General features: G+C 34.7%; 2 protein-coding genes across 3 annotated transcripts; both read left to right on the top strand.

Moving 5' to 3' along the window:
- The first annotated feature begins 3,886 nt into the window (after positions 1-3,886).
- On the top strand, positions 3,887-118,099 carry LOC138335132 (uncharacterized). Of its 2 annotated transcripts, none has more exons than XM_069284071.1 (84): positions 3,887-4,534; positions 22,581-22,692; positions 24,869-24,978; positions 25,517-25,943; positions 26,337-26,561; positions 27,103-27,528; positions 28,217-29,149; positions 31,099-31,365; positions 32,408-32,799; positions 33,219-33,392; positions 34,037-34,210; positions 34,973-35,090; positions 35,448-35,693; positions 37,275-37,559; positions 37,851-38,236; positions 38,837-38,986; positions 40,611-40,631; positions 41,342-41,911; positions 42,168-42,273; positions 42,726-42,971; positions 43,564-43,824; positions 44,560-44,766; positions 45,165-46,252; positions 48,728-48,819; positions 49,549-49,705; positions 50,071-50,158; positions 51,065-51,283; positions 51,712-52,017; positions 52,465-52,683; positions 53,367-53,734; positions 54,460-54,560; positions 55,079-55,280; positions 56,271-56,620; positions 57,672-57,888; positions 58,222-58,330; positions 58,861-59,088; positions 60,278-60,547; positions 62,621-62,836; positions 65,001-65,374; positions 65,749-66,042; positions 67,588-67,708; positions 68,674-68,940; positions 69,907-70,194; positions 72,017-72,268; positions 73,161-74,047; positions 74,376-74,458; positions 75,301-75,442; positions 76,707-76,794; positions 77,310-77,531; positions 78,625-78,873; positions 79,396-79,551; positions 79,772-80,001; positions 80,709-80,999; positions 82,611-82,737; positions 84,688-84,933; positions 85,543-85,749; positions 87,167-87,534; positions 88,559-88,708; positions 89,893-90,366; positions 91,211-91,580; positions 92,601-92,879; positions 94,277-94,516; positions 95,323-96,014; positions 97,748-97,830; positions 98,346-98,490; positions 99,120-99,219; positions 99,525-99,740; positions 100,185-100,323; positions 101,038-101,198; positions 101,580-101,808; positions 101,987-102,066; positions 102,791-102,854; positions 105,869-106,063; positions 106,494-106,593; positions 107,270-107,417; positions 107,800-107,969; positions 110,152-110,289; positions 111,762-111,901; positions 112,353-112,530; positions 112,927-113,117; positions 114,180-114,413; positions 115,008-115,122; positions 115,528-115,741; positions 116,167-118,099. In XM_069284071.1, the coding sequence occupies exons 1-84, from the start codon at positions 4,342-4,344 to the stop codon at positions 116,393-116,395; spliced, it is 20,625 nt and encodes a 6,874-aa protein (XP_069140172.1). In that variant the 5' UTR covers positions 3,887-4,341; the 3' UTR covers positions 116,396-118,099. The 2 variants fall into 2 exon arrangements, with proteins under 2 accessions (XP_069140172.1, XP_069140171.1); XM_069284070.1 differs by having other exon boundaries at positions 3,888-4,534; positions 91,208-91,580.
- A 1,793-nt stretch (positions 118,100-119,892) lies between these two features.
- Positions 119,893-138,911, top strand: LOC138335135 (uncharacterized). Its single transcript, XM_069284072.1, has 12 exons — positions 119,893-120,142; positions 121,136-121,362; positions 121,980-122,080; positions 129,755-129,877; positions 130,401-130,469; positions 130,978-131,044; positions 131,344-131,613; positions 132,073-132,170; positions 132,733-132,861; positions 134,142-134,216; positions 137,395-137,545; positions 137,924-138,911. The coding sequence occupies exons 2-12, from the start codon at positions 121,171-121,173 to the stop codon at positions 138,230-138,232; spliced, it is 1,584 nt and encodes a 527-aa protein (XP_069140173.1). The 5' UTR covers positions 119,893-120,142; positions 121,136-121,170; the 3' UTR covers positions 138,233-138,911.
- Positions 138,912-144,179: the final 5,268 nt, after the last annotated feature.

Raw genomic sequence — 144,179 nt, forward strand, 5'->3', positions numbered from 1 at the left:
TTAGATTTTCTCTGTTATAATGCTCCCTTTTCAAATTATTTCCAATCACGATTTCAGGTGACATAAACCTATGTACATTTTTAAATCCTCAACTGGTCTTTAAGCAATTTCATATTAATTTATGAATATCAATTACCCTGGTTTTTATTTTGATTCTAACTCAAGATATAGGACATTATAGTTATTTATCATGTTCAAGTGTCACTTTGTAAAGAATATCCCCGCTAAAAAATACTCCTAAACATAAAAACCGGTTTTAAATAGTCATCGGTCAAGATTGCAATCAGTCTATTTATTTAAACAGTTCCCCGCATACTTCACTGACATAAAAACGATAACTTCAAGGTCTATGAAGGGCGTCGTTTAGCGTATCAGTACTACTTATGTTAAACTTGCCTATCCGCTCTGACATCAGATTATTCAATTTTATCAACGTCTTTTCAGGAGAACTTTACATTTTGTAAATGATCCTGTTGATCAGAGACCTCGTTTTACCTGTTCAGTCCTCGGCACAAGGACTGGAGTATTAACTCACGACATATTTTATTTTCTAATTCTAAAACCTAATTTAAAGTAACATGACATTATCATCTCAGTTTGTGTCCTCCCAAAGCGACATCATAACGCCTTTGCCAAAACTTGCAATAGTACCATGCTATATGAATAACATAAAGAGAACAATCAATAAAATAATTTTACATAGACCACAGTGTTAAAGTTTGTGTAAGTTCTATAATGTATTATTAAAAGAAAGGAATATTAGTTAGCGATTGTGTTATATATTTAAAGTTCTCATATAGCACTAGACAGAAAAACGTTTGGGTCCTTCAGCTCAAACTCCAACCAGGGTAGCCATGTTGAAATCAGGCGCATTTCGGACTGAAAAATCCTAGAATTCTAATGTTTTTACCTATCCATTATCAAAATTGACATTTTGAACCTAAATCTCAATTTGAATTTCCAAACTCATATCATAGTTATCTAAGAATAATTACCTGCCAGAAAACATTTTTACTTTTGAAAGTGATAATTAGCCAGCCAATCAGCGGCCGGGTTAAAATTCTATCCTGGTCTCAATCTTGTAGGCACAGGGACCATTTCGAACGTCTTTTTCATTTATTTGGTTGTTCCCTAATTAAAATGTCACATACCACTGGTTCGAAAAGCAACTATTTAATAGAAAAATGGTGAGTATGAATATAATGAGCGGAGAGCATTTTTTCACGTATTCTGATACGGAATAAACGAAGACGTAAAGACTGCTCAAAGATATGTTAGAGTTTCCATTTCTTTAAAGGCCCACTACCTTTCTGAAACGACTTTTTAATTTTAAAAATTGGAATTAAAAAAAAAAATTAAATCTGAAAAAAACAATTAGAATAAATAAAACGTAAATTTTTCATAACGCAGGTCGTCTTTTGTTTCCCACCGTCGTCCTAAATGTACCGCGCGGTGGTTGACTATCACTGCGCCATACGAAATGAATCGCGACAGTTATCATATATTACGCAAGAAATCTTACACAAGTTTGCTGTTGTTACCTCATATTAGGCCACCAATATGTATTTTCTTATGTTAATAATCATTTTAAGATACCTTTAAAATTTACTCCTGAAAGGTAACGGACCTTTAAGAATTCTTTCTTGTCCGTGTGTTTGAAAAATGTTCGCGGTAATCAATTTTCCCGTTGAAAACTGTGTTGCATAAGTTGGTTTAAAGTTGTATAGTGTACAACTTTCGCTCTTTTTGTCAGAGTGAAAACTGTTTAAGTGTTATACAAAATTTTCGCCATCTGTTTGAGTTTTAAACTTTCTGATTTTACCGCTTTTTAAAAAGTTGCAGCGCTGGAAGTATTTTTAATTATAAATGTCAAAAATCTTTTTAACGCGTACACGTGAAAAATAGGCTCAAAAGATGCTGAATCATTTCGAACTCTTCCTATCGTCGCGACAATCTCAAAGTAATACGAGAGTTGTGAAACCAAGAGAAAATGTGAACAATATGAGTGAAGCTGAATGTCTGCTAGGAACAAACGAAACCCAAAACGCTCTACCAGGTATAGGTATTTCAACCTATAGCTAGGCCAGTCACCGTCATACGGTGACACCACACGTTTGTACAAATACAGTCGGGACTACATTTACGATTGTCCTTTACTCTCCATTTTTTCTTGAATACTTTAAAAACTAGCCTTCAATAATTCTTGCTAGCTAGGCCATCAACGGTATAAGAGAAGTAACATCCGAGACCAACTGTGACAGTCCTGCACTGAATGATCTGATAGCAGTTGAGGATACACTTGTATATTCCGAAGAATAGTCATATCCAGAATTGTGGATTTACTACCCAAGAATAGGAATGCCAATAGGGAACAAACATGTTAGCATACCCAACTGTCTTTTTTCTCTCCATCCCTCTCTCTTTAATAATAAAACAATAATGATATTATCATTTTATATATAAAGTTATCATGCAACTCAGTATGTCTGTATTTACCCTCACTTAAATATAATAATTATGTTAAGATGTATGTATTCAATGTATAGTAAATCTGAATGGGAAGGGCGTTTATGAGTTAGATATAACGTGAATAACCCCTTTGTTATTCATGGCTAACGTTTACAAACGCTTAATGACAATTTTACGAAAAAATGCTTGTAATATTATTTCTTTCCAAAATTCTCCAGCATGTTTCCATTTTTCACTTTAATTGAGCTTGATTTTTGTCTCTCGGCGCTACATTTTCCGTTTGAAATTTACATATAAGTAATAAAGAACTGAACTGAACTGAACATATAATTATACAAATCCTTTTACCTTCGATGTGCAACCTTCTGCGTTTACTATTACATTATTCAAATCTTTACCTATTACATGTATTGACGCATATTACTCATTCTTGCAAACATCCTGTTTCTCTAGGTAATAAAAGGTAAACTTTTTACTGAAACTCGTCATTACGCAATTGCATTATATAGTTGTAACATTTAACTCACGTAGTCTCCTTTTCGCACTGGAGTTATGACCGGTTTTATATCCAAATCACATCTTATTCAGTGGTTTAGAATTGAAAAGTTTAATTAGTTTCAATAATATCAAAGTTTATCTCACTTGATTCCGATGTTTCCTAGTAACATCAGAACATTTTGAATACATAAAAGTTTTGAATACTGTAAACAAACTAATTTTCATGTACATTACATTTCGCTGATTAATTAATCCAAACAAGTAAAACAGAAGTTTTAAATGAAAATCATCGCGAAATTAAGTCGCTGCGAAAACTGTAAGTTACCACAAAAAAGTTGGTTAATAGCAGACATTTTATTTATTTCCTTTCAAATTATTTATATATATATATTTGTATCTTTTCTTCTTTTCTGACCCTCAAACATCACTCACGATATCAAAATTGTAATAAGTCAACGACCAAGGTATTCAGCATTGCTAACTCAATTCTATTTTCTTTACAATATTGTGTTGATGACTGTTGGAGAGTTTGATAGTCGACACATTTATTGGATATTTGGATTACGGTTTTGGTCGTATCATTATTTCGAACATTTAAGCATTAACGATTACAGCTTTTAAAAATATATGTCTAACGTACCCCGCTTTGTATCGATACCTGCAATGAAAGTGGATATACCAAGCGCTCTGAGATCAATAGCTACGTCTAAAAACCTACTCTCAATTTGGTAGCACGACCTAGGACGACATCTTCATTTTATCAAATGATTTGCAATCTAATCGGTCAATAAAAGTTGTATACAGGTCTTAAAATCACGATTTTCTGTGTTACGGCATGTGTTAACTTGCTGAGCAGCCAAGCATGACAGTTGACGAGGGAGGGGAAAATCAGAGCCATAATAATTATGTCAATTTCCCTGGTGTGTGGGTGAAAAGGTCTATTCGCGATTCCCATACTCGATACACACACATACATCAGATTGACATAGCGCTTGTATGTTGACTTACGATTGTCATTCAAATCCCTGCTTTTTATTTTCAATACAAACGCATTAGCCAATGTCTGGATGTAAATGTGTGTTTGTAGACAACCAGCCATAAAGCGGGTGGGTACATATAGGAAGGAGAGTACCAAGCTTACTGCATACCGGTGTAGCGGTAGCATAAACAGAGCAGTGCTAGTGACCGAGCACCATTCGTACCGGGGACCGGTATCAGTGCAAACTAAAGCACATTGAGTGGTGGAATACCGTAACAACGTACGGTGTTAGGGCTTTATCTGATACTATATTGGTAGTGGAATTAACGATTTGTGCATGGTACACTTGATATAACCAGTTGGGAGAACTTCCCAATATTTCGTAAAATATCATCATGAATTCCAAGGAATTTTGTGTCCTTTTGATATCCATTTGTGTGTGGACAAAGGCATCAGCAGGTACCACTACAGCTGACCCGCCTGTATCTATACCCAGTGTGGTCAATGGTACCACGGACACTAATATTACTTCCGGTACCACAACGGTAACTGTCGTTACTGGATCGCCTAGCCAAAGTGGAGAAACTTGTAAGTATCAAAACATACTTCTCATTTGTGCAGGAACTGGAAATAATACCTGAGCATAAAACTCAAAATCTATTTTTCAGTTACTTTTTGTTTTGTCTACTTGTGAATCGAGTTAGGTCGCCTGTATTACACCATTGCAGCTAGCGCTTTTGATGTTACTGAAGAGTTCATAAAAAATCTATGATACAATAGGCAGTGTATTACTAATCAATGTATACTTTTAACGGTCATAACATGAAGAGTAACATATTTTGTCTCTTTTTTGCATAATTCCATTTATCGCATAAATGGCCCGTCCAGCCATATCATACGGGCATGTCATGAATATCGTAAGACACATGTATAATAACACTATTATGACGTCACTTGTAGTTTTGACGTCATCATATATATAAATATGACGTCGCATACTTGTTTCAGTAGACGGAAACGTCACGTCCGAATCGGATTTCAACTGTTTTATATAGAGACAATATTTAAAGTTTTGCTTATTTTTCTATTAATAACAGTTATGTGATAAATGAAATCTTACACTTGTGATTATGTGATATGAAATTGATCAAACTCGTTAAACGGCTCATATTATATATATGACGTCGCATGAGGGTCTCAGTAAACGCCACATCCGAGCCTAATTTCTACTGTTTTATATAGAGACGAAATTTAATGTAGATATGTTATAAAAAGTATCTTAAATTTATGTTCATTTCATATGAGATTTTATGAAACTCGTCTCTAAGATTTAATTTTTGCGAGCCTTGAAACGAACACTCATGTAAGATCCTATATAAAGAACATTACAAGAAAATAAATAAAAACAAAATAACCAGTAATTTAATGGCATTGCAATACACGTATTGTTCATAGCTACAATAAAACCTGCATTAGTAGTCTGATTTATTAAAGTCTGAAGAGGCGGCTTATCCTTCTCTTTGTACGGATAACACTGATATAATCCCAAATAGTAATTATCTAGTCTGAAGGTAATACAATAGAAAACGCCTGGCTATATTGTTTTTTTGTGCTTTCCATTCATGGAATTAAATATTGGGATAGATTTATAACAGCACAATATATGTATGCAATAACCACATTGAAATATATCTTAGACTATATAGATTCTAGTTATGATTATTCCATAAACCATTCACTATCGTCTTTATTATTAATTTTCTAGGTATGTGAAATTCATAATATGATTAGATGTATTCTTAGTATGAACGTGATAGATTCCGATTGGAGTAATCAAATGTTTCATAGGCTTTGGTTCTAAGAATATTTGAATTGATAATCGATAAAATAAAAAATTACGTAAGTATGATGGCCTTTGCAATGACTACCAAATATCTTGTAGACATTATCCTTATTCCATCTGTCGAAATTTTATTTAATTTTCCGCACACATATGCTCTAAACCAATTTTGATGATCTATATTCGATTAGACGACATTAATGGACATTTATTAATTAGAATAGTATTTTCTATAATCAAGATGTATCAGTCACGAAGTATAATAACGTCATGCTCGGTTTTTTTTAGAAATGCAAACTTAGTTAATATCATAATGTTACTATTACCTTTTTGTACCAAATATAACGATATTGAATGATATCCTTTTGAAAGACAAACTATTTAGAAATGGACACGGTCATGTCTTCTCTTATAACATAAAGAATATGAGCACGCAGACTTTTCAAAACAAACTCGTTCAATTTCAATAGGTCTTCAGCTTACAACCCATATGTGACTGATAGGTATAGGAGTCTTCTATCTGAACTGAAATCTTATAGCATACCTATAATTACACTGTAGGTAATGTACTTACGATCATTACCTTACAGTAGAATATAACGTTATAAAGAAATCATTTTACATGGTCTTTAAAACACAAAAGTTCATATCACCATAATGGTATTCATAAAAGGGTGTCGTTGTATTTCATTTTTCGCCGGCGGTCACTTTCTTTATGGCTGTTTTTGTTGACATGAAAGATTGTCATTTACAGAAATCTAATTTGCATAGGAAAACCATTGTGATCTGACGTGATGTTTATTTTGACGACACTGTTAGCTAGTTTTAGCCGGACTAACATTTCAAATCATGGCTTGGGTAGGTTTTGCATTGTGGAACAGTAGGTCGCCGTCTCCAGGTACCATAAATCAGCATTTGAGTGGGCTATCAGATGGTAGGTGTGTTCTGACAACTCCAGTTACACAATAGAGCCACTCTCGTTAGAAATTCGAATTCACTTCACATTTTTATATACTCATCTTCCAGGAACCATACAGAATTTCACCAAAGTGGGTGTTTTAACTGATATATGTTACGCTTTCCAAGGACAACTAAGTCACGAGTAACAGATGTACGACTGGTTTGTCCACTGTCAGTAAAATGTGTGCTGTTAAGTGTCTCTGATTGAATGCTTCAGTGAGATAGTGCTTGAAAAAGGACAAACATTGCACTATTGCAAAGAGGCACAAGATGAACATACTGCAGTCTCCCAAAATACGTTCGCACTACGCAACCCACCGCATACACGGGAGGTCATCCGTAAATCAAACAACCAACCCAGTATTCAACCAATCCTGTATGGGTCGCCTTATTCTTCTCCATTTTTTTTTTTTTTTTTTTTTTTTTTTACAATGCCAGAATGATAATTCCAATAATTCTGTTCTTTTGCTTTGTTTTTAGTTGGCAAATATTAACTGTCATGGTCAGTTTAGAACATATCAGGATCTGATGGTTGAGGATTTATTCAATATCATAATTTTCTTCAAATCTTTCCAATGCTTTCCAATATTTTCAAATCATTTTCTTTACGTATCATGACTTTATATATGAAAATTTTTACAAGCTAAACGGTGCTTTTACATACAATGCGCTTAATGAAATAAATCACACATAATTGATTATGTTTTTCGATAACGTTTAGGGGTATTGTTTTGCTATCGTAAGCTGTTTTGCCACTTATTGGACAAGTTATGATAAAATGGTTAGCCTTCTTCAAAGTTGGCGATACAAATAACAAATGTAACTTGTTATTTCAATTCAAGTTTGGTTTTGCTTCAATGTTTGTCAAGTGTTGATAATGGGCAAAAGAAATATAAACTTATCATGGAGATCCAAGAAATTAATAATTATTTCACTATTTGGTATTGACTGATACTCGATCATTCCATCTTACATTTCTGTAAAACTGGCGTCTTCGTTTGTAACGTTACATCTGATTGGCTGATACCACGGCGTAGTTATATTTTAAAGAAATTATTCCCCAAGAAAATAATAATTAAACAAAATTATAAGGATTAGCTTACCCGTTTTATTCTGATATTCGTCTTATATTTCCTTAACATATTTAAGTCCTTCACTGATTAATATGATAGTGTCCTCATTCCCCTTTTAATCATCGAATACAATACTTCAAAGACATCACAGGTGTGAAACATGTAAGGTAAACAACACTCATGGATATCTTTATCACATAACTGGTTAAAGATTGCTTGAATAGTGGTTAAAGGTAGCTGTTCTGGTTAGAGACGAATCGAGGAAATGAGAACTCGTAGGTGCACATATACTTTACATGTACTTATCGAGCCCGTGTCCTACTATGAGACTACATAGGATGTCTACATTTGTTTTCGCAGTGCTGTCATAACTGTCTGACCTTGAGCTGTCTGTCTTTGACAAAGGTAAGGGATCGTTCCCAAGATTGTTTTGATCCTTGTTGTTTCGTCTAGTTCCTCGACTTGCACGTATCAGAAAAGACACCCTCTCATTTGCTTGTTTTTTAAGGGTGTCATCTGCATCATATGTGTTTGTTTTATAAAAATATAACTATTGTTTTGTTTTCTTTCTATAGCAGACAAGGTATTCTAAAATTCACAATAAAACCGAAGTATTATTTCTAGTATTGCATTCATGTGCAATGAAGCGAATCGTTCCATTGATAAAATCCCTTTCATCGCTAGGCGTTTTCGTTTTAACCTTGTCGTGAACTTTCAATACATCAATTAAACTATTAGTATAGCAATTGTCATTATGGGTTTTGCTTGTAAATAGTATCCTATCAAGACCACGTTAAGGGGGATCTATTTAAAACATGCATTTCAACATAATTGTTATCTTTGAAACTTTTTGTATTTAATGCTGTCAATTCAAGATTAAGTGCAAGACCAGCACTACAATTAATGAATGCTACCACGTACATCGTTTTTGTATTTGCTTTGTAAACCAAAATCCCCCGAACACTTTATTTTCAATTAACTGTGATGAAAGACCTTGTGTTCGCTTAAAAACATTATGTCTTTAACGTAGTGCTATTGTAAATGGCAATTTTATTTTTCCATTCACTATACATGTCTATCATATTTTCCCACATTCGGTTGTAGCGATTTGACAATTCATAGATAACATTTATCACAGAAGGACTAATAGGGTGTCTACAAATGTTTTCTGGCAATTGGATAATAAAGATATTCATTTCTGAATATGAACTAAAACGTAGGTTCTAAAAAAGTCGAAGCTTAAATATATCAAACCAACATACTAATGAATTAGTAATAATGGGAAGTTAGCAATTCAAAAAATAAACGATGCCAACTTTTAACCAATGACATTGTTTTGTTTTCTTAAAGTTATAAGAAGAGAGGTAGGTATCGAGTGAAAGTTGGTTTTATTGGTTTAATGTCCTATTAACAGGCATGGTCATTTATGGTCTGGGTCCAGTTTCATAAACATTCTTTAATTTTAAGGAATTCCTTAGTTTAAATTTCCCTATAGAAAAGCATTACTTAAGTTAATGCTTTCCTATGAAGAATTTAAGTTAAGGTATTCCTCAATTTAAGGAATGTTTGTGAAGTAGGGCCCTGCCATGTTTGTTGGTAAAGGAAAGCCGGAGTACCCGGAGAAAAGCCACTGACCAGCTACCAAAACCTGGTAACTGTCTCTCATGGGACAAAAAATGGCCAAGAGGTGGAGGGTTTATGTGGTAATATGTCGGAAAGTTTTCTTTTCAAAACTGATTTTATTCAACAAATCATATACGTGCGTCTGGAAATCTTAACCACTCGGCTCCTAGATGCAAACTATCCCAAAGGACACTACGACAAAGACTCATGAAACGTATTCAGTGTTTAAAAGTCCATTTGTCAAGATCATGTTTCCCAAATAGTTCACCGTCATCGCCTTTTCAAAATGTCCCATAGCTGTGCCATCAGCGTGACACCTGTACATAATCTGCAGCATCATAGCATCCACATGAACATTCAAATTTTCAAATATTGTCATGAAAACTCTTCAAAATGAAAGAACATATTAAAAGGTTTTAAAATTTACCGAAATTATCCAATATGTACAAAAATGGAGAGTGTCCAAGTTGACTTGTAAAAAATAATTATCTTTTTAAAAATTACGTAGGTTTCTTGTCATTGAAAGAATAATAACTCTACATTTCTATCATTTTTTTCTCCATACCAGGGCTTAAATTGTCCATAAACAACCCTAGCTCATGAAGGACATTCATTCGCCAGACATAAACTACCTGTCTATTGTCACCTTGTTACCTGCACTATCAGTACAGTATGGTATTTTCTTATGATAACTAACCACATATAACTAGACATAATGACGTCCCTCTCTGTAACTGGACACCTTATTCCCTCCTTGAATTCAGTAGGTTCTTTCATCACCTGTACACCGACTGTGACTTGACACCACCGAGCACACCTATATTCAATTAGTTGCTTGCTTCCATATTGACCTTTTCTTTTTATAAGCAAATTCGTGAGAAAAACGAGAAGGACGCAATAGCATAGTCATAGTGAAAGATATGTTTTTGTTGTGCTCTACAATGTATACTTTAGCTGGTGCGTTCCATTCAAAATATTTTAACTGCATAATGTATTCGTGTATATTACTAATTATATTAATATTTCAGTTATTATTGAAATATTAATACACAAAATCAGTTTGTTCTATACCATGAATTCGTTATATTTCACGTTGGGTGTGTCTTCGTGGTTTTCGTGTTCAAACCGTTTAAAGGGACATAATTAGGTTATAGGTACGTTAATTAAAAGATAAAAGCAAACATATTTAAATAAAAAATAATTAAAAAGCAAAAACAAAACATAATCATCTTTTTTGACAACAATAGAAACCAGACGTGTTATTATTGTTGCTTTATCCAAGGCCATACATAATAGTTACAACATGCTAACATATAAACACTGTGTATACGTCTTCCCACCAATTTCAATCTCAACGAAATTGTTAAAGTTTGTCTCCCACGTAAATTGACCACAACGAACATTTTTACGACATGATTTCACAGTATTCAATCCTTTTTGTCATGAAACAGACCGATGTTTTGTTCGGTCGTATTATGTGATTCGGTGAGTTTCGACGTTCCATGTTTTCTGATTATCATTATATCTAAATCTTTTTTTGACTTCAATGTAAATAAGTGTCTTTTGAAAATTGTCTGAGTATAGTGACATATTTGTGTTTTTTATTTAATTGTACACAAAGCGTTTAGAAATGGAAAAAAATCCCTGTTATTGGGTGGGAAGAATTAAGATGTCTTGATGTTGTATATAGAAGTTTTTATCAACCTTTTTATAACCAATATATGGATAAGCTTATCTAAGAAAGTAACAAAGACAATTATGTCCAAAAAAATATGTCCTTAAATATGGCATTAAACATATACAATTACAACTGTACCTAAGACTGTCGTTTTTCCTGGACAAAGTCAACATGAACACATAAAAATTGATACGACATGAAAGACATCAAACTAACCATTTAGCTACACTGTAACAGCTTCTACGTGAAGGAATGCTGTTATTTATATACAGTATCTGATTGGCTAATCATTCATAACAAATCTCAAGTTTTAATATTTTCAGAATTAAATAATAAATAGCGTGTATACTTTGTGTTGCATTCAAATCAGTTTGTCATAAATCATAAGTTGTTGACATGATTTCCACATGCATCATGTTGCTTATTCAGCTGTTTCAAATTATGCATAAATGTGCTGATAAATTTACAAATAATTGAGGCGTGATGACATTAAACTTGAAACCTTACGGACACACAATGAGATGGATAGGAGAGTGGGCGAACCATTTAATGACTGTTTTCTTATAAGTGATATATTAACAGTGACACCATTTTGTGAACAAAAAGATGAAATTTGAACAAGGACGAAAATACAAACTCTGAAAAGAAGATGAATTAGTAGCATGATGATGCGTTATAGTCTCAAAATGAAAAATATTTACACATGATATGAACGATTAATCTACACAAAGTAAAGCCATTAGGCAACGGCAAGTGATACTTATATTACAATTAATAATCTAAACATAACTGCTCCGCTCAAATACCTCAGAGAACCCGCCAGATATGGGATTATTTAACAGGAAATGTGATGGGCAAATATGAGAAAAAAATACAACGATACAACAATAGAATTCTTTCAAAAGAAAAATCTTATTGGGATAAGATAATTAATTGAAACATAATTGAAATACAAAGTAGTAAATGCTGATACGGAACAAAGCCGAAGCTCTATTGAAAATTTATATTTGGACGAAGATGCATGAAACATCAAACGATTAGAACGAGGTACTCTGGAACAGTAGCCATCCTCTAGGTTTATCGACAACAACCACTCAACAAGTTAAGATCAAACTAAGGTCAGAGAACTATGATAATACGAATGTACCAATGTGGTATTTCTAAAGTTTAAATAAATCCTGTCCTAGCGAATATACTTGTAAAATTACCGCCTTCTTAAGGATGTACCCCTCTGGGAAGTCAAAATATTGGATTTTATGGGGATTTTGCCGTTTTGACCATATACACAAGAGATTAAAGCCATAATTTCCTAACGGGGTATTTGATATGTATGGATGTTTGTAGAATTTGCTTCCCAATGGTCGTCTTTAAAAATATGACAGTTTTGATTAATAAGACTCATATTTTTTCTCAGAATAACAACATATGCTACCCCTACCCCTTAATTTTGATCTACAAAATGCACAATTTTCAGCCAATTTTGCCAAATTTAACCCTTTATAGAAAAAGTTCTTGTATTAAACTTTTGTTAGTATTTTGTATATTAATAGGGAAAGGGTTGTTCTTTCTAAATCAGTCAGAAAATTGGGGTCCGTGTGCTTACTTTTTGTCCGATTTGAATATTTGTTATTTTTCAATATTTTAAAGTAAAAAATTAAAAAAGTGCTCAAATAACCATTATGGGGAAAAAAGAAAGTGACAAAAGTGTATCATTGATTCATTTCACACATTAATGCTCAATATTTTAATTAATACTAACCTTGTTAAGATTTACAGCAAAAAAATAGCTCGATACAGCAAAAAATACTGGCGCAGTGATGATTTAAGTAAAAACAATTTCAGTAAAAATTGGTAAAACTGTGGCTCTAATCAAAGCGAAAAAAGACACAATTTCGAAATTACCGCCAAATAAGTCATTTCTTAAAATCCCCGTATAAAAAACATACTAAAAATAGAAATGTAATTTTTGACAAAATTTGCAACTGTCAACTTGCTACAGATATTGATAAATTGTATTTGAAAATCGCATAACTTCTTTGATCTTTGTCGAAACGAGACTTCAACGGGACTGAAACCACAGAAGAATACATCCTTAATAAGAGGGGGTTTTAAATGGCCAATTTTAACACATTATGACATATGAAGAGGAAAGCCAATTATTTTTGTTCATTTGGATGGTCTTTATTGACAGGTTTTATCATTATCATTGTCTTTTAAAATGAATAGTCGGGCAAAGAAAACCAGTCTAAATGCGTTCATTGGCCTTCCAAAAGTTCTCACATATTAATACGACGGTCAAGTTCTGCTTAGTTTCCCAGTTCTGACCATTAAAGTAAAGAAAAGTTGAAAGCGTTGAAAGCGAGGCTGCGTGGAATGTAACCACGGACACAGTGAGCCGGGAGGACGTTTTAGAATTAGCATACTTTAAATTAATTTCTTCGTACGCAGACAGATTTTGACGAGAGATTTTATTTTTCCATTTCATAAGAAATTATACTGGATACATTCACACCATTTTTACCGACTTTAGCCATCCTTGCCCGACTGTTCACTTTAAACGTGTTATTAGTCTATTACCAACAATATTTAACTAAGATGGATAGACACATAGATAATCTTTAATCCCCGCCATATTCGTGGAATGACTTTTGATAATATGTATCAACAGTGATGGGATACAAAAAAGGCACCGATGATGGGAATATGATGTATACCTTGTATATGGACATTCTGTTACCATGATATGATACAATGGACCAGAATCCTTCCATACAAATATGCAACATACCGATATTTCACGTACATGAATCAATCGTTCAACTCATGTTATCACAGGAAGACTTTATGCAAGAGTTTTATGAACTGTTTCTTGTATAGAGTTGACCTATGGTAATATGTCTAAGATTTGTTAAGTTTGTGTTTTAGACATTCTTCATCAATATTGATCGAAGTTTATTGTACCTTCAAACCTGACCGCGATATTAGGTGTTTCCCTATTCTTCCTTGCTTACCTAAATTAATTGAGTAAATGTCAATATTGGCATATATATGGCCAGTAAACTAAATACATGAGCAAACTTTAAAGAATGGCGTATATTCAAGGACAGTGAAGTGTGTGTAAACCTATTGTTCGCCGAGTTATATTAATATTTGCCATGAGGTGGTTAAACGAATAAGCTTACAGAGAAAATTGATTTAATGCGGTCAGAAGTTCAAATTGTAACCCAGATTATCAGAAAACAGTAGATTTTTTTTTAAAGTGTTGAATATGAAAATGTTTGGACTCTGATACGAAATTACCGTAGCCCTATAGTAGTCACTGTGTGTGTATGTCTGTCTGTCCGTGTACGATATGTTTTCAGACATTTCCTCAAAAACAGACATACGGATTCGAAAGTGCATATGATAATACCTATTGGCATGTAAATGTGCTGTAAGGTTTAGAAGTCCAAAATTGACATACGATTTTAAAGGGGTTGTTCAGAGCAATTAATATCAAGAAAATGGTTTTAAGGGGTTTTTTCATGAATTCACCGCTGCATTAGCTAACTTCAATGAGGAGAACGGCATTTTTTCTGATGTATGTCACTTACTTGGTTTGTGATAAACCACATGTCTTGTTATGTCTGTTGATACACTTTGCCACATTGTATTCATTCGAATTGTCTTCTTCAATAGTTTCTCTTAAGATATGAAAATGTGTCAATAATTAGCCTGTCATCCTTATAACATGATGATAAGAGGCGACTAAATTTAGGATTATCTTTTCTCGCTATGATCAGAAACATATAGGATTGGATGTCAAATCATTAAGACCGTCATGACACTTCAATGTGGCTTAGGGAAGGTAACCAAACGAGAATTATTTATTTATCTATATATCTGTTTATTTCTTTGTTTATCAGTAATGGCGGGAGGAGATGCGTTTTTCATCGTGACATATTTGTTTTCAACATGTGACGATCAGCTTTATGTTAGCTATTAGAATTTTTGCCATGACAATTCCGCCTGTGCTAACAGCGTTAGTGTCAATATGATATAACATTATAATGGTGCTATTCACTTTTACTTTCATTAAATACGACATGCACTGCCTATTATGTAGATACATTTAAACGTGTTTACATAGAGTGAATAGAAATATCTTCATCTCATTTTGTTGCTACCTTGATATAATCTAGATTTCCTAGTGAGTGTCGCCGATTACTCAGCATTCACTTCCTTTCATGAATAATAGAAGAAAGAAAGAAAGAAAGAAAGAAAGAAAGAAAGAAAGAAAGAAAGAAAGAAAGAAAGAAAGAAAGAAAGAAAGAAAGAAAGAAAGAAAGAAAGAAAGAAAGAAAGAAAGAAAGAGAAAGAAAGAAAGAAAGAAAGAAAGAAAGAAACAAACAAACAAATGCCTGAATTGGTCTAGTTTCATGTCATTTCTTTACTACGTCAGAAATATTGGAAACACATGTATCTTTTTAGTGTTAAATAAATTGAGGTACATACAAACAATAGAAAAAAGAAAGAAAGAAACAAACAAACACAAAAAAAACTTTAAAAAATCCTTTCTAAACATTTAATTCTTATTAGAGATATTTAGAGTGATTATCTATCCATCCGCAGAATACATTAGAAATCTAAATAAATTTGTAAATGTAAATATTCATTCACTTAAAATTGATTTCACTTCAGAAAAAAATGCATAATATCAGATTGGATATGTCATTCAATTGTCCTGTGTATTTAAGTAAATGCCTTATATGTATTTAAAACTACGAAAATCTCGGATATGAAAATAAAACATTAACAGATAATGGTGTTATCCGAGACTTAGATAGTAATTGATTGCAATTACACCTACTTTTTGAAAAGGCTTATTGAAGTTTCAAAAGAACAAAAAGCCAACGAGGATCCGGATCGGCGTTCGTTATAATACGCATAGATTCAGGATGTGTGAAAGGACACGTAGAAAAAGTTGTACTTGTGAGCTATATCAATATTTGGTAACTGGGTGGGTTATCGTCGATTCTTAATCCTCTTAACTGAGAAGTAAATATGCATTTCCTTTACAATTAATGTTCTTTCAATTCTCAGCGAATTCGAATATTGCATTTTATAGGTTTTGTTAATCTGAACAAAACGAAGTAGAACTGGTTTATAATACATAACCGTCATTGGCGTGGAGAAGGGTCTCGTCTTTGTATATGACCCTGATAAATAGCGTCTGATGTAGAGTGCGCCATAAACTGAATGAATGTCCCATCAATTACTGTATAGTTTGATAATACTTGTGCTGGATTCAATCTCACATAATTCAATAGATTGTTGATGAATATGCGTTCCTCGAATTTATAAGCCCCATGATCATTAAACCGTCTTAGACTTAGGTTTTTTGCTTGGGCAATCAAATATGTCGTAACTTTTTGTAAAGCCATTTGTGATTGGCCAAGTCTAAACTTTGATTAAGACAGTTTTATATTTAAGATTAAAACATAGTTGTGATACTGTAGATGTGTGTAAAATGGTGTAAAAGGAGGACAAGCCCCGGGTTAAAACCTAGTTGTTATGTCATCCATTGTTTTTTCTGTACTCTAACTACCAGATAAGGGGACCATTACCTGAAACTGTCCGTTTACTATGTTATATGTTACACTTGAAACATAGTTGTGATGTCATCTATTGTTGTTTATGTGCTTTAACTCCCGGATTATCGGACCATTATCTGTAACTGTCCTATATGTTACCATTTAATGTCTTATATGTGCCTATAATATAAGACAGTCACTTTTAAGACAGTAAAAGGTAACTTATGGGAGAGTTACACAATACGGATGAGTATATGCATATATGTCTCCGGGCATAATCCCATAATTATGTTAACACACAACACACAACCTGCCAGTTTATTCCATATTTTTTTAATCCAAATTACGAAAAAAATTCAACACAATGAATATGAAGAGAATTTAACCCTCTATTGATGCAGAATCAAACACGTCCACTGAATTTCTGTATATATCCCAGATAGAGTTTTTCCTCCTTATTATGAATTCACCATTTAACACTTATCTACAGGATTAACTCCGATTTCCGCTTTCTGAAAACCTTGTTGTTTTTGTACACCACTCTTGATTTTAAATTTCCAAATCATCTACACTGTAGTTTTACACTTATTTTGATATTGTTTCAACAATACAGTTTATTTAAGAATTTCACCTAAATCCCATTGGCTTGTTGATTGAAATTGCACACGGTACAAATAAATCTCCAAGATTGCCCCTAGAGAGGTCGAAATTTTAAATCCTCTTAATTCAATGTAACTGTTCTGGGGGCACCAACTGTTTTGAAGTAGTCTGAAAATCACTGTCATATGCCATCATTTTAGCAAGACGCTTTCAAACAAACACTCCTAAATTGCAAGTCTAGTTTCATATGTCATTTCTTTACCACATCAGACATTGGAAATAAATGTCCTTGTAGTAATAAAAGTCACAAAGTCACCTTAGTATTTCGCTTAAATTAAGAAAGTAATATCCCTCCATCACTGTCGGTGGACATGGTGAAAGTGAATTTACAGTTATTTGTCCAACCCAAAAGCATGCTTCATGCATTCCGTTCATGAACGCTATTCATCACTTATAACACAGGCAAAGGTAATTCTATGTTGCCATTGTCTATACTGGATTTGTCATGGTTGAATGCACATTGGAAGAGTTACCTGACCTCATAGACAAAGGGAAAAAACTGTCTTATATTAGAAATAAAAGTGTACTTTATTAACACAAAGACTTGCTATGGTTTAAGTTAGAGATAAGCCTCAAACTGTACAATATGTTGGAGAGTGAACAGATCTCGGCGCTGACGGGCCTCGATACAGTTCTCTCTCCAACATATTGTGCAGTTTGAGGCTTATCTCCATAACTTAAAAGATAGTAAATGGTAACTTATATAGGAGAGTTACATAATACGGGTGAGTAGATCTCCATACTTAATCCCACAGGTATGTTAATTCACAACACCCAACCGGGTATATTCCGTTATGTTTTATTCCAAAACACGAAAAAGAGAATTTAATCCTCTATTGACGCAGACTTAAAAACATAAACGGAATTTCTGTATGTATCCCAGGGTTTTCTCTCCTTTTTATGAATTCGCCATTTAACAGTATTAAGTCCAAGTTTTGCTTTCTGAATATTACCTGTTTTTGTACACCACAGTTAGAGACAAGCCTCACACTGTACAATACAATATGTACGTGGGAGAAAGAACAAATCTCGTTCATCACGGACCTCGATTTAGTTCTCTCTCCAGCATATTGTACAATTTGAGGCTTATCTCCATACCTCATCCAGACACAAAAGCGCGAACATGTATCATTAAAAATATTGATACCCGGATAGATATGTTTGTAGTGTGGCATGCTTGCGAAGCAGCTAAGCTATTATATGAGTTTGGAGATGGACTTTTATGTAATTTATCACTGTTAATAATCCTTCATAAATGCATCCTGTTTATGTACCAGACACTTGTTGTTCATATCATCATCTCATTACTTTCTCAGTTGTTAAGATAAAACTTTTGACTGGAGTTAATTCAAGCGTGAAATCGTATTTATTTTAATTTGTTAACATATATTCGTGATATTATCGTACATTTTTAGTTATAAAAGATTTGCGTAGGAATTGGTATACATGTTTCGTGACTTTCGGTTTCTTTTTAATCTGATAATTTAAGTACCACATTTATACGAACAGTTAAATAGATATATAAATCTGGTAATTGAAATACATCTAAACCACAACTTTAATGGTACAATTATGGTTATTTTGAATAAAAAGCTATCATCATAACTTTTATCGGAAAAAAAGTCGATATTTAGTTGAATGAATCAATACTTGATCAAATGATACCTGCATGATGCTTACATGAACGCTATACCCTTGTCCTTACTAAGCGAATAGAATGATGCCAGCATTAACGCTATACCCTTGCTTGTCATATCAAATAACAACTACGTGAACGCCATTTGTTCTTACTAAGCAAATGAAATAATGCTTGCATTAAACGCTATGTCGTTAAATGATGTCATCGTTAACACTATGCCATTGCACAAAAAATCAAATGATGCCATCCTAAACGCTTTGCCATTGCTAAACAAACCAAACAATCTGATTAAACCCTTGTTTGTGAAATCAAAAAATGACTGCATGAACGTCATTTGTCCTTGTTAAATAAACCAAATGATGCCTGCATGAACGCTTTGTCATTGCTTAACTGCAAACGAAGCCAGCATGTACACTATGTCCATTTTAAACAAATGATATCCACGATGTTATTGCAAACGCTATATCTTTGTTAAATTGTTAAACAAATCGAATATTTTTTGACAATTCTAATGATGCCAGCATGAACACTTAAGCTTGCCTAAAAAGTCATTCTGGTCTATCTAGTTGATTTCCTTCATTTTCACCCCGTCAGTACTGACAGAAGGGAAGTAAAATTGATAAATCAATGCAAACATAAATGATGTTACCATGAACACAATAATGTCAGCGCATGGTTACAAATGACAGGGAACGCGATATGATATTGCTAGTCTGCAATTGAAGTCTGTATCTATGAACGACATGTCATCACAGGGCGGTATATATTAGGGCTTCTAGGATATATACAGTATAACAACACTAAGTTGTTCCAAGTCTAAGTAGCTATTGATGTGGCTTTTTGAAGAATTTATATAAGCTACCATAAGGTCTCAACACACAGTAAAACTACACCTCCATAATACATTTAGTATGTGTGGACAAATTATATTGGAATTCATTTATTTGAACAGGTGTATGGTCATACAATCTAGCGTTTTAGAATGACACTTTACATTTTATATTGGCGATTTGGCGTTTTGAAGAACCTATGAGAGTTATTACAAAGTCTGGAAGGTTTTGTAATAGATAATACGCTGGGTGTTATACGCAAGTAATGTGAAGACAATGTGGGTGTTCTCGTCTGCTCGACACCGCCCTTATGATTACGTCACTCATAGAAATATATCGTCATTAACAAATGATTATACCTGGTGTTATAAGAAAATCTTTTGAAGCTCCTTCAGTGATCTGAAAGTTAAGTAGGATGCGGTCAGTCATGTAGGTGATATCACACAGATTTACATATATATTTGTGGGGAATGTTCGTCATTAACAAGGATAGGGTTTTTTCTATCGCTGTATACATCGCCACTGTTTACGATATTTATTAAGTCATGCGCCACGAGACAAAATTTAACGCGTAGGTATATATTAGCCTTTCGATGTCAACCAAAAGCACACATTACGTGTGGGCGACATCGTACGTCTAATAATACGCTTCAGAGATTTCCAACAACAATTTTTTTTTTCAAATTATAATTCTGACCCAGTTGGTGGACTGGTCCCTATGCATACTGATGTGTCAAAATACCTTTTATCAACCCTTTGTACCTAAACTTTCAAATGAATTCCATATGGCTAATATATGTACATAATTTCAATCATCAATACAGTTAGAGTACTTAGTCATCTGTAACAACCTCCGGGAACAATTAGGTATCAACTTAGAATAAAAAATAAACAAATCACGCTGAGAACTATATCATCAATACACTTTCTTGCAATCCTAACTCTGTTGTATCTATTAACTCTCTATATGATAATCACCCATTTTTAATGCTCTCAATACACAAGTTTTTGTTGGGTGGTTACGTCTTTAACCTATTTACAAAACACACACGTGTCAAATAGGGATTATTCAAAACTCCGCTATAGACAACTTAGCAAATCTGAACGGGTGAACGCCGGGATGGTTTGAAGCGTGCCTAATGTTAATATGTGAAAACAAACCACTGTGCATCGTCGGTACTCCAGGGCCGTTTTCGTTTATTCGGAACAACCGGTTCGACCGTTGATTAAAGTCATTATTTCAAGTATAAATCCTGACGGACCTGCAGTTTTTGATACAGGCCTGTGGGGGCTTTGCCAAAGCTCGTCTGTCTTTAATTAATAACTGCTAGGTCCAATCAGTCAAACCGTATAATCGAAAACGGCCCAGGTTTTTCGATCACTTTCGATCTCCACACTGGCCCCTTGACTATCTCATGGTAAAAATGGAGGCTATAGAAAAGAACATGTAATTTAACCTTTTGATGTACATTATGTACATCAAAAGAGCCGTATAACGGTATACTGTGGTTAACTGTGTGGCTTTTAAGCTGGACGTCGCTCTCTCTGTAGTCTTTAACGGAAATTTTTGCAGGCCTGTGATTGTTATTTTCCTCTGAGCTGCCTTCACTTTTACTATGAAATAGTCCGGGGTGTAGAGATCATAAGTGACCGGAACCTCTGGAGTACCGAGGATGACGAATATATGTAACAAAAATAAAACTTTAATAAAACGCCCTCTCTCTTTTTTATTATTTATTTTTTATTATAAATATTATTTATGATGTTGATGCAAGTTATGATCTACATGTATATATATACATGTCGATCTCAATAAAACAAGCATTTAAAGTCTTTACGCTTCCGTATTTTATTGATTTTTTTTTCACACTTTGTTTTGACATATTAACAAACTACAATGATATTAATTATCGTAATCAGCAGCTATAGGTTCATGAAGGAACATAACTATGTTTTAGTACTTTTCACAAGGGACATAATTCATGTCTGGAGTAGTATGGTTTCATAAAGGGACATAACTACATATACTTTGTCCTTTGTTGAGTGTTTTTCACAGCTATAGGGCTGCTGATAGGCTTTGTTTAGTGCTTTGATCATTGTATCACTGCTTCAGCTTCACCATATTTCAAACAGAAATGAAGAAATGATGATTGAAATGTTTGTGTTCAGAATGGACATGTAAAGGCCTTTGAACGTTTGGTCATGAAGCACTGCTTGGCTGTATTTTATTTCTATAATATATAATTAAAACTTAACTTTATGCTTCATGTTCTTCATTGGTATGAATGACGTCCACGTAATCAGCAGCTATAGGTTCACGCTGTCTTATACATGTATATATATATATCTATCGAGCGTGGCAATTGACATCCTCAATACAATGTATGTGACCCCCGAATTCTGCTATAAAAACTAATTATAACGGATCTGTGGGTGACAACAGATGAGACAATAGCTTTAATTAAATTTTGTATGGCTTTGAAGTTAAGCGTCGCTATGTTTTAATCTTCAAAGGAAGTCTCTGTAGGCATGTAAGTGATTGGTCGGTTTTTTTCTTTCCTTTGATACAGAAAAAATATAATGTCTTAAAAATTTAGTCGTCGCTTTTACAGGGGGGTGGAGAGAGTAGGGCAGCAAAATTAATTCTTTATGTCCTACCAGTGGTGGACATTGTCCTTTGAGTATTGAATACGTTTTAGTTATACTCGTCTGTTGTACAGTTGTCGTGAAAGAAACCTTTTCATATTTTATGTTACAGCGGCTGAGTATGAATGTGACAAAGATGAAGTTCGGGACTGTTTCATGAAATATGCCGAGTATGCCACTATCGCAGTCAGCTTGAATGGAAAACATCGCGCCCACATCTGCCGGTAAATTAAGTTATTTTCAGCAAATCATTTTCAATACAGTACATTACATTATAATATAATAATTTACTGATAATTTATATATATGCAACATTCTACCCATATGATTTGTAATGAATTTGTATAACTGAGTCTGGTACATATAGAGGACTTACTCACACAAGCCATGATCCAGAAATACTTATCTTATCTTATCTTATTATATACGAACCATATATGTTATGAAAATATATAGGCAAAGCGCTGCTGTATACGTATGGTTATGTGCAGTTGGATATAAAATTATTTCCCCCAAATAAATCACTACAGGCAAGGATAAATTCTTTACTACAAGATATGCTAATTAATTATAACACAGCTTGTTATACTGTACAGTACAAAATGGTAGGCTACTGAAAAATTATTGAAATTTACGCTACTGATGTACAGTACAATAGACAAAACTAAAACAATTTATCATGTAAAATGCATGCTTGCTTAATTTTCAGCACGCTAATTAGGCCTAACATTAAAATTAAATCTTCGTGGGAAAGATTCGCAGTCATGAGCGATAACTCTGACTGGAAGTTTTTTTAGACTGGTTCCCTTCCCTTAGTTCTCTACTCTCCGCCAGGCTGCGCTCCGCTCACTAATGAAGCTGATCACGCAAGGGGGTACTGAGGCGGGAACCAGTCTAGAAGTTTTTTTGTGTGTTTTATCTCCCTTGTAGGAACTCTTTATTCAGGAAGGTAGAGTCACAAGATCAACTTTCACTGCACATAAAACTCAAGAATATTTTACAAAATGAGACTGAAAGGTAGAGACAAAATGCTAAAAATTCTTCGACATAGCACAGAACTTAAAAACCTTTCTATTTTTTGGGCAGCTTTTAACTCTAACTTTTGGGTTCCACCGATCGAGGCCATTGGAATTGAACTTCTGTTAAAGTTAATTAGGCCTAGCTGCACGCCAGTAACTTTTACTTTGTAACGCTCTTTTTGTGTTTTCCAAATTTTTTAGACAACATGCGTTTTTTATTTCTAAAATAATAGTAAATCTTATAGTGAGGAAATTTCTTACGAGCAATTTTAGGATTTTTTTAACCGTGTGAAAAGAAAATACCAATTTAATATGCATAACTGCATTTCACGGAAATTTTTAATCACAAATTTATTTTCAACACATTTTCTCTACTGTATAGAAACAAGTTAATTCATACAGATGTACATGTATTAATTATAGTTATATAATATGACTGAAGGCAAGGCCTTAAAGGGCGCAGCCAGATGTTTTAATATGAACTATGCATGGCATAAGAAGAGCGAAGCTCTACTTAATTAATTTATTTTCTATTTCATGTAGAAGACATAATTTAGAAATAAAAGGACACACTTTAAACTATAGAAGTATATGATGTAATAATTGTCTAGCATTAACTCAAACAAATGAACTCAAAGATTCAGATTTCTCTGTGTCCATTCAAGGCCTGGAGTGCCGCAATGCGAATCCTATCATTTTGCGCCATTTGTTGACGTTATGTGACGTCATGATTCCGTGTGCTCATCTTCGCCTTGGTGGATATTTGACTGCATTCTATAGTTTTTAATTTTCAAAGTGTTATTATTATTATTTAAAAAATAATAAAACATGTTTAATTACTCCAGTTATGCATTTGCATTAGTTAAATATATATTTACTGGGGAGAGCAGTACCGGAGCAACGCACAACTTCCCCATATGTATGAAAAAATGGCGGCCGCAAACTGAAGCTGTCGGTGTGTAGGATTGAATTTTGAAAATTGTGTTTTTTCCTATATTTTCGTGTATGTGTTACCTTAGAAGTGCTTTGCACTTCGTGCCTTTTGGGCACGAAGGGCTGCACCCTTATTATTATATATAAGGGCATGCAGAAACATACATATACTGGTACTGTAAACATGATTATATTAACACAATCAAGTTTTAGCACAAGTGCGAAATAAAAATGGTTTACAATTTATCAGCCGAAAAGAGCTAAAATACCCATATATAATTATATGGACATGCACTGATGATTGCTTCTGGTTCATTGAACAGAAACTTGTTTAGAAAGTTTTATATTTAAATGTAAAATTTTATACTGATTGTAATATGGTGAAAGAATCTAATTTGAAATGACAGAATAATTAATGAAATGTTTTTATTGCCCATTCATTTTGCAGGATGGATGCTGAGGGTCGTGAGTGTGAAGAGAAAACCAGGAGGTGTTCAGAATATCTGTGGTCTTACCTCAGTATTTTCCGGTCCCTGTTGCACCACGTGTGTGGTGAAGGTACATGTATATGAATATAAACATCAATCTTATCTAGAAATATTTCTTATCAGCAGCCAGCTGGAATGTTATAACTTTCATGAATAAATTTAAGATCTATAGAAATTGTTAAAAGTACTCAGTGATGATTGCATACACATGAATGTTAAAGTTCAAGCAGATAACAACAAAAGCTTCAAGCCAGAAAGGCAACCAGTCCTTCCGCGCAGAAATTATGCAATATAAACATGTAAAAATACAACATAACATATGTAATCCACATCATTAATGTAATTAAATTGACTTTGTATTTAATTATTATTTTATATATACACATGTAAATGAGACCACAACTGTACTGGCATTATTTAAAACAATTTTAGATTCAGTGTTTATGTTTACATTTGTAGCTTAATTAATACAGCTCTTTTTACACTATAATTGCTCTTTGATCTAAAGTGGATATTTATCAAACACAAAACATGTCACAGGCACTTTATTGAGACTAATTTAAGAACAGAGTGCTGAAATATTTTTGTTTTCATATTTCGATCTATAGATCAAGGAAGTTTTGGCAGTGATGAAGTTCTAAGTAGTACAGAAGACTCCAGCTATGATATCAGTGACATTGATTGGAAGAAGAAAAGTGAAAGTAGATCACATGAGAGTGGAAGCCGAGCCCGAAGTGAAAGCCATGATCATGACCTAAGTGGGGACCAAAGTGGAAGCTATGACCGCAGTGAGTACCAAAGTGGAAGCTATGACAGAAGCGGAAGCCAAAGTGGCAGCAAAAGTGGCAGCCAAAGTACCAGTGGTAGTCAAAGTGAAAGCAGAGAAGAAAGTGGATCAAGTGGGAAGGGCAGCACATCCTATGAAAAAGATGACGAGGAAAACTGCTCCCCTACATGTGACTTACAAGCATCAGCAGTATGCTTCCTTCAGTTTATGGATGTGTTATCTGATATGTCCATCACAGGAATCTGTAGGTATGAAAACTGACTCTAGGTTTGTACTGGCTTTTCTATAAATGGTGTTCCTCGAGATAAAATAGAGTCCCCAAATGAAATTGAAATTGTCCTTTTGAGTTTTTATGCTTATGAATGATATTGGCGCTAGGGGAGGACATAAACGCAAACCCTGAAATTATAATCTAGGATGTAAAAAATGTCCTTGTAAAAGTTACCATTCTATTGAGGATCAATCTCCGTTTTTGGGGGGAACTACCTTTTTTCAAAATATGGGTAAAAGTTAAGTGACATCTAGGGAAAATTAAGTTTGCTGTAGTATGTTAGTGCTATTGGAGTCATGTTATCCATTCAAACTATGTGATCTTTGCTGTCGTTGATTAATTCTACGTCTTCCGCTTTGTTCCTGTGTAGGCAGTCACTATGGTCAGCCAAATGTATGACTTCAGCTGTGGTAGGGTGCTCAGCAGTCCAAAAGCATGCCATTATGATCTTAGTCAATAAGATGATGTTGACCCATCAGGACTTCTGTGGCTCTGGATCATGTGAGTTGGAGAAAGCAATGCCTTGTCTTGAAGAGGCTGGAACAACTATACATGTCCTGTTGAATCAGTTGACACTAGCACCACTGCTTTGTGGGTAAGAACATTAACACTTTAAGATTTATAGAATCTTACATGGGTCTGTCAAGTGGACCTTCACACAAGTGAAAGAATTTGGCTGGTCAACGTGAGCCTTGTTTTATTTCTGAACAAGGGACATCACTTTTCTTAATATAGTTGATCCAGATGTGGAAGAAATAATGTGTTTAAAATGTTAATTAGCACTTACAGTAAAAAACATGTTGTGGTTGTATGCTTGGCACTGTTTGAGACATTAAATGCTAGTTGTGAAAGACACAAACTACTGCATATATTAATATATATATTAATTTATGAAACTGCCGTGGTATTGACTAGCAGTAAGACTGCTGTATGTCATTAATAATCATGGATGAAAAATTAAATTATATTCATGCTAATATATTATTAGCATTTGAAAATAGATAAATGTATTTAGGTTATAGATATATGATTACTATATATACCATAATCAAAACTCATTGTTAACATTAAAGTTCAATTGAGTTATTTTTGTGTATTGATAAAAAAAAAATATGTGTTTAATTTTATCAATGCAGAAAATTACAGGGATCACTAGCCTGTGTTTACAATCACACATTCAATTGTGAGATGAGTGACTTCTCTTCAATGGAAAGAGACAGCATGGAGCAAGATGAAAACACTGGAAAGGGAGACAACTCTTCTGTGACAGAAAATCCCACTTCTGCTGAAAACACAACCATGCCAGGGAGTCCAATGGGAGATAATACTACTATTTCAAAGGGAAATAACTCAATGGAAGATGATGATAAGTCCGATGAAAATACTGGTAATGGGATTGAGTCATTAATGTTTCATCTTCATATTCTAAGTTTGACTGCTCATGGCATTTGCAAGGAACTGATGATTTCGGAGAATATAATGAAGGGGGCGTGGTTAGGAGGTGACCTGGCATACAGTATCCTGCTTGGTTTACCATACACCAGGCCTAAGGATATTTGTGGGTAGGTGTACTTATTAAGGTTATCTACTCAACTACAAACAAACAATATATGTGTTTATTTGATTAAGTATAAGCATGTCACAACATTAAGCTATATTAATTAGATTATATATAGGATCTTACATGAGTGTTCATTTCATATGAGATTTCATGAAACATCTCTAAGAAGTTTTCATTTTTACAAGCCGAATAGGCAAGCATAAATTAAAACTTTTTTTAAAATCACTCTAGGTCATATTACACTAGTGACATATACAAAAATATTACATGGGCAAAATCACTGGACATCAGATGGATTATGTGATAAAATATAAATAGTTAATGGGCCTCTTCGAAAATTAAGCTTGATACATGTGAAATAGGCAGGTGATCATTATGCACAATTTCATCATCAAGCAGAAAGTGCACAGGAATGTTAAAATCAGTTGTTAATGTAGACATACAGTTATATATACAGACGGTCATAAGGTTTTTTGTATATAGTACTGTTTATTTAAGTAAATGTACATTTCTTGGCTTTTGATTTAGCATTACTCATGGAGATTTTAAAAATGGGTTAAATTTTTAGTTTTTGCCAAGGTTTCTGTAATAAATAGTACTTTTGTTCAGAATCATGTTCCTCTGTTGGCAGTGTTATCCTTATTAGAACAATAACTTAATTTGAGTATTATGATTTTGTTGCTTTAAAGTCAAGTTTCAATGGACAAGGAATCCCCTGTAATTATGACTGGAGGAAATTTCGAAAAATGTAGGAGAAGAATGGGATTGTTTGATCATATGTCATCAGGAAGTTCTTCAGGTTACGGAAGTGGTGAAAGTGGCCATGGCTCTGGAAGTATGGAAAAAGGTTCAGCATCTGGAAGTAAGGAAAGTGGTTCAGCTTCTGGAAGTAAAGAAAGCGGTTCAGCATCTGGAAGTAAAGAAAGCGGTTCAGCATCTGGAAGTAAAGAAAGTGGTTCAGCATCTGGAAGTAAAGAAAGTGGTTCAGCATCTGGAAGTAAAGAAAGTGGTTCAGCATCTGGAAGTAAAGAGAGTGGTTCAGCATCTGGAAGTAAAGAAAGTGGTTCAGCATCTGGAAGTAAAGAAAGTGGTTCAGCATCTGGAAGTAAAGAAAGTGGTTCAGCATCTGGAAGTAAAGAAAGTGGTTCAGCTTCTGGAAGTAAAGAAAGTGGTTCAGCATCTGGAAGTAAAGAAAGTGGTTCAGCTTCTGGAAGTAAGGAAAGTGGAAATAATCAAAGTAAAGGAAGCAAAGATAGTTGGCCAGAGAGTGAAGAAGACTACAGGGAAAATTACAGATTTAGAGAGAGCTATTTCAATGATGTTTCAGAGGAATTTCTCTGGGGTCTGTACATGGACCACAAGGGATCCCAGCAGATGTTTCATCACATTGTCAGTGACACATGTATAAAATCCAGGGAACAGGAGGACGACGACTGTCAGACTGGTTTAGCTGAGGTTACAGAGGCTGTAAATCCTACCACCACTACTTCGGCACCAGCTAGTGCACTCTGTGAGTTTGAGGATGGAATGACATGCATCCAAGATTCTAATGTTCATGAGATGGCACTGCAAGTCTTCTTATCCAGTGGGAAATATAAAGAAGCCATTCAAGAAATGTGTTTGTGAGTAAACAACTTTGATATGATTATGTAATAAGTAAAAATTTCAGGCAACTATTAATTCAGAAATTTAAATATTAAGAAAACAATATTGAAACAAATGGTGTAATTATGCTTAGAATTTGAGTATTTATAGCTCCCATAACAAAGTTAAGGGGGGGGGAACATTTTGGAATCAGGTTGTCTGTCTGTCTGTCTGTCTGTAGACACAACTTTGTCCGGCAAACTCTTCCTAAACTATGTGACTGATTTTGATCGAATTGGGTACACAGAACCCATAGATAAAGAGAGGTTGAGTAAACTATATATAGAATATAGGGTTCTGCAATGTCCCCTACAAAATGAGTTATTATTTAAGGATTAAAGTCTCTTTCTGGTTGTTCTATCGAAGGATAAAGTTGAGTAGGGTATCGATATTTGGAATGGACCGCGAAGCGGTCCATGAAACAAATATCGATACCCTACTCAACTTTATCCTTCGATAGAACCACCAGAAAGAGACTTTAATCCTTATATTTACAGTCTTACCTATTATTTTCATAGCTCAAAATGTACCCTTAATAGTGTTTCTGGCATTTATATGACTAAAATTGAATTATATCGTTTGGTTCCGACAGGCATTTGGAACAGCCACTCGAAGTGGCGGAAATTCCCGCCAATTTATCAATGAACATACAAATAAAATGAGTTCCGTCTGATGAAGCATATATCTGGGGTTTTCCCGGTATGAAACTATAAATCGTTCTATTTATCTGTTGTTAAAAACACCATGGTGCAAAGCACTTAGGTTTAATCTTTTACTTCGTATGATTACACACGCTTACACAATTCATAACGTGGCAGGATATTTAACGTAGTTGTGACGCGGCGTCCGATTCAAACCGCCTGTGTCAAGGAGGTGTGACAAACAGAGAGTTTCTTCAATTTTGTGATCACTTGAGTTCTACTTAATCAGTTCACGTTTAAAATTACTTGAATACACGAGTGTTTACATAGTTCCATGTCATTATTTCCGGAACTTGGAGATTTTCAAATGTATCGGACGTCGTTTCGAGGAACATGTACAAACACAGGTAGGCCAACTAAGTACTGTACTGTAAACGTTTACCGCTCTCAAAATTTTAGCTTATATTTATATTGTTGTTTCAAACACTTCAATAAATATTAGAGATATCTATTACAAGTATTGTAAAGCTACAATTGTAGGATTCCGTTTCATTGATATTTCGAAACACCCAAACGTACATTGTGTATGTAAGGCCTACTGTACTCTCGCCGATTCACAGTAGATTACGACAGGACTTGTCTGTCCCCCGAGGTGAACAAAAATGCATATTGTCGTGCTAGGTCGTTTTGGTTAAACTTATGCAACTCAAAGACTGATGTTGTCCTGACATATCTTCTCCATTTGCGTACAACCAAAGATGTTAAATGTTGTAGCGAACAACACAGACTCACCGACACACAATATGTAAACATTGCGACGTCATTGGAATGTGCAAAACTGTGCATTGTACAACATTGTTTATTTATCATACGCACGGAAGCATTGCTCAAAGAGGTACGGTAGTAACATAAACAATGTAGCTTTTCTACATTTTGTATTTACACACGTACATGTATATATGTGTTCAAACCTACTTGATACATGTACATGTACATGTTCATCGAACGTACAGTCTGTACGTTCGGTACTGAAAACACCAAAAGTTTCTGATTTGGACCATCATAAATTCATCCGCGCGGCTCCAAATTGCGCGTGATATACTCAATTTATCGAGAAATAAAGTTGAGTAGCCTTTGGTTGAAATCAATGGGGTTTATACTATCAATTCACCACTGACTGTAAATATATATATATAATTACCAAAGTGCAGTGAGTGGTATTAATTACTCGTCCAATCTGAGGACTGTTTTAGTTTTGAAATGTGTTAATGTTTTGTTTTGGACAGAGAGGTTGGTAGAACGCTGACCTGTGCCTACGACAACATTGTTGGCTGTAGTGATTATCAGAAGAATCTGGTAAAGAATGCTATTCACAAGCTGATGTACATCGTAGGAAACCAGTGCCATGATCAGCTGCCCTCCACAACAGCACCCTCTCCACCCACCAGAGCCCCGCCCACTACCTCCCAAAAATGTCCAGAGATAAAGCCAAAGTGTAGGGTTGGAGATATTGAGGAAGAATGTTTTTCTTCAGAAATGTCTCCTACCTGTGAGTAAGTATCCATTGATAATCTTGCTGAGCATGGGAAATAATTTGAATGGCTGTTTAGAAATGCGAAGTTAGAGAAACATTGGTGTTGTTATTGGCAAATTTGCATGTCAGTAATCTACTATAAGATGGCAGAGGTATGAAGTGGCTCATTCAAAGGGAGTTCCTCATAGCCAAAGTAGGAGACTAGGTGGACAAGGTGTTACCGGTACATGAATTATATTTCTTTCACCTCGGACAGGGAAATCTCACACAATACCGGTGCTAGATTTTTCTATCTTGTCCGATCTGTCTGGTACCTTTACGCAATATTTGGCGGAATTTTACGCCATTCATCTAACAGTCCACGCATTTGACATCATACGTCGAATCAGTGACGTCACACGTGTCAGATAATCAATATTATTAGAAATATGTGCACTTAGTCATTTACCATGAATTTTTTGACTGTTGTTTTAAATTATGAAAACAGCATATACCAATTGATCATCGTTTTCATATAACCAATCTATATTTTTACGCGGAATGACTGAAATCGAAGCACAAAACCAGGAGGTCCAAGACAGGATAATTTTACACTCTGAATGCATATATAGATGGGTTTGTTATATCTTAGAGGCACATGAAAAAAATCTATTACCTTTAAGTGATCGAGATCGGGTTATTCCAGTCCCTGGCAAAGATTTTGTAACGTACCAACCTCGGCTAACGCCTCGGTTGGGATTAAGTTACAAAATCTTAGCCCTCGACTGAGATAACCCTATCTCGATCACTAACAGGTAACAGTTAAATCAAGTGTTGCTTTCAGCAAGTAAATCAGATGTATACTTTCTTGACGTCTGTCTTAGTCAGATATTGAAAAGGAAAATACTAATCTAAAAAAAGAAAACATGACCCAGCAATGGATAGTTGTTGTAGAATTGACACACTCAGCCTATGCTACCCATACAACTTTTTTAATTCAAAGCTCTTTTACACATGACTTGTGTGAATATGTCACAGCCTTTTTTCTTAATACTGAGATTTAAAGTATTGTTTTATTTCAGTTCCGTTAATTCAACAATGCACTGTGTTGGTGATTTGATAAGACCTTGTCATCAGATGCAGACAGCAGTGGCTATGTTTATGTTAGATAACATAAAAAGAGAACTTCCTACAGATTGTCCAGGGAAAGATCTAGAATCCTTCTTCGATCTTCCGAATGAAGACTCCACTAGACTTTCAAAATGCTCGCTTCAGACAGCTTCAGAATTTCGTCTGGCCATTGATGGAGTTGATGAGCCCACTCAGAGGCTGTGTATGGCTTTTTGGAGTTTTTCTAAATGTAAGGAAGATTTGCATCTACCTTCTGCGTCTAGATATTTACTTTCTCGATCTGAAGCACTCTTCAACGACTTCTTTGCAGAACATTGTATGACTATGGATTATGACACTAAAGGTAAAGTTTACTGAAATATTCACAGGCTTTGAACATATGTTCACATTTTAGTGATTACGCTAGTAATTAAGCAGGTTATTACTTAATAAATTATCGTTTCATTAATTGCGCACATTTTAAAACCTCAGCTTAAATAATATGGTAATCAAATTTTCTGCATGTTGTCAAAAAAGCACTTTTTTCATGTGCACTGACTATTTTCATGGATGTTCATGAATGTGAGCAATTCTTATTGAAAATCAATTTTGCCTAAAAAATTATTTAATTGACCCCCAACTACTTTACACATTATTCAAGTGCATAAACTTTTAAGTTTTAATACATATGCATGTATGTGTACCTAGGTTAATTCAATGTGTTACCATCAAGAAGGTTATGAATTAAGTATCCTAACTCTAATTTCCTTGTGTTTTTGTCAGATTCAGATGTTTGTGAGCAGCCTATGGATAAGGGACCATGCGAAGCTCTTATGCCTAGGTATTTCTACAACTCCGCATCCAAAGTGTGTGAACCATTTTCATATGGAGGTTGTGAAGGAAATGATAATAACTTTGAAAGTGCCCCTGCTTGCATGGAGATGTGTGCAGGGCCAGGTGAGAATTTCATTGATCTTAAGAAAATTAATCAAGTTTCTTTTCAAACAAATAACCAAAGACTTTAGACACAGACTTGTTTTATAACAAGTCTTTTCCATGATTAGAGAATATTTAAGTTCCTTTGCCACACCCCAATTGGTAGACTTAGAATAATGGTGTTCTATGAGGCCACGGTGGCATTTGTCCTGCCAAACTGGAGCTGCAGTCTCGTGTGGCCAAGTGATTAAAATGTCCAGACATCTTACCACAAGCCCTCCATTCAGGTCTGCGAGCTCGAATCTATGTAAGGAAGTTGCCAGGAACTGAGTGCTAGCTGGTCAGTGGTTTCTTCTGCGGTACTCTGTCTTTTCATCTCCTTAAATGTATGACCCTGGCTGTTAATAGGATGCTAAACAAATCAAACCTATGTTTTTACAATGATCAACTGTTTATTTTCATTGATGTGATAAATTCTTTTTGAAAAGCAATTTTGCGTTTAAAATTGTGAAATTTCAGGAATCTCTTTATTCCATTGATGCCTACTACTTTACACAGCATTCAAAGAGCATAAACTTTTAAAACATAGAGTAGGTTAACTTAAGGTGTTACCATCAAGATCGTTAGGGTGTATCCTACTGTAATTTCCTTGTGTTTTTTGACAGATTCATATGTTTGTGATCAGCCTATGGATATTGGACCATGCAAAGCTCTTGTGCCTAGGTTTTTCTACAATTCCACCTCAAAAATGTGTGAACCATTTTCATATGGTGGATGTGAAGGAAATGATAATAATTTTGAAAGTACCTCTGCTTGCATGGAGATGTGTGCAAGGCCAGGTGAGAATTGAGTGATCTTTAGAAAGTCAATCACGCTCCTTATCAAATAAATGACCTTCTGGCACCTACTTGCTTACAGCGTTAATACTTATCATGGTTTGAGGAAATTAAGTTGTATTAGCACCCAGCAAATTGTAGACTTATAAATTATTTCATGTTTTATGGGGCCGTGGTGTCATGTCCTGCCAAATTGGAGCCATAGTCCTGTGTGTCCAAGTGGTTAAAATATCCAGACATTTTACCATAACCCCTACATTCAGGGTTAGGAGTTTCAATCCCATGTAAGGGAGTTGTCAGGGTACTGACCACTGGTCAGTGGTTTTTCTGCGGTACTCTGTCTTTCCATCACTATTTAAATATGGCACATCTTTGAATGACCCTGACTGTTAATAGGATGCTAATTATTAACTAATCAAACCAGACTCATGATTTTACAAATAATTATTAAACTTTTTATTAAATTTTTAAGTATAAAATCAGACCTAATGTGATTTGATGTTAAGGTTTAACATGAATATGCTATGAGTCAGCTTCATATATAGTCTTCAAAGATTTGTTTTAATCAAGATATACAAATCCTATTATCCTAGGCTAGCAAGGCTTAACTGATATTGAATTATTTTCATACTTGTTCGTACATGTATATGTTCAGTTACAGCATTTCTTAAGTTTGATTCACAAATTGTTATCAGAAATTGTGTCTGAAAAAAAATCCTAACTTTCATATATATGTGTAATTATACAATTTGTCTGATTTTTCAGACACAGTAACAGAGGAACAATGTGACAGTTCTAAGGCATCAGTTTGTCTTTCCACAAATTTTCTCAAGCTCTTCACCAAGTCGTTCATGCCATTCTCTCATCAGTCAAGTGTTTGCAGGTAAATAATATCAAACTCCAAAATGTGAAAGATCAGAAAAAGTAGGTATTAATTAAGATACCATATTTAATCTAATAAGCACACCCAGGATGCTTAAAAATTGAAACAAATAGAACTAAATTTAGATAATTTTTTTAGCCTTTTAAAAAATTGTTACACAGAGTAAGACATAAATCAATTTGCAAATTTAGAGAAATCAATAAGTAAACTTACATTTTTCAGTCTGCATTCTGTGCTAATACTTGGCTATACATTTTGTAACAACTTTGAGGTAATTTTTTTTTAATAATTAATTAGTTAATTTTGGGAAAATTAATTTTAGAACATGAAAATATTTTTTTATATTTTTCCTTGCAGTAATTATGATGAGGTTCGTGAGTGTGTTAAAGACTCGATGATGACCTGCTCCTCCTCTGTTCAGTCCCGTCATGCTAATGCTCTAGAGTTATACCATTCAGTGTACCAGCTGGCTTGTCCTTTAATTCGACCTGAGATTCCGGACATGCACAGTTGTCTCCCCTATATAGCGGAAGCTAGTCTGCAGTTCTTTAGTGTTATGTCACTTGCAAATACTGGGATCCACAACATTGATGAAACCTGCAGGTAAGGTCATTAACAGATATACAGAAACCTTAAAGATGCTACATTGCTGACAAATGGTATTTTTTCTTTATCAAAAACAGGAACAGATGAATCAGTACTTTTCTGAAGTTTCAAAAGTTCCTTACTTTACAACAATACCATCATTGAAAAATTTGACCTTACTTGAAGATGAAAATATTGAAAATAATTAATTGCATCCTGAAAAAAGTCCATGTCACTATTCCCTCTATGTAATGAAGTACTGATTGCACATCTACCAAAAGCAAAACCAATTATTTTATATTGTCTTTTTGTGTTAATTAGACATACATTTACATGAGTAAGCACCAATTATTGGTCAAATGATGACTGTCGTCTAAGTTCTGTTGGCAATGGAGCATCTTTAAGGAATCCTTTGATCTGCTTGCTGTATAATTAATTTGTTTGCAAATATTCAGGTTTTTAGGTCATCTGACCAAAGGTCAGGATGACCTATTGTCATTGTGTTTTGTCCGTCGTCATGCGCCGTCCGCCGTCTGCTGTCCACCGTCCACCGTCCGCTGTGCGTCGTGCGTAAAACTATTTATACGAAAGCCTACTCCTCCTAAACCCTTGAGTGAATTACATCCATATTTGGTATGAAACATCCTTGGTCCAACCCCTAGGGGCATAGGGGCAGAGGGGCGGGGCCCCAAAAGGGCAAATTTTCTTAATTTTAGCTTTAAAATCCTACTTCTCCTTCATCCTTGAATAGATAACATCTATATTTGGTGTGAAACATCATTGGGGAAGGACAATCATATTTTATATAAATGAGTCTGGTCAGACCTCTAGGGGCTTGGGGGGTGGGGTCCCAAAAGGGCAAATTTTTTTAATTTTAGCTTTAAAATCCTACTCCTCCTTCATCCTTTGATGGATTTCATCCATATTTGGTGTGAAACATCATTGGGGATGGACAATCATATTTTGTATAAATGAGCCTGGTCCAACGCCTTGGGATTGAGGGATTGAGGACAATAATATTTTAGCTGGCCCACTTCCTGTTTTCAGGTTTTGGTCTCCGATCTCAATCAAAATTGGTCTATAGGGGTTTTAATTGATGCCGAACAACATGCAAACATTTTCGTAAAGATTTTGGTATTCCAAGATGGCCGCTGGCCCACTTCCTGTTTTCAGGTTTCAGTCTCCGATCTCAGTGAAAATTGATCTATAGGGGTTTTAATTGATTCAGAAGGGGGAACTTTAGGTGAGGACAATCATATTTTATAAAGGACCAAGCTAAGACCCATTGGGATAGTACGGCGGAGGTCCAAAATGGGAGCTTTGCTGAAATTTGGCTTTAAAATCTGACTCCTTATATTAATCCTTGAATGGGTTACAACCATATATGGATGAAGGGCTACCAAGTTTGTTCAACAAATGACATTTACCTATTTCAGAAACTTACATATTCAACTAAGGAGTTCTTTGTATTGTTTATATTAATCGTTAACCACTACTTTTACTGTGACTTTGTTGTTTTGTGCCATGAGTCAGATGACCATTAAGGCCCATGGGCCTCTTGTTTTATTAATTGTTTTCTTTTTTTATTTTTTGTTTTAGAGAATTAAGTTACACCCTGTCTGTAGTGCACGCTGCTACTTTAAACTGCTCCGATGATCAGGTCGCAGACATTTCTAATTCGCTGGATGCTCTGAGGTCTTTTATCGGAAACAAATGTCCAGCAATCACAAGGATCCTCCATTGTAACAGCAACTCCTCCTATTTGGTGGACGATCCGAAAACAGGGGAGGTAAACCAGTCATGCTCTACGCTTCCATCTATATGTGACGCCAATGGCTGGATGAGATGTCTCCCAAGTACGGTGAATGAGACCACCATTTGTGGGTAAGTTGACTTGTTAATGGCGTGCCCTATAGTTGTCACAAAGAAGTCAAGACGAGTGGTTCTTCTTAGAAACAATTTTAGTTCAATATTAAGGTTATACTTAGGGAACCCAAATGTAAATTTCTGATGTTAGCTTAGCATCATATGTTGTAAAACATTGTTAAATTTATGGAATGGGGGCATTTATACAACTTTAATTCCTTCTTCAGAAAATGGGATGGGCGCTTATACGGGTAGGGGCATTAATTACGGCAAGAAGGGTATTATTGCAATATTAATTTATCATTTCAGAACAAATGCTATGTCTTCCTGTATGACAAGTTACATCAGTGGATGCCAAGACTCGGATGTCTCTGACTTGTATGAAAACTTCACTGCCTACATAACTCAAGTATTTCAATCAAACACTGTCGCACCCTGTGACATAGCCATCAGCTGGCCTGCCCCTTACGACCAGGAGATGGGGGCTGGGAACTGTACAGGACAGTTCATTGCTGGTCTGGAGGAACAGTTCTTGTTTTCGCCCAACCCTGACCAAACCGTTCTTTGCTCCATGTTTTCTGAGTTAATGGAGTGTATCGATGGTGTGTCTTCTTCTCTACCTGTTATCTCACAGCGCCTGGTGCAGACCCTTGGCAGCAAAATGGTGGCACAGCTAACGGAACTGTGTCAAGGTGGTGAGTTAGCTCACAGTGAATTATTTATCCAGTGACCTCATGATTACACAGTGGCTTATAATGTTTAATGGGGAAAAGGGGAAAAAAGGGAAACCACTTTCTATTTCAGCTTCTCTACCCTCTGTCTCTATTATTGCAGCATATATCTATATTATTTAATAATGCCCTTCACCATGCTTAAATCAAATAGTCATGACAAGTTTTTTATTTTTTCCTTTTACAGTAATATGGTAATTCCATGAATTTATAGCTAGGAATAAATACAATTACTTTTACAATTACAGTAATTAAAATATAACTCTCGTTTCAGTGTGGCTGAACAAATTTCCAAAATCATTTAAGACAAATTCATGAAGGAATTAATTCAAAATAATTTTTCTCAAAATTTCATTATACCAGGTATGAAGCAAAACCTTTAGGGTTAATTATATTGTCAAAGTCACCATAGAAATTATAAAATTCAGTGCTTTAAGCATATCTCAAAAACTCTCAAATTTTCCACCTGCATTATATTTGTTATCTGCTATTAATCAGCAAAATATGTTTATGAGAATTAATTTGTTACAATTTTTTACTTTTGATAAACTCTGTCCATTACAGCTGCAGAAAGTCCCTGTGAGGTGGGAGATCCCCTGAAGGATGATAGTGGTGAAGAATATTTTTGTGGTCGAGGCTCTTCTGGTTTCTGTCCGTCAGATTCTCGCTGTGTAATTTCACCAACAGACACCTTCGCTGTTTGTTGTGCTAAAGGTGAGCTCAGTAAACTTTTGATAATTCTGTAAGGAATAAACCATAGTCAGAATAACCATCTGTGGGAGAGCACTATACTAATTTAAAGACCCACTGCCTCTCCGAAACAGTTTTCAATTATTTGAAATAGAAATTGATAATTTTGGAGAGTAGCAAATGTTATTAATGCTACACTCACAATCATCTTTTGCACAGTTTAATTAAAATGAATTAAATGTTAATTTTCTTCTACTGTCGTTCTAATTACCGTGTGAATAGTTGATTATCACTGCGCCAGACAGCAAAACAGCGATATGAATCTTCACTGTTAACACACAGGGGGCCAACTCAATGAAAATGGATGTTGTCATACATTTTTTTTTGTATTTGGAGGATGGACTGATGAGTATATATGACAGTCATGTGATTTTTTTCAAAAAATACGAGATTTGAAAAATTATTTAAAAATCGGGATATTTAGGCCTACTATAAAACAGAGAAAGGGACGACAGTCACCATATTGGATTTTTTACCCCCACCTCGATTAAAGTTAATTTTTTCACAATAGTATACCTTTTTTCCTAGAGTCATAATCACGCATCAGTCCTCCGATAATCCATAATCACACACAAACCATGCAAAAGCATATAAACGATGTCTATATAGTCAAACGCAATATTTTAATCCAAAATTACCGGCGCTTTCTGACTTGTGACATCGAAAGCAACGTCCTAGTGAAGAGCGATTAGAGTGACTTCCCCTGCAGTGTAATTCAATCGGTTTAATCAGAGATATTCCGATACGTTTGTTTTCGCGGAAAATTTGAATATTAAAACGTATCGGAATACCTCTGACTAAACCCATTGAATTACACTGCAGGGGAAGACACTCTAATCGCTTTTCACTAGGACGTTGCTTTCGATGTCACAAGTCAGAAAGCGCCGGTAGTTTTGGATTAAAATATTGCGTTTGACTATATAGACATCGTTTATATGCTTTTGCATGGTTTGTGTGTGATTATGGATTATCGGAGGACTGATGCGTGATTATGACTCTAGGAAAAAAGGTATACTATTGTGAAAAAATTAACTTTAATCGAGGTGGGGGTAAAAAATCCAATATGGCGACTGTCGTCCCTTTCTCTGTTTTATAGTAAATATCCCGATTTTTTAATAATTTTTCAAATCTCGTATTTTTTGAAAAAAATCACATGACTGTCATATATACTCATCAGTCCATCCTCCAAATACAAAAAAAAATGTATGACAACATCCATTTTCATTGAGTTGGCCCCCTGTGTGTTAACATAGATTACAGCTGGAATCATGAATTTGTTTGGTGTTGTAACCTCATTTTAGGCCATCGATATACATTTTCCAATGTAATTATTGTGTTTAAGAAACTTAGATTTTTTCTTTTCGGAAAGGTAGTGGACCTTTAAAAGATATTTTGAAGGCGTCTTAACTTGGAATTTTTTCTTTAAACTCTCTACAAAGATAAAGTTTTCTGAGAAATTTTGATGTCCTCGCAAACACAAAAAGTAAATAAACAAAGATAATTAGTTCTATCAATTAATATCATTTGTTGGAAAAGAATCAAATATATGTTTAGAGAATTTAAATTGATGTTTTTTTGTCATTTTCAGTGAAAAACTCAACGGAAAAAGGTGAGAAAAAGCAAATTATTTGATGGACAAAGTTTAATCCTTTCTATTAAGTGTATTAAAAAAACAAGTAGTGCAAAACTTTGGATGTATATTATAAATCTTATTTAATTATAATTAGCTTTCTTCATGTGTACTCTATGAAAGTCTTTTATGGTCTATGGTGTAGTTAGTAGGAGATGGAAATTATGGGTTCTGACTATCTGATATCATACCTCCTTCCAACAAAGTTAAGTGGAATCGGCTTGTCTGTCTGTCTGTCTGTCTGTCTGTCTGTCTGTCTGTCTGTCTGTCTGTCTGTCTGTCTGTCTGTCTGTCTGTCTGTCTGTCTGTCTGTCTGTCTGTCTGTCTGTCTGTCTGTCTGTCTGTCTGTCTGTCTGTCTGTCTGTCTGTCTGTCCGTCCGTCCGTCCGTCCGTCCGTCCGTCCGTCCGTCCGTCCGTCCGTCCGTCCGTCCGTCTGTCTGTCTGTCTACACAACTTTGTCTGGCTAACTCCTCCTAAACTACCTGACAGATTTTGATAAAATTTGGTACACAGAACCCTGACATAAAGGGGAGTTGAGTAAACTATATAGGGATCTGCAATGTCCTCTATTAATGGACTTATTACTAAATAATATTTGTCGTCCACTCTGGCGACAGTTCTAGTTGTTATCAAGAGTTTATGTTACTGTTGTTAGTTAAGGACTTCATGATTTTCTGTGTTATTTTTAGACTGCGGTTCAGCTCCAGCTGATCTGGTTTTCCTGGTGGATGAGTCCAGCAGTATAGGGGCCTCCAACTTCCAGGTACAAAAAGACTTTGTTAAAAGCCTTATCAACAACCCCGTCATAGCTGACAACATTGAAACAGGCCTGATGCAAGTAGCTCTGGTAACGTTCTCCAGAGATCCAATCAAACGATTTGGACTGAACACATACACCACTGCACAAGATATGTTTGATAACATCGACAGCATTCCATACAATCAAAGAGGAACAGAGATTGAAAAAGGTTTGAAGTTTGTTCGCCAAAACACTCTTACAGAAGCAGAAGGAGCTCGTGCTGAAGCACCTAAGATAGTCATTCTGTTGACTGATGGCTCCTCTAGTGACAATTCAGAAAATGAAGCAAATCTTCTCCGTGATATGGACGTCACTCTACTGGTTATAGGTATAGGAAATGTTGATATGGTTCAACTAAAAGCTATTGCCGGCGATGACAAGTTCCTGTTCACAGTCGATGATTTCTCCGAACTCAGTGGTATTGCTGAACAGTTTGTTGCATCCATTCCATGTCCTGAGGGTAAGTAAATCATCTTTCACTGATCATTTTATCAAATAAACTGAAGAAAGAAACACAAAATCACAGCGTGTGGAACTTCTCCTGAACTAAACCTGTTGTACAGCTCAATCATATTCAAAATATAACTATAACACTTAAGATTTACTCTGTTTTTCAAAATTTATGAAATACCTCTGAACTTCAGCATCTAGTTAATTCATTCTAAAGTCAACCTTGAGACTTCCAAAGTAATGTTACTGACTGATTTTTGTTTCAGAACCACTGACTTGCCATCTAACTGAGGCAGTACAATGCTACCAGAACCAGGCTAGGTCCCTTCTGACTGGCCTTCTGCCTATTGCAGCGAGAGGCTCTGTCTGCAGGTAAAAAAATATATATATAATGGTTGTAATAACCTTATAGGCCTTCTGAATAGTTGACCAATGAACATTAAAGTCATTTCAGGAGGTCATTTTAGGAGGACAATAATGTTATCAAGTATGTGTTAGATTGTGATTGTTTACAGCAAAAAATAAGCGTGTAATAAATTGGAATTATCATTTTGAAATTATGATGATTTTATATTGCACAACCTACCAGGTAATGTTATTTCCAGTACAGTTATCAATTAAAATTTTAGCGAATTAATATTGAAATATAACATATATTTGGAAGATAAGGAGTTAATGATGTTGAAACATTTGATGAATATGACAATCATGCATAGCTAGTGTAGATTCATGCAATTATCAGTATGCAAAAGCTCGACAGTTTATTCCAACATTTAGGTACTTTTCTATAATAATAAGTATGAAAAATGAATTCTTTTGAACAGTGTTACTGAAGTGTACTCGGACTGTGTCACAAATATGACCGTAACATGTTCCTCTGAGAAGCAACAGAAGTTTGTACAGCTATCCCAGTGGACGAAGCAGCTGGTCAGGTCCCAGGGTATTTGTCAGTCGCCGGAGGACTACACTCCAAAGTACTGCCATCCAGAGGAAGCTGCACCATGTCTCGCTGCCATGTCTAGAACGATTGCTCGCTACCAACATACACCAGTGCGCTCAGCCATCTGCTCGTGAGTACACATTGATGTTTTCAGTAGATGTAAAGGTTGAAAGCTAGATGTCTATTGTTCATTATTTTGTCTTTAATTTCCTCTTTTCAATACCTATGATTACCAGATTCAGGATATTTGGACGGTGGGTTTCCAGTTCACTGCCTCAAATATCAAACCATCTGGTTTATACTTTTAAGGTCCAAGGGATTTCTTTACACCTTTTTTTCGATTTTTTTTTCTTAACAAATAATCATGAAGAATATTATCTATATTAAAGAGTACTGCATGAATCATTCAACTTTTATCCTTACAGATATATTGTTTCTCTGTACTTCACGTCTAAGTAACAGGGAATTTCGGTTAGATCATTCACCTCTAACTTCAAGATGGACTAGTCTGGTCTGTGATTTACAGGAGACCAAATGTGTCTTCAGGGGCGAATGATTTACTATTATCTGGTGATGAACAAATAAAATATTTACAAGCACCAAGAACAAATAAAATATTTACAAGCACCAATATTCACTTCAGATCATTATATTTGTTCTGTGTAACTGTCATATTGTAAGCGAAATGCTCAAAGCTAATTTATTTGTACCATATTTTACAGGCAAATCCAGACAACAGAGACGTGTGTTTTAAAGAGTATACAGGACTGTGACGAGAATAGGCGCCGCAGTGTATTACAGGCATATTGGGATATGACCATACTAGCACATTTAGCCTGTGTGGCCCCTCAAGTCCCCAAACCAATGCCACCAGTCTGTGGAGAGGAAGGAAACATGTGTAATGACATTGGGGCACTCAACTGCCTGGTGACTGCGCACACTAAACTTGTAGCCTCCGGGGAAAACAGAGAAAGTGTCTGCAAGTAAGGTCACATGAATAGGTCACATGTAAGGTCACATATTATAAAGTCTCATGTATTATATATTATAGGTCACATGATAACGTTACGTGATAGGTCACATGACTAAGTCACAAGTAAGGTAACATGATTAAGTCACATGTAAGGTAACTTGATTAAGTCACATGTAAGGTCACATGATTAAGTCACATGTAAGGTCACATATTAAAAAGTCTCATGTATTATATATTATAGGTCACATGATAACGTTACGTGATAGGTCACATGACTAAGTCACAAGTAAGGTAACATGATTAAGTCACATGTAAGGTAACTTGATTAAGTCACATGTAAGGTCACATGATTAAGTCACATGTAAGGTCTCATGATTAAGTCACATGTAAGGTAACATGATTAAGTCACATGTAAGGTCTCATGATTAAGTCACATGCAAGGTCACATGATTAAGTCTCATGTAAGGTCTCATGATTAAGTCACAAGTAAGGTAACAGTATTAAGTCACATGTAAGGTCACATGATTAAGTCACATATAAGGTCTCATGATTAATTCACAAGAAAGGTGATTATGTTTTCAAATTCTTAATGGGATATTAAATACTACAGTTTAAAAGTGATCAGAGCCAATTATTCAACAAGCTATGAATTAATTTTTATTTCAAAATAAAAATAAAAAGTATTATCATCAGAACAGTTAAACAAAAAGCATCAGACCACCAAACTTTGGATTGGTAATTTCAGTGCTGTTGTTGCTGCCAAATATTGCGTGAAGCGCCAGATTGCAGGATGTGATGTAAGCGAAAAATCAATCATCCATGGCATGTATGAGAAGCTTACAGGTCGTATGGGTAATATGTGTCCAGAGATCTACTGTGAACGATGTGGAGCTCTTCAGTGCATCGAAGATTTAAGTAATATGCTTAAAGCTGGAGAGAAGGATATGTGCAAGTAAGTATAATTGATATTCAAACAGCATAGACAGAGACATCTAAAAATTTTTACTTTACTTTTTACTCTTTTAATTGGTAAGAATCTTACAGTCAATGCCTTAGTTAATAATATTAAGTCCTAATGCACGATACTAATTATAGTTAATTGCACAACCCATTAAAAAAATTTAGCTGTGATTTGAGTGGTCATTGACAAAAATGAAAGTATTTAAATCTTCAGTATTGAAATAAAACAAACGATAGGGAAATGTGAAATTGCGACATATTTCATTTTCCTGTCTTGAAAATATTAATGATGGGTTAATTATATGTGACCATTTGATATACTTATTTGAAATAATGGATATGCTGTTACAAAAATGATTGATAGAAGTAAGGCATATTACCATTTTGCAGCATGATTGAAAGAACAAAGAAATGTGTAGAGGAGAAAGCCAGACATTGTTCAGATGAAGATCAGAAGAAAATCTATGTCAAGCTTGATTATGTTGTGACGATGACAGCCTCCCACTGTGATAGGATAGCTATGCACTGTATCACAGCATTCAACTCTGTCTCCGTGGAAATCCTCAAACACAACAAGCCTGACCAATCAATGGAGAGCAGCGGTAGTGGTAGCCAATCAAACAGTAACTCAGGTGGCAGCAAGTCAAAAGGGAGCTCTGAAAGTGGAAGCCAAACACAAAGCTCTAGGAAGAAAAGAAGTACAGAAACATCTGGATCAAAATCTACAAAATCTGGCTCTGGCTCTGGTGGCAAGTCAGGTGAAGAATCAGGTAGTAAGTCTGCTGAGGGATCTTCAAGTCATCAGGGGTCAACTGAAGAGGAGGAGGAGATTATTTGTGAAGATCAACTTGACAGTGATTACAAGATGGATATCGACTGGCCTGTAGATATTGACAGGTGTTACATAGAAGACTATGGGTCAGAAGAAAGTGGCAGCAACTCCAAACAAAGCGGAAGCAAATCTGAAGTAATTTGTGGAGAATTATCAACCAGTGGATCAGGAAGCAAAGAGTCTAAAAGTGGAAGTGGTCAGTCAACAGCTAGTGGATCAGGAAGCAAAGAGTCTCAAAGTGGAAGTGGTCAGTCAAAAGCAAGTGGATCTGGAAGTCAAGAGTCTCAAAGTGGAAGTGGTCAGTCAACAGCAAGTGGATCAGGAAGTAAAGAGTCTCAAAGTGGAAGTCACCAGTCAACAGCAAGTGGATCAGGAAGTCAAGAGTCTCAAAGTGGAAGTCACCAGTCAACAGCAAGTGGATCAGGAAGCCAAGAGTCTCAAAGTGAAAGTGCAGGATCCTCTGAGACTTCAGCAGGAAGCGGAGAAGCGAAGACTTGCATGAATCGGCTAGCTTGGATGTGTAGAAAAGCCCGTTTGAGTTGGAACTGTGTCCAGGAGGCCATGTTGATGCTGCCAGAGGACAGACAACAGGTGATGCAACAGGCTTTGACTGGAGTGTGGACGTCTGTCCAGTACAGATGTGCAGGTAAGATATATAAGACTGTAGACACATTTAGAATTTTTCAATTTAAGACTAGATCACTCCATTATGAAATTACAGATTTGGGTGAATGAGTTAAACTTATAATTGATTAATGAGGTCAAATCTAAACAAAATGTAGAAAAAATCTATTTAGATACATGTATATATTTTCATGAACAATTTTATTGTGATATAGACTAGATATTTCACTCACAGTTTCATTGTTTGAATGTATTGTAAATGTCAAGTTTTGTTTGTTGTTTCCAGACATTAAGGCAAGATAAATTAAGTGAATTTGAAAATTTATTCGTTTATACATTTTCACTCATAACAATTTTTAGCTCACCTGGCCCGAAGGGCCAGTGAGCTTATGTCATGGTGCGCCGTCCAATGTCCGTCCGTCCGTCAACATTTCCTTTAAAACGCTCCTAGTCATAGAGTTCTGCATGGATTCTAACCAAATTTGGCCAGAAACATCCTTGGGGAAAGGGGAACAGAGTTTGTATAAATTTTGGCTCTGACCCCCAAGGGGCAGGAGGGACGGGGCCACATAGGGGAAATAGAGGTAAATCCTTTAAATCGCTACTTGTCATAGAGTTCTGCATGGATTCTAACCAAAATTTGGCCAGAAACATCCTTGGGGAAAGGGGAACAGAGTTTGTATAAATTTTGGCTCTGACCCCCAAGGGGCAGGAGGGACGGGGCCACATAGGGGAAATAGTGGTAAATACTTTAAATCGCTACTTGTCATAGAGTTCTGCATGGATTCTAATCAAATTTGGCCAGAAACATCCTTGGGGACAGGGGAACAGACTTTGTATAAATTTTGGCTCTGACCCTCCGTGGGCAGGAGAGGCGGGGCCCAATAGGGGAAATAAAGGTAAATTCTTTAAATCGCTACTCGTGCTAGAGTTCTGCATGGATTGTAACCAAATTTGGTCAAAAACATCCTTGGGGTAAGGTGAACAGAACTTGTATAAATTTTGGCTCTGACATCCCGGGGGCAGAAGGGGCAGGGTCCAATTGAGGAAATAGAGGTAATTCTATAAATCGCTACTTGTCCTAGAGTTTTGCATGGATTGTAACCAAAGGAGCAGGTATTTGGCCTTAATTTTTCAGACCGAAAAATATTAACTCTGATCCGCATCAATTTCACATCATTAAATACTCTCATACTTGCCATTCATCAAAACATAACTTTTTATAACCATGTACACGATGTACTCCACCTATGACGTCATCAAATTGATGATTTTCCTCTTCTCGCAAAATTTTACTAAAAATTCATCATCTTTAGGTTAGAAAAGGCTTGAAATGGATTTGGCCGCCACCTTGGAGCAACTTTACATTTTGCATGGATTTGCGTAAATACATGATACACAACGTGTGAAAATCTCTTTCTGCTCCACGAAGGCGGCCACATTCATTTTTAGAGAAAACCACTCAAAAAGTATGATTTTTCAATGATTTTTGTGAAAAATGACAGGAAACTGCATTTTGATTACGTCATAGTGAACATATTTGGCACATGCGGGATATTTTTGGGATGTAATGTGTTAGCAAATGTATTCAACTGTTATATGGCAAAATATGTTGTTCTTTACTGGAGAATTAATTTTGCGGCCATATTCGAGTCTTAACGTACCTTCTCTAAATTGGCCACAAACATCCTTTGGAGAAGGGGAACAGAACTTGTATAAATTTTGCCTCTGACTCACTGGGGGCAGGAGGGGCGGGGCCCTATAGGGGAATTAAAGGTAAATATTAAAATTCCTTCAGAAAAGAAACGATGAACCTGTATTCAGAACATTACTTGGCATTACAAACCAGGTGAGCGATACAGGCCCTCTAGGCCTCTTGTTTGAAATTATAAGTATTTATCAATAGTTAAAATTCAAATGTAAAAATTGGCCCTTTTTAGGCCTCATTTATACGCATTTGCGCAAAAAAATCACAATTAATGTATTTGTAAGAGTGGAAACAACATTGAGGTCATTGATAGTCATATAAACTTACATATTAAAGATAAAAAATTTTGTTGTTTGTAATATTTCAGTCAATTATCAAGCTTTGAAAATAAATCAAAATATGTGTGTAAAATTGTATTTTGAGAAAAACACACGGTAAAGTAGGGTTATTGAGAGTACAATATTTCCAAAACCGCTCGGTCAAATTTCAAAGAAAAACCTTAATAAACAGTTTATCAACCAATCTTTCATTGAGCAAATATTAAAGAAAATGAAATGAGGGGAAATTTTTAGGCCTATAAATATATCGAACCACTTTAATTGAAACCTTTTTGTGGCAACTTATTTTCCCGATTTCTTATTGCCAAGAAATACCTAAAAAATAATAAGGTCTACAGTAATTGGAATATCTCTATATGTTTGATGTAATCAGAAACCTGCCGGAAAACTGCCGAAAAAAGTTACAAAACAGCTAAATTTTTATTTTTTATTTTTTATTTTTTTGTGACAGCTTCTAAGTTACAGTGTTTTAGCTGCAAAAAGGAAGATTCTAATGAAGCCTGCAATGCCCGAGCTGTACAAACATGCAGTGCTAATCAACAGGTACGAATCTGTGATCAGAATGGGTATATACTCACAGAAAATATAAGACCACTTTAAATGTCTGTCCCTAGGTGGTCTCATAATGGAGGGACTTCTGTTATCATATTGTATTGCCTTTTTAGAGGTTTAAACATTTCATTCTAAAATTTCACCTAATATATCCAGTATACATGTGTATTGTATCAGGTGATGTTTTTTTCCAATGTTATATGAGTAAGACTAAGTATATACCTTGACATTTGTGATATGCCTCGGTAGTTATGTTAATATAAGTACTAAATTTTGAAATTATTTAAAAAGGTATCTTAAATTTGTAGTCATTTCATATTGAGATCTTATGACAAAAATGCCACTCTGAAAGTTAAAAGAATCTTTTTTTTTTACAAGGTATACAGAAAATAATAACTTTCAAGATTACTTACTTAAAACTTTGCATGAAAAAAATCCTTTATATATTAATTATTTGTTTATGATAGTGATGGTTCAAACAATATTTTGTACTTTATATCTGATTTTTTTATATTCAGGCCTGTGAAATATTTCATTTGTTATTTGTAAATGATATAATTTATAGTGATGGTTCAAACAAGATTTTGTATTTTAAATCTAATGTTTTGATATTCAGGCCTATGAAATATTTCAAATGTTATTTGTTTATGATGTAATTTATGGTGATGGTTCAAACATGATTTTGTACTTTATATCTGGTGTACATGTGTTGATATTCAGGCCTGTGAAACTGTAGTGGACTTTGGAGCTAAGGTTGTTACCAAGGGATGTGTGAACCCGAACTCGTGTAAGACTCAGTGTACTGGGAACGGAAAGAAGTGTTCCTACTGTTGTCGTGACAACCTGTGTAATCAGCCATGGGATAACGTCATCACTGGTATGTTTACATTGAGGTCTTGGTAAAGACAATCAGAAAGAAATCTGATAATTAGTATTTGTTCGCTTTATATTTTGTCAATTTTTTCTATGTTTTTAAAAGTATTAATCAATTTTTTCTATGTTTAAAAAAGTATTAATAGATAACTAAACAAGTAAACAAATAAACAAATAACAAGGCTTATTGTCTGACAAACTTTGATGCACAAGATAGGTGACAGCATATCTTAACTCATATTTCACCCCTAAAATTTCATAATGGACTTGTCTGGTCTTTGATTTAGAAGAGTCTAAATTTGTCTTTAGGGGTGAATGAGTTAATGTCTTATTTCCATACATTATTTCAAGTTTTTAAATTCCTAACAGAATCTCGGACCTGTGTTGGTTTATCAGCGGTGTCTTGTGCATTCTCCTTGGTGAAATCTGTGGCACATATGAAAGAATTGTCTTGCAGGTAATCAGACTAGTATATTAACTTTTTTATTTAGAATAAATAATATGTTAATGATAATTATATTTTGATTGTCTTTTTCATGCATTTCTATTTTTTTCTGACAGCTGTGGTACATTTTGTATTTGGTTGAAAATATACAACATAGTTCTAGTAATTTTGTAACTTAGATTATTAATTAACCTCAATATTAAGTAACGTGACACTACCCAAATTGGAACACTTTTTGAAAATACTTGTGAAAAATTTCTAACGTGTGCATGGACCCAGATTTTTCTCTTAACTTTCCACAAATAGATGCCTTCAGTTTTAATTTGAAGATCTGTTTACTTATCAGCAATGTATATATTGTGAAAGAGAGAGCTTGAAGCATGCCTGGTTTAGCCCTGTGTTTCAGCAGGTTCGAGTACCCAAAATGGAACACCCCCTATATATAGTTTGATTAAAAAATGTATAGATACATTGTATCATAAAAAATGTTTGAATTCATTTTAGGAAAGTTCAAACATTTTTTAGTTTATTTAAGTCACATATTTGTCAAATATATTCCATTGGGTATTTGTTTTTCTTTTTTCAAAATATATGATGTTTTTAGGGTTGTCACACGACTTCGTTTCCTGGATTTTTTCACAATTTCATTATTTTCGTTTTTAAATACAGGTAATAAGCGACTGGAGAAAAAAATGGCATCTAATAATTGTCACAGTTACTATTCCGAACCTTAATGTTTGTTCAGGACAGTAATTGATAGTTTTGATTGTAAATGGAAAATTCTGTATCACATATTTCAAAAGCGTTCCAATTTGGGTAGCGTCACGTTAATTCTTTTGCTTTAGAAAATATTTTCACTATGTTTATGCCAGTGTATCCACTCCATTATTGTTTTTTTTTCTACTTTCTTTTTGTCAGTGAGGTTGAGGCTAGTATGCAGTGTATGAAGAGGGACACAAAGAGTTGTATTTCAAGTCAGTATCTGTCCATCAGGGAGCATGTTACCCAACTTGAGTCAAGCACCCTGCTGACAAAATGTCGCCTCCGTCAGCTACACTGTCACTGTGGGCTGTGTGGTGGTATGGCCCTTGGCATTACAATACAGAACTATTTCCGTACAGATGAAACTATCTGTCGGTAAGATATCTCAAGTTCTCTAGATATAACCATGTATCTATAGCTGTATCACATGAAACTTTCATTAGCTGAGCATTCTGTAGTGACCCCTGAAATTTCATAATGGTTTCGTCTAGTGTTTGATTTAGAAGAGTCTTGATGTGTCATCAGGGGTGAAAAGTTGATTTTGTAAAAATCCTCATTGCCTTTGAATTCATAATTATTCTGGAACAGCAGACAAAAATAATGAGGAAAGTTTGAATATTTGATCCCTTGTTCAATGTTCCCTTGGCTATCCACAAATATTTCTGCCTTACAAAATGAATAAAAAGTGTCAAAACACAAGATAGGTTATTCACGAACATTTTATGATCGCTATGCAGTATATTTTGGAGATTTATTATCTATAAGTATTGAAATCTTCGATTTATTATTTTTTTTCTGTACAGACACTTGCAGGACACAATACATGGCTCTTCCTTGGCTACTGTGGAACAGATTTGTTCTCCAACAGATTTCCAGGCCTCTTTCCAATCCCTTAGACTTGCCTGGTCTGTCATCGGAGACACATGTAAAATGGTACCCAGAATTCCTGATTCAGCACCTAGTTCAGGGGAGATAACACCTAATAATACAAGTCAAGAATCAGGGGAGACAATCTGTGATATGGAAGCTGCTATAGAGTGTATCGACAGTGATATGGCAAGACAAGAGGTTCTCAGGGCAATGATGTATGGATTTGATCATATTTGCAGGTAACTTTGTTTTAACTACAAGAGCTCCATACCATTTTAATAGTTTGATAACATACAAATTTGCCAAAGTCAGATTAACTTGTTTTGATATTTATTGAATTGATCACCATTAGTTTATACAAAGTAATCTAGGTTTTTTTTCAGAATGTTAATATAGTGTCATTTACTAATAGTTTCATGACACTTTTTAAAGTTTCATTATCTCAAAAAACTTGCATACCAAAAGTGTGGTCTTTTGTAACCTTCATCCTAGAAAGTAGCATATTATTAATTTATTACCCGGAGAAATACTGATTTTGTCATAACTTCAAAAATAAAAAATAAAATTTAAAAAAATTGTGAAACAGACTTAAAAAAATTCTTTTGAAACTTGGTGAATATGTACCCAGTTAGATTAAATCCAGAAATAAATGTGAAGTGTAAACCTGGCTAATGGTTTAATTACAGTGCCGGGGACCTGATGATGCAGTGTGTTGAGAACCATGTAAAGGGCTGTTCTGGGGACATATACACCAAAGTATGGGAACGTGTCATGTATGAAACTGCCTGGGTCAGAGGTCACTGTGAGCGTATCGCCACGAATACCAATGACATGTGTGATATTGAAACAGCAATGCAGTGTGTAACAAATTTAGGAAGCATTTCTTCAGTTGCCATGATGTGCCAGTAAGTATTGAAATTTATTTAATGATTACTCTTACTATGATAATTAGTATCCATGGTAATTCCAAAAATCAGAAAGCACAATTAGTATGGTTCTTTTTAACTTCAAATTGTTTAATATCATAGAAACCAAATGGGTCAAGTGCCTACAGACTGTAATTGCAACTGTATGCTAATTAATACAATCATTGCATGTGTAAAATTTGACATTCTTTCCTTGCCTAATATGTGACCACATTTCCATCTGAAGATGTATGCCCTATATTGATAGGCACCATTCTGTCATTTATTATATAAAATTTCCCATTTATTGTAGAACTATAAATATTTCTATTAAAAGTTTCTGGGTTCTACAAAATAAAATCCACAGAACTTAAATGTTATTGGAATAACTTTACAAAGAGCAACCAAGAAAATTTCTACCTGTGAAATGCTTGGAGTATACAGTCACCGCCTAACAGCCCACACTTTTGATTTCCTTCCTTGTGTTTTATTTGCTTTTAGGCAAACACTATGTTCATTGTCTTATAGAAGACATTTTTTTCCCTTAATGACAATTCTATAATACAAATATTGTCTTTTCTATTTCCCAAGTCTAAAAGAAATGCTTTTTATAATCATTTTAAGGTTTTTGTCAAACTTTTGAGAATAAAATCATTGCACAATGCATTTTTCAAATCTTATAGAAACAAAAACTTAACAATGGAATGTGTTAGCAAAAACACTGCTTCCTGCTTGTCAATACAAAAAGCTCCAATTGACTTTCTGATGGGAGAGCTGAAGTTTGCCATGGAGGATATGTGTAACACAGATATGGAGGATGACAGCTTTGGAGACATTTACCATGATCTTGCCGAATGTGTCGTTGGATTTGGACACAGGATTGATCACTCAATGAAAGTCATTGGTTCCAATGCTACTAACATGGTCTGTGAAGCTGTAAGCCAACTTCAGAGTTGTCTGTACAATGAAAAGTTACCTCCCCTGGCTAAACTTTACACCCAGTCTATGGCAAAAATGACGACATCATTCACGAAGCATGTTTGTTCCACAGGTTTGTTTTAGACAGTATACATTATAATTGGTTAACATTCATAATAATTCATAATATAAATAGAGGAACTTACAATCGTGACTATATGATATGAAATTTATCACAAGTTCAATAATTTGATATGCCACAAACCTCTTGGCAAGTGACATATATCTAGATTATTTTACTAGTTTGATAAATTTTATATCACATAGTCACGAGCGTAAGATTCTATTTATCACATAACTTTTGATATTTAGGAACATAAGTGAAACTTTAGATTTTGATTGTATATAAAACAGTAGAAATCCGGATTGGATGTGATGCTTCCGTCTACTGAGACAAATCATGAGACGTCATATATAAAATATGACATCAAAACTACCTGTGACATCATAATAGTGTTATTACACAAGTGTCATTATAACGATATTTATGACATGGCCATATGACATGGCTCGACGGGCCAGTTATGTGATAAACAAATTTTCCTCTACAAATTTCACTATCAAATTAAGTTATCCAAATTTGTATTTCTATGAATTAATATATCTTATTTGACTCTGTCACTTTTGCCAATTTCACTATCAATTTAAGTTATTTTAGTTCAACTTTTTAATCCACGAATTTTTCTCTTCACGAACTTGTTTTGAAACTTTTAACATTTTCATTAACATTGATATGCTGTTTACCAATTAAAGAAAATACCTTCCTTGGTTGGATACAGGTAGAATTTTTTGTTACAGATGATTTGGAGAGGCCTTTGTATTGTCACGTTTGTGATAAACAGGAAGGTACTGACTGTCAATCTAGCACCCGACTAGCCATCTGTGATCCTATTACTGAGGTGTGTTCTATGAAGATGTTCATATCTCATTATTGCAGAATTTTGTTCCAAATTAGAATTGAAAATTGCAAGTTGTGAGCGATTATATCCAAACAACATTTGATGATGTTGCAATTTCATTCTTTATTTACTGTAAAATGAGGTCATAAAGATTCCATGTCTATAACTAAAGTAGATTTCTCGATAAAAATGGCACAGAAAATATTTAGGATAATCTATATAGGATACAAAAATAGTTCTTATTTTAATTAGTACATAAAAAAATTGAATTGTTACCATTGAATGCAAAAGGATTTCAGGAAATATGTAATATTCCTAATAATATAATACATGTATGGCAATTATGGCAATGGACTGTACGTACATGTATAACACATTCATGGTTATATCGAGGTAGTACTATTCACTCTATTAAAGTTTCTCTAAGGTAATTGGGATATTTATATATGCTAGCTCATAACAAAGTATTTATGCTATATTCAGAGATTTGTTATAAACATGTTGTACTGTATGAACAGAGATGTGGTTCGATGTCACGGACATTAGAGGATGGCTCCGTGGTGTACAGTAAAGGATGTGTGCCTAAAGACAAGTGTGACCTAGTCTGTCCATCACCCACCAACTGTTCATACTGCTGTCAGACCGATTTCTGCAATGCTGGACACGTCCCTGATGTTACTATAACCACGAAACCACCAATGGTTGTGACAGAGGAAGCAGGTAGGTATTCAGTTGGACACATCCATGGTGTTACTGTGACAACATAACCACCAATGGTTGTGAAGGAGGAAGCAGGTAGTTATTCAGTTGGACAAGTCCATGGTGTTACTGTGACAACAAAACCACTAATGGTTGTGACGGAGGAAGCAGGTAAGTATTCAGCTTGACACGTCCATGGTGTGACTGTGACCATTAAACCGCCAATGATTGTGATGGAGGAAGCAGGTAGGTATTCAGTTAGACACATCCCTGATGTTATTGTGACAACAAAACCACCAATGGTTGTGACGGAGGAAGGAGGTAAGTATTCAGCTGGACACGTCCATGGTGTTACTGTGACCATTAAACCGCTAATTATTGTGATGGAGGAAGCAGGTAGGTATTCAGCTGGACACGTCCATGGTGTTACTGTGACCATTAAACCGTCAATGGTTGTGATGGAGGAAGCAGGTAGGTATTCAGTTAGACACGTCCCTGATGTTACTGTGACAACAAAACTACCAATGATTGTGACAGAGGAAGCAGGTAGGTATTCAGCTGGATACGTCCATGGTGTTACTGTGACCATTAAACCGTCAATGTTTGTGACGGAGGAAGCAGGTAAGTATTCAGTTAGACACGTCCCTGATGTTACTGTGACAACAAAACCACTAATGGTTGTGACGGAGGAAGCAGGTAGGTATTTAGCTTGACACGTCCATGGTGTTACTGTAACCCTGCATTATACTGTCACCATTATATAAAAATTACTGATGAAAAAAATTCAATGAAATAAAATAAATGTAGCAAATGTCTTTTATTTAGAATTTCATATTTCCATTTAACGTATTGAAGTATCAAATTAAAAGCATACAATATGGTGTGTGACAGAATTCCTTTTTTCATTCAAAAAAGTTTTTTTTTTATTCAAAATTAACAATTAATTTGTAGATGAAAAGTTAATTTTTAGCAATTTTTAGACCCTGAGCCTTGTTATTAATTTTGTTTCAGCATGTGGTTACAGTGTGGCTGACATTGTTATATTATTAGACGAGTCCAGTAGTATTGGCCAAACTAACTTTGTAACCATGTCTCAGTTTGTCAATAACATCATCACCCAACTCAACATTGGGGAGGAATCCATACACCTTGGTCTGGCTACATTCTCTGGTCAGGGCTATTTCGGCTTTTCTCTGGACACGTATTATGAACAGAAAGGAATGACAGACTTTGTCACACAGCTAGCTGGCCAGTACGGTACTAAATCGGGTACCAATGTAGCTAGTGGGCTACAGCTTGTGCAGTCTCAACTATTTAGTGGAAATGCTAATCGGCCAGATATTCCTGACGTTCTTGTCGTGGTAAGTAATAATAGCAAAGCTGTTATTGGGTCAAATTATATGTTTTTTTTGTGGGTAAATTTCTCAGGGGGTGTTTTTACTATATTCATGGTTTCCCTGAAACCTGTGAATTAAAAACACCGCGGTGTCATGCATAAAAAGTACCCCCCTACCAAAAGGAATCTGGATACTTTTTTCCTGCATAAAAATTACCCCCCTCTTGCATAAAAAGTACCCCCTATTAAAAATGTTCATATTCAATATATTTTGTCTAAAAATGGTTGAATTTAGTTAGAGCAGAACTGAGGGTTGCAGTTATCAGTGTCTGTGACCAAAACAGAGAAATCCCCACCCACAGGGCATTTTTGTGTGTGTCTATTTCAACAAGTTTGGATTAGAGAAAATCATTTGACACATACCACTGGTCATTAGATCACATAATATATCACTGTCCTACCCAAGATGCAGGGGGGAGGGGGGTTGCTTTTTTTCTGCATAAAAAGTACTCCGGGCCAAAATTTTCAATCTTCAAGCAAATTGGTCTGAAATTTATGCAGAATAAAAACTATCCGGATACTATTTATGCAGGAGGTACATTTTATGCATGACACCGGCAACATGTTTTTAATTTCACTACTGTTTTGCAAAAGTGCTAATATTTCACATAGAGGAATCGGTGCATGGCAAAAATAAAATACTGTGAGGAATTGGTGCATGGCAAAATAAAATACTGTGAACATGTTCTGTTGATGAAACATCGAACTATGCACACCGCGAATTTAAAACAATGTAATATAATATAGCCTTTTAGGCAATTAATCAGAAATTTTTGTACTTGGTAAAGAAGTAGGCTGACAAGCCAAAAAAAATTTCCTGAACTACTGAAACGAGAGATAGTGCTGATATTCCTATATGCACAAATTAAAGACACATTTGAAAGTCTTTAATTTATTTCTCACAATTAAAGCAATGTCATGCTTCAATGACCATTTCTGTGCAGATCAAAGCAAACCTGTGTTCTGTAAAAATTCAAATTATTAGTAATCTAGCTTTGAATGTTTTTGTTTTTCAGATAACAGATGGAGCATTTGAATCTGGTTATGAGAGTGCAGTTACGGCCATACAACAAACTAATATCAGTGTACTGGTCGTAGGTATAGGAAATAATGTCGTACAGTCACAGCTTTTAGACGTCGCTTCCGCCTCCAAATATGTCTTCACTGTGGATAATTTTGATGTCCTTGATGCCATTGTTGGAGACTTCGTACAAACAATTCCTTGTCCTCCTGGTATGTTGTTATTTATTCTGTTGAAATTATACATTTATTCAACATTGGTAGATTGTATTCTTTGATAGAAAAATATCCTATCAGATAAGCCTAACAGATTAAAGGTAACATAGAAAAAAAAATAAAAATTTCCTAAATGTTAAATTATCTAATAATTCAAAATTATTAACTCATTCCTGGAAATCCATAATGAATTGTACCAGGCTTTGAATGGGAAGAGTTTACATGTGTCTGCAGGGGTGATTGTATGAGTTATATGTGCTATTAATTTGTCTCCAGGGTTCATTGCATTTTTGAGAATATTTCACTGCAAAGTTTCATTCTTTCTTAAAGAGCCCCCAAGTTGTATGCTACATGAAGCAGCGAGCTGTATGAGTGGTCCACTTGTTCGGGTTTTGGTCACACCTTTCACACCCTTGCTGTACCGACATTCTTTGTGCAGGTAATAGGCTCAAATTCAAATTTAAAGCTTTTGAACAGGTATTTAAAGAATTATTTAAAAAGTAACTGTTTTAAAGTTTTGTTTTACTCAATCAAAAAACCTTTCACTGGCAAAAACTAAAATTAAACTTACCTTGACTTTCCAAAATGTGTTCTAAAGACACAATCAATTAAATTTGTACTTTTTCTACCTTTAAGCATTTTGATGTCCAAATTCAATGGCCAAAAATAATAATAGTAACCTTATATTACTAGTTCCAGTTTGATTATTGAGTTAAGTGATTTTGGCCCTTTTTTGTTTTTGCTTTTTATGGAGTAATTTGATCTTGTCGGTATAGGTATCAATTGTGCTTTAATTTTTTTTAGTGAAAATTAAGTTATTTGTTCTGGGAAATGTGATGCAATTATGCTCACAAAGACACGATATTAAAGTCGATACCTGCATGCAAGGGCAGATAACTCTGTAACATACAAATGCTGAATAGGCCTTTTGTGGTCTTTTCTGACCTTTCATTCTACTTGATTGGCCAGTGAACTGGACATGGTCGAAGAATGCCTATCCACCTCTCTCGTAAACTGTCCTTCCTCTAACACCAACACCATGTACAAGATGGCTGCCTGGATGAAGGTCACTTCAAATCCTATGTGCCTGGATTGGACACCACCACCCATTGTTTGTAATGATACAAGTGTAGAAATGTGTCTCCGACCAGTTATAGAAAAGTTGCCATACAAACTGAATCCTACAGGTATCTGTCCGTAAGTACGCTAATATATTTTATTTGGTCTAGATGTTTTGTACTGTAAAAAGATTTTCTTTGAAAAAGAAATGGAACCTGAAAGTGTACCTACACAATTATACTGTAACCGAGTTTCTTTTGCAGTTGTTCAATTTTGCCATTTTCATTTCTTAACAATTAAGTTCTGGAATATCAAAATTCGCGGATTGAAAAAATTGGATCAAAATTTCTAACAATATAAATATGAGGTAGATGCATGGTGATTTGCAGAAATAAACTTGGATCGTGAAATTCGTGAAAGTAAATCACCTTGGGATCATGCTGAGGTGACCCGAACAGGGAACTTTTAGATCTTAATTGTATTAAAGCATATCATACGAAAATGTCTATTCGCTACACTGAAAACACGGCAGCAGCCTACAGTAACAGGCTTTGACATAAACAAACAACAGGTGAAAACAAATGTATTTACTTGTTTGACGGTTCGTTCAAATCCCCCTCTCGTGGTCCTTATGTCTTTTTTTTCTGCGTTAATAGTTATCCGGGTCAGGTTGACTGCCATTTTGCCACTATCTTGAAAGTTATGTAAAGCCTTATCTCATTGGTCGGTTGGTTTTAGCTTAGCCAATGAGATTCGTCAATTTTTCAAGTTTCGAGGCTGTTTGTGAAAAAAGTAGACAAGTTCAGTTAGGATTTCTTGTTATCATCGTGAAGTGTAACATCTTAACTTTCAATTAAGACCAAAGCCGTTGAAATATCTGATCTGGATATTTTTTTACAACACTTTGAACGAAATTACCCAATTTTGCGTCACGGAGGAGTTCCTTACCTTTCTCTATATATTAGTCTATAGTGGGTCTTTGACTTATCAGCGTGCTAAATACCTATGCTGTAACCGAGTTTCTTTTGCAGTTGTTCAATTTTGCCATTTTCATTTCTTAACAATTAAGTTCTGGAATATCAAAATTCGCGGATTGAAAAAATTGGATCAAAATTTCTAACAATATAAATATGAGGTAGATGCATGGTGATTTGCGGAAATAAACTTGAAATTCGTGAAAGTAAATCACCTTGGGATCATGCTGAGGTGACCCGAACAGGGAACTTTTAGATCTTAATTGTATTAAAGCATATCATAGAGCATTGTGGTCTCCACAAGTCTTATTTTAATTAGATTGAGAATTACAAGTTCTTCAACAATATTTCAGAGCACTGGATGCAACTTTGAAATGCCTCATGGCGATCATGGATGGAAACTGCTCTCGGGACAACATTTTGGCTGTTAGTCAGAGCCTTCATATTGTCAGGGGCATTGTGGGAGATTCCTGTCCCGCTCTAAGTGAGGACTTATGTGCTTTAGCCAATCCCGACACCCTCAGACAAGACTGTGACGCCACCGAAGTGACTACATGTGTGGAGAGTTTCAAAAACTTTGTAGATGGTTACAGCTTCTTCAACACTGAAGAAGAAGCATGCAAGTAAGGCCATGTTTTTGTTGTAATTTTTTATTAGCCCACCATCATCAGATGGTGGGCTATTCAAATCGCCTTTCGTCCGTGGTCCGTCGTCCGTCCGTCCGTCCTTCCGTCCGTCCGTCCTTCCGTCCGTCCGTCCGTCCGTTAACAATTCTTGTTACCGCTATTTCTCAGAAAGTACTAAAGGGATCTTTTTCAAATTTCATATATAGGTTCCCCTATGGCCCTAGTTGTGCATATTGCATTTTGGGACCGATCGTGTCAACAAGATGGCCGACAGGCGGCCATCTTGGATTTTGATAGTTAAAGTTTGTTACCGCTATTTCTCAGAAAGTACAGAAGGGATCTTTCTCAAATTTCATATGTAGGTTCCCCTAGGACCCTAGTTGTGCATATTGCATTTTGGGACCGATCGGCGAACAAGATGGCCGACAGGCGGCCATCTTGGATTTTGATAGTTAAAGTTTGTTACCGCTATTTCTCAGAAAGTACTAAAGGGATCTTTCTCACATTTCATATGCAGGTTCCCCTAGGGCCCTAGTTGTGCATATTGCATTTTGGGACCGATCGGTCAACAAGATGGCGGACACGTGGCCATCTTGGATTTTGATAATTAAAGTTTGTTACCGCTATTTCTCAGAAAGTACTGAAGGGATCTTTCTCAAATTTCATATGTAGGTTCCCCTAGGGCCCTAGTTGTGCATATTGCATTTTGGGACTGATCGGTCAACAAGATGGCTGCCAGGCGACCATCTTGGATTTTGATAGTTAAAGTTTGTTACTGCTATTTCTCAGAAAGTACTAAAGGGATCTATCTCAAATGTCATATATAGGTTCCCCTAGGGCCCTAGTTGTGCATATTGCATTTTGGGACCGATCGGTGAACAAGATGGCTGCCAGGCGGCCATCTTGTATTTTGATAGTTAAAGTTTGTTACCGCAATTTCTGAGAAAGTACAAAAGGGATCTTTCTCAAATTTCACATTTAGGTTCCCCTAGGGACCTAGTTGTGCATATTGTGTTTTGATACTGATTTGTCAACAAGACAGACGGCCATCTTGGATTTTGGTAGTGGAAGTTTGTTACCACTATTTCTCAGAAATTATTGAAGAGATCTCAAGCAAATTCCATACATAGGTTCCCCTAGGGCCCTAGTTATGCATATTGCGTTTTGGGACCAATCAGTCAACAAGATGGCCGTCTGGCAGCCATCTTGGATTTTGATAGTTAAAGTTTGTTATTGCTATTTCTAAAAAAGGTACTGAAAGGATGTCTCTCAAATTTTATATGTAGGTTCCCTTAGGGCCTTAGTTGTGCATATTGCATTTTGTTACTGATAGGTCAACAAGATGGCTGCACGGCCGCCATCTTGGATTTCATTGTTGAAGTTTGTTACCACTATTTCTTAGAAAGTACTGCAGCGATCTGTCTCAAATTTTATGTGTAGTCGTGTTTGAAAAAGTTTGAAAAGCAGGGAAAAGATCCCTCTTTCCATTGTCAGACATAGATCAGTGCAAGTAAGGCCATGTTTTTGTTGTAATTTTTTATTATATAATTAAAACTAATTTGTATAATATTAGAAGAAAAGTAACTGCTTCTCATAGATTTTTAAGTGTATTCAGATATCGCATTTTACATATGATTAAAAAGGTAAGCATGATGAGTTTCTGTTTTATGTCTGCTTGTTGGCCGTATGGACTTAATGCAAAAGAATAATACAGGTTTTAACATCAGATGGTCATAATTACCATTGCTGTTGAAATTCTTTTGTATTTCTTTTATATAACTAAAACATAAACCTGAGGTGTTTCAAATATTTTATTTAATCATGATTTAGTGGAACTTACAATGCATGTGCCAAAAACGCTAAAAATAATTAAGATTACTGCTGAAGTATCTATATTTTCTTACAGTAATAACTATAGGTATCATAATTGTTCCATTCCACTCTTAAAATTATATGGTTTAATTATCTTGCCCACAAGGAGTCTATTTAGCTGAAATCCGGTTTTTTTCTTCAATATTTTACACTTCATTAAGATATTTTAAGTTTATGATTTTACTTTTTAACCCACAGAGAGTATAACCTTGTCCAGGAATGTTTAGAAGACCACAGCGCCCATTGTGACCCCAGTGTAAGACAGACAGCTGAAGCACAGGTCGTCACAAGTTTTGCCACGTTAAATATACAATGTACCCGAGCCCCAAGAGTCTGCCCTCTACCTGGACAATGCTCTATTACAACGGCATTTGAAGATGGGGTCAAAGAATTGAGGGAGACGCCAACTTGTGCGTAAGTATATTGAATATATTAAACAATTGAATTCAGACATGCTTTTTGAAGTTCTTCCATCTGTATACTGGATGATCTTCCGTCTATATACTGGAAGCTCTTCCGTCTATATACTGCAAGCTCTTCTGTCTATTTACTGGATGATCTTCCGTCTATATACTGGAAGCTCTTCTGTCTATATACTGGATGATCTTCCGTCTATATACTGGAAGCTCTTCTGTCTATATACTGGAAGTTCTTCCGTCTATATACTGGAAGCTCTTCTGTCTATATACTGGAAGCTCTTCTGTCTATATACTGGAAGCTCTTCTGTCTATATACTGGATGATCTTCCGTCTATATACTGGATGATCTTCCGTCTATATACTGGAAGCTCTTCTGTCTATATACTGGAAGCTCTTCTGTCTATATACTGGATGATCTTCCGTCTATATACTGGATGATCTTCTGTCTATATACTGGAAGCTCTTCCGTCTATATACTGGAAGCTCTTCCGTCTATATACTGGAAGCTCTTCTGTCTATATACTGGAAGTTCTTCTGTCTATATACTGGAAGCTCTTCCATCTATATACTGGATGATCTTCCGTCTATATACTGGAAGCTCTTCCGTCTATATACTGGATGATCTTCCGTCTATATACTGGAAGCTCTTCCATCTTTATACTGTAAGCTCTTGCGTCTATATACTGGAAGCTCTTCTGTCTATATACTGGAAGTTCTTCTGTCTATATACTGGAAGCTCTTCCGTCTATATACTGGAAGTTCTTCCGTCTATATACTGGAAGCTCTTCTGTCTATATACTGGAAGTTCTTCTGTCTATATACTGGATGATCTTCCGTCTATATACTGGATGATCTTCCATCTTTATACTGGATGATCTTCCGTCTATATACTGGAAGTTCTTCTGTCTATATACTGGAAGTTCTTCCGTCTATATACTGGAAGTTCTTCCATCTGTATACTGGATGATCTTCCGTCTATATACTGGAAGTTCTTCCGTCTATATGCTGGAAGTTCTTCCATCTGTATACTGGATGATCTTCCGTCTATATACTGGAAGCTCTTCCGTCTATATACTGGAAGCTCTTCTGTCTATATACTGGATGATCTTCCGTCTATATACTGGAAGCTCTTCCGTCTATATACTGGATGATCTTCCGTCTATATACTGGAAGCTCTTCTGTCTATATACTGGATGATCTTCCGTCTATATACTGGAAGCTCTTCTGTCTATATACTGGAAGCTCTTCCGTCTATATACTGGAAGCTCTTCTGTCTATATACTGGAAGCTCTTCTGTCTATATACTGGAAGCTCTTCTGTCTATATACTGGAAGCTCTTCTGTCTATATACTGGATGATCTTCCGTCTATATACTGAAGCTCTTCTGTCTATATACTGGAAGCTCTTCCGTCTATATACTGGAAGCTCTCCGTCTATATACTGGAAGCTCTTCTGTCTATATACTGGAAGCTCTTCCATCTGTATACTGGATGATCTTCTGTCTATATACTGGAAGTTCTTCCGTCTATATACTGGAAGTTCTTCCATCTGTATACTGGATGATCTTCCGTCTATATACTGGAAGCTCTTCCGTCTATATACTGGAAGCTCTTCCGTCTATTTACTGGATGATCTTCCGTCTATATACTGGAAGCTCTTCACTCTATATACTGGAAGTACTTCCGTCTATATACTGGATGATCTTCCGTCTATATACTGGAAGCTCTTCTGTCTATATACTGGAAGCTCTTCTGTCTATATACTGGAAGCTCTTCTGTCTATATACTGGAAGCTCTTCCGTCTATATACTGGAAGCTCTTCCGTCTATATACTGGAAGCTCTTCTGTCTATATACTGGAAACTCTTCCGTCTATATACTGGAAGATCTTCCGTCTATATACTGGAAGCTCTTCTGAGAAGACTTCTCTTCTTAGAAGAGCGCAAGTCGAGTTGAGCACTGCTAAGAATCATGCTTGAATTTATACAATATATTGTGTTATTTAAATAATGTGATATTTAAATTATTTGTTGTGTAAAAAAGAAATCATAATCATGCAGGTTGAGAGTTAGAAGGATTTGAATAATTTTGTAGAATATATATGTGATGAATATATATGCTGATCAATGTCAAAATACATATTCAATTTTTGGTGTTTCAGATCTGGCAATGCCCTTTTGTACAATTTTTCCAAGGAAATATATGACTGCAACTCCATCCAGCGATTCTCTGCTAAAACTGAGTTTATGTCGTTGCTGTCTGAATGTCCCCCCATTTCTCTGCTGGTAACAGCAGCAGACGATATATTTGTGCCCCTTACAGTGTGTCTACAGAGTTTCAACACAGCTGTAAACAAAGCTTTAATGAACTATAATTCTGGAATCAAAGATCTTTGTCCTGCTGTTCGAGGAGTATCTAGGTGCTTCAAAGACTTCTATGAAACCTTAGAACATGTTCCGGCGAAATTATTGTCATCAGGACTACTTAACAACACTCATCAAATTTTCGATGAATTTATTGACACCTCTTGTTTTGGTAGGTTGATGTTATGCATTGATATGTTTCCCTCAAGTTGTTGAGTTATATTGAATTGTTCACGAAGGCAAATTTACGCTAATTAATTATGCGAATGATGTGTTGGCCAGAAATTTTTCTCGGACATAATATTTGGTGTAGACATGTATATATATATCTATGTTGAAACAAGTTAAAAGGTGTTTTCATTGCCAAAATATATAATAAAATTGCAAAAATTATCATGAAAATCACGAAATCAAATTCATGTTATATTTTGTTACCTGAGTTATCTGCCCTTGAAGTTATACATTTATTGTTGGGTGAATCATTGTTTTATATTGATATTTTCTGTAACATTAATGCTAAATTCATTTGTTTTATTTATGTTTTAGATGAAGTTATCATATGTGAGCGCGACAGCTTCACATTAACATGTCCACCAGGGGAAGTCGTTCATATCCAGGAAGCCTTTTATGGTAGAGTTGATGATGTTACATGTGTAAAACAAACCACATCAATCCTGAATAAATCCTGTTCTTCTTCTGTAGCCTTGGAACGATACAAGGCAATCTGTGATAATCAAAACAGCTGTTCAGTGACGGCTAGTAATTCTGTGACGGGTGATCCTTGTGTAGGTACTCCAAAATATGCACGAATCACATACACCTGTGCTCCAGCCAACCCAGGTGAGTAGAATGTAATGTTCTTTGGAATTCATTTTACAGTATTATGTCATAAAAGTTTAGTCTGGGTCTGAAATAGGGACAGCTCTTTTTTCATATAATTTCACATAATACTATCTGTAAACCAATTTCATTTTTTTGCATGCAATTTGCTTTTGTAAATTTAATATGCAATTGAAGTAAATTCGGTTTTAATAAAGTTTATTTTGTCTCCTTGAATATGACAATATGTCATTATCTTTTTTAAACTGAAAGGAAATTTTATTCAATATTCATTTGGAAAAATCATCTATTTGAAAAGTAATTCCTGAAAAGTAGTCACAAAAAATGCAGTTGGTTTACCATAACGTTTTGTGGTTTTATAGTATTATAAATAACCACAAAAGGTTGGAACCGATTCATACAGTACATTACAAAGTACAGATCTCATTTGTCATTTTGATATTAAAAGACCTTGGTTCCCTTTTATCACTAGTGTTTAAAAGGTTAATTAAAGTGGTTTCTACCACTGATTTTTAGGTCATTTGACCCGATGGGTCAGGATGACCTATAGTCATCGTGCTTTGTCCGTCGTCGTGCACCATGCGCTGTGTGTCTTGTGAAAACTTTTACATTTAAAACACTACTCCTCCTTAACCCTTGAGTGGATTACTTCCATATTTGGTGTGAAACATCATTGGGGAAGGACAATCATATTTTATAAAAATGAGCCTGGTCCGACCCCCTAGGGGCTGAGGGGTGGGGCCCCAAAAGAGCAAATTTTCTTAATTTTAGATTTAGAGTCCTACCTCTCCTTAACTCTTGTGTTGATTTCATCCATATTATGTTTGAAACATCATTGGCAAAGGACAATCATATTTTATATAAAGATTTTCCAAGATGGCCACTGGCCCACTTCCTGTTTTAAGGTTTCGGTCTCCGATCTCAATGAAAATTGGTCTATAGGGGTTTAAAAAGATGGTGAACAACATGCAAAAATTTTCGTAAAGATTTTGGTATTCCAAGATAGCAGCTGGCCCACTTCCTGTTTTCAGGTTTCAGTCTCCAATCTCAATGAAAGTTCGTCTTTAGGGGCTTTAGGAATGGCGAAACTCATGCAAACATTTTCGTAAAGATTTTGGTATTCCAAGATGGCCACTGGCTCATTTCCTGTTCTTCAGGTTTCAGTCTCCAATCTCAATGAAAATTGGTTATAGGGGTTTTAAGTGATGCCGAACAACATGCAAATATTTTCGTAAAGATTTTGGTATTCCAAGATGGCCGCTGGTCCAACATCCTGTTTTTATATTTAGGTCTCTGATTTCAATGAAAATAAGTATATAGGGGTATTAAGGGATGCTGATCAATATGACAAAAATTTTGACAGATTGTCGATGGACCAACTTCCTGTTATCAAATTTTCGTCTGCAATTCATTGAATATAAAAGTACCTCAAAATTTCTTCCAAGATGTTAGGATATTTAAGCATGATAATTAATATTACAGAGATTCAGTTTATCCTTTCATATTGTTGTTTTTTACAAAATAATTTGTCACTGGTCTCCTCAGTCAATGTCACAGAAGTAGATGAATGCCGACAGAAGGATGTGGAAAGGTGTCTGAATTCTTACCTGTCTAACGTTATGTTCCTTGGATTACTGCGAATAGAAGACAGAGAAGAACTGTGCAGGTAAGCTATAAATAGATAGTATATAGAGTCAAAGTGTTTATTAATGTTGAGTACTTGTTAGGACCTATTATCAGCTAAGGTCATTTAATGATGATCTAGAATCGCTAGATCTTACTGTAAGATATAGAATGACTGTATACTGTCTCTTCCATGCAGGATTGTACAGGATTTGGATAAAACTTGGCACACATGATCACATGTTAGTGTAGCTCTCAGAAATCCAATATTTACCTTAAAAGCTAAGGATCAGCCAAAAAAAATAATATGTCTGTTTAGGGTAACATTGGCAAAAAAAATAGGGTCGGTAGGTCGGAAACGGAGTCTGAGATCGAAACCCCGACTTTCAATTTTGTTTTTCGTAGAAAAGTGTGAAGAAAATTAGGGTCGGAGGTAAAAAATCAGGATCGGTCGGGTAACCCTTAACAGACATATTTTTTCAGTTTTAAATTTATCCTGGATGAAGGTGAAGTTCACTCATACACAGTTTCTAGTTTAAAAAAAAAAAAAAAAAAACCATTATTAAATCTCGTGTCACTCGCACCTGTATTTAATCATGGATGTTAACCAAACAGCACTCACTAAATAAATGAATAAGAATACAGTCAATAGCCTGTTAATAAACAGCTCTGTAATCTAAGGGCTGTCAAGAAAAATTGTCTTTATATAGTCATGTGGTCTCTCTAATTCCATTGTTGTGTTGAAATTGGTCATTTGAGACCTTAGAAAAGTGGTCTTATTAAGCAGGTGGTCATTATACAGAGGTGGGCGCTATAAGACATGTTTACAATAGCATGTCAGCCAACTGGAAGATATTTCTGGTTTGTCAGGTCAAGGTCATAATTCCTATATTTAGAAAATCATATTGTCTGCAATATACTACACTATTTATTTGTATTATTGATTTCATTATTTTAAATATCTAAAATCACTGCCAATGATTGCATGATCTTAATATTGTTTTACAGGAGTTCTTTATCTCTCGATACCTGTATCAGTGACGGTATGGCCAGATGTTCTTCACAACTGCAGAGTCAGTACGACCATGTGTACAGTTTAGGTCAGTCTGTCGTTTCCTCTGGTGGTGTATGTAAGGAGATGGATAAGGAGAATGAAGAGGAGGAGGAGGACTTTAACGCATCTTGTTCACCCTATAAGGCCTGGCAGTGTATAGCTGAGCTTGGCATGGACCTATCTTATTACAAAACAAATCAAGAAAAGGACGACATTTGTAGGTCAGTATCTTCTTAATGTTAATTAGGCTTTATATCCAGATTAAGCCGAGATTAGAAAGCAGATATGTAAAATGACACTCCATAATTATTATGTATATGTTTATTAATTGAAATACAGAGAAAAAAAGAGAAATGGTTGATAGTCATTTAGGTAGGCAAGTGACTAAAATCTGGAAAAAAAACACTTATTTTTGCATGGCATTAAATTTTGAGTAATTTCTGAGAAAGTGTTCAGGCATGGGTACAGTAGAAGTCTTTGACTCTAAATCTCGAATATGAATGCAATTAAAAAGCCAGACTGGAAATGTGATTAGAGTTATAGATCTAAACCCAGAAACAAGTCCAGGAAATCTGTGGGTTAGTATGCCTTGGTGATCGAAATAGTGTTGCATGCATAAAGCGATTGATAGAATCATACATTGGTCAGTCAAACGGATATGAATATCCCAACCCGAGTGAAAGATTTTGACTGGATGGGTAAAATAGGCTTTCCTCATAATTGCCAGCCAAAATCTTTCTCGAGGGTTGAGATATCCCTGTTTACTTGACAGATATATGTTTGACTCTTTTTTTCTTCTATACATAAAGGAAAAATTGAAATTATAATAGTTGTTTTCATTAGCATTTTCAAATGACTTTATGCTTTAAATTTGAGCAGCTTAATTATATTAGATGTCTTTTACACATGCACCCCTGTGACATATGGGAGAAACCTATGTCGCAGCCCATTCTGTGCTGTCTTGTTACATTGCTTCAATCTACTTTGTCCCTTTCTAATTCCATATGGAGCCAGATATTTCTTAGTTAACTAAATGATTCCTTTGATAATTATTAATAAATATATTGAATGTATGCTCATATTATGGACATTTTAAAGTTATCAGTTAACAACCTTTTATAGATGCTATAATCTTAATAATATATTTCTATGTATTTATATATGTATATCCTATCTATTTTCTTCAGAATTGCTGAGCATTCGTCTGCTTGCTATCATTATCATCTCAATGACTGTGCTGATCCTATCAACAACTCAATATCCACCACCATGAAGAAAGTCACGCATTATGCATTACAAATGTGTCAAGAAGACTACAGGAAGCCTGATGATGTCTTCCATTTCTTACCACCTACCTGTGTTGACACTGAAATGAAGACCGACTATCCTTGTGACCATGTAAAAGCACTAGGAAGTTTAGCTCACTTGTTTGACGAGATCTTTAATCCATATGGCTCTCAACAAAGATTATGTATGTAAGTAATTTCTGCTGTTTTAATTGTCCAGCAATCTTTAAATAGAGTATCTTACATCAGTGACTACATGATATGAAATTCATCAAATGAGTTTGTAATGTATTGGCCAGTTTCTCAGGCGGGTGAGAGGAACGACCCAACTCCATGAATGGCTGCTACATGTGTTACTTTTATTTGGGACTCACCAAAACATCATATAAGCATATACAGTACATGTAGAGGGGTTCCGTGAGGCATCATAACATCAAAGATGCTTACGCTTAAATCTAATAAGGTGGGACCTACTAATATAATTCACTACAGAGTTCAATAATTTGATATGCCTTATCAAATTCTTTAACGAGTTTGATAAATTTCATATCACGTCATAGTCATGAGTGTAAGATTCTAATTATCACAAAACTTTTATTTACAGAAATATAAGCAAAACTTTAAATTTCATCTCGAAACAGTAGAAATCCGGCTTGGAAAGGACGTTTCCATCTAATGAAACAATCATGCAACGCCATATATGTATTATGATGTCAAAATTACATGTGACGTCATAATAAGATATTTATGACATAAGGCATATGACATAGCTGGACGGCCCATTTATGTGGTAAACCAGGAAAAAACATCAGATGTTGCATGATATCTGTCTACGAAAACTATCCAACACAATTAACAAACATGATATAAACTTTCAGGAGGTTATTCTAGCTGCTTTATAAAAAGGCAATAATGCAGAAAGGCTTATTTTATGTGACAGGTAGTTGCAACACCTGCTTTTCATAGGGTCATGTGTGTTAGCTAGTGCTTTGTCCTGTTCTTCTAAACATAGAATTCATACTTTTGCAGCATTTGTCAGTATTACCAGTGCATAAACTTGTAGTATGGTATTTTGACCCCTATGGTAGAATGACCCCGGTCAAAATACCATTATGGTGGAATGAACCCTCCAATGGTAAAGTGACCCCACCCCCTTCTAAAAGTTACTACAACACTTGAAGACATGATTTTTTCTTCTCATTTATGATTAACTCCAAATTGGGATTAATTAAGACCTATGGCCTACAGCTATGTGGAAGACATTTTTTTTTTTTTTTTTTTTGGGGGGGGGGGGGTCAAAATACCATGGCCATGGGGAAACCCCCCCCCCCCCCCATCCCCACGCCAATTTTGTCTTTTTAATTCACATTTAACTGGCTTAAGGTACAATAAAATCATATATATTATGATTTTAGTGAATATTTAATGTTATTTGCAAAAAACTATGACTATGAGAACCTCAACTAAGAAGGGGAAGTGGGATGGTTTCAAGATACCATGGCCATGATAAAAATTTGAAGTTAATCAGAAATGAGAAGAAAAAAATAATATTTTTAAATGCTTTTGTTAACTTTTAGAAGGGGTGTGTGTGTCATTTTACCATGGGGGGTTCATTTGACCATAATGGTATATTGACCCCGGGGTCAATGGGTTAATATACCTTGACTCAAAATATTATGCTACAGGACACCGGCTGATACCTGATCTACATTACACAGCATCAATTTAGGAAGCATCAAAGATCAGCGTAGATCATGTGTGCTATATTATTATACTTTACACAAAAGATATATGAAACCAAAATTTAGAAGAAAGTTTCAAATACAATGATAGTACATGACATAAATTAACTTTTTACATCTTTTTTTACTGATGATGGATGAGACAGACAATTTATATATCATCAGGGCTTGAAAGTTACTCGATAAATTTTAAGGGGATCTATATTTTCGATTAATCTATGATACAAAATTAGCTAACAATCTTGACTCTTACATACATTTTTTTTCAGTGAGTATGCCCATTCCCTACAGAGCATATATAGCCACATCAATGCATGTCCAACATATATTAGAAGAAACGTTTTGGCAGGCCTTAAGACAATCCAGTCGTTTAAGGCCACAGGTTCCTGTAGTCTGGAAGTTAAATCACCATGCCAACCACCATCTAGCAACTGTAAGATACACTATGCTGAAAGTTGTGTCGAAAGGCTCAAAGTCAAGCTAAGTGAAGAGAGCTCGGAAGTGGATGACACTGTGTGCAGGTTAGTATAGTGTTGTGCAGGTTTGTGCAGTGCAGGTTACCGTAATGTTAATTCAGTGCTGTGCAGGTTAGTAAAGTACCCTACAAGTGAGTACAGTGCCATGCAGGTTTAAGTGCAGTGCTGTGCAGGTTTTGTAAAGTGCTGTGCAGGTTAGTACAGCGCTGTGCAAGTTTATTACAGTGCTGTGCATGTTTAGGAAAGTGCTGTGCAGGTTTAGTACAGTGCTGTGCAGGTTTAGGAAAGTGCTGTGCAGGTTTGTGAGTAGAGTGTCATGCAGGTTAGTAGAGTGTTGTGCAGTGCAGGTTAATGTTAATTAAGTGCTGTGCAGGTTAGTAAAGTACTCTACAGGTGAGTACAGTGCCATGCAGGTTAGTGCAGTGCTGTGCAAGTTTAGTACAGTGCTGTGCAGGTTAGTACAGTGCTGTGCAGGTTTGGGAAAGTGCTGTGCAGGTTTGGGAAAGTGCTGTGCAGGTTTGGGAAAGTGCTGTGCAGGTTAGTACAGTGCTGTGCAGGTTGGTGAGTACAGTGCCATGCAGGTTAGTAAAGTGTTGTGCAGTGCAGGTTAATGTTAATTAAGTGCTGTGCAGGTTAGTACAGTGTTTTGCAGGTTAGTGAGTACAGTGCCATGCAGATTAGTGAGTACAGAGCCATGCAGGTTAGTAGAGTGTTGTGCAGGTTAGTACAGTGTTGTGCAGGTTAGTGAAATAATACACTATACCCATACATATATCAGTTATGCCTTCACCCATAAATCTCCACCTTGGAATGATTTATGGATTTACAAGTGCATGAAGTATGACAATTTATCAGTGAAACCAATAATGTCTATTAAGATTCTTAAGTTTAATTTTGGTTTGCTTCAATTTAAAAATTGTGACCTTGGATATTTCAGCATGAGAGCAGAAGTGAAAAAGTGCATAGACGAAAATATTGGAGAGTGTTCCAAAACAGAAGTATACCAAGTTACTCAGCAATACTATGCTGCCCTTCAGATCATAGGGACATTTTGTGATGGCGATGATGGTGATGATGAATCAAAGGAAGTAGTTGACCCGGAGGTCACAGACATCTATGGCTGCATCAGCGGTTTCCATATCAAAGTATCAAAAGTACTGGAGCTAGCAGGAACAGGGAGACCAACCTCTGGATCAGCTGAAGGAAGTGTACAAGCTTCTGAATCAAACACAGGAAGTGGACAAACTTCTGGATCCAAAGCAGAAAGTGGACAAGTATCTGGATCCAAAGCAGAAAGTGGACAAACATCTGGATCCAAAGCAGAAAGTGGACAAACATCTGGATCCAAAGCAGAAAGTGGACTAACATCTGGATCCAAAGCAGAAAGCGGACAAACATCTGGATCCAAAGCAGAAAGTGGACTAACATCTGGATCCAAAGCAGAAAGTGGACAAACCTCTGGATCCAAAGCAGAAAGCGGACAGATGTCTGGATCCAAAGCAGAAAGTGGACAAACGTCTGGATCCAAAGCAGGAAGTGGACAAACGTCAGGATCAGGAAGTGGAAAAATGTCAGGATCAGGAAGTGGACAAACGTCAGGATCAGGAAGTGGACAAACATTAGGATCCACTGGTGGTGCAAGCCAAGTATCTGATGGTAAAGACTGTCATGAGGAGGAAACTGAACTAGCAGGTGTATGTGCTGATGTCAAAGCAGCATGGCATTGTATCCAGACAAACCTGCCTCGTCTTGCCTTCCATGAGCGTGTCATACTCAACCACACCTTGTATGCTGTGTACCAGGCAGCAGAATACACATGTAGATGTGAGTATACTGCTTATTTAATGCTAATATGGGGTGATATGTCCAGTTGTATTTATTTGCTAATTGAAAATTTGGAAATTTCGTTAGAGTTGTCTTCAAGTTTTTTTAATATTAGTTACAGTGTGTATCCATTGGTTTTGTAATATTAGTTAAAGTGTGTATCCATTGGTTTACAGTTGTAGTTAATTACTGCCTGAGCCAAAGAACTTGTGTTCCATCTGCTAAGTGATAAATAAAAATTTTAATGCAATTAAGCCACACTGAACCACTCCATATTAAAAAATGTAAGCTTTTTATCTTGACGTTTCTGCTGATTTTGATGTTTTAGCTCAAGTATGTCATAGCTGTACTGAGCTGGAGGATAATGACTTGTGCAACAAGCAACACCCTCAAGAATGTGGGAAAGGGGAGGTAAGTTAAAACAAAAATCAACACATGAGGGTACATTAAATTAAATTTTCAGAGCAAGGATATCAGAAAGTAAAGGTAAGTTGAAACAAAAATCAACAAATTGATTAGTTATTAATTTTCAGAGCAAGAATGTGGGAAAGGAAAGGTAATTTAAAACAAAAATCAACAAATTAAATGAATTATTAATTTTCAGAAAGGATATCAGAAAGTAATTAAGTTTCAACAATGATTAGTTATAATTTTCAGAGCAAGAATGTGGAAGGGTAGGTAAATAATTTCAGAGGATATCAGAAATTAAAGGTAATTTAAAACAAAAATCAACAAATTAATGAATTATAATTTTCAACGCAGTAATCTGGGAAAGTAAAGGTAAGTTAAAACAAAAGTCAATTATAAAAGTTACCATATTAATTTTCAGAGCTTTTTAGAAGGACTGCCATGGAATAGAGAGGGGGTGGAGAGCATGAAGCGTATTACATTACATAATAGACATGGTTTAGCTTAGTAAGAGTAATTAAAACTATAACAAGGAAAGAAAAGTCAAAATTCAAATGAATTTATTGAATTAGACTTATCTGGATCTGTTGGTCACTACATGACATGACTTTTTCTTTCTCTCTTTATAATTTCTTTCTTTCTTACTTTCTTTCTTTCTTAATTTCTTTTTTTATTTTTCTTAATTTCTTTCTTTTTCTTTCTTTCTTTCTTTCTTTCTTTCTTTTTTTTTATCTTTCTTAATTTCTTTCTTTCTTTCTTTTATATTGAACGATGAAATGTTTTTGCATCTCTTTAAATTGAACACTTGAGGTTAATAATGATTCAATGCCACTATATTTTCCAAGGTATGTTATGCTCAAACTAAGGACAGTAAATTGTACAAGGGATGTCAGTCAGCAGGAAAATGTGATCAGTCATGTGCATCCAACGAAGACTGTGGTTACTGTTGTACTGGATATCTATGTAACAAGCCACCAAATGTTGAAGGTAATATCATTTAATACAGTCCCATGATTATTCAGAAGTCATTTATCCAGATGATGTACATATTGTAAATAAACTTTCTTTAGTGAACGATTTACTTTCATAAATTTAACAATTCAAGTAAATTTGCGGAAGCTTATCTCCGTAGATTAGCATCTACATCATTTAAATTGATAGAATTTGCATTTAAATTTCAAAATTTTAGTTTTGAATCTAAAATCATGATAGTTAGTACAAACACAGCGAAATTTTTTGTTGACTGTGTGCAAATACTGGTAGCAGTCATTCTGAAGGTCATTTTTTCGCTGTCTAAGGACATTTTGCAAAAGAAATTCAGTTTAAAGTATGATTCATGCTGTTGAGGAACAGAATGATTCATGTTTTCTGAAACTTGTATGATTTTCTACTTAAACAAAAGATGGCAACATTATGTAATGTATATATTATATACTAGATTTCAGCCATTAAAGGTATCACACCTGTATATTTATGAAATCTTTGTTGTTGTGACTTCACAGATAAACCTGTTCAAAGTAGATATCTGTCTTGAAAAGATCCCTCAGAAAATACTTTAAGGGACAATTCAGTCTAAGAGTACATTTAAATTTGCATATATTTTGGAAACAAAACAGTTCTAATAGAAATTAGATTAGTTGGTTTTACTGTAATATGCCAGAAAATGTTAAAACTCTCTTACGTACTGTCTGCCATTACACATAGTCAAGGTCGGATGCCTTATACATGTATGTCATACCCTGGCCCTTGCCAGTGTAGTAAAGAATTTTTTGTCTAAAACTACACAAATTGCTCTTACAGTAGTGGGACTTTACCTTTTTAGATGGATTTTTTTGTCTAAAAATAATTTAATCAACTCCTCAGTGGTTATGTATTGCATTTGTTTAACGTGCGTGACTTTGGCTCGGGTATGTGTACAGCGTAAATGTTGTACCTGCTTAATCGTATTGATCAACTATTTGGAATTTTCATGGTATCAATCAAAATACTTAATAATATCGTGAAATTTGTCAATATTTCTTGTTATAAGTTTCATATGGAATGTAGAACATTACATTTATGTCTTATTTTCTACCTGGTTATGTAACAATTAGCCTCAATGAATTGCCCCTTTAAAAGCATTTTTATTTCTAACTTAATTTTGAAAAAGAAAGTAGATGACTGATTTTTTAGTTTATTCTGCGAGGAAACATTATTTCTTGCAAACCTATTTGTAGGAATGAAATATTAAATTCTTAAATTATGTTTTCAGATCCATTGGTGTGTGATGTAACGAGAGCAGTTTCATGTGCCATGGAAGTTGTATCTATAGTATCAAAATCAGACATGATAACAGAGAGGTAATGCCTAAAGCTGCATTAATTAACCCACTTTGATGCTATCAAATTTTTTTCTTGTTTCTGATTGCTTCAAGAGTTACGTTCACAACTATTTGAAACTCTACAAAATGAACTAATACAAATACTAATACTAAAATTACATTAGATGTATGAATTGTGAAAGGAAGTTTAATTGGTTACTTAAGTATTTTTTGCTATTTGAATATGTTTTCTGTAACAGTTAAATCTGTATGCAAATTCATTGTTATTAGTAAATGATTGAAGTTATGTGCTCTATTGCCTGAGACCCCTTCCCCAGCCCCAACCATTCCCTCACACTGTCACAATCTATCTAATGTTATCATATATAATTGCATAATGTATTAGTTGATTACATTATTGGAAAACTTACTGACATTTCCTTTAATTTTTTTGTACATGTATTTACATTTCACAGATGGTAGATAACTCTAACATTCAAACAGAATAATTAACCGATTACCTACATAATTGTGTTGTGTTTTGATCATCTGCAGGGTTTTGAGTGCAAGTTTAACCTGTATGGCGACCTTCTCTCAAGACTGTTCCTCAGACAACCTCACAATCATCTATAAAGTTTCAATGATAATCCGTGAAATGTTGACTGTAAGCGGCTGTGGTGCTGAATCATCCCTTTACAAACACTGTGGGACAGTAGGAGTTCTCACCCTGGGTAGGATAGCCAAAAGTCCTTTTGCCTCTGACAGGACAAAATGCAGGTAAAATCTCAATTTTATCGTCGGTAAACTATCTAGGCATTGGATAACACTACTATTTAACTATATTACTTGAGAGTTCTGTGCTACAATTATTGTTTAATTGAGCCAAGAAACCTGTTTCTCTTAGTCAGACAAACTTTTGATTCAGGGTTCCCACGCAACCTGGAAAACTGGAAAAAGTACGGAAAATTGAAATGAAAAATCAGTTTAGGGAAAACCTTGAGAAACAAGGAAAATTTGTAGAGAGACCTTGATAAAGCCTTGCATTTTATTAGTTGCTTTAGTTTATCATACTGTGTCCGATAGCAACTAGCTTATAACTCTTAACATAACAGGCATGAAGGAAGCTACACAAACAAACAAATGTTGATATATAGTTTATTCATTGTTTTCTTTCATAATGAATGTAGTTTTATGTTGAAACAGGTCCAGTCAGCATCATACAATTTGCATAATAACTAGTGAAAGGTGTCTGAAAGTGTGAAAACATGACTTGAGTTTCACTTATTAGCCATGAAAAAACCTTGAATTTTGGTCCAAAAAAATAGTGGGAACCCTGTATGTTGATTGAGACAATTGCTACTGCCTGATTCTATTTTCAAATATTCTGTTTCAATGTTGAGTGTTCTAGTACATGAAATATTATGTATTAATGAGTTATTTGATATACTCTCAGAGGTTTGAAAAATAGTTATAGTACAATTAATAGGATTTGACCTGTTTTATTGGTCTGTCCATACAATTAGTCGATTATTTAAAATGCTTTCATCTTAGGTCCTATTGTTAATTTCAGGTACACAATATTTGATCAGATAAAAGTGGTTCAAGTACAATTAGTAACTTCATATATACATAGTACTTCTTTCATATATCCTTATTATGCTTAACTATCAAACAGTTATCTTATACTTTGAGGACACTATAGGAGTATAGTGGGATACTGACTGTTTGAATTTGGATTCTTGGATACAAACATCTACCATAATTTGTCTCGAATGATATATAACATAACTTGTCCAATAGACACAGGTAAATTTATGGCTTAGAAATTTCCTGGTTTAATATTGACTATATTTGAAATGTTTTGTTTTAGCCTGCTGAATGCTACTCAGACATTACTGGACACGATAGAACAATCACAGCAGTGTTTCAGTAATGAACTAGCACCCGTCCTCCAATCTATGGAGGAAGTGAAGACTTCATTCATCGGTGATGCTTGTTCAGAAGACTTTGTCCAGCCTAGGTGTCATGTGGATGCTGTTTTCTCCTGCTTTGGAGTCTCAACAAGTAACATAACGACTGGTGGGGTGTCGATGACAATCCTACCTATCTGTGTTAATAGGTAGGTCTGTCTGCTTACATCATACAGATTACAAATATTCAACTACAGCTTCACAGAGTGACAGGAAACTTCCAAAGCAGGCATTTCAATGCTTCTCTGATGTATTACATTCTCTGCTTCATTGTCCATATCACAAAATTACACATTGGTAGGAAAATTCCAATTTAAAGCAGGCATTTAAATGCTTCCATAGTGTATTACAATGAAATAGTGACTGATCAGCAAAAGCTTGCAGAGTGCTTTACAATGCAGTCCAAACTTTTTTCAGTTTTTGTTCACATATAAATTGCACCAATGTATAAGTGATATGCCTGAGTAAGTAAGAAAGTTGAGGCTTATAAACGTCTGTATATACATATATAGTCAATCAGTTTTAACTAAGAAATATTTTGTTCAAATTACATATAGTTTATAATTATATTGATACCAAAAGTTATTTGGCTTACTGTGAATTTGATTGACAACTTATCCAAAATAAAACTTTGATTAACATGTGATTTTTTCTCTGGTCTATATTAACAGTTCATTATGGGAGACAAATAAATGTCTGGTTGACAACTTGGCTGCATGCACGTCTGTACAGAAGGCAACCATCTCAGGTTTCATTAATATGTTTGTGAACCTGATAGAAAGCACTTGCTCAGCATCAGATGTATCTGAATGGGTGGAATTCACAAGGTTCGTATTTTTTTTAAGTTCTTTTAAGTTCTAGAAAAGTGGAGAAAAAAAACTTATAATTGTTGAATGCCATTGTAAATTTTGCTGAAGAAAACTGCAATTATTTTAAATTTACTTTATACTGTTTTCAAATCTATATGAGAGTTCTCCACAAACTCTGTACAGTTTGATATTTCATAAGGGTTAGTATTTTCATCACATTCTAAATTGTGTTTTACAGGAATACTGTCAATTTTGACAGTGACCTTGAAGTCTGCATCTCAGGTTTCTCAAATGCTGTTATGGGGGGTCTCAATGGAGACCGTACAGATGTCTGTGACGCCTTCGTCGACACAATATCGTGTGTCGGGGACTTGGAGTTATCTCCCTTCCAGAAGGCTTTAGGACGTAGTTTTGTGACCCTTACTAGTGAAAGTTATGATGCTGCCTATAATTGTATTGGACAGACAGGTATAGATATCATTTACACTAACTAAAGGTACCAACTGAGTCACTCATGAAAATTTTACATCTAGGATATCAAATAAACACTGAAGACCTTGAATCACAACTGAGTCACTCATGAAAATTTTACATCTAGGATATCAAATAAACAATGAAAACCTTGAGTCAAATTCAGTTTGTTAATTTACCATACATAGTATGCTGTATTTGCATAATACAGATTTGTCTGCCCTTGTGGGTAGGTATTAATCATGACGTCATGTGTTTCCTACCATAAAATCATACTTTCAGAGAAAACAACCTAAATTTTGCTCACAAAATATTGCATAATTTCACAATGGATAATTTCCGGGCAAGGAAGCTAACTCTGTAATATGCAAAGTCACTAGATTGGTGTATATAGACTGTTCAAGTTAAAGTTCTGATAGATCTCATTAATATAGCTTTGATTAGTGAGAACCCATTACTATACGGGTTAATATATTTATTTAGGCAATTTATAGAATAAAATTGATTGAACAGGGGTTTGATTAGCACAAATTTTAATACTTGCAATAAATACCTTAATTATTAATGAAATGCAAGAAATGCTAAAAATATGCATGTACATGCAGTAATAGTTAAGCAATTAATGATTTACTTGTATTGAAAATATTTTTCTCTCATCTATCTTGTGCCTATATTTTAGTGTAATGAATATTTATATAAAACAGGTGAAAATCTTGTCTTCTGTGAGCATGAAACCATCTCAATAGAATGCCCAGCTGGAGAAATGATCAATATAAAGGAGGCATTCTATGGAAGAGAGAACGACGTCACATGTACAGGACCCGGCAGGCCTGTTAAAACCATCGCTTGTAGGTCCGACGTAGCTCTGGAAAAATACAAGGAGATTTGTCATGATAAAAACAGCTGTTCACTGCAAGCTAGTAACTCTGTGACGGGAGATCCATGTGGAGGCACTTTTAAATATGCACGGGTTTCGTACACCTGTGAAAATACAGGTATTTTTGCATTCAAAACATTCCTAGTTAGAATAACTACATATAGTTAGATAACAAAATAAATGAAATTATTATCTTTCCTGTTAGGTTATATAATGAATCAAACTATCTTTTATTAGATACATATATACACGTACGTTCAACTCAGGTTCTCTCGCTAGGGTTACACCTCTCTGTATTAATTATATAACAACACAGATAACAAGTTCATGTCATTTATTATAGTTAGGACGACCACACAGTAAACAAGACAACATATATAGACATACTGACAGCCCTCACACGCAGACGTACAACGCACCTTCAAAATACTGTTATGCCGCTAGACGTCCACCCCACTGACCCAGTAAATAATATACTAGTACTACATAGACCGCACTGGTGAGCCTGTCGCTCTGATGTGCCATGAGCACAGGTATGCGTGCTCCTTATATACCCTGCACGCACAAAGCTACCCAATCATTTGACTAACGGGCAGAATGGCCCGCGCTATTTTAAATATGTATATCTTATCACACACGAACCATATTCCTGGCGCCAGGACTCAAACACACACACACACTTTGTCTTACTTTCAATTCTGTCACACATGTAATATCATATCAGTGAGACATGTAACATGACGCTGCGCAATTTGGAACGCTACCCAAAGTGGAACACTTTTAAAATATGTGATACAGAATTTTCAGTTTACAATCTAAACTTACAATAACTGTCCTGAACAAAAATAAAGGTGCTGTCTTATAACTGTGACAATTTTAATATTTCATTCTCTTACCAGTTGCTTATTATCTGTACATGTATTTGAAAATGAAAAGTACAAAATTTTGAAAAACTCTAGGAAACGACATCGTGGGACAACCCTAAAAACATCATATATCTTAAAATAAGAAAAACAATTGCTGAATGGAATATTTTTGAAAGACATGTGACACACAGGTCTGGACTGGCATTCTTCAAAGCTCTGTATTTATAAATATATATATATTCACTGCTAATAAGTAAACAAATCATGAAATTAAAAACAAAGGCATCTATTTGTGGAATGTTAAGAAAAAAATCTAGATTGAAGCATATAAGTAAGAAAATTTTTACAAATATCTTCAAAAAGCGTTCCAGTTTGGGTAGCGTCACATTTGTTGAATCTTAAGTACATGTACATACCATATACTAGTTATTTACACAAGTCAAAACGAGGGAATTAAATTTTGAAGGTTTAAAAATTTTTCAATGTTAGCTTTCATGGTTTATATGATTCAACCATTTCTGAATATTTCTTTGATCTAATTTCCGCAATCATAACAATGTTCCGCAAAATCATTCAAAACTAGGCCATAAAAATCTTTCAGGATACTTGAAATCATTAATTTTGCAGAAAGCTAGTTTTGCATTTTGACTTCTTTCTTACTGATTTAATCTATAATGTTTGTAATATTTTCACAGGGATAAAATTTCACATAATTTGGCCAGCTATTTAATGGTACACAAAATTATGTTGGTTGACATTATTTTGTTTTTATTAACTATGATTGTACAATTCAAATGTTAATATAAATATTTTCAAGAGTTTGATTGCGTGAATGAAGGTTTTGCTATCCCTATATTCTATAGGTATAAATGGATCAGTAGAGGTAACTACCTGTGACTTAGGCCTCACATACGGATACCTGGCTCACCTGACCATACAACTTTACACCAGTCGCTTATTTACCCAATCATCTGTCTATGATATCTGTAGGTAAGTAGCTTTGTAACGCTTCTGAATCAGGTCAACTGTCAACTATCAGATAGTTCAATAAGGGGGTTTTGAGATCCCAAAATAATGTGGGTAAAGTACGATTTACCATCGATTAGTATACAGTATATAGCCACCTTTTATTAATTAGTATATGTATATATTATATGTTACAATCACCGGTAGGTGTGACTTATTGACGATGAATCATACTTTACCCAGGTTGTTTTGGAATCTTTAAACTCCCGTATTGATTGAGCATCTGGCTAGTGTTTGGATATCCCGGGCTCGAGCCCAAGTCTAGCTGTGCAATGTCCGCTCCTTTTACATTTGTTGGCTAGTGTGAGTGTGTTCTGGAATAGATTGATCTCACAGTTCAATCAACCAGGTAGCTCAATTGGTAATATATCCTGCCATAGTGTTCTAAGGTTCAAACCTTTTTCTGATTTTTTTTCCACTCCAGTATAGCTCTACCAATCTTTCATCAATTAATTGACGGATATGGCACCGATGGAGCATGTGTGTAGACTGCATAGGCAACCTTCATGGTGATAGCAATATCACTCGTAATCTTTGATGTTCAAATATGTATCAAAATTACGTAAGTCAACCCTGAAGTTAAAGCCAGTTTTCAGTTTATTTTCTATAATTAGCATGTACCTTTCCTATATATACTTTTTAGGATATTATATATTTATCACATAATCCGCCCGATATCCAGTGATTGTGAACCATGTAATATTTTTGCATATGTCATTTGTGCAATATGATCTTGAGCAATTTTCAATGGCTGAAAATCCATTGTGGTGTCCAGGGACGGCTCGCAAAAATTAGAATTTCTTCAACATGTTTCATAAAAACTCATATGAAATGAACACTCATGTAAGATCCAACATAAAGAATCTCATATGAAATGTACACTCATGTAAGATTTTGTATAAAGAATCTTACATGAGGTCAGCGTTCACTTTATACATTGTATATCATTTCATAGAACAGGTCTTGGAAGTTTTATATGTACATTTAGTGAGCCTTTTACTTAAAGGGACAATTCATTCTAAGAGAACACTAAAATTTGTACATATATCGGAAAAACCCAGTTCTAATGGAATTTAGATCAGTCGGTTTTACTGTGATGTGCCTGAAAAGTCCATGGTGGTGACATGTGTGTGAAATTTTCAAACTCGCTCGCTGTCCGCCATTACACATTGTGGTCGAACTTCTTGTATGCCGAACCCTGTCACTTGCTCGTAGAGTAATGCAACTATTGTCTATAACTGCTCAAATCGCTCTGACTATAGTTTGTTTACCTTATTGGGTGAATTATCTTGCCTCAAAATCATTTTAACACCTTCGCAGTGGTTATGTAGTTCATTTGTTTAATGTGCGTGACTTTGGCTCGGGTATAGGTAAAGCGCCCATATTCCACCTGCTTAATCGTATTGATCAACGATTTGATATTTCAACGATATTAATTAAAATACTTAACAATGACGTGGAATTTGTCAATGTTTAACGTTATTTGTTTCATAAGAAATATAGAACAATACATTTATACCATATTTCACTTCTTGGTTATGTTAAAGAATTAGCCTGAGTGAATTGTCCCTTTAAAGCTTGATGCAAACTTCATATTGAAATTTTTGCCACCATTTTCAGTTATAATCTACTGGATCCCTTTCTGGCAGATGTTGGTTTCCTAATTTCATATGAAGTGTTTTATTTGGACAAGTGGTTAAGATGTCCCGACATATTACCACAATTAAGCGCCAGCCCTGACCTCTTGGTTGCAAATTTGAATCTCCATGGAACAGTTGCCAGGTGTGACGGAACCTCTGGTTGGCGGTTTTTCTATCTGGTTTCCCTCCACTATCAAACCTAGCTGACGCATCTTTGAATGACCCTGGCTGTTAATAAGACGTAAAACTTAACAAACCAATATTTATTTTCCAGGGATGCTGCAATGATAAAATCCTTTGTGCAGACCAGTATGAGAAGCTGTCCGTCTGATCCTTCCCTGAACACATTACTGGAGCTGTTTGATATTGGAGTGTCGCAGGTTTGTGTTGGAGATATACCTGCTGTGGACAATGACCAGCTAACCCTTGGAGAGTGTAATGTTGCTATGGCTGAGGAATGCTTCAAGCCGATTATTCCTTATTTTGGGGCCAACGTCCGGGATGCTGATGGCCTTTGTTGGTATGTTACAGTCCTGAAATTGATACAACCAATTCAAGTCTGTTTGTTGGACAGAAAACAGGCTTAACTACACAGTAGACCAACTTAATTTTGTGTTAGGATTTCTTCAAGTAATTGATTACAGTATATATATTCCTTTGATAGTTCCTTTGAGTAATTGATTACAGTATATATATTCCTTTGAATTTTCTTGGTGTAAGTGATTACTGTATATATATTCCTTTGAGTTCCTTTGAATAATTGATTACAGTATTAAATTTCCTTTGAATTTCTTCGAGTAATTGATTACATTATATAAATTCCTTTGAGTTCCTTTGAGTAATTGATTACAGTATTGAATTTTCTTTGAATTTCTTCGAGTAATTGATGACAGTATATAAATTCCTTTGAGTTTCTTTGAGTAATTGATTTACTAGTATTTATATTCCCTTTGAGTTTCTTCGAATAATTCCTTTGAGTTATTGATTACAGTATTTAATTTCCTTTGAATTTCTTCGAGTAATTAATTACAGTATATAAATTCCTTTGAGTTCCTTTGAGTAATTGATTGCAGTACTGTATATAATCCTTTGAATTTCTTTGAGTAATTGGATATTCTGATCCCTGTAGGGAGCTTGAGTCACTACAGCAGTGTATACATCGATACCAACCCACTTGTCAAGATGCTGAATTCAAACCGGTCACTGATAGCTGGGCTGTTGTCATGGCTACATTTGGAGGCAAATGTGAATTCTTCGATGGACTGCCGGGTATATGCTCAGTAGACAATGGATTGAGCTGTATCGATGATTTGATTGAAAGTTCAACAGGATGTAGGTAAGGTTTTGATTAAATGGGTTACCGTATTTTCCGGACAATAAGTCGCACCTGTGTACAAGCCGCAGAGGCCTTTTTTACGATTACGTGTGCAAGTTATATTTAGCAGTCATTCAGAAGATTGTTTTTTCCCTGTCTGCGGACATTTCTTTCACTCAAATAATATTTAAATAATATATTTAACTTATTGTTTGATATTTGATGGTTTTTGACGTTTTAGTTATTATTTTCTTGGTAACGATCCTGCAGCAAATCGATAGCGAAATCAGTCCGCCATTGTGTTGTGACTGTAAACAACCACGCTTCAGTCGGCCGATTTTCCATGAATTAAACAATTTTACGATTGAACATGTATCTGGTACGTTATTATTTTTATCTTTATTATATTTTCATCACATATTATATCGTTTAAACACTTTTACAGTGATATTTTCGATGTATAACTTTACTAAACCGCTATTGTGTTGCGCTAGTAAACAAACACGTTTCAGTCGGCGGATTTTCCTTGAATTAAACAATTTTACGAATGAATATGCATCTGATATGTAATCATTTTCATCGTTAATATATTTTCATTGCATATTTTATCTTTTAAACACTTTTACAGTGATTTGTTCGATGTATAACTTTACAAAACTGGCGAGTAAAACTTACGATTTTCACATGTGAATTACGACGTAATAATGCCAAAACATCGTCAGATTTTGGTTTTCGTCCACAGATAAGTCGCACTGGTGTATATGCCGCACTCCCGATTTTCAGGGAAAAAAGTAGCGGCTTATACTCCGGAAAATACGGTATCTTAAAAATACATTTGAAACATCGTTTCTTTTAATTGGCAAGTAGAATGTTCTGTTTGATCAGTCAAGCAGAAAAATATTGATAATGGATAGGAGCCATGGAAAAAATATTCCTGTAATAGTCATTTTGTAAATGTTATAAATTCAAATTCTACCAGTGCAGTTATTAAGGTTAATTTTCCAGAGAGTTTATAATAACAAAATTTGTGCAGCAGGAGGGATGGGTATTAATTGACAGTTCTAGAACCTACTGGCTGGAGATTATATCTGACCATCGGATCAGTATTTGTGTAATAACACATGATTTTTTGTAGCTAAGTCATATCTTCTGATAAACAGATACAACTAAGCAGATTTCCAGTAAAACAATTAAAGAATGAAAAGCATGCAATATAAATGCAATGGAGAGAATTAGTCTGGCCCTTTGAACTCTTCATTCCCTTGAGCAATTTATTGTCATTTGACAATTACAACTCATCTATCACTTGTTTAGTACATAATATATTCATTAGATTTCAAGAAGTTTTTGTGTATCTGCCTTTTGGATTTTTATTAATATAGAATACCAGCTGTTTTTCTCGCATTTAATTGTATATCGAATACTTTTGAAATTCTAGCAACATCAATGAAGTAAAAGCATGTATAGACACCAATGTGGTGGGATGTTCTAGCCTCTCAGCCCTTATAGTCAGGTTTCATCTGATTGGCTCTGTTCAGCATCGTCTTCCATCATGTGATCAGAACCTGCAGACCAATGATCCAGTGGTTGATGACCTCATCAGTTTCTGTGCTGTTCCCATGGACAACCTCACAAGCATATATTTGAGTGGTGACTCGCCAAGTTCACAGACATGTGATACTCTGTCATTCTTCATCAATTGCTTGAAGACGAAGTCAGAGGAAATGAACATCATAGTACTGAAACAAGCTTTACAGGAATATCAACCCATGTACACGGCTATGATCAACAGATGCAAGAAAATTAGTAAGTAAATCAGGGATCTGAATCTTCCTCCCTCTGATTGAATAATAATTATGTGCATGTTAGATGTCATCTAAAACATCATAAGATGACTTTTTTTAAATGCAAGGGGAGGGTTTCCTCTCATTAGTTGCATGAGAAGTTCCCTCCTTTTCTGATAGGATCAATCACATCCCTGGTCAATAAGCTTTTTTGGAAGCCAATTAAAACTACCAATTTCTGGTTCCATATATATCTTGACAGTAAAACATCTTAAACCATTTTGAAAACTTAAAGGGCACAAGGGGATTTATATTTTATATCCTTTGTGCCTAAAACTTGCTATAATGAATGAATTTAAGTATCATTTCAGGCCCTGAGATCCATAAAAATTATTAATTGTAAATCTGTCCCAAATTTTGACTTGGCTTAACATAAATGATGTGTTATAGATTTTGTTGGTTGTCTATATGCAAAAACTTAAGATTAGTTTCGTGATCATGTAGTCGAGGCAATAGAATCTTTTGCCTAACAAAAAAGTCCAGAGTCATGATAATGAGCCTGTTATGTGAATGGAGTGATTTGTTCTCAAATCCGTGACCTCAAATTTTATTAAAGTCACAGGCAACAAACATTCTTAAAACCTAAAACTAACTGGAATCATCAAATAACTGCACGGGAAATAACTGAGAGGCCTATAGCTTTTAGTGACCAGATTTTCAACTATCTTATTTTGGAAGTGGAAAAGGATGTAATAGTTCCAATAAATTATCTTACCAAACTAATATATACCCTTCATGCAAGGTCATTATGGACGGATAAGCTAAATGAAGTCTTCAAGGAATATTCCAATACATTTATACGCAAGACTGTTTAGACCTTCTGATATATTGGACGTTTAACGTTCTTTCTTAAATTATTCCTAGAAATCCAGTGAGAAGAAACAAGGAAATTATAAAGAAAGTTTCAAAATAAAAACACCCCAAAGAAGGAACATGAAATTTCTTTCTTGCCCATAGGTTGTTGTTGAACAGTGTTTGTTTTGCAGGTGAAGAGTTTGTACATGCTGGCAGTTGTCCTGTGATCGCCAGTGATACTGTAGGAACATGTGCAAAGGAGTGTTTCTATGATGGGGAATGTACACAGACTGAGAAGTGCTGCAGCAATGGATGTGGCACCAGCTGTGTGCCTGCTGTCGGTAAAGTCTACACTGTTAATTTACACCTAAACTCCCTATACAAGTATATAATGTGATGTTCTTTCAAGTATTATATTTACATTTGATAACAATTTTATGATGAAATTCCAAGACATTTTGCATGTATAACAAATAATGAATTCAATATTGTCAAAGACGTAACAGCATTTGAACGGCCGTCTTCCGTGATCGCTGACAACAAATACGACGTCACAATGATAATTAATGATGTTATGATAATTAAGCTGATGGCAATTCATATAGGGATTGAAAGTAATTTTCTAATTTTCATAGCGAAAGCTATCTACATATCCTGTGGAGCGCGTTAGCGCTCCTCAGAAGATATGTAGATAGTTTCTGCTATTCATAGCCGCTATGAAAATCACAAAAGTACATTCAATCCAATATTTACATAAGAATAATTTATTGAAATAAAAATTATAGAAAGGTTATTATAACATATTTAAAATTATTACACCCAAATACGACGAGAAATGAGATTATAATGGAACAGCTGGATGACAAAATTGTTTCACAACGTCGCGTTTTCAAGATTCCGCCTTCCGGTCGACCTATTTTTGCAAATGACAAACGATACACAAGAAAGATAGTAAAAATAAGATTTGATTGACTTATTGCAGTAAAACTTAGTTTATTCTGTATCAAGAAACAACACATTAGAGATTATACATTAAAACATTATTTTTATTGATATGAAACTGGCGTAATGTTTGAAATTAGCTGATCGATGCAAGAAGATCATTCTATTCATAGTGTATTCATAGGCCAATGTTTGTTTTTCGTCAGTTGGTTGATTCATACACGCTCGTATAGTGACGAAACACTCAGAATGTAAATATAGACTGATGACTGCACTTGCCAAGGTTTCATAGTAAGCCTGCTGTTAAAATTTAAATATGCATGTAATGTGATATGTCCCTAGAAGTATATAACTAAATTGATAAAATATTTAGAAGGTCACCATTTAAATAAAGTTGTTATACATACAATGTCTTGTACCTAAAGGATAATTGACTATTATAGGCACAGGAAAACCTGCCATAGACAACTTTGTATAAAGACCACTGCCGAAAAGACAATTTTACCTGTGTATAAGGACCACTTGGTTTTAAAGATTTTTCTATACCTTATGTGGGTTTTATATATGCCTGTATTGTTTTCAGGAGACAATGTGATTGCCTTTGACACCCAAATCCAGACCTCTGGCAGTTCCACAACAGACTACACGTACACACTACTGAGTGACTACGGCTATGCTCTCCAGGCTACCTCCATTGTGTTTGAGGTGAAAGCTTGTAATGATGCACATGTTGGACTGAAGGAAGATGACGATCCAGACGGAAACTTGTATGAGATTGTCATGGGGGGCTGGTCTAATTCCAAATCTGTGATACGAACGGTGAAACAGGGTGATAATAAAGTAGAACATAGTGGTGCTGTGCTCGACTGTAACGAGTACAAACGTTTTAATGTGAGCTGGTCTGGGGGTGTTGTAACAGTGATGCGGGATACAGACTCTGGCTGGGTTCAACTGATGACTTGGAGTGATCTCGGTGGGGGACTAGACGTCCAGTTTGTAGGGTTAACCACAGCACGCTGGAGTAGTGGTTCATGGAAGGTCGGACAATTAGATGCAGGTAGGGTTTTGTTTGTACATGTAATACTTCAGTGCCTTTTTTTAACATTTTACATGAATTCTCACAAAAACATTTTCATTCTCCAATGAAGTTAAAAAAAGCTAGTGACCCCAATGCTTATAATTAATTTTTTCAGTCCACTTGATAAATCAGAGAACACTAAAGTGCATATGCTAGTCCCCCCCCAACTTCCCCCCCATAGTAAAAATTGTCTGTCCAACATCATCTTGTCTTGGCTCTACTTCTTGTAAGGCAATAGGACTTCATACTTTGTATATGCATGCATGGTTCAATCAAGGTGAGGCAGTGTGTTGCATTCCAAAACCAGGTTACCATACTCTGACCTTTGTTTTGACCTTTAACCTCAGTTAAAGAAACAGCTTGTAAAACCCTTCTGTGAAGTATTTGAACTTCATTCTAAATATTTGGATCCACCTAAGTGATTTTTTTGTTTTGCATGCCTAACCAGGTCAATGTGGTCAATATTTTGACCCTTGACCTACAAATCTTGTTTGACTATTATCTAATTGAAACTAATTGAAAATATAGTATCGATAGCTTAATTGGCATACTATCAGCAATTGCCGACTTGTTGAGTTTGCCATCGATCGATGGACTTCCAAGGCAATCGCAATAAATTGATTTGTATTTCAATCAAATTGTCTATGAAACCTGTGTTGCAATTGTAAAATAAATAATGTTTATAGATTATTGTTATATATGGAACTTGATCATTGTTGAGAATTTAACTTAAAATGAACAATTCAGAGTCTTGAGATATTACTTGTTAGAGATAACAATGTTTAATGTAATTTTTAAAAAAATCCTCTTGTTCTTTCAGAAGAAAGTCAAGGTAACTGTGATGTTGGCCTTGCTAAGAGCTGCTTAGCATCATTCACTGTTTACAGTGTTTTGGGGCCTTTCCTTGGAGACAGTGACAGACAGTTTCAATGTAGTTTGGTAAATACCAAACTAGGATCATGTTCATATTTAGCAACTACAGGCTGCCCAGAGTCTATAGCTCAACATGACGAATTGATCAGATACTTGGGTTGGACAGGGCTACACACATCAGGTCTATGTGAGGAACAGGTCTATTCGTGCTCACCATCTATGGCAGTTCAGTGCATGAATGAGCTCAGCTTTCTGATTGGACAAAAGTCGTCCATGCTGGAGGACACATCAGCCATGGATGATGTGCCAGATGTGTGCAGGTAGGAATGGTGAAAGAATTTTTTTTATTTTCAATTTCAATTTCTGTGATTATTCATGAATTTTTCAAATATTGATAGCCTTGTTTAAAGTGTGATCAAACCTGTCATAAGTGATCTTCCAAGGGAAGTTCAAAATAAGGCTGCAAAAGACAGGTGGCCACATATTAAGATAGGGTCAATAATGAAAATTTTTATGTACCAGATTCATGATCATTTGTATTTTCAATGAAAAAATCGGCAATCAAGTTTATATGTATACATTTTAGGTAATATAAGAAATAATATTAATGTTATAAGCATCAGACATTTATAAAACATATAGCCTAATTGCATTCATTTGCTCAATACCGCCAAACTCTTGTTGACTATGATTGGCGCAATGCTGAAGTTAGATCTTGTATTGGAGCGTAACGTAGAGCATCGTAGTGGAGTGGAATTGCAAATCTATTGAATTAAAAATCTTTCGTTTCATATTTGTAAACATTTCTCTATATCTAGAATTTAATATTTTTAACCATTTTTTAATTTCTAGTGTTTAATATTTTTAACCATTTCTTTATTCCTAGCGTTTAATTAAATTGTAATCAATTCTGTATTCCTAACGTTCAATATTTGTAACCATTTCTTCATTCCTAGCGTTTAATATTTGTGACCATTTCTTCATTCCTAGTGTTTAATATTTGTAACCATTTCTTCATTCCTAGCGTTTAATATTTCTAACCATTTCTTCATTCCTAGCGTTTAATATTTCTAACCATTTCTTCATTCCTAGCGTTTAATATTTCTAACCATTTCTTCATTCCTAGCGTTTAATATTATATTTGTAACCATTTCTTCATTCCTAGCGTTTAATATTTCTAACCATTTCTTCATTCCTAGCGTTTAATATTATATTTGTAACCATTTCTTCATTCCTAGCGTTTAATATTTGTAACCATTTCTTCATTCCTAGCGTTTAATATTTGTAACCATTTCTTCATTCCTAGCGTTTAATATTTGTAACCATTTCTTCATTCCTAGCGTATATGAAAAAAGCAGAACCTGTATGACTAGACACTTGTATGGATGTAGTACAACCCATCAAAAGTCGGTGCAGAAAACTTTTGAAGAATTGGAATGCCTGATGGGAAATCAGTGTCAGATTACTGAAGAACCATCTGTGACAGAAAAAGTAACAGAATGCATAGATATTGAATCTGTTGGTGGATCTGGATGTTCATTACCTGATGCCATGAAATGTTTGCAGGACCTCAGATGGACGATAGCCTCTCCTTTCAGCAAAGAAGGAAGTATTTGTTTGTAAGTATTTAGATATAAGTTCCTGTATATTTGTGCCGCGGGGGTTTTAGTCGTCCACTATGGTGACAGTATTTATATATGGGTCTGCATATTCGTGCTCAGTTTAAGTTACCGTAAACTTATTTCAGGGCCTTTTTTTTTTGCTTTGTGATAATATAAATGGTGTTATATAAGTACTGTTAACCAATTGATTTTTGCGGAGACTTGCATTTTGATCTGATAATTCAATGTCCTTGTCTGTTTTATTTTCTATTGACCTAAGTACACCTACTCAGACACCCCTCCCCTCCCCCCCCCCCCCAAAAAAAAAGGCACACACCCCAAAAAAGATGCCCCAACCCCCACCAAAAAAACCACACACACTGCCATCCCCCAAAAAGATAAACCCCCCCCCCCCCCCAAAAAAAAAAAAAAAAAAATAAGACACACACGAAATAAAAGATCCCCCACCCCCACCCCTTCTCCAAAGACCCCCCCCCCCCATTTTTTCCTGTTAATTGACAATGTTGTCAATGTTTAACATACAAACAGCTTTGAATAACCCTCAAAATGAAATCTCTTTTCAACTTTCCATAGGAGTAAATCAATTAATTTGTGTAGATACTTATTTTACAAGGTGGAAAAGTTTTGGATCCCCTTGTTCACACGTTTATCAGGGCTGCCTGCTTTGTTGCTTATGAGTTTCAATGTTCTTTCTTTAAAATTTTAAAAAAACTTTATTGGCAGAACTGAAAATCCAACTATTTGAGCAATTTCAAAATGTTCTTTCTTTAAAATTTTTTAAAACTTTTTGGCAGAACTGGAAAATCCAACTATTTGAGCAATGTGTACAAAATTCCTACCTTCATTTTTTAATGGTATCACTTGTTCCTTTTCCCCAAAGGACAATTCTCAAAGATCCATCATTCATGAATGTTGATTACTGCTACAACACTAAAATTAGCCCCACAAGAAATTGACCGATATGGGAGATAGCTCCCTCTTAACATCTAACACAATACTATGGAGTTTTAATTCTGGTACAAATTGTTAAGTCATGAAGCAGTGAAAATGCAAAAGACTTTGAGCGAGTCACTGTAATGCTTAGTACGATCAGAAATTGACAGATATGGGAGATAACTCCCTCTTAACATCAGTGCCAGTGAGACTTCTTCACAGTAGTTTATTTTCGCAATTTCTTCTTGTCTGCAAAATAAGAAAAAAGAATCATTGTTGGTTTACAGGAACTTGAAATAGAAGTTATTGAAAAATGAATCTCTTTCTCAGAATCATTTCAAACCAATAAAATAAGTTTTCTATCATAGAAGCAGCAATTGTGTCTAAGTGACTGAAATTTCTAGTTTTGGCAATTATTTGACCTATTTATCGATCACCTTTGTCTTTTTTCATTATTTCAGATCTTATTCAAAAGCTGCTGAATGTTTTGTGTCTAAGATACCAACATGTTTTGGAAGGTTAAAGAAGTTAACCGTAACAGTGTTTGAGGAGTTTGCTCCCTTTGTAAGTGATTGCCCAACGGTGTTCCGATCTCCTTGCCAGGAAGTAGAGGACCTCTGCCAATACAGTGAGCTCACTGCCTGTGTTGACGTGGTCCGAGAATTGATGCTAACATCTGCTGAGGACGCACAGCTCTGTGTGTAAGTTTTTTTTTACCAGGTATTAATGACCTGATAAGCCCAGAATGTTAATTTACAACATGCCAAGTTATGTTTTTAACTATTTACATTTTTGATCTGTGGTCAGTTTATCAGCTGGGAATTAAGCTGATAAGAATGCCAACTTTTAAATTGGTTCTTCATTCTTAGCTTATCACTTTTCATTTATCTGTCCATAACTACATAGTGGAATTGGTGCATCAAATACATTTTCTATGATAATTATTATTAGTGCTCCTTAGTCTTTCTTTGGCTTCTCATAAAGTTCTCAATTAATTCTAATTAATTGTAATTAGTCATGCAGACACACTCATAGGCGAAGGAGAACAAATCTGATTGAATTTGCCACAAGTAGTTAGAATGATCCATAGCAAAAAACTAAATATTGATGACCAGCTTTTATAAATCACTGATCTGACAGAATAACACTTTTGACAAAGGAGGGAATAGCTTTGATACCATGGGACAGAAAGATCTTTGAAGTAGACCAAACCTTAGGAATTGATAAATATGTGTAATATGTTCTTTCATGAAGGGTTGAGTATGAAGGTATCGTTGTTTTTGAAAATCGTTTAGATGCATAGTCAATTAACCCCTAAAATTCCAAGATGAACTGGCACAATCTATGATTCAGAAGAGCTTAAATGTATCTTCAGGGGTGAACGTATCTTCAGGGGTGAACCTTTGCCCAATTATGTCAGTTAAAGGTATTGTCAAGAATTTATTGTTTGGGGAACTGATTACAGGTAAAATATTTTGATAATTGTGCCTTATTTTTTTGTTTGCAGTGCATTCTCTAATGCTTGGGACTGTATTAATGCCAAGTCTACCGACTGTTCCAGTAGTCATATCATATCTATAGAAAGAAGTCTGAGCAGTTTAGAGAACGAGATCAGACCATTCCTCACCTGTGATAATACTCTGCAAGTGTGCTACTACAGATACATTGAAATTGTACAGGAAATATTGACAAAACAACCAAATTCAGTTGCACCAACATCAGGATCAGGATCTGGGTCAAAGTCTGCCTCAGGATCTGGGTCAAAGTCTGCCTCAGGATCTGGGTCACAGCCTGCCTCAGGATCTGGGTCAAAGTCTGCCTCAGGATCTGGGTCACAGCCTGCCTCAGGATCTGTGTCACAGCCTGCCTCAGGATCTGTGTCACAGCCTGCCTCAGGATCTGGGTCAAAGTCTGCCTCAGGATCTGGGTCACAGCCTGCCTCAGGATCTGGGTCAAAGTCTGCCTCAGGATCTGGGTCACAGCCTGCCTCAGGATCTGGGTCACAGCCTGCCGCAGGATCTGGGTCACAGCCTGCCTCAGTTGAAGTTTGGGACAATTCTGCATCTTGTGATGCTGTGATAGAAGCTTACGACTGTATCCAAGGAAAACTTTTAGACTCTGTATTACCAAAGGCCCTGATATCCATGTTTGATTCTATCATAGCAGATCTATACAATATCATCGAAGAGAAATGCCAGGGTAGGTTTGATACATTAGTTATCTTTTTTGGAGGGGATGTTTAGTAGTGTTCATATCTGTCACACCCAATGGCATCTCACTTTGCTATCGAGACAGAGGCATTTATGTTTTGAAGACATTTTAATACAGAGACTGTCCAACTTTCCGTCAATGTTAATAGCTGGAAGTTATTATTTCCAATCTCTAATGATGATGATACCCAGTTAAGATAAGAGAATGTCTTTGGATATAAATGATACTAACCCTGCATTATATTTCTGATGCTGGAGCCCTGTAAATAATAGGCAGCCTTCTTAGATTTTAATAGTATGTTATCACTATTTTTCAGGAAGTACTCCAGGGATATACTGTAAAAACTTGTGTGATATGCACACTTTTTCTGTGCCAAAATAATTTGAATTTGAGGGGTGTGCAAATTACATTGATAGAGGAACATTTAAAACATTTACGGGGAAAAAATCTGTCCATTCTGAGAGGCTGACGATCTTTGAATGTTGAGGAACCTCTCTGTTTATGGTAGCTTTTTATATAATAAAAGGTGTTGATGATTGTAAAAACCAATGCATCTTCTACTATTATAATATTGGATTATATAAGCTTCTTTGACCCCAAACTGTACATTACATTTTGAGATTGATTTGACAAGATGGCCAACAGACAGCTGTCTTGAATTTGGACACATTAAATTTGCGATGGTTATTCTTAAGAAATATTAGAAATCAAATTTACCGTATTTTCGGAAGTATAAGTCACGTCTTTTCCCTGAAAATCAGGAGTGCGACCTATACACCAGTGCGACTTATCCATGGAAGAAAACATAATAATTAGGCTATTCTTGGGAAAAATAAACATTTTGCAATTCAGGACAAACAAGATGTCCCTCACATGGCCATCGTGGATTTTGATGGTTGAAGTTTCTTACCATTATCGCTTCATCGTTGTAAAATTTTATGTATAGGTTTTTATTGGATACTGTTGTGCATTTGGTTTTTGGATTAAACAATATGGCTCACTGGTTGCCAATTTTTATTAAACAGTTGAAGCTTGGCACTGCTACTTTAATTTTCAATTTTAAATTAATTGGAAATACAAAATGATTTACAATAAACAGGATATATATGTGACAAACTTAATTTCAAATTTCAAATTTTATCTCCTGAGATCTGATGTAGTTCAGACATGATTGTTGAGTGATAATATCTTTAAAAAAAAAGAATTTCAAAATATTCCAAAATTGTTCCTGTCAAAATCATGAAAATATTGACCTACAATAAATTATTCATCAGGACAGTTAAAGATGCTCCACCGCCGACAGAGCATAAATGATATTCATCATTTGAACAATAATTGGTGTTTAATCGGGTGTATATATATAAAATTAACACAAAAATAATATAAAATAATTTACTTCGCCTTTGGTGCATGCACTATCAGTACTTCATTCCATATAGGATATAGTGGCACGGATTTTTTTCGGGATGCAATTAATTATTATTTATATTTCTAACTTGAAGTAAAATTAAAAGCTCAAACTTTTCAATGGTGGTAATGGCCTAAAGTAAGTAACTTTTGTAACTGAAGAAAAATACTAAATCGTCTGCTCCTGTTTTAATAGTGAAAAAAATACCATTTGTCAGCGGAGGAGCATCTTTAATATGCAAACTTTGAAAATATTATGATATTCTTGAAAAATTTGGTATTGACTTGTTGTGTTACCGGTTTGCTAATTACAGGTATGTCCTGTTATTATTGTAAAAAGAAGAAATCCAACGATGAATGTAACAAAGCGTGGTCTGTATGCGCAGGCTCCCAACAGGTAAGTGTATTAAAATAAGGATACTTACAGTACGCATCTGTCATGTGCAATTCCTTTGCCTCTGGTCTTTAATTGTAGCTGCATGAGCATTATGTGTTGTGGCAACTGTATTCACAGTCAAATCTCATTAACTCAAAAAATGCGGTACTGTAATAGTTAGCACTATGAGTTAACAATAAAGTATTTAAGTTCTGTTTATTTGTCTAATTATTATAGAGTGAATAGTTTGGTCAGTTGAACAACAAAACACAAATTTTGTTCTTAAAGCATCCTTTAGAATGGTATTACTAAGTTTGTTTGCCAATATTTTATCCCCATTAGCTACTAGTAAGTAAATGATATCATTGATATTAGCCACCTTTGATGTCATGTACCATTTGTTCCTCTGTCCATTCTGATCCCATCTGCTGGTATCAGTATACAGCTTAGCTAGAGATTCTGGCATGGCTCTGTTGTGTGATTGTTCTTTCTCTTTGAAGTTCCAATGTTTCATGTGTACATTTCTATTTGGACAGGCCTGTGAGACAGTGGTGGAGAAGGATAAGATTACCAAGGGGTGTGTTGCCCCTGACAAATGTACACCTGGAACTAAGGGCAAGAAAACTACATACTGTTGCTATGGCCACCTGTGTAATGAACCTGGAGACACAGCTTATTATGGTAGGGTATACAGGTCAACATGACATGATTGAATTTCAATATCATTACATTAACAGTTCCTGATCACATGACCTTGTACTGTAACTATCACATGACTTTATACTGATCACATGACCTTGTACTATAACTATCACATGACTTTTTCCTGATCACATGACCTTGTACTGTAACTATCACCTAACTTTATCTGATCACATGACAGCTTGTACTGCAACCTGACTTGATCAATTACATGACCTTGTACTGTAACTATCACATGACTTTATCCTGATCACATGACCTTGTACTGTAACTATCACGTGACTTTATCCTGACCACATGACCATTTACTATCACCTGACTTTATCCTGATCACATGACCTTGTACTATCACATGACTTTATCCTGACAACATGACCTTGTACTATCACATGACTTTTTCCTGATCACATGACCTTGTACTGTAACTATCACCTAACTTTATCTGATCACATGACCTTGTACTGCAACCTGACTTTATTGATGACATGACCTTGTACTGTAACTATCACATAACTTTATCCTGATCACATGACCTTTCACTATCAAATGACTTTATCCTGATCACATGACCTTGCACTGTATAATCCTAATGACCGTTATTGTTGTAGACCCTCCGACATGTGATATCCTGGTCACCAGTCAGACCATCATTACTCTCCTGACCAAAGTCATTGAGGCATCCAATGGATACTCCACCATCTTCTGCAGGTTTGTTATCCACTTAAACTTGCTTTGATTTTCAGTGTAAAACAACTGATTCATATTGAAAGTATAGGCCCTCCCTTATTGTTCCTGTACAAGACTGTCTTTCTATTGACTATACTAAGGAATCAACCATTTTTAGTCAAATTGACTTTTCTCAGCCTGATATAAGAAAAACAGAGAGAAAAAATCATCTGTATAAAAGTTTTAACTTCAGATAATTATTGTTCCATTATTTAGCATTCCTTAAATTTCAGATTGAAAATGTCAGAAAAAATAGTTTTCGTTAATTATGGCTATTTCTTTTCTAGTAACGTCATGCTAACAGTACAGGAGTTGACATCAATATCAGGTACATGTTCCATACTAACGGGAGACAGGATTGGCGTGATGAAGAGTCGTCTGATGACAGCTGAGGAATCATTGTGTACAATACAAGTTCTTTGTGAGAGGCAGCAGGCATTGGATGCTATCGCTACCTTTGATGCCACCATTCGTTCCTCTGCTAATTCTGATCTCATCTGCTCGTAAGTATACTACTTAGCACTACCCTATTGTTTAGACAGTTTTTAGCATTATACTTTCCCAGTTCTAAGACATGTACAATTTAATACAACTCGCTTGTCGTCTGACCTTTTGATTTTATGACAGAGAGAGCTAACAGATTTTTAAAATAAATACTTCATGTCAGTTTCTGGTGGATTTCAAATCAAATTGACATGAAAACATCCTCATTAATAAAGGTTTGGTCAAATTGTTCACCTGAAATGCAGATCAATTTTAGGCGAAATTATTTAATCTGAATAGGCATTTATTGCTCTTTTCAGGCAAAATTTATTTGAGATTGACCTGGATTTACCTGAAGACAATTTGTCTGGTAGGGTATTGATTTTTAAGTCTTAATTACAGGAAGCTTTATAAGATTTTCATAATTAAAAAATCTTATACAATATCATTAATTTATTATTTAGAGAATATCAGAAGACAATGCAGTTCCTGTTTACAAAGTGGAGTACATGTAGTCCTACGGAGATAGCCGAGATGCAAATGATCCTCGACAATGTCACATCAAGTGTAGATCTCACCTGTCAACTTATGCCTAATATAGAGGTAGGAGTTTCTCACCTGTCAACTCATGTCTGATAAAATCAAAAGATGGCTTGTTTTATAGGATATAAATGGTATATTTTGATTTTCAATAAATTGGTATCTTTTGGGGCTTTTATTTTTTTTTTAGCTCATCTGGCCCGAAGGGCTGGAGGGCTTGTGTCATGGCGTGGCGTCCGTCCGTGCTTCAACATTTCTTTTAATCGCTACTAGTCATAGAGTTCTTCATGGATTCAGACCAATTTGGCTAGAAATATCCTTGGTGGAAGGGGAACTGAGTTTGTATAAATTTTGGCTCTTATTCCTGGGAGCAGGAGGGGCGGGGCCCAGTAGGGAAAATAGAGGTAAATCCTTTAAATTGCTATTTTGTCATAGAGTTCTGCATCATCATAGATTGTAACCAAATTTTGCCTGATACATCCTTTGGGGAAGGGTAATAAAGTTTGAATAAATTTTGGCGCTGACCCCCTGGGGCAGGAGGGGGGGCCTGATTGGGAAAATAGAGGTTAATATTTAAATTCCTTTTGAAAAGAAATAATGAACATGTATTTAGAACATTACTTGGCATTGCAAACTAAAAGAGCGATACAGGCCCTCTGGCCTCTTGTATTTGTTTTCTACCAGCTATTTACATCTCTTTCTTATTACAATGATGAGTATATGTAGTTTGATTTATTGGTTCATGTATGTGATACTTGTTCTCATATTTATTTGTAGTATACTCCACCCTCGGAGGTTATACGTATTGTGGAGGGAGGGGATCCAAAGATGATTGAATTTGTACTACAAGAAGACCCGTCTACTAAATGTAATAAGAACTCCTGTCATGTTGTCATCTCCATGGTTCTGGTACATACCGGAGATGACAAATCCCGCACGTAAGTTTTTATTATTATGAATTAGCCCAAACAGAAGTGTTTTCTCTATTGGTTCTACTTTAACAGAAATTTCCGGAGACGACTCATTCCAAAATTTACCTAAAGCCAAACATAATTTTTTCTAACAAAATCTTGCCCCAAAAATAAGTTTTACTTGCAACGACTGGCCAAAAAATCAGTTTATTCTTGAAATGACTTGGCCCTCACATAAGTTGTAACAGGCAATGGCTTCCCTCTCGAGATTCTAGATGTATCCCTCCACAGAGGACCATAATTGTATATTGGCAATGACTTGAATCAAATTTAAAATTAAAGTAAGTTTTAAAACCATACACATGTACAAGGTAATATTTAATTTATATTTTTATATCTGTCATGTAGGTGTTCAGACGATAGCCTGATCCCACAGCTGGTGGTAGGAGACTACAATACGGCAGGCTCTTGTGGATACAACTTCACATCAGACAACTGGAACACCAAGGTCAGTGTGCCCTTCCTAGCTGTCAGCGATGGACTCTATGATGGTGAGCACACTGTCGATGTGGAGGTCACAGCCACGAAATACGAAGATGGTATCTCTGTACTGGTCAGAAAGATTGCTACGTACCAGGTGAGGATCAATTAGCATTATTTATTATTACTGAGTATAAAATTGACATAATGCTTTACTGAATATGTTAGTATTGTTAGATGCAATGCAAAAATTAGATCATATTATTATCAATAAATGAAAATATTTAATTAAATTTGAAATATTTAATTAAATTTGTGAATTCTGTAAATTTCAGTTTTTGGTGATAGATGCAGACAAAAGATCTACAGTTTGTACATCTGTAAATGATCCCCACATAACTACATTTGACAAGATGTAAGTTTACACTTTGTATAGGCCAGACTGGATTCAGTTTACAGGGTCTTGATTCTTTTCTTTTCTTCAAAGGCAAATAAATGTTACATGTTACTGGGTAGACTGGCCACCAGATGCTAGAATATTTAAAAATTCACTAAAATTTGGCTTGATTATTTTGTGTTTCTACTACATGCCTGATTCTTAAGTTTCAAACTATGGGAAGATAATCTAGGAAAGAACTTGGCAGAGAAAGTCTAATCAGTAACTTAGAGTCTGGTGGCCAGTCTAGGTACTGGGCCAAGTTTCATCAGCATTCCTAAATTTAAAAAAAAAATGTGCAGAAAAGCATTTAAATACAAAAAAAAAAAAATTAAAAAAATAAAGTTGTTTTACTTTGCAAAAGTATAATTTGTCTTTTTTACACCTGGTGTACATGGGATGGTGGAATGGAATTATTTGAAATGAAAACAAGTGAACTCATCAATATATTGTGGATGATCTGTCTATTATCCAATACTTAAAGTGGTACTTCACAACAGACGTATTAATGTAATCATATCAAAAAGACTGTTTTTAATTAATGTTAAATGGGCACCATACAATCTGATTAAAATTCAGATCACCATTATACATGATGTATATATGTAGATGGCAATGGAATTTCAACATACTTGCAGCAAAAGATATATCGAAATAACTGTCTTTAAATCTGAAGTATTTTCTTGGAATTTTTATTTTACAGGTATTATGATAACTTCCTCAAAGGTGAATTTGTCCTTTATCGACACACAGTACTGCCGTATGAGGTATGTCTACCCTAACAATCTTATATTTAACAAGCATTTTCATTGGCTTGAAATATATATTTTTTAATCTCATAATATAAAAAAGCTGTGCAGCATCCCAAAATTCCAAAAATTTGTTTATTTTTTAGCTCACCCGGTCCGAAGGACCGAGGTGAGCTTATGGAATATTGCAGCGTCCGGCGTCCGGCGTCCGTCAACAATCAACTTCTTCTCCATAACCGCTGGTCGGATTTCAACAAAATTTCACTGGTAGCATCCTTATGGGCTACTAACTATAAATTGTACAAATGATGGGGCTGACCCCCCAGGGGCCTGAGGGGCGGGGTCAAAAGGGGTCAATTTGGCTATTTCCATATAAACGACTTCTTCTCTGAAACCAAGCATGGGATAGCACCCATAATGCAATGGTAGCATCCTTATAGGGTGGGGATTCAAAATTGTACAAATGGTAGGGCTGACCTCCCGGGGGCCTGAGGGGCGGGGTCAAAAGGGGCCAATTTGGCTATTTCCATATAAATTACTTCTTCTCTGAAACTATGCATGAGATAGCACTCGGAATGCAATGGTAGTATAATTATAGGGTGGGGATTCAAAATTGTACAAATGATGGGGCTGATCCCCCGGGGGCCTGAGGGGCGGGGTCAAAAGGGGCCAATTTGGCTATTTCCATATAAACCACTTCTTCTCTGAAACCAAGCATGGGATAGCACCCATAATTCAATGGTAGCATCCTTATAGGGTGGGGATTCAAAATTGTGCAAATGATAGGGCTGACCCCCAGGGGGCCTGAGGGGAGGGCTCAAAAGGGGTCAATTGGGCTATTTCCATATAAATGACACTATCTGCAACTAAGCATGGTATAGCACCCATAATGCAATGGTAGCATCCTTATATGGTGGGGATTCAAAAGTTTGCAAATGATAATACTGACACCCCCCACCCCCGGGGGCCTGAAGGGTGGGGTCAAAAGGGGTCAATTTAGCTATTTCTATATAAACGACTTCTTCTCTGCAACTAAGCATAGAAGAGCACTCATAATGCAATGGTAGCATCCTTATAGGGTTGGGATTTGAAATTGTATAAATGATAGGGCTGACCCCCCGGGCCTTAGACGGCAATAGATGCGGGGTCAAAAAGGTCAATTAGGCTTATATTTTCATATAAATTACTTTGTCTCTGAACCAATGTATTGGATAGCATATTTGTATGGTATCAATAGCATCATTGTATGGTTGTGATTCAAAATTAAACTTTGGAAGTCAATTTTGCTTATTTTTAGGTCATCTGACCCGAAGGGTCAGGATGACCTATAGTCATCATGCTTCGTCCGTCGTCGTGCGCCGTGCGCCGTCCGCCGTCCGCCGTCCGTAAACTTTTCACATTTCAATCTTCTTCTCAAGTTTGACCAGTGGGATTGAGCTGAAACTTACATGAAATGATCCTGACATGGTCCCGACAAAGTGTTGTTATTTTTCGGGTCGATCCGAAATCCAAGATGGCCGCCACAGCCGCCATCTTGAAAACACATTTTGAACTTCTTCTCAAGTTCTACCAGTGCGATTTGGCTGAGACTTGCATGAAATGATCCTGACATGGTCCCGACAAAGTGTTGTTATTTTTTGGGTCGATCCGAAATCCAAGATGGCCGCCACAGCCGCCATCTTGAAAACACATTTTGAACTTCTTCTCAAGTTCTACAAGTGCGATTTGGCTGAAACTTGCATAAAAATGATTTTGACATGGTCCTGACAAAGTGTTGTTATTTTTCGGGTCGATCCGAAATCCAAGATGGCCGCCACAGCCGCCATCTTGAAAACACATTTTGAACTTCTTCTCAAGTTCTACCGGTGCGATTTGGCTGAAACTTGCATGAAATGATCCTGACATGGTCCCGACAAAGTGTTGTTATTTTTCGGGTCGATCCGAAATCAAAGATGGCCGCCACAGCCGCCATCTTGAAAACACATTTTGAACTTCTTCTCAAGTTCTACCAGTGCGATTTGGCTGAAACTTGCATGAAATGATCCTGACATGGTCCCGACAAAGTGTTGTTATTTTTCGGGTTGATCCGAAATCCAAGATGGCCGCCACAGCCACCATCTTGAAACTTCTTCACATCTACCAGTGCGATTTGGCTGAAACTTGCATGAAATGATCCTGACATGGTCCTGACAAAGTGTTCTTATTTTCGGGTCGATCCAAAATCCAAGATGGCTGCCACAGCCGCCATCTTGAAAACACATTTTGAACTTATCAAGTGCTACCAGTGCGATTTGGCTGAAACTTGCATGAAATGATCCTGACATGGTCCCGACAAAGTGTTCTTATTTTTCGTGTTGATCCGAAATCCAAGATGGCCGCCACAGTTGCCATCTTGAAAACACATTTTGAACTTCTTCTCAAGTTCTACAGGTTTGATTTGGCTGAAACTTGCATGAAAGGAGCCTGACATGGTCCCAACAAAGTGTTGTTACATCTCTGGTTGATCCCCAATCGAAGATGGCAACCATGACACTATATCTAATTAATTTCCTATATGATTATTGCCAAGGTACTCAGATGACCGTTAAGGCCCATGGGCCTCTTGTTCTAATTGTCAGAGTCTTGTGATAATTACTAAAAAAAAACCAGGTGAGCCATACAGGCCCTCTGGGCCTCTTGTTTCAGTTATGCTAAACTTCCTCAAAATTTAGAACATCCCTGCAGAATTAAAAAAAAAAACAACCAAAAAACCTTATTTTCATGCAAATTATTAATTTTTAGGTCAGACAATATCAGTGTCAGCTGACCTATTTTAATAGACTATGTCATTGAGGGTTTTATATTCATGAACAATTTCAATATGTTTTGACTTTTCTGAAACAATTTGATGAATGTAGAAACATCCATGGTCTATAGTAAGCCTTAAATGTAATTATACAAGAGTATGGACTAAAATAGTATATACTCTAGACAGATATCATCATTAGTCAGCTACAGATGCTTTTCATGACCAGATTATTTCTTTTGTTTAGGTGCGTGCAGTCTTCACTAAATGTGGCAAAGCTTCCTGTAACTGTGCAATGATGGTGAAATCTGGCGATGATTTCTTCTCCGTTGATAAATGTTCGTCAAGAAAATTCAAAATCAGCATGCACTTGACCAATACTCTCACTGTCGGCACGCAGATGTACATTATTCCGAATGGAGAGAAATATCAACAAATCAAGGTAATACAAATTCCCAGAAGTGGGGTTTTGTTTTGGCACTATTTTTGGCCAAATGACCTTAGTAAAAGGTTGACCCTAGTGGATTTCAGTAGTAGCGTTGTTGACACTGCATGTAATTTAGAGTGTCTGGCTTATATAGTTGAGCATTATTTTTTATGTAATTTCCAGACAAAATTTTCCTAGGCTTTTTGACATAGAACATTTCAATGTGAAAGTTATGCTAATTACATTTTATACACATATTTGCATGTGTATTTTGCTTCATGAATAAATTAGTATGATATAGAATATTACCTGTAAATTATTCAGACGTCATTGAGAAAACAAAGCTTTTATCTTGTGCTTTGTGTCCATTTCCAAATCATTGATAAAGAAAAAGCTGATTTACATATTAATGAGCAGTTTTAGTATGTTTAATTCACTGTTGTAGGTTACGTTTCCAACTGGAACAGAAGTCATTGCCCAAATGATGCGTAAACTGATCAATATCAGAATCATTCCATCACCCAGTGATTTTGGACGTACTCAAGGTACATATTCCGCTTTGCATATTACAGAATTGCCTCCCCTGTGGGTAGGTATCCATTGTGAAATCACTATTTTGTGTGCAAATTTCACATTGTTTTCTTTAAAAAGTATGATGTTACGCACACAGACACATAATGTCATAATAAATACCTACCTGCATGGACAGATAACTCTGTATTATGCAATCACAGAAAAGATCTGCTAGGAGGCATTTTCCTTTCATGTTTTTAATTTGCAGAATTTCACAATAAAGGATGTACATACGTATGTATATCTTTGACTTGTTTATGATGATTCAAGTTAATTGCGGTAACTCTATTCACAGGATATTTATATATTAGAAATAATCTTAACAATTACATGTAGGTTTGTACTGTATATCAACTCATTCATCCCTGAAGATACATTAAGGCCCTTCTTAATCAAAGTAAAATAGGAACAGACTGATCCTTGTATAGGTTTCTCTATTTGATTTAATTTGCAAATTGAATGATAATAGCTTACTTTATGGAATAATTTGGTGTTTTAACTTCTCCCTAATTTTATTTCAATTTTAAGTGCACATGGCCTTATTATGTCAAATGCAGTATTTTGTTTCTTGCAATCAATGGTCAGCTTATTAAACTAAAATAACAGGATTTAGAGTTTGCTTATTGAAATTATTCTGAATTTCTCTAGGACTTTGTGGAACCTACGATGGTGACGTCACCAATGATCTCCTGATGTCTGACGGCACACTGGCTCAAGTGGATAGTAAATATCTCCGGGTAAACAGACCCAAGAAATTGAAAAAGTTATATCCAAATGACTTCAGTAGATCATGGCAGTAAGTTTACATGTCTCATTAGTCTCTGATGTTCTTGTTATGTAAGTGGAAAAAAAGTAAAAAAAAAATATAATTAAATATTGTCTCTTTAACTTAAACTTCACATGACTCTTTAACACATTAGTTTGTATATATGTGATGAAATTGATGTCTGTTCTAAATATTAAACAGATTTGAAGAATTTAAACAAGTTTTGTCCATACATAACAATGATTTTCTGGAACTACACCTCAGGTGTTTAAGAACTGGAAAGATAGAAAGCTAATCCATTCATTTCATGTTTATAAGTTTATATATATATATCAGTATTTTCCATTTTCTGTTTTGCAGAACGTAAAATAAAAAAAAAAGTTACCTCTCTTTTTTTCTTCAAACTTTTCAGGATACGACAAAGCTTCAATAACTACTGGTTCTATCAGCAGTTCACAGCTTCCATCCTAAGTTTCCAAGAAGAAAACTCTGTGTATTGCACATGCCCAGCATCTGCAGCAAGTACAACTGAACCGTGTCATTCCATTCGTCCAGCCATGACGTGTCCATTCCTCGTCCCTGGTAATGATGTGTTTCTTAACGAAATAACATGTAGTTTCTACTTATTATCCTGCACAAAATCAAGACATTGTAATGTTGTAAAAATTCAACAGAGATGGCCATGTTGTCATGCATTCTGTCATTGAATCCTGATGTTGAATCAGTAAAAATTCAACAGAGATGGCCATGTTGTCATGCATTCTGTCATTGAATCCTGATGTTGAATCAGTAAAAATTCAACAGAGATGGCCATGTTGTCATGCATTCTGTCATTGAATCCTGATGTTGAATCAGTAAAAATTCAACAGAGATGGCCATGTTGTCATGCATTCTGTCATTGAATCCTGATGTTGAATCATTGTTTCTTTATGTCACATCATTGTTTATCACATAACTGACCCGTCCGGACACATCATATGGCCATGTTGTGAATATCGTAAGACACATGTGTAATAACACTATTATGACGTCACTTGTAGTTTTGAGTTCACAATCTATACATGACGCGGCATGATTGTCTCAGTCGAAGGGCACATCACATCCGAGTCGGATTTCTATTGTTTTATATAGAGACAATATTTAAAGTTTTACTTGTATTTCTATTAGTAAAAGTTATGTGATAACTAGAATCTTACACTCGTCATTATGTGATAACACATAGCCACCCATGTAAAATCCTCTATATATGTCATGAAATTGTTAATTGATTTTCTAGCGTACATGTTCAATGGAAAATAATTCCAGGTCAAACATTATTTGTGACACAGAAAAAATGGCAAAATCACTTGATAATTTAAATCTGCTACTATATGCTGGTAAAGCAGGGGAGATAATCTGACTGTTACTATATTAGGTAGACAGGTAGTAACAGAGGAGATAACTCTAATGTTAAAAATGAGGTTGACCGGTAAAAACAGGGGCGATAACCTTACTGTTACAATATTAGGTAGACCAGTATTAATAGGGGAAATTACCTTACTATAACAATATAAGGTATAGACCAATACAAACAGGGGAGATAACTCTACTATTACATTGTTAGGTAGACCAGTATTAACAGGGTATTTAACTCTACTGTTACAAAATAAGGTCGATCAGTATTAACAGGGGAGATTACGCTACTGTTGCAATATTAGGTAGACCAATATTAACACGGGAGATAACTCTACTGTTACAATATTGGGTAGATCAGTATTAACAGGGGAGATAACTATACTGTTACAGTATTAGGTAGAAAAGTTATAGCAGGAGATAACTCTACTGTTACAATATTAGGTAGAATAGTAATAACAGAGGAAATAACAATATTAGAAAGGTACTAACAGGTGATATAACTTTATTGTATTTGTCACAGTTATAACTTTAATCGCACCCTGTTTAATTTGAGGCATTGTGTTGTTATTGATAAAACGTTTTATTATTTCACCTGGCGCAAAGGGCCAACAAGCTCACCTTGTATGTCGTTGTGCGGTGTCCGTTGTCTGTCCATTCGTCCGTCCATAGTCCGTCCACCTCGCCGTCAACATTTCCTGTAAATCACTACTAGTCTTAGAACTATACATGGAATGTAACCATATTTAGTCAGAAATGTCCTTGGGGAAGGGGAAAAGAGTGTGTATAATGTTTACATGACAGATATGAAGGAAGCGACACAGACAAACAAATGTTAATATATAGTTTATTCATTGTTTTCTTTCATAATGAATGAAGTTTTATTTTGGAATAGGTCCAGTCAGCATCATGCAAGTTGCATTACATTTAAAAAATAATCACACAACTTGTAAAAGGTATCTGAAAGTGTGAAGACATGACTTGAATTTCACTTATTGTCCTTGAAAAAACTTGAAAAAGCCTTGAATTCTAGTCCAAAAAATAGTGGGAACCCTGCATAAGGGGAAATTGGGATAAATCATTTAAATCGCTACTATAGTCATATAGTTTTGCATGGATTGTATCCAAATTTGGTCAGAAACATCCTCTGGGGAAGGGTAACAGAATTTGTCTGTATTTCGGTTCTGACTCCCTAGAGCAGAAAGAGTGGGGCCAATAGGGAAATTAGAGGCAAATATTTAAATTCCTTCAGAAAAGAAACAATGAGCATGTGTTCAGAATATCACTTGGCATAGCACACCAGGTGAGTGATACAGCCTTTCTTGGCCTCATGTTTTAGAAAAGATTGGTTAATGTGGTATGGTTGTTGTAGGAATTGATTTGATAGCCAAGGCTAAGAGTTTGATCTCCGGTACCGATCAATCAGCCCTCAATCAGGTACAAGCTCGTCGACGCCGAAGACAAGCTGCTGAAGTAGGTTTTGCAGATGAAGATGAGGAAACTCAGGCAAGTTATGATTATAATTTTTATCCGAGCTCATATTTTTTGTATAAACTGCAGTCCAACCCACTTAATTCAAACTTAGATAGTACAAAATCCTGTTTTATACGAGTTGAAATTCACTGCAAATTGCTTTCAGTATCATTGTATTGATTACCCATGTAGTATAATTCGAAACGATTTTTGAGTCCCCAGGGTTTATTTTGTGTTGTTTTAAACCCACATAATGGGAAGTACCAAAACCAGGTACAAGAATTGTATAGATCAATGGGCAATTGTTAGTAGAAGTCCTTGATCACAAATTTATGTGTTCGCAAATACTCGTATTATCCAGAATAGCGCCCAACGAAGTTGGCGGGGGATATACAAATGGGTTCCGTCCGTCCGTCCGTCCGTCCGTCCGTCCGTCCGTCCGTCCGTCCGTCCGTCCGTCCGTCTGTCCGTCCGTCCGTACGAATGGTTTCCGGAGCATAACTCTAAAACCAGTAGAGATATTTCCACGAAACTTCATACACATATTGGTATTATGGTCTAGTAGTGCCTTTTGCTAATTTTAGGTTTTCAGTTTTTGCATTTTTTCCGTAACCATGGAAACATTGCTGAAAATATCATATTTTTGTACCAGGTTCGTTTCCGGAGCATAACTCTAAAACCAGAAGAGATATTTCCACGAAACTTCATAGACACATTGGTCTTATGGTCTAGTAGTGCCTTTTGCTATTTTAAGGTTTTCACTTTTTGTACTTTTTTCTGTAACCATGGAAACATTGCTGAAAATGGCAGATTTTTGTGTAAGAATCGTTTCCGGAGCACAACTCTAAAACCAGCAGAGATATTTCCATGAAACTTCATAGACACATTGTTCTTATGGTCTAGTAGTGCCTTTTGCTATTTTTAGGTTTTCATTTTTTGCACTTTTTCCGTAACCATGGAAACATTGCTGAAAATTTCATATTTTTGTACCAGGTTCATTTCCGCAGCATAACTGGAAAACCGGTTGAGATATATGCACGGAACTCCATAGGCACATTAGTCTTATGGTCTAGTAGTGCCTTTTGCTATTTTAAGGTTTTCACTTTTTGTACTTTTTTCTGTAACCATGGAAACATTGCTGAAAATGGTAGATTTTTGTGTAAGAATCGTTTCCGGAGCACAACTCTAAAACTAGCAGAGATATTTCCATGAAACTTCATAGACACATTGTTCTTATGGTCTAGTAGTGCCTTTTGCTATTTTTAGGTTTTTCCTGTTTTTTTTTCATACACATAAGTCTCCACAATCAAACTTACTTCAGCTTTGATATCTCCATTGGCGGGGGATCTGAATCGCAAATACTCGTATTATCCAGAATAGCGATAGTGGGAAATATTGTATACGCTAAGATAAAGCAGTTTACACCATAACAAAGATAAGAGACCACCCACAGCATGTATAAGTGGTATCAAAAATAATGTTTGAATGATGATTGAATTGAATAGCCAGCATCCTGGCCTGCCGGAATTTGGACTGAAGCAGCTGCGGAAGCTTTCTGTGAAAACCTGTTGACCAACTCGACTCTCGCCCAGAGTTGTGCTTCTGTCGATACAGCGGATGCAGTAGAGGGTTGTAAGGATGACATAATGGTAGGCTATCAACCTTTTATAATATACCATAGTCGACCTAACAAGTGCCCCATCGCAGTTTTGCTTCTGTTGACTTAAATACAAACTGAAATTATCAAAACTGTGTAGGTTTCTCTATTTGATTTCTTTTGTATGTTTTTAATGGCTCACTCATGTGTAATTATTTTTGAAAGATTGGCCCAAATTTCGCATTGTGATGTATTAAGCACCCCAGTATTTTTCATTTTTTTAACAGCCCTGGGTGTTTATTGGGTTGAATACAGTAGTTAAAGTGAGCCTATTTGATAACTTTGACAGTTTCTACTCATTAAAAATGGTATTTATTTCATACCTTAATTATTAAAAAAAAATTTGGAAGGGGATATATATATTTCATATAATGCATAAAAATTCATATTTTAAAGCGTTTTAAGAGAGAATTGGGAACTTGACGTGATATATGATTTTGTAGCAAACTGAAGATACAGAATTTGCCGAGGCGAGCGTTACAAACCAGATAGGGAAATGTGTAGATGAGCTTCAGAAGGATCCAGCTACTAACACAGATCCTGCTGCTCAAGCTGTGGCCAACGGTATCCTGGACCAGACTTGTGAAGCTAACTGTAACGACAATGGAGACTGTCAAAAAGGTAAACTATTTCAGTTCTTTATTCTGTGAATACAATTGCCAAAAAGGGGTATTACATTTATTATTTAATTATCAAAAAATAACTATTAATATAATTGTCAAAAAAATAACTATAACATAATTGTCAAAAAAGATAAATTATTATATGATTTTCAAAAAGATGAACTATTCTATATTTGTCAAAAAGATAAATAGTTATATGATGTCAAAAATAATTATAAATTATTATCCGATTTTCATAAAGATGATCTTTACACAATGTTTCTGTCCATTTCATTGGTCTACCTGATTAAACCAGACTCTGGAACATCTGTGAATTGGTTTTAAGCTTCCTTGCAATTTTGATTTATCTAAAGAGACTCTAAGAAACAATAATGAACGTCTTGTTGTGTTACAGGAGTATGTAGGTGTTACAATGGATTCGTGGGTACCAGTTGTTCTGTGGCGGAAGGGGAAGCACCCGTCATTACAGGTCTCGATCAGAACGTGTGTGATATCGGATCAGGGGCAGCCTGCAACAGTGTGGCTGTGGAGGGAGAGAAGTTTGTGGACCTCCCAACACTAACATGTCATTTCCAAACTGTAGAGGTAAATTTGTGGACTTCCCAACACTTAAATGTCATTCTCAAACTGTACAGGTAATTGATGGACCTCTCGACACTTAAATGTTTTTCTCAAACTGTACAGGTAAATTTATAGACCTTCCAACTCTTACATGTCATTTCAAAACTGAAGAGATACATTTGAGGACCTCCCAACACTTAAATGTCATTTCAAAACTGTAGAGATAAATTTGTGGACCTCCCAACCCTTGCATATCATTTTCAACCTGCAGAAGTAAATTTGTGGACCTCCCAACACTTACATGTCATTCTCAAACAGTACAGGTAATTAATGGACCTCCCGACACTTAAATGTTTTTTCTGAAATTGTAGAGGTAAATTTGTGGACCTCCCAACACTTACATGTCATTTCAAAACTGTAGAGGTATTTGTGGACCCCAAACACTTTAATGTCATTTCCAAACTGTACAGGTAAATTTGTGGACCTTCCAACACTTTATACATGTCATTTCCAAACTGTACAGATAAATTTGTGGACCTCCCAATGTAAACTTAAGTATCATTTCCAAACTGTACAGATAAATATGTGGACCTCCCAACGTACACGTACGTGTCTTTTCAAAACTGTACACGTAATTTTGTGGACCTCCCAACACTTGCATGTCATTTACAAACTGTAGAGGTAAAATGCTTCAGTTATGATTATAAATATAGTATAAATCAAGTTAGCGTATCCATCTTTATTAAAATTTATGCTGTTTACAAAACATGCTGAAAATTTTATTGAGTTAGGACAATTATATATATATACATTGTGTGCCTATTTAGGATAAAACTGCGTAATTCGAACAATCGAGAAAATAAATGTAATTCTGTTCCTCTATGCTTTAGATTTAATATGTGTGAGGAATTCTATGCCTCGAAAATCAAAACAGAGAGGGGAAAAAAGAACCAAAAAATAATTTTAGGGAATTCCACAAAAATTAAAAACAAAAACAGTAGTGTTGGCAAGCTTACTGATGACGTTGCCATCAACTGATTTCTTTTCTACACTATAAAAGTTTTTTATTTCTGGATTTTGTTTTAGATGATTTCTGGTGTTTTCCTGAAGTCCACCACAGAGACAACCGCCCCTGCCAATTTTATCTCGTTTGATCTGGTGGAGTGTGAGTTACCTGCTAGCATTACACCCGTGGTTCCTGTACGAGCCGTACTGGTCTCCGTCAGTAATAATGGCGCGGCGAAAAGCACGGGGGATCACTATTACATCGCCTATAACTCGCTCTGCTACACCTGTGATCCCACCAGCTGTCAGACCACGGTAAGGATTTTTTTTATTGATGAGATATTGTTGATGGATTTCCCTATTTCAATTTTTGCTTTTCAGTCATTAATATTATCATAATGAAGTTTAATGAAAGACATTAGTATCTATTACCTTTTCATAGACCAGGTAGTTTTAACTTTGAATCTAGAAAGTTCTTGTTCGTAACTCTCTTCCGTCCTGTTTTGTCGTATGAAAAAAATAAAATTTGTACAAAACTTTTTGCCAGCGGGTATTTAAACAATATATTGTATGAGCATTTAATTAACACAACCAATAAAAGTACCCGTAATTTGGGCAAATTCAAATGAGTCCACAATCCACCAGTTACGGACTAAAAGATTCTTTGAGTAACTTTTGTTGTAATACTTTTGTGGATTTTTTGGGTGTTTTTTTTTTTTCTTTTTGTGGAAATTTAAAAAAAATCAAATTACAAAACTTCTTCAAAATTTTAAGATTATCTCTGCCATGCTCACTATGATTATTTTGTATCTGTAGTATCAAAACTATATGTTGGAAAGTATTGAAATGGTCTGTACCTGAAGGCTTACCCCCCTTTCTATTGAGCTACAGTGAGTGATTATTTTCCAGCTGGATGGTTGTGTGATTGAGTCCCAGTGCTATGGTGTAGGAGATGTTAGTGCAGCCAACCCTTGTCACTTCTGTGACCCTGTCACCTCAGTCACCGCCTGGACCGTCAAATTAGGTAAATAATCAATGTCTTCACCATTAATGTCATTAATGATTTAAATCGTCCTACATAAAAAAAAAACAGGGATCTATAAGCAATTCAAATTCAGAAAAATCACACACACACAATTTCTGAACCATCTAAGCATTTTTCACATAATCGATACTTGGAATAGTGCCAAAGGAAGTTTACATGATGATAATCTATTGTCTATTATAAGATAAAATTATTCTGATGTATTTCAGCTTTACTTGTTTAGATTGATACCTTTAGCTGTTGACTTTGTGATTTTTTGTGTCCTTGAACTTTTGACTAATTGGATATTGTGTAGATATCCCCTTGCATGTCGTTTCCAAATTGTAGAGGTAAATGTGACCTTCATATGCATGCTAATGTCCTTGAACTTTGAACTATTTGTAGCCCACTACTGTCCCAATGCCACCACGACGATACCCACGACGACCACTACAACACCTACCACTCCCTCACCTAGTACAGAAGCACTCCCTCGTGATGATCCATCTGCTGTGCACGCAGAATCGGTCACGCCAATCATTATCACCGGAGTGATCGCTGGAGTGTCCTTACTGGCACTGGTTGTCACCGCTGGTGCCTTTTTGATCTATAGACAACGGTAAGCTTAACATAAGCATACATCAAATGTACTGGGCACTCGTATAAGCGTCAAACGTAGACTTGACTACTATATGATGAAGTGATCTTGTGAACGTTGAATGTGCAATGTATAAATATCGTTGTGTTAAACAAAGACAAGCAAGAGACCATTGATATGATTAATATGAAAGTAAAACTTGTCTTAGCGACAACCATTGGATAAAGACTACCTGTTCAATAAGACCAATTTCTTTGGATCTCATTGGGTCTATTATGCGCTATTTGACTATTAAGACTAATATAATCTTGCATGGGTCTGTCAAGTGTATAGGAATATCTCAACTCTCTTGTTTGGTATTGCATTTAACAGGGATGAGATTTTCGATAATTTTAAATTTACTTTCAATGATTTTATAATTTATTGCTATGACTTTCTACCTGCAGGAATTCAGTGCTCAAAGAAATGAGGCTAAAAGAAAGCGACTCCGAGTCTTCAAGTGGAAGCGGTCCAAGAGGCTGGAGTAAGCATCGCCATACCCAAGACCTGTTCTACGACAACTCAGCGTACAATTTTCACTATGGAATCAAGGAGCCTCAAGTTAACTTCGCTAAAAACATACCCAAACGTCACAGTCAGATGTCAAGACGAGATCCAACATACAGCTATAGCTAAACAAAGAACGTTTGTCTCCCAAAGGGTCAACGTGTTTTTTAATTGGGTTACACTCACAATTTCTCAAATGTAATGCAAGGTTATTATTTTAGTAATTGATTTTTGAACCTTTAATAAACCCAAATCATACGCTAGAAATTACTATATTCAAATAACTTTAAGTACATTTAATATTTACATAATTTTAGTAATATCATAATGCAGTGAAATATTGTAACCAGAAATAGAAAATAGAGATGTTGAAACATTTGTAAAAGTGCAGAAAAAAACCTCTAAAGAACAGTTTTACTTATTCGGAGGAAAACGTATACACGATACCTTAGGCCAAAATTATTGGTGATATTGAAATTAGCAATTAAAATGATATGGTATTTGTCTTCATGAATTCAGCAAATGAAAAATATGTATTTCAAAAGTTGTATACCTGTAGGATCACATGCCTGCGATACCAGTGACTATTTTTATTGTATTGTATGTTGATATATAGAAACATTTCAGACAATCCAAACAATAGAAACGGTGACAATGTAAGATATATGTTTTTACAAAGTTTATATATTTGGTTTACGAAATAGAATATATATTTTAAGGATTATGTATATACATTATTTCAATGCTTTATATTTCAACACTTCATATAACTTTATATTACTTTTTATAACTTTATATTTTAATACAGTGTTTCTGTGATTATCAATAGCAAATTAAGTGCTGTTCTGTAGGACTGTGCCATGGGCAGTATTATTTTTTTCCATTCACGAAGACATTTCTCAAGACACAAAAAATGGAGTTTAATGATATGTAAGATTATTATTAGGTGTTAAATGACATTGGGCATAGTAAGAGCTAGAATAAGTTTAGCATGGTGTCCAATCCTTGGTAATATTTCAGTTCTATATATAATTGAAACTTAAAAAAATTCTTAATTTAATTAAAATTATAAATAACTTTGATTTCATGAATCCTTTGATTTTAAAATAATTTTATATCCCCATGATAGTTCTTTTGAAATCAGTGTTTCTATTTCTGAACATTAAAAATCAAGTGCTATAAGCATTATCAAAGACATAAGTGCTTGTCCAAGTGCTGTATTATGCGACATTTTTTTGCAACCTAGTACTACATGATATTACTAATTGAACATGTTTATAGTGTTAAACTGGTGCCTTGTTAATTAACAATCCGGTTTGTCTTAATAATCGCCATTTGTTACAATTATTATATCTTTCATCAAACAAGTTAAATTGCAAATTTATGTACAGATCTTTAAACTATGAAAATATGTTACCTTGTGATATTGAAGGTGTCCATTTAAAACTATTTTGTCAGCATATTATATTTTTTTAAATGCTTTTTTATCAAAAGCAGTTTCGAGCAAAAATGTGATGCTGAAATAACATTGAATCTCTAATAAAAATGATATTCGTCATCTCATTATATTAAACGTTAAAGCTTGAAAATGTATCACTTACGCCGGTGTTGTACTGCCATCTGCTTGTTATATTGTAAAAATCTTTTGTTATTATTTCTTTCATTATTGTAAATAATGCTGATAATATTTTTGATATCTATACACTTGTTACAATCTTTTTCTCCTGGTGCACACATTAATATATTCTCTCAAATTAAGATGTTTGACTTTTTAATAATAGAAAAAGAGGTTTGACTTTTCAAAAATAAAAAATAAATATTTTTTATACAATATTGATTATTTCTGTTATGTATTCACCCTTTCACCTTTTAGTTTGTGTGGATAATTGATATAACAGTTAATACCTTAGCAAGCTAGGTAATTTGGACAATTCATATAATGAGTGATTAAGAACGGAAGAAAAAAATAATGATTGCCGTAATTAAAATATTAATTAAAAATACAAACAAGATAACTCGACCAGAGGCTCCAGGATGGTAATCGCTGCCCTTTTCCAAACATAGAAAAATCCCTGAGTAAAACCTCATGATCTCAACCAAGAGTATGTATATACTATTTACAAAATAGATTTTTCTGAGCCTTCGTTAGGAATAAAACGGCCGGAAATTAAAGAAGATACTGAAGGCATGGTACAACTGTATCTTATGATAATGAAAGCGTGATTACTGAGAATAGGTCGCTCAATACATACCTTGAGCGACTGCAACATGACGAACGTTGATCTGAATGCTAATAGCTGCGATGAAGAAGTCTTAGACGACGAACGAAAGATTTCTGACAGAGTGAAGGCAGTGTATGGTTATTTAGTTGGGTTGGTGCGAGCAGGTCTTTTAGGCGTTCATTCATCTGAAAGTGAAAACATTTATTTATCACTATCTTGTACGGTAAATTACAGGTATATGCCTATTTAATATAGCTTTTCTTATGTGCCGCAGTCTGATATTTACGTCGAAGACAAATTTGCGAACTGTACATGATCTTATCAGCATCTGAACACTCCAACAGCAATATAATGCCACAATAAAATGTCAGTCTAACTGAGAATTGACAACATGGAATCTGAAAATAAGATTGGAGTTCTCAAATATGTCTAAAACTGTAGAATATCTGAGAATATGAATTGGGGTCACTGAAACTAAGAGAAACATGTTAAGTAGAATGTTTGTAATGCCACCGATATCATAGTAACTTAGCCGAGCTCATAACATTACATGTAGCTTGTATATCGCCCGTTCTTAAGTCTTAGTGTATTTTTGTATCACCCGCGACGATAGTTCGCCAGGACGATACTATGGTGTTACTTTTCTGACGGCGTTGTCGTTTTCTCAAAAAGTTTGAAGTCCAATCCTAACCCAAACTTCAAACATAGCTGAAGGACATTATCCCCTAAATACAACTAATGATTGCAGGATTAATTTCAGGCCATGGGATGCAGAGGCAACTTAGGGATACTAAACTATTTATAAGACTTGACTTAAAAATTTTGCTTTTAGCTCTGTTTCTCAGAAAATATAAATCCAATTCTCGCCAAACTTTACCTAAAGGACATCATTACCACCTCATATCAATAATGCAGTGCGGGCGACACTCATAATAACGCGTAATTCTTGATATCAAAGTTATTTATTAGCATAAAATTCATCTCATTCGCCTGTAAAAAAAAAATCTGTTAATTTGTGTATGTGTCTCACCAACGTTAATTTATTCACTATTTCCAAGTTATATACTTAGCATAAAATTCATTACATTCGCTGTTCATTTATATATGTGTCGCAGCAACGTTAATTTACTATTTCCAATGGCTAATATCAAAGTTATATACTTAGCATAAACCTCATCACATTCGCTTGTTAAAAATCACCCAATAATCACATTTATCTCTATATTGTATCCGTGTTTAGTCTTTGTGTACTATTTCCAATAACTGCTACGTCCCTCCGTATATTTAAAACCTAATACAAAGGGAGAACTCATTAAGCTGTGACACCGTGGCATTGTTCTGATTAATTATCTGTAAAACTATTGAATGCATTCTATACAATAGTTTACCGTTACACACAGAACAGGTCGTATTTGAAGTTAACTCGCCTAACATAAAATACAAGACGGTAATAATATGCCTTGGTATTGAACGATACGAGAGATGGACCGCGTGGAGGGTTTTTAGTGGTATTTAGTTTGTTTTTGTTTGAAAAGGAATTAATTCTTGATTCTGGATCAAAAAACGATTTTTAAATGGATTAGGAGCATTGGAATTTAAAATACGTAATCGGATAAGTGACGGGTCGCTGAACATTTGCACCGTATTAAATAAGGTATAGAGTTTGTGTTCGTGTGATAACGATAACGTGCAGTTTGTTTGGTGTTGAGATATCTTCCAATTGGCTCTACCTGTAGGCAGACCCAGTAGGTGATCGTTCCCACCAAATGGTGGCGATAGTCCGATATTTTGTATACATATTCACATAAACTAGTAAGTACTTATGAAGAACAATGACCATACGACACCATGCATTTTCTTGCCGACTATACTACTGGTAAAGGCATTTGACATTTACACAATGACGTTAGGTTTTAATGATGTGCAGGAAGATTATTTACTTTACAACAAAACAAAAATACTAGAATTCATATTTCTTCCATGGTTTACCCCTATACAGTGAAATAGATTTTGTCTTAATTTAGCACCTCAACACTGCCTCGAAGACCTTAGCATCATTTATGGTCATTCTTCCGTTTATAAGTTGAAAATGCTACTTCCCTTATCCTCTAATACCATCTTAATTGTTATGTCACCACTATGAAATATTTCTGGTGCCCAAATAAATCTGCTAGAATGATAGAGATATGGACCTATTAGGGCCTAACAACGGTACTGGTCTAACACTATATCCAAAAGGCAGTGATGATGAAACGGCAACCTATGTTTTTTATCATTCATTCGTTATGAGGTCAGAAAAAACTCTCTAATTTTGTAAATGACATTGAGTACAGGAAAGGAAAGAATGCCAATAGCTAATTCTAACTTCAAAGTCCACAAGGTTCGATTTTGCTTACATTTCAAAATTAAAGAATAAAAAAATATATATATATCTATATTTTAGATTTTTGCACTCTGCAATTTTTCGGATTTTCAGCAGAATGCAGCGAGACGATTTGCTCTTCAAACGGCGAGACGATTTGCTCTTCAAACGGCTCTCAATTTTTACGTCTGTAAAACTGATATAATAACCCTAAAAAGTATTAACTTATTGTTTCGGAAACGTAGTGGGTCTTTTCAAATTGTTATTAAAATAACTCATTTTTAGTTTTAGTTAATATATAAGTCGCTGTATCAGAAGGAATGAATAGGTTGATACACCGCCGGATACTGGGGCTGATGTTGATGTTCGTGTGTGTGATAACCGCAGTACATCTCGGTAACCAGTTCGGTATGTGGATGGTTCAGCAACAAGAGGTCATATCAACCACGCCCATCCCTACTACACGACGACCAACGACAACAGCACGTCCAACGACAACTACAACCGAACCGGTACACATTTCAATTAATAAGTTCACATTATGTGTCTTTTCCCAGTATTTATAGATATTTATGCATTTAAATACTTGCTCTTCCAACATTAAATGTAACACGCTAGCTGTACATCCTATTATCACTTAAAACAGGACATTGGAATTGTACTCAGTTACGATGTGGTCTTTTATTTTAACAAGTATACCATTTTCTATAAAAGAATGCAAAATTTTTACAATTCAATATTGGAGTAAAATGTATGATTTTCCCTGGATATCTGTCCAAAACATTCGAAAACAGCCACCATGTACATATTTGTGTAATATTTTGCTCTGTCTCGGAGACTACCGTTTAGAACGAAAGGGGTTCATATTCAAAATTATCCTTTTTATAATGTTCTTGATATATCTTAATCATTTTTCTATCGCTATTTATCAAACACTTTTTCCCACGTTCATGTCCTTAGTCAGCATGCTATGTTATGTTTCTTTTGGTTCTTTTTTGTGATAGAAATGTAATGTATATGTCCTGTCAAATTTATGTTGATATCCCATGTATTTGTAAATGTGTTATATGCAAAAAATGGCGATTTTTTTCTAAAAATCATAAAAAAATATATCTCTCCTCTCACATAGCCAGCAGAATTCCCCGGTCGGCCGTCCTTGTATTCCGTAATACCGGAGGAGTCGAGGCTACGGACCTTTGAACTGAACTCTTTAGAAGACTTCTATCACAGGTATCGCTCTCAAAGCTATCATAATACAGCGGTATCTGGGCATTTAACCACATAATGACTGCATTTGTTCAGTACATATTTCCAAATAAATGTCAGTCAAAGAAGAAATATCAGCGATAACATTGAATCCTAACAAACATGTTCTAATTACTGGAAAGAAAGAAATATACTGTTGATAGACATGTTTAATTCACCTTTTAGTATGCACTCAATGCACCCAATGACATATACAACAATATAAACTCAAACTTACTCAATGAACCCAATGACATATACAACAATATAAACTCAAACTTACTCAATGAACCCAATGACATATACACCTATATAAAGTCAAACTTACTCAATGAACCCAATGACATATACAACAATATAAACTCAAACTTACTCAATGAACCCAATGACATATACAACAATATAAACTCAAACTTACTCAATGAACCCAATGACATATACAATAATATAAACTCAAACTTACTCAATGAACCCAATGACATATACAACAATATGAACTCAAACTTACTCAATGAACCCAATGACATATACAATAATATAAACTCAAACTTACTCAATGAACCCAATGACATATACAATAATATAAACTCAACCTTACTCAATGAACCCAATGACATATACAACAATATAAACTCAAACTTACTCAATGAACCCAATGACATATACAACAATATAAACTCAAACTTACTCAATGAACCCAATGACATATACAACAATATAAACTCAAACTTACTCAATGAACCCAATGACATATACAACAATATAAACTCAAACTTACCCAATGAACCTATTGATATATACAACAATATAAACTCAAACTTACTCAATGAACCTAATGACATATACAACAATATAAACTCAAACTTACTCAATGAGCCCAATGACATATACAACAATATAAACTCAAACTTACTCAATGAACCCAATGACATATACAACAATATAAACTCAAACTTACTCAATGAACCCAATGACATATACAATAATATAAACTCAAACTTACTCAATGAACCAATTGACATATACAACGATATAAACTCAAACTTACTCAATGAACCCAATGACATATACAACAATATAAACTCAAACTTACTCAATGAACCAATTGACATATACAACAATATAAACTCAAACTTACTCAATGAACCAATTGACATATACAACAATATAAACTCAAACTTACTCAATGAACCCAATGACATATACAACAATATAAACTCAAACTTACTCAATGAACCTAATGACATATACAACAATATAAACTCAAACTTACTCAATGAACCCAATGACATATACAACAATATAAACTCAAACTTACTCAATGAACCCAATGACATATTACAACAATATAAACTCAAACTTACTCAATGAACCAATTGACATATACAACAATATAAACTCAAACTTACTCAATGAACCCAATGACATATACAACAATATAAACTCAAACTTACTCAATGAAACCAATTGACATATACAAAATATAAACTCAAACTTACTCAATGAACCCAATGACATATACAACAATATAAACTCAAACTTACTCAATGAACCCAATGACATATACACAATATAAACTCAAACTTACTCAATGAACCCAATGACATATACAACAATATAAACTCAAACTTACTCAATGAACCCAATGACATATACAACAATATAAACTCAAACTTACTCAATGAACCCAATGACATATACACCTATATAAACTCAAACTTACTCAATGAACCCAATGACATATACAACAATATAAACTCAAACTTACTCAATGAACCCAATGACATATACAACAATATAAACTCAAACTTACTCAATGAACCCAATGACATATACAACAATATAAACTCAAACTTACTCAATGAACCCAATGACATATACAACAATATAAACTCAAACTTACTCAATGAACCCAATGACATATACAACAATATAAACTCAAACTTACTCAATGAACCCAATGACATATACAACAATATAAACTCAAACTTACTCAATGAACCCAAGGCATATACAAAAACATGAACTCAAACTTACTCAATGAACCCAATGACATATACAACAATATAAACTCAAACTTACTCAATGAACCCAATGACATATACAACAATATAAACTCAAACTTACTCAATGAACCCAATGACATATACAACAATATAAACTCAAACTTACTCAATGAACCCAATGACATATACAACAATATAAACTCAAACTTACTCAATGAACCAAATGACATATACAACAATATAAACTCAAACTTACCCAATGAACCTAATGACATATACAACAATATAAACTCAAACTTACTCAATGAACCCAATGACATATTCAACAATATAAACTCAAACTAACTCAATGAACCCAATGACATATACACCTATATGAAGTCAAACTTACTCAATGAACCCAATGACATATACAACAATATAAACTCAAACTTACTCAATGAACCCAATGACATATACAACAATATGAACTCAAACTTACTCAACGAACTCAATGTCATATACTACAATATAAACTCAAACTTACTCAATGAACCCAATGACATATACAACAATATGAACTCAAACTTACTCAATGAACCCAATGACATATACAATAATATAAACTCAAACTTACTCAATGAACCAAATGACATATACAATAATATAAACTCAACCTTACTCAATGAACCCAATGACATATACAACAATATAAACTCAAACTTACTCAATGAACCCAATGACATATACAACAATATAAACTCAAACTTACTCAATGAACCCAATGACATATACAACAATATAAACTCAAACTTACTCAATGAACCCAATGACATATACAACAATATAAACTCAAACTTACCCAATGAACCCTATTGATATATACAACAATATAAACTCAAACTTACTCAATGAACCTAATGACATATACAACAATATAAACTCAAACTTACTCAATGAGCCCAATGACATATACAACAATATAAACTCAAACTTACTCAATGAACCCAATGACATATACAACAATATAAACTCAAACTTACTCAATGAACCCAATGACATATACAACAATATAAACTCAAACTTACTCAATGAACCAATGACATATACAACAATATAAACTCAAACTTACTCAATGAACCCAATGACATATACAACAATATAAACTCAAACTTACTCAATGAACCAATTGACATATACAACAATATAAACTCAAACTTACTCAATGAACCAATTGACATATACAACAATATAAACTCAAACTTACTCAATGAACCCAATGACATATACAACAATATAAACTCAAACTTACTCAATGAACCCAATGACATATACAACAATATAAACTCAAACTTACTCAATGAACCCAATGACATATACAACAATATAAACTCAAACTTACTCAATGAACCCAATGACATATACAACAATATAAACTCAAACTTACTCAATGAACCAATTGACATATACAACAATATAAACTCAAACTTACTCAATGAACCAATGACATATACAACAATATAAACTCAAACTTACTCAATGAACCCAATGACATATACAACAATATAAACTCAAACTTACTCAATGAACCCAATGACATATACAACAATATAAACTCAAACTTACTCAATGAACCCAATGACATATACAACAATATAAACTCAAACTTACTCAATGAACCCAATGACATATACAACAATATAAACTCAAACTTACTCAATGAACCCAATGACATATACAACAATATAAACTCAAACTTACTCAATGAACCCAATGACATATACAACAATATAAACTCAAACTTACTCAATGAACCAATGACATATACAACAAATATAAACTCAAACTTACTCAATGAACCCAATGACATATACAACAATATAAACTCAAACTTACTCAATGAACCCAATGACATATACAACAATATAAACTCAAACTTACTCAATGAACCAATGACATATACAACAATATAAACTCAAACTTACTCAATGAACCCAATGACATATACAACAATATAAACTCAAACTTACTCAATGAACCCAATGACATATACAACAATATAAACTCAAACTTACTCAATGAACCCAATGACATATACAACAATATAAACTCAAACTTACTCAATGAACCCAATGACATATACAACAATATAAACTCAAACTTACTCAATGAACCCAATGACATATACAACAATATAAACTCAAACTTACTCAATGAACCAATGACATATACAACAATATAAACTCAAACTTACTCAATGAACCCAATGACATATACAACAATATAAACTCAAACTTACTCAATGAACCCAATGACATATACAACAATATAAACTCAAACTTACTCAATGAACCCAATGACATATACAACAATATAAACTCAAACTTACTCAATGAACCCAATGACATATACAACAATATAAACTCAAACTTACTCAATGAACCCAATGACATATACAACAATATAAACTCAAACTTACTCAATGAACCCAATGACATATACAACAATATAAACTCAAACTTACTCAATGAACCCAATGACATATACAACAATATAAACTCAAACTTACTCAATGAACCCAATGACATATACAACAATATAAACTCAAACTTACTCAATGAACCCAATGACATATACAACAATATAAACTCAAACTTACTCAATGAACCCAATGACATATACAACAATATAAACTCAAACTTACTCAATGAACCCAATGACATATACAACAATATAAACTCAAACTTACTCAATGAACCCAATGACATATACAACAATATAAACTCAAACTTACTCAATGAACCCAATGACATATACAACAATATAAACTCAAACTTACTCAATGAACCCAATGACATATACAACAATATAAACTCAAACTTACTCAATGAACCCAATGACATATACACAATATAAACTCAATATCAATAACCCATAAATACAACAAATAAAACTCAAACTTACTCAATGAACCCAATGACATATACAACAATATAAACTCAAACTTACTCAATGAACCCAATGACATATACAACAATATAAACTCAAACTTACTCAATGAACCCATTGACATATACAACAATATAAACTCAAACTTACTCAATGAACCCAATGACATATACAACAATATAAACTCAAACTTACTCAATGAACCCAATGACATATACAACAATATAAACTCAAACTTACTCAATGAACCCAATGACATATACAACAATATAAACTCAAACTTACTCAATGAACCCAATGACATATACAACAATATAAAACTCAAACTTACTCAATGAACCCAATGACATATACAACAATATAAACTCAAACTTACTCAATGAACCCAATGACATATACAACAATATAAACTCAAACTTACTCAATGAACCCAATGACATATACAACAATATAAACTCAAACTTACTCAATGAAACCAATGACATATACAATAATATAAACTCAAACTTACTCAATGAACCCAATGACATATACAACAATATAAACTCAAACTTACTCAATGAACCCAATGACATATACAACAATATAAACTCAAACTTACTCAATGAACCCAATGACATATACAACAATATAAACTCAAACTTACTCAATGAACCCAATGACATATACAACAATATAAACTCAAACTTACTCAATGAACCCAATGACATATACAACAATATAAACTCAAACTTACTCAATGAACCCATTGACATATACAACAATATAAACTCAAACTTACTCAATGAACCCAATGACATATACAACAATATAAACTCAAACTTACTCAATGAACCCAATGACATATACAACAATATAAACTCAAACTTACTCAATGAACCTAATGACATATACAACAATATAAACTCAAACTTACTCAATGAACCTAATGACATATACAACAATATAAACTCAAACTTACTCAATGAACCCAATGACATATACAACAATATAAACTCAAACTTACTCAATGAACCCAATGACATATACAACAATATAAACTCAAACTTACTCAATGAACCCATTGACATATACAACAATATAAACTCACACTTACTCAATGAACCTAATGACATATACACCTATATAAACTCAAACTTACTCAATGAACCCAATGACATATACAACAATATAAACTCAAACTTACTCAATGAACCCAATGACATATACAACAATATAAACTCAAACTTACTCAATGAACCCAATGACATATACAACAATATAAACTCAAACTTACTCAATGAACCCAATGACATATACAACAATATAAACTCAAACTTACTCAATGAACCCATTGACATATACAACAATATGAACTCAAACTTACTCAATGAACCCATTGACATATACAACAATATGAACTCAAACTTACTCAATGAACCCAATGACATATACAACAATATAAACTCAAACTTACTCAATGAACCCAATGACATATACAACAATATAAACTCAAACTTACTCAATGAACCCAATGACATATACAACAATATAAACTCAAACTTACTCAATGAACCCAATGACATATACAACAATATAAACTCAAACTTACTCAATGAACCCAATGACATATACAACAATATACACTCAAAATGTTAACAATTAATATCACCTCATTTTGATAATTTTTTCCCGCCTGAATGATTTGACGATTTTTTTCTATTTGACGATTGAATATTCTTAATCAGAGAACTAGCCTATGTACATTTATTTATGCAATAGACATAAACATTCATTATTCAGATATTGTGAACATTTATTGTTATGTTAAAAAGATTATGAACATCCATGTGACGATGATTTCATGATTTATTTTCAAGCTGTGAGACTTTCGTAAATTGTGTTGTCATTTTCATCAATGCAATACTACTTATATTTTCAAGTTGCGAATTTTATGTATTTTTCGTTTATCCATGTAGTTACCAAGAGAGGGCTAAGTACATTGCTTGTACTTTACCTGTTGCCTAATTTCTTTTGTATTGCCATATGCAATATATACAATAAAATATTCTGAAACCAAGAGGATTTGGCCGGAAATGCTTATTCATGATTTTAAGATTTCCAGTCGAGGGTAAAATAGGATATCAAAGTTCATACTGTAAACAAACGTTTTTTTCGCGGCTACTGAATTGCGCAATTTCCGTTACGGGGATTAAGTTTCAGAGATTTAAAAGTGAATGCAAATACCTTTAATTATTTCAATCGCACAAGAATTGCGGGAGATGTTAATTCGCGAACGTAAACTTTCGCGAATTTACTTTGATTTAAGTTACCTTTTACTGTCTTATAAGTGACTGTCTTATATTAGAGGCACATATAAGACAGTAAAAGGTAGCATATAGGACAGTTACAGGGAATGGTCCCATAATCCGGGAGTTAAAGTACAGACACAACAATAAATGACATCACAACTATGTTTTAATTGTAAATATATTTGATTTTTTATAATTTTTATCATCCTTACTAAAGTGATTGATCGTAGTGATGCTAGCAGACCAAGTTATTGTTGACTTTCAACTCACTACAATGTACATCCTTGTTTATTATGTATTATTCCACATAATGAAAATAACACACAGACCGTAGAAAATTAGTAAATGTTATTTGCCAAAGAATCATGGTATTTTTACCGTTTATTTTTAAGGTCTATCTGTAATTATTGCAAATGTTTTATTGCCATCCACAGGTACGTGACGTCACTGCAGATGCTGTGTCCAGTTCGGGTGCTGGTAGGGGCGATAGGTTCCGGATGGCCAGCGTGCTCTGTGAGGTCAACGCCCGGAAAGAGCTGTACTATGTACTTCATAGCGTAAGTCCACCTCTCATCGGCAATTAAGCATAACTTTCATAAACATGACAACTAGCCAAAATCACAAGACCAGTTTGGGCAAATACCATACAATTAGAAAACTCTCTGTCGACGCATATCGAAGCAATATTAGCACAAGGCCAATTTTTTCTGCGAATCAGCCACATTTTTATTCAGATTAGGCAAATTTGAACAGTTATTAAATTAAATTAACAATTTAACAGCTTAATATACCAATCAAACACCCCTTTAATAAAATAACTAATGACACTTATGGAGAAAACCAAACCAAACAAACAGCATTTCACACAAATTGAATGACATGTTGTGGGTGGTGTGTGTAGGAACAAGGAGTATTGTTGATATCTATATTCCAAGCTTTGTTAATATTATAAACTGTTTTAGAATAAGATTAGTTCGTCAGTGCTTTCCATTTTGACGGTTGTAAATAAACCTTGTCTATTACACCAATTTTCCATTTTCTTCTTGAAATGTTTTACTTACATCTTGTCTTTTGTTTCAGTAACAATTTGGCAGAAAAGCATGAGTTTGAAGCAGCCTTTAGATGCTCTGTAAAAATCATCGATCACAAGTAATTTCAACAATCTTCTTTGCCTCTTTTCTCTTTACTTACTTTTCAACGGTTTAAGGTTATTTTTTACATTTTATCATGATGCGTCATTTATGACGATTTGAACATATTTATTAACAATAAGAAAATGAAAGTTTCCCTCTGTGACTTAGATTAAAACTGAAACCGCAGCATTTATGTTTTCATATGAAGTTCAGAAAATAGTGATCCATGCAACGTTTAAGTTCAGTTGATCAAATTATTTTCTTTAGTTAAAGAATCAAAACGTGTTGATTCCGTAGTTGTAAATGACCTTAGCTGTTAATAGGATGTTGAAACAAAATAAACAAACGAAATAAAAACAAAAGGTTAGACACGATAAATCACGTCCTCTTATTCATTTTGTATAGTACAGAGTTACCTCCCTTACGGATAGATATATCCATTGTGACATCATTTGTTGTGAGCGAAATTCACGTCATGACATTGCATTTTCTATATCTCTGGCATTTGTTTCTCTTCGTTATAGATCGTTCATGACACAGCTTGAGAAGAGCAATGGTACTGGGTCGATCATGATGGAGCTGTCAGCTGAGGTACTATAGTATTAGGGATAAGTTTTTTGTGTGCGTACAAGTAAAGCGACAGTTTTACTAGGTGCTGTTGTTTTCTGCTTCAGTATTTGAATGGAACCAAAAATGTCACAAATACGGTTCAGGCATAATTTTATTCTCCTGCAGAACTAAACTTATTTAAGTCGACCATATACTCTTTGTTTGAACTTGATTGTATTCATGTAAGTCTCCATGCTTTGAAGCTCTGAATCTTCACAGAAAAAAATATTTGCAAGCCTGAATATTTTTGTCATTACACTTAATTATCTATCTCTATAAAGGGGCGAGTCTCTGTGATGCTGACGACCAACAACAAACAGCTAGAGTTTTTCTCTAGTCTAGCGAGAAGGGGCGTCCTCAGGAAGGTAGAGCAAATCTACGTAACTCTTGACGTCACAAATGAGAACACGACGTCACAACAATATATGACGTATCTACAACAAATGAAGGACTTATATTCCAGTGGTTTCAGGATCTATCACTTCAAGAGAATTCATCAGCGAACGTACAGGTCCAATAGGTGGAGAACGGGAGGATACGTCTTGTACTTCGTAAGCAAACACGAATCTATAACATTGCTATATTTAATTATTTTTATATTTGGATTTCCCAAAGGACTAGTGACCGCCAATTGAGGATTTGTTTTTGTTCTGTACCTGTTCTAAAACACTTTAATGTATTTTGTGGATCCGTTTGAGTTCCAAATTTTCGTTCGAAAAGGTTGCCTAATCCGAACTTGATCCAGACTTGTAGTACAGTCCTTGTCTTGTCTTTGTTTATTAAATAAAGTTTAGGATTTATGAGCATCGCGTGGTATTCGTTTCGGAAGTCAAAGTATAAATAATATTTTGTTTAACTAAGAAGATTTTGCTTTGAAAATGTATCATTGTTTCGATGCATTCATATTATAAAAATACAATACTAACATATTAATCATTGCTTCATATAATTGAAAATTATCCCAATGAATTATTATTGAAAATCACGATACTTGTGGTGTTTATTTCCAGATTAGGAATACTGTGAAGGTGTCTCCAGCTCCATTATTACCCCAAGTTAAAATTCTACAGAACATCACAGCCATCCACGGCGCTGCTATCTACCACGAGTAAGTAACCATTGTGTACTAATGTATTATCATATCTTATGAATCCTTTGTGTAAAGTGCGATAGGTAAGAGAGAAATCGAATGAAGAGGAAGAAGACATTTGCAAAAGTCGTAAAAATGCTAAAACATGTTTGTGATAAACTTTCAGTGAACTATCACATTAAACAGTTATTGCAAAGCTAACGCCAACATAAACCCTGCTTTGTCTATATCTGGTCAGCGGATATAGTTGATGTAGTTATATCACTTTGTTAAAATTTTATATGTTTTAAAATATTTGGCCTACGTATAGATATCCTAACTATATTCCAATATATAAAGAAAATGCTATTGAAATGTTCTCTTGCTTGCTACAAAAATGCTAAATCTTGAAATGGTTATTGTTTTCATGAAATAAGCGTGTCCATCCATTCATTACATTCTTAATTTAGTGAAAAATTAAACCCAAAGAATATTTTACTTCTCGCCTTATGAACAAATTACCTCCTATATACCAATATGTCTTGGTATTAAATCGTGATCTAGTAAATTGTGTTTAGAGAATTGGCCTTTTCTGTTTCAGGTATATGTTACAGTCGCAATTCCTATGTAACGAATTAGTCCGTGTGGGCCCAATAGGGAACGGGGGATGGGAAATTTGTAACGATACTGACATTCGACCAGCTTCGGAATGTATAGCCTACTCCATCGGGTGAGTTCCAAACTAAAGATATCTTCATTACAATTTGTTCAAATTAATTTTATTCCTAATTTTGACCGAGTGATTAATGTCACTGGACCTTTATTTACCTGGTTGTTTTCAGGGTTTCTGGATTTATATATTTATTGTATAACATTTGATACTCACACTCAAATTAAGCTATAAATTTGAGCTTTCAAAAATTATATTTTGTTTGTAGAAAATCTTTGATGTTTCTATGTTGATGGTCACAATACTTTAAAATTTTCTTTTTTTTTAATTTTTATTCGTCCTTAATAGCAATCATGAAATCAATCAATAAAAGGCTTCTACAGTCAGCGTAACGGTTCTTGTTTAATATCTTAAGTGTAGATAATGACGTGAGTTAAGCTAAACCTATATCACCCCAACAAAATAGTTTGAAGTACAATTTACGCAGAGTAAAAAGGCCGACTCGCGGTAAATATTCAATTGTAAAAGGCGACTAAATTTGAAATCCTTTGCTTTTTCCCATGAATTTTTTAATACTTAAATTCTTCTACACAGTACCGCACCTTTCGTCTCAAGTGGAATGTTACAATTTTATTACATTACCAAAGACAACAGTATATTATTATAGGGACATGAACATTTATGTAACTGATGGGTTTTGAAGATATGCTCCGCTGAGATAACACTTGAAATATTTCACTAACTTTCGAAAAACACATACCTCCGCATTCACTTCACTAACGCGTACATGAGAATTCGTCCTTACATAAGAGATATTTGATAAGATCTTCAACAAAATAAAATACTAATAACACCAAAACATACCGGTTATGATAACTATATAGGTTAGGGTTATGGTTAGGTTGTCAGCATTTCGAACCGACTATCACTTCGTCACAGAAACGTCCTTTTTGGGGGATGTGGATGTGGCACGGTCGTAGAAGGCGCAGGTATGTTTGGCTAGGCGATTGAGTGTTTTAGATCGTGAGTTCGAAGCTCGGATAGGGCAAATGTCAATAAATTGTCATCCTTTGTTAAATTGTGTTTCTTTGATATGTAACAATTACAGTAATAAATTGTACACATCCCTGTGTAATAGGGTTAACTGCTTTAAAGTCTTTATCTATTGTTCTACCAAGTATATAACATCAACGATAAGTTATTCAACGCATATTTGAGAAAAATATTTTGACACACTTTATTACAGTACTTAAGCAAAAAAAATATCTGTAATGATTGTGTTATATACATGTATATGCCATTCTGGCCAATGTATTGACCTATATATATTTGAATTTCAGGATGAATGAAAACTGGGCATTTGAAATCGACATGATACGAAGGTTTGGATGTACTGTACATTCCTTTGATCAAAAGTAAGTAGCTGCAACAAAGCAAGTACATTTGAACGTCAAGTGGTCATTGCAACATTCATTGTTTTCATCGTGTAAAATATGTTAGAGATAAGCCCGGAATTGTACAATATGTGGTGAGAGAACAGATCTCGGTACCATATTGTACAGTTTTTGGCTTATCTCCATAACTTAGTGTAAGACTCACTTAAAGATGCTCCACCGCTGACAAATGGTATTTTTTCACTATCAAAAACATGAGGAGACGATTTTGTATTTTTCTTCAGTTACAAAAGTACTTTACACCATTACCACAGTAAAAAAGTTTGAGCTTCTAAATTTAATTCAAGTTACAAATATGAAAAATAATTTTATATTATTTTTGTTTAATTAGGCATATATCTACACGATTAAACATCAATTATCGTTCAAATGAAGAATATCATTTATGCTCTGTCGGCGGTGGAGCATTTTAAATATTAACCACATTTCAAATACATGTATATAGGATCTTACATTAGTGTTCATTTCATATGAGATTTTATTAAACGAGTTTAAGAAGTTTTTTAAGAGCCTTGGCGAGCAAAATTAAAACTTCGAGACGAGTTTCATAAAATCGTATATGAAATGAACACATATTTAAGTTACCTTTTATCACATAACTACAAATACCTACATAACAAAGAATTTCACGTCAAAATGTATTCCGAAAATCCAGCAGAGGCATCCATTTAGTCTCGCCCTCCTCGTAATACTAAAGTCATGTCATTTTTCCTGATGTCATTTTATTGTTTCTGTCTGACGTCAAAATGAATATCCAGGCAATGAAAATCGTTCCAGGTCATATTACACAAGTGACATGCGCAAAAATATTACACGGCCGATATCACTGGATATCAGGCAGATTATGTGATAAAATATGTAAGCGTAGATCATTCTAATTTCACGATTTGCGTGATTTTATCTTTTTGCGATAATACACCTGTTAGTTTAATATTTTATGTGCGGGAAGGCCTTTGCGCTAAAAGGTGCTTCGTATAAACGTCCCCCTCCTCACGAAAGGAATACAGATGTTACCCTTTTGGACATATCAGTGATAATAACACTAAAGCGTGTTGATATTTGCCTATTGCGGGTGAATAACTGCCAAATCGTAAAATCTACTAGGCACGAAGACAAACGAAATGTGTGTATATGTGCAATGGGACAGAAATAAACTACATATTTGCAAATTCTATCAAACAATCGCAAAATTGAATATTTTATGCTACATGATTTACACTTGATCAAAATATAGTACTATGTTTATTTTTGTAGATTACTTTAGTTTTTGGTCATCTTACCCGATGGGTCAGGATGACCTATAGTCGTCATGTTTCGTCCGTCATCGTCCGCTGTGCGCCGTGCGCCGTCCGCTGTGCGTTAACTTTTCACATTTTCACTTCCTCTCAAGTTCTGCCAGCGCGATTTAACGGAAACTTGCATGAAATGATCCTGACATAGTCCCGACAAAGTGTTGTTATTTTTCGGGTCGATTCGAAATCCAAGATGGCATCCACAACCGCCATCTTGAATACACATTTTGAACTTTTCTCAAGTTCTATTGGTGCAATTTTGTCTGAAACTTGCATGAATTGATCCTGACATGGTCCGGACAAAGTATTGTTACTTTTCGGGTCGATCCGAAATCCAAGATGGCCGCCACAACCGCCATCTTGAATACAGATTTTAAACTTCTTCTCAAGTTCTACCGGTATGATTTGACTGAAACATGCATGAATTGATCCTGACATGGCCCCAACAATGTGTTGGTATTTTTTCATGTTGATCCAAAATCAAAGATTGCCGTCATAGCTGCCGTCTTGAAAACACATTTTCAAGTTCTACCGGTACTATATGGCTGAAACTTGCATGAAATTATCTCGACATGGTCCCGACAAAGTGTTGCTACATCTCTGCTTGATCCCAAATCGAAAATGGCTCCCATGACACTATATCTAATTAATTTCCTGTATGATATTTGCCAAGGTAGTCAGGTGACCGTTAAGGCCCTTGGGCCTCTTGTTTAAAAAGTAATATTTATATCTCCCTTTGTTTAAGTTAGGATGAATATCTTTGTTTTATGTGTTACTGTTAACCAATGTTTTGTATGGAACAGTCTTCTATAGACCATGCCTGATCACTTCAATATTGTCTTTGTTAATGAAATAGTAAGAAATGAAATTATTGATGGGAAGGGACAAAGACGTATTGTTCAGAAACTCGGAAAATCATTCCGATAATGACCTTGTCTATAAAGACCTTTGAACTCTTCTAGAGTACCCATTAGGTTAGGCTTGATTTGTAACAAGAATGGTGCCGTTTTCTTAATGAATGGAATGTTATCGTTCGATAGATAATTGTTTCTTATTGTTGAAATAGGATGATAATGTTGATCTCCCACGACCATATTTTATTTATAACATTTTTTTTTCATCGTTGTCATGGTTTTTATCAGATTTTTGCTAGATATTTGTACAGATCAAAGCAATGGAACAGACTTCCTTGTTGATAATTAGTTGACGTTCACATTTTATTTCGAAACAATAAACCAGAGAAACAATAGTCTTTTGAAATGGTCTCTGTATTGCGATTCGCGCCGACTGCAGGAGTAGTTTGTTATCGTGGCAATATCAGACAAAAATACCCTAATGGTCTACGATAAAATTGTTTAATTTGTTTTAAGATTTTTTTAGTTTTCTTATTCAAAATATTAACTAATGATTACATTTTTCCTCTGTTGAACGTACTCAATTCATGACTTCCAGAAATTAGTTTTAACTGAAAAATATATGATGTATCTTTTTCGGATGTAATTGTTCTACAAGTCCTTTTATTTTCTTATAAATATTCACTTCATATTAATTAATGACATGATCTAGGACATGGTTACTCAGTTTTATTGGCAAATGATGTGTTAGTACTAGGTTTAATGTTAAATGCTATATAATCCGAGTTTCCTACAAACGAAACTCGAGAGCTAACGACTAACACTATAGTTTGTATATCTATGTCTGGTTTCTTGGCCAGAGATAACAATTACTAACAAAAACATAGAAATGTAATACGATATATGAAATACAAGTGGATTACACCGTGTGAATAGATCTTACGTTTATATTTTATCTTTTTTTTTTATGAATCAACTTTCTACAATATCCAGAGCCGACCTGCCGTCTTACACAAACACAAGCCTAATTAGACGACATTTAATTGGACTGTGGCATGAAGCGACTTTTCTATATAAGAATGGCGGTGAAAAATTCAGGATGGAAACATTGAGGTTAATACGTACAAGACTCGGGCACGAAAAGGTGAACTTCGTTTTGTAATAGTCATAAAAATATATGTAATGTCAATCTTGAAATTGTTATCATTATTAATTAACGGTATGGTAAATAATTTTCAATAAGCAAATGATAAATTTTAGAAAGGATCAAGGGATCTGCTGTCCCCAGCTCGAACTGAGGGTTAACAACAATATAATTTCATAGAAAGGTTTTTCCCCTCACATGCATTACCAGTAACTATTTTTTAAAGTATGAAAATAAAATGGAAAGTATTTTTAAAACAAAAATAATAGCAATCATGATTTGATGTAAAGATAGTTCTTATGCTCGTTTAATAATTTATTTTACTTATGTAAACATTTTATTTGATAAGAAATTTATTTATTTATTTATTTTGAACAGATACCTGTAGATGTTATAAAGATCGACATTGGAGAGGCTGAATGGCACATCCTCCCAAACATAATTGACACGGGATCCCTTCTGGGAGTAAAACAGCTTCTAATCGAGGTTCACGTGGCCATACAAGGAGCCGACATCCGGTTCCGGGAGAAGCTGGTAATCCTCAGGGAGATGTATGACCTGGGGTTCCGTTTGTTCTGGAGTCACCCTAGTGGTGAACCCGGAAAGACTTTCAAGTGTTCAGTGAACCAGAAACACACCACATGTTGTTATGAGTTACACTTTATAAATAAAAGATATATACCATAAAATCACTGTTGATCTGTTTTATTATCCGCAATATTAGTCCTATGACATTATTCAAATTGCTATGCAAACGCATGGTTGTGAATTAGGAAATCATTGATAATAATACTTTAATGAAAATAATACTTCCAAAATAAGACATCTTGATTTTGGCCCAAATCACAAAAAATTAATTTGCTCTTCAAAAAAGGTAAATCAAATAATAACCAATATAACCTGCTGAAACACGCAGTAATACACTCTTTATTATACGAAGAGAAACAAATTAATTACCATATCATAGATAGGGGTTAGGCTTAATTTGTAAAAAGAATGGTGTCGTTTTCTTAATGTATGGAATGTTATCGTTTGATAATGTTGATCTCCCACGACCATGTGTTCTTTATAACATATTTTTTTTTCTTTTAGCGTTGTCATGGTTTTTATCACACTTTTGTTAGATATTTGTACAGATCAAAGCAATGGAACAAACTTCCTTGTTGATAATTAATTGACGTTCACATTTTATTTCGAAACATTAAACCAGAGAAACAATAGTCTTTTGAAATGGTGTCTGTATTGCGATACGCGCCGACTGCATGAGTAGTTTGTTTTCGTGGCAATATCAGACAAAAATATCCTAATGGTCTACGATAAAATTGTTTAATTTGTTTTAATTTTTTTTTTTAGTTTTCTTATTCAAAATATTAACTAATGATTACATATTTCCTCTGTTGAACGTACTCAATTCATGACTTCCAGAAATTAGTTTTAACTGAAAAATATATGATGTATCTTTTTCGGATTTAAGTGTTCTACAAGTCCTTTTATTTTCTTATAAATATCCACTTCATATTAATTAATGACATGATCTAGGACATGGTTACTCAGTTTTATTGGCAAATGACGTGTTAGTACTAGGTTTAATGTTAAATGCTATATAATCCGAGTTTCCTACAAACGAAACTCGAGAGCTAACGACTAACACTATAGTTTGTATATATATGACTGGTTTCTTGGCCAGAGATAACAATGACTAACAAAAACATAGAAATGTAATACGATATATGAAATACAAGTGGATTACACCGTGTGAATAGATCTTACGTTTATATTTTATCTTTTTTATGAATTAACTTTCTACAATATCCAGAGCCGACCTGCCGTCTTACACAAACACAAGCCTAATTAGACGACATTTAATTGGACTGTGACATGAAGCGACTTTCCTATATAAGAATGGCGGTGAAAAATTCAGGATGGAAACATTGAGGTTAATACGTACCAGACTCGGGCACGAAAAGGTGAACTTCGTTTTGTAATAGTCATAAAAATATATGTAATGTCAATCTTGAAATTGTTATCATTATTAATTAACGGTATGGTAAATAATTTTCAATAAGCAAGGGATAAATTTTAGATAGGATCAAGGGATCTGCTGTCCCCAGCTCGAACTGAGGGTTAACAACAATATAAATTTCATAGAAAGGCTTTCCCCTCACATGCATTACCAGTAACTATGTTTTAAAGTATGAAAATAAAATGGAATGTATTTTTAAAACAAAAATAATAGCAATCATGATTTGAAGTAAAGATAGTTCTTATGCTCGTTTAATAATTTATTTTACTTATGTAAACATTTTATTTGATAAGAAATTTATTTATTTATTTATTCTGAACAGATACCTGTAGATGTTATAAAGATCGACATTGGAGAGGCTGAATGGCACATCCTCCCAAACATAATTGACACGGGATCCCTTCTGGGAGTAAAACAGCTTCTAATCGAGGTTCACGTGGCCATACAAGGAGCCGACATCCGGTTCCGGGAGAAGCTGGTAGTCCTCAGGGAGATGTATGACCTGGGGTTCCGTTTGTTCTGGAGTCACCCTAGTGGTGAACCCGGAAAGACTTTCAAGTGTTCAGTGAACCAGAAACACACCACATGTTGTTATGAGTTACACTTTATAAATAAAAGATATATACCATAAAATCACTGTTGATCTGTTTTATTATCCGCAATATTAGTCCTATGACATTATTCAAATTGCTATGCAAACGCATGGTTGTGAATTAGGAAATCATTGATAATAATACTTTAATGAAAATAATACTTCCAAAATAAGACATCTTGATTTTGGCCCAAATCACAAAAAATTAATTTGCTCGTCAAAAAATGTAAATCAAATAATAACCAATATAACCTGCTGAAACACGCAGTAATACACTCTTTATTATACGAAGAGAAACAAATTAATTACCATATCATAGATAGGGGTTAGGCTTAATTTGTAAAAAGAATGGTGCCGTTTTCTTAATGTATGGAATGTTATCGTTTGATAATGTTGATCTCCCACGACCATGTGTTCTTTATAACATATTTTTTTTTCTTTTAGCGTTGTCATGGTTTTTATCACACCTTTGTTAGATATTTGTACAGATCAAAGCAATGGAACAAACTTCCTTGTTGATAATTAATTGACGTTCACATTTTATTTCGAAACATTAAACCAGAGAAACAATAGTCTTTTGAAATGGTGTCTGTATTGCGATACGCGCCGACTGCAGGAGTAGTTTGTTATCGTGGCAATATCAGACAAAAATATCCTAATGGTCTACGATAAAATTGTTTAATTTGTTTTAAGATTTTTTTTAGTTTTCTTATTCAAAATATTAACTAATGATTGCATTTTTCCTCTGTTAAACGTACTCAATTCATGACTTCCAGAAATTAGTTTTAACTGAAAAATATATGATGTATCTTTCGGATTTAAATGTTCTACAAGTCCTTTTATTTTCTTATAGATATTCACTTCATATTAAATAATGACATGATCTAGGACATGGTTACTCAGTTTTATTGGCAAATGATGTGTTAGTGCTAGGTTTAATGTTAAATGCTATATAATCCGAGTTTCCTTCAAACGAAACTCGAGAGCTAACGACTAACACTATAGTTTGTATATCTATGTCTGGTGTCTTGGCCAGAGATAACAATGACTAACAAAAACATAGAAATGTAATACGATATATGAAATACAAGTGAATTACACCGTGTGAATAGATCTTGCGTTTATATTTTATCTTTTTTATGGATTAACTTTCTACAATATCCAGAGCCGACCTGCCGTCTTACACAAACACAAGCCTAATTAGACGACATTTAATTGGACTGTGGCATGAAGCGACTTTTCTATATAAGAATGGCGGTGAAAAATTCAGGATGGAAACATTGAGGTTAATACGTACCAGACTCGGGCACGAAAAGGTGAACTTCGTTTTGTAATAGTCATAAAAATATATGTAATGTCAATTAATTAGTTAATTAGTCAGTTAATTAACGGTATGGTAAATAATTTTCAATAAGCAAGGGATAAATTTTAGATAGGATCAAGGGATCTGCTGTCCCCAGCTCGAACTGAGGGTTAACAACAATATAATTTCATAGAAAGGCTTTCCCCTCACATGCATTACCAGTAACTATTTTTTAAAGTATGAAAATAAAATGGAAAGTATTTTTAAAACAAAAATAATAGCAATCATGATTTGATGTAAAGATAGTTCTTATGCTCGTTTAATAATTTATTTTACTTATGTAAACATTTTATTTGATAAGGAATTTATTTATTTATCTATTCTGAACAGAGACCTGTAGATGTTATAAAGATCGACATTGGAGAGGCTGAATGGCACATCCTCCCAAATATAATTGATACGGGATCCCTTCTAGGAGTAAAACAGCTTCTAATCGAGGTTCACGTGACCATACAAGGAGCCGACATCCGGTTCCGGGAGAAGCTGGTAGTCCTCAGGGAGATGTATGACCCGGAAAGACTTTCAAGTGTTCAGTGAACCAGAAACACACCACATGTTGTTATGAGTTACACTTTATAAATAAAAGATATATACCATAAAATCACTGTTGATCTGTTTTATTATCCACAATATTTGTCCTATGACATTATTCAAACTGCTATGCAAATACATGTTTGTAAATTAGGAAATCAATTGCTATATACGAAATGTATATTGCATCGATGAAAGATTGATAAATTGACGGTTATTTTTAACAGTGAAATTATGTAAAAAGCAAATCAGGATCGAAATAAATCATATCTGTTTGTACTTTGTGCTAATATTATCATTAACAGAAATTTGGATCTAAGTGTGTGTCATTGATACTAGAATAGTTTGAAAACACCGAAGGCTTATTTCGTTTACAATACATGTATTAATGTAATCTGAGTCACAATATAAGCTATACCACTTTAGTATATTAATCGTGAAATCAGCAACAGAACAATTGGTACATGCTGGCGACTTGATAAAATAAATTATTTGTAAGCTTAAGGCAAGTATAGTTGTTAGTAAAATATTCACCCTTGTACGTCTGTTGATCCAGGCGCCATTTTTAAAAATCCAATGTTGTATGTTATTAAGTCACAATGGTTCTACCTAGTGTAAGAAGGGTTTAACGTAACGGTCAGTGATAATACACATACGATATTATTGAAGTCATAGATAGTACTTGCATTGAGAATTCGATTTAGTGGAACTAAAATCACAACATCATAGGTAAGTTAAAACAAATGTTTATTGGAAACTCTAAATCAATCAAATTCATTTAATTAATCCTGATGTATTTTAATATGACAAATATCTAAAAGATCACAAATACTTACATTTTCAAGTCAGTCAATCATTGCGACAATATATGTTCAAAATAGTCCTACCTATTAGACATACAATGGAAATTTGGAAATAGTTTCATAAATCTACATATTTCATTAAAATTGAGGTTTCAAAACTCTCTAAATGTGAGATATCAAGTCTTCCATTCATAAAAGCATATGTTTAATTTTATAGCAGAATTATCGGATCAAATCAAGTATCGCTTGTAAAAAGTCCTTAGTTTAATATGAATAGAATATACATGTATGTAAAATGCATGATAATCTATAGAGACAAATATGTTACATAATAACAGAAGGATCATAATTTTAATTGAAAAACTATTTGACTCGGATAATATTATATATGATTCTTTACAATTCTCAATAAACCAATTCAAAGGGGAAAAAAGAGGAAAAGTCCCAGTTGTAAAATAATTACCCAGCTAAGAATTTTACTCATATAATAATTCAAGTAATTCTTAATAAACCAATTCAAATTAAAGAGAAATTAATACCCGTACATTAAAATGTTTTTTACACTTTTACAAGTATAGTACCGACACCTAGTCAATGTGTGCGTCCTATTGTGTACCTGACCAATTAATGCTAATGTGTATAGAATATTTATTTTTAGAAGCGTCCTTCACAGTTCTGTCTTTCAACACCATTTACGACATGTATTGTATGTCATCAAAGCATTTATTGATACAAAGGATATTCTCTCTAAAACACTCAAAGTGATAAGCTCTGTGTTTACAGTGTTGCATGTTTCATTTATTATGATAACAATTACGTTCAAATGATTACAATAAAATAGATTGTATCTGTCCCTACTACTAACTCTAACAGATACTGATGTGGATAAGCTTCTCACAAATAATGTTTACCGATCTTAAGTATGTTATTTCTTTCCAATCTTTAATGCGAGTGGTCTGCACCTGGCCATTCGTACCGGTACTTAAGGTAAATGTATCCCCTTGGTTTTTAATTATACCCCCAGTTATGAACATTTTGGATATATAATACAGGCAAATTTCGAGTATGATCTTGAGCAATCTTTGACTACAGGTATGTCCTCTTTGATCAGTGTGTTGTGAAATATTGTAACATTGTTATGCAAATTATTACTATTCGCATGTTGCCTTAGGGTCGTCAAACAGCGCAGAATATGCACCCGGTGCACCTCTTGCATTGGTATTTGCTATACCTAGTAATAAACGTGATTCGATTTGTGCAGTGCTATGTTACCATGGAAATATTGATTTCGTTTTCATTATTTAAAGAAGAAGATGGGCGCT

The sequence above is a fragment of the Argopecten irradians genome, chromosome 11 (assembly GCF_041381155.1).
Source record: "Argopecten irradians isolate NY chromosome 11, Ai_NY, whole genome shotgun sequence".
Taxonomy (NCBI): Eukaryota; Metazoa; Mollusca; class Bivalvia; order Pectinida; family Pectinidae; genus Argopecten; species Argopecten irradians.

Bases quoted from the DNA above. Each gene is read 5' to 3' on its own strand.
- LOC138335135 (XM_069284072.1), top strand. From the start codon at position 121,171: ATGAATAGGTTGATACACCGCCGGATACTGGGGCTGATGTTGATGTTC. The intron at 131,045-131,343 runs GTACTATAGTAT...ATCTCTATAAAG, and splicing joins TGATGGAGCTGTCAGCTGAG to GGGCGAGTCTCTGTGATGCT. The intron at 134,217-137,394 runs GTAAGTAGCTGC...TACAATATCCAG, and splicing joins GTACATTCCTTTGATCAAAA to AGCCGACCTGCCGTCTTACA.
- LOC138335132 (XM_069284070.1), top strand. From the start codon at position 4,342: ATGAATTCCAAGGAATTTTGTGTCCTTTTGATATCCATTTGTGTGTGG. The intron at 32,800-33,218 runs GTAAAGTTTACT...TGTTTTTGTCAG, and splicing joins TATGGATTATGACACTAAAG to ATTCAGATGTTTGTGAGCAG. The intron at 79,552-79,771 runs GTTCGTATTTTT...TGTGTTTTACAG, and splicing joins GAATGGGTGGAATTCACAAG to GAATACTGTCAATTTTGACA.